The sequence below is a fragment of the Equus quagga genome, chromosome 5 (genome assembly GCF_021613505.1).
Source record: "Equus quagga isolate Etosha38 chromosome 5, UCLA_HA_Equagga_1.0, whole genome shotgun sequence".
Classification (NCBI taxonomy): domain Eukaryota; kingdom Metazoa; phylum Chordata; class Mammalia; order Perissodactyla; family Equidae; genus Equus; species Equus quagga.
In genome coordinates, this window is record NC_060271.1 from 107,666,919 (window position 1) to 107,811,097 (window position 144,179).

The following is a 144,179-nucleotide window of genomic DNA, read 5'->3' on the forward strand; positions in this document are numbered from 1 at the left end:
CAGCCTAAAGCAGAGTGGATCTTGCTTACATCAAACCAGTCGTACAAGTCCATTTTCTTTGTCAGAGATTAGTTTAGTAATTGGCACGTGTAGCAATTCTGAGCAATGAGACTGAGGGAAAGTCTAAGGGAAATTTTCCACCTGATGAGAAGAGATCCAAGGCAGGAAATATACCCTCTTTTGTCACCTTGTTGCATTGTTATGAAGCACTTATATCTTTGGCAGCTAGTTTGCCACTATGGAGGATAAATGCGTGGACCAAAGTCAACCTATAGAGAAAGGAAATGTAGAAAATTGGAACCCCCGACCCCCGACAAACTCAGACGTCTTAGTGATGTCTGAACAGTGAATTAACCAACACTTTGAACTTACTGTTACATGAGACACTGCATCCTTCTTTTTGTTGATGATGTTCCTGGTTGAGTTTTCTGTTATTTTAAGCCTACAGCATCCTAATATATTATCAATTATTATTCCACTTGGAATATTGAAAGAACCTAGCTTTCCCCTCAGAATTAGATTGTGTCCTCGAAGGATTTACTAGAAGCAGCCTGTCAGTCTTAACATGGCCTTTTACGCTCAAAGAAGAAGCCTCTGCAGGTTACAACTGTCTACGTGTGGAGGAACCTGTTGAAGGCTTGCAGGTGTGATCAGGGTCTCACTGGCAGGAGAAGAGAGCTATCCTGAGCATCGGTGGTAGATCTGTAGCTTGTGCCCAATACCATATCCTTAGGTCAGGCAGTTTTAGATTTTAATCATGTATGCTTATTGAACTGCAAATGATCTAAATTATCAAAAGATCTATGAGTTGCGTTTTGGCTGTGACCACTATTTGCAAATCCAGGGCAGACCCCTGAGTCTCAATCTACCAGATCCCCAGGTCACTGTAGATGCCCTGTACTCATCTCTTGGTGTTTCCCCAGCAGCACCTCTCAAGTCTCTCCTCTATGAAAATATTTGCTGCTATTGTCCTTTGCATTTCCCTCCTGTCTTTGTTGTCTGCATCCTTCTCTGCTGTCCAAGAGGAGAGCGCTGGCCAGATTGCTTTAGTGGATGTTGGAGAGGATAGACTAGAACCCAAGATCTTATTCTTCAGTTCCTTGCTGTAGGGCTTGTGAACACCATCATTTAGAGAGTAGATGCTGATTCCCCAGAATCGTATGGGACTCTAATATATTTATTCTCTTTTTTGAGGGTTCCTGAATTTTTTGTTGCCAAATTTCTCTTTCCTCCTTTTTGACCCACAATAGGCATTTTCTCACCTTCATAAGTCTATCTTCTTCTTAGTCTCTCTTTCCCATTCTTGACTGCTCATAACTACTCCTTTATCCCATAATATCCCTTTTCCTGTGTTTTCACCAGAGACCTGTTATTTTTCTTCCAACCTCCCCAGAGCATCTGTGTGTGCTCCTGGAATTTTAGTGATTCCCTGGAGCTTTCCTGATTTCATTTTAGGAAATTGCCGTGTAGCAGTCTTCTACATGTACTGCTTAACCCCTCCCACGGAATGGCTACCAGCTCCTCAGTTCTCACATAAGCATAATGAAAGATATTAAAAACACTCTAGAAATAGTTTTCCTAGTTAAAATATTACACTGAAAGATTTTGTTTTCTTTTATACAACTGTAACTTTTATGGTGAGAAAAAACCTGCTTATCTTGTAAATAACAAGAACACGACCTACTGTCATGGTGAACCTCCCATAGCTTTTCTTTGTTGACTTGAATTTGATAAATTCTATCACTCACCATCAATTCAAGATGAAATAAAAGAAAACATGGATGTATGTGAGGACAGAATCCCAATATGGGTTACAGGGTGCTGTTGGTCATGACCTTCAGATTTAAATATGCTCATGAACTAAAATCTAAAAATGCCATTTTCCAGAGAGACATGCATATTTTTGGCTCTACATACTTAAAATAAGAACAAGAGGAAAATATTTAATCCATGCTGAAATTCCTAAGTATTTTTATTTTTGACATCTGTTACAGGGCAACGATTTTGCACTATTGAGCTGGGGCCAAAATACAGCTAGCGAGCTCAATATTTCTCCTTCAAGTCCCCTTTGGCTTTGCATCCATTTTTATTACTAATGTGCATCGTTTTGTGCTGGGTTGGTCAAACATCCAGTGCCCTTGGGCAGAGGACAGTTAGCATTAGGTAAGAGTAGAGCCAGAGGTGAGAGGTAGAGGAGAGACAGAGCTTCTGTTCCCTGTCTGTCCTCTTGGAAGGTGCTGGAGACCCCTCATTAGAGGAGTGAGACCATGAACAGAGGAATTGACTTCATGAGACTTTGAGGCCTTCGCAGCAAGAGATGAGAGGAAGAAACTACAAAGTCTCTATTTACAAGAGACTGGGAATCTTTATGCACAAGCAGAACTGCTTAGAACAAAGCCATGGCAGGGCTAGTTGGAGGCTGATCTCACTGTCTCTGTGTGGAATCTTCTCGGCTGTGCTACTCAGTGGACCAGAGGCTCTAGGAGCATCAGCAGTCTGCATGCTTGGCACAGCTCCTAACTCTCTCCATAGGCGCTGTCAGCACCAGCAAGGATATGGCTCTGTCCTCAAGAGCTCTGAGGGAAGCAGATGCTGATGGGAGGGGGGTGTTGGAGGAGATGGCAAGGCTGGGCAGAGAAATACGTTGAACAGGAATACTTGCTCAAGAAAAAACAAACCAACCAGCCTATAGTGGTAGGCTGGATAGTGGTATGTTGTACTGCCTTCGGTTTTGTGGAAATGAAAGTACATAAAGGTTAAATACATTTTTAAGGGTTCTTATTACAGAGTCAGAATTACAATCTGGAGCTTTACTGCTCCCGTTTCCGAGTTATCCATAGCAAGTGCAGTTATTTCTAAGGATGAATTTCCATGGATTAAAATATGCAACACATGGTTGTGCTGAGAGAGAACATGCCTTTAAGAAGTTCCAGAGGCTTCTGGAATGGAGCAGAGAATGGGTACAAGATAGAAGGTATAGTTGGCTACTGCCAGCATGGCCCATTGTGGTATCCAGAGTAGTGATGGCTGATGCGTAGTGCTTCTCCAGCAACAGGTGACCCTCCCTGCAAGCAATGTGGGCTCTGGATTTGAGAAGCAGACTACACTTAATACACTGGAGCAGCAATTACTTTATCTTCTGAGAGCTGCCATTGATGACACATCATGACAAGGAAGGAACTTGTGTTGCGGGATAGTCAGGCCAACCCTAAGGAGCTATTGGTATCATACACCCGGAGTTCCTCAGGCTGCTCCAGGAAAACAGAACTTAGTAATTCCAAGTGTGAACTCCGAGGTCTACCTGTGGGTTCAAAGCCTAGCTCTATTATTTTATAAGCTGGGTGGCCTTGGGCAAATTGTTTAATTTCTCTTGGCTTCAAGTTTCTTGGTTTAAAATGGAGATAGTGATAGATAGAGTTATTGTGAAGCTTAACTGAAAAAGTGTATACATAATATAAATATATTATCTTATGGTAATAGGAATTACCAGACACACGTAAGTATCTGGTAAATGTTAGATGTTATTATAAGTCTTAGTAGAGGATTCCAAGGATCTTCTCCTGTGACTTGAAAATCTGATTCTGGTATCTTAGGCTCTGTTGTTTCTCTTCCCTCCTAGAATGAGAGCTAAAGGAACAGCGTTGCAGCCAGAGTAGAAAGCTTACTCAAGTGACCACCTGGCAAGGGGAGGGGGCCCGGGATACATGTCTGGATCCCAGGGCTCTTGTGGGGGGCCTCACTGGGTTCTGCTGTGAGGTGGTTTGGCTAGTCTGGTCCCTGGGCACCTTGCACTCATCCATGGAGTCAGAGCTGACCTGCCTTTCCTTTGTTCTTTGGCATATCTAGGACCCAACACCCTTTTTTTGCTGATTCAGATCACATTGATGTGGCATACCTGTCTGAGTCTTGCCTACAACCTCCATCTGATTCCTGGCTTATGTTGAACACTCTGTACTCACAGTGATGACCTGTGGTTCCCAACTCAGCTAACTTCATAGTCCCAGGGTATATGTGGTCTCTTCAAGGCCCCAGCCAAGGGAAGCTCAGAAGGGATGACTAAGGCCCATACATCTAATCCCCTGCACCGTTGTTCCTATTCTGCTATGACCATTTCTTGAAGGAGCAAGGTCACTTTGTGGAGCCGGTCCCTCTCAGAGTTCCAGATGGTGGAGAGGGGCACAAACGCTCTCTGCTTTCTGCTTTCACTTCAGTCTAGCTAACATTGACTTCCTGCATCTAAGCCCTAAAGGGGCAGACCAGGACATACATACCCTTTGTCTCTGTATTCCTGTGTCCTCAGACCCAAAGGTGATAGGAACATGTGCAAGGTCAGAAGTAAAAGTGTCCCACAGTACCCAGCACCAACAGAATGTGTGTGAAGAGTCGAAGGAAAATAGTATTTGAAAACTATGGAGCCAGAAACTAGTCTATGAAAAATTCTTCTAATCCCTAGATGAGTAAAACTGTAAAAAGAGGATTTTGTCCTCATCAACAATGATTAAAAATGGAATTTCTATCCTGTTAAGGATCTATTGCAAAATGCAGCATATACAATTATAAATGCCTCATACATTTTCAATTCAGAGAGTATTTGAGATTAGTCACTGCAAAGAAAACTTGATATGCCCTGAAATCCGAAGCTCCTCCACAAAGGAGACCTGATAGGGATTTTCCCAAATCTGACAACAATCCTGAAAATTTACAAGACATCAACAATAAAATGTTATGAAGCTGAAAGAGACTTTTCTAAGCTATCAATAAATAAAAACTTTATTAACTATGCTAGAGGAAAAACTAAATTGTCTTTCTATTTTCTCTTCAGAAAATAATATCCCCATGGGGGCTGGCCTGGTGGCATAGTTGTTGGGTTCACACGCTCTGCTCTGGTGGCCTGGGGTTTGCAGGTTTGGATCCAGGACACAGACCTACACACCACTCATTAAGCCATGCTGCGGTGGTGTCCCACATATGGAATGGAGGAGGATTGGCACAGATGTTAGCTCAGGGCCAATCTCCCTCACCAAAAAAAACCCAAAAAAACAAAAAAAACCCAACCAACGGTCATTAAGAAAAAAAAGAAAATAATATTCCCAAATTGGTATAATACAAAGAGCCAATCAAAGACTGCAGTCAAAAGAGTCAGAAAAAAAGTATTAGAAAGGTATGCTAAGAAGTTAATCAATAAAAATATAATCTTTCTGTATGTTTGTGGTATGTTAGCATCATAAAATCTGTGACTTCTTTTCACATTCTAAATACTTTCACATCTAATTTTGATTTGTAATTTCTTTTCTTAAATAAGTCCCCCAAATTTATAGATGCTTTAAGGCCCCACAAATCCTGGATCTGCTCCTGATGGAAGCTGCATGGCCAGTAGTCTCATTTACAGTGGCCTCCAGTGGATATTTGGGCATACCTATGGGAACACATCCTGCAAGTGAATGCCATTTATTGTTTGTATTACTGTCAAATAAAGCAAAACAACCACAAAAAAATTAAGAGCCACTGCCTCTAGACAGCAGAAGCAAACATGTAACTTTACCAAAGAGTGACAACCACTCTCCTGAATTCAGTGTTTATTATTGCTATGTATTTGTTTACACTTTTACTCCATGTGTATGTTTATGCATTGGTATTACACTATGTGCATGTGTTCTGGTTATCTATTGCTGTATAACAAATTACTCGAAAACATATCTTCAAACAACAATCATTTCATTATGTCTTATGATGGCTCACCTTCTTGGAGGGTGATCAGGACAAGCTTGAAAGATAAATATTTGCCAGGCAGATCAGGTGGCAGTGGCATTACCTGCTGATATCTCAGCTTGAGCAAAGAATTGTTATGGGAAATAGAAAGAAGGAACTCACATTTTGAGCATTTACATTTGAAGACCGTCTCCAAGAAAATTGAGGGAGGGGAGAAATGGCGTGGGTCTAGGGGGAAGTGTTTGAGATGAGGCGCAGATTTAACAGCCGAAATATAATAATGAAACTACTCTAGTGTTTGCGAATCCAAGGATTAAATAGGTTACAACAAGGACAACTAATTCTAAGGGCATTGTCAAGGTGGAGTGTTTTGCCTGCCAACTAGCCAGCCAGGTTTTGAGAGTTTAGAATTAAGCTTGGGTGTGAGATAGAAAAACGATTTGGCTGCTCTCCAGTTACAAATAAAATAGTTGGTTGTAATAAGGCCAATGTAGATATTGTCTTAATCTTAAAAGAAGCTAAGATATGCAGTTCCTTCTGTGAAGCACAGATTTCCCACTGACTTCAAAGGCATTCCTGAGGGTAGGGGAGTGATGGCGAGGCCTTCAGGTGTGTCTGGATAAGCTCTCTGAGGTCGATGTCATTCACTGCCCTGTTGTCAGAGGAGTTGAAAGCACACAGCAATGTTTGCTTCAAGCTACAAGCGCATTTTCTGTATCTTGATGGCTATGTTCACTCCCTCCTCATTATTTTTGAAAAAGTGTTATAGAATACGATATAGTTCCTAAAGCGTTCCTGCCAGTGTCCTTTTGTATGCTGATCGTAATTTAAAAACCGGTTTCTATCTACTTTTCAAAATGTACTTAAGCAAGCCCAGTCCACGGATCTGGATTTTTGTTGCTCCCGTGACTAATCTATTTTAGTGACGACAAGATACCTGTGAATTCCACAGAAGTTGATCATTGAAGTAGATGCTCACATTGCATCTGGGAGCGAGCTTGTCATGGTGCTCGTGGGTGTCCTTGTCCTGGACTTTGAGTGGTGTTTCCTTCCCCTCCAGCTACCTGAAACAGTCTCCCAGCCATCCAGAAGCTGGTTCTAGCTACACAATGGTCTGTACAAATGGTGCTTATGATTATAGAGTTTTCAGTGCCTAGCCTGAAGACCAGCGTGTTATCTGGAGATACGCAGTGAAGGTGATAGACTCTGGAGGCAGACAGAACTGCATTTAAATCTCAGCTCCTCAATTCACTAGTCATGTGGCCTTGAACAAATTATGTAACCTTTTAGAGCCCCAGTTTCTCTTTCTGTAAAAGGGTAATGATGCCAATAACCCTTGCCTCATAGAGGTATTTTGTAGATTAAATGAAATGATGAGTAGGTATTAGTGTTATTAATTATGCTCCTGCTCTTCAGTCTCTTCTTAGAATAATCATCATGGCTATCACTTATTGTCATGTGCCATCCTCTGGTCTAAATACTTTACATTATTTGTAATCATCATGACAAAAATGCTGGGAAGAGACCTTTACTTTACAGCAGAGGAACCTGAGGGTCAGAGAGGTTAATTAACTTTTGCAAGGTCATAAAACCCAGTGGCAGAGCTGGGGTCTGAACTCCAAAGTTGGAGCTCCTTTTACTAAGTGACACTGATGCTCACATATCCCATTTCAAGTCATTACCTCTGAGGATGAATATGGTCATTATGGAAGGGTCATTATTTCCCTCTTGCATTCATGAGGGTCAGCTGACCCTTGCTCTAGAGAAAAATGAACACAATATTAAGCAGCAAGCCCAGGGGGAAACCCATCTGCCCACTGTGTTCCATATGGAGCAACTACCTTTCCAAATACCCACAATTCTCAAAATGAGACAAACATGGTTGTGTCAGAGGCATGCACCCATGTCCAGGCTCCTACAAATACTAGCCTCAAGGAACCCTTGATGTTCCTTTTTTTTTTTCTTCTCCTCCCCAAAGCCCCCCAGTACATAGTTGTATATTCTAGTTGTAGGTCCTTCTGGCTCTGCTGTGTGGGATGCCGCCTCAGCATGGCTGGATGAGCAGTGCCATGTCTGCACCCAGAATCTGAACCAGCAAAACCCTGGGCCACAAAAGTGGAGGGAGTACACTTAACCGCTCAGCTATGGGCCGGCCCTCTTCTTCTTGATTTGATCTTCTTTAGAGGATATAACCCAATGACCCTGGCTTGACAGCTTTGGATATAAATACAATTTTCCTGCCAATCAATAACCCAGGGCTCCTGGTCTTGTCCACATCTACTCCAGCAGGAACTTTGATTTCCCTGCAAAAACTTTCCTCTCTGGCCCCTTTCTCAAAATGTTTAATCCCAAAGAAAGCCCCAGATGTGGCAAATCAGTTTGTTAGCCACAGTCACCACGCAACTTCTGGGATTAATCAGTGGCCACTTCCCCTGCGAGGAGAGGAGCCTGCAGAGTCCACCAAGAGATGCCAGTGACTGGTTCGAGCTCACTGGCGCTCCAACAACTGCCAGACCCCAGGGCCAATTCCCAGTCTTGTTCTTCTTTTTTGTCAACTGGGCCCCGAAGCAACTCTGCCTGTGCCCAGAAATCCACATAGTCACAAGGAAATGGCTCATTCCTCTCCTGTCAGCCATTCTTGTACAAGAAAGCACATAGCCTTCACACAAAAAGCAACAGTTTGCAAATACGGTATAGCTTAAATTATACTTTTAGCAAACCCATCACTGAGAAGATAAGATCTACAGAGATGCAGTTTGCTCCTAACACAAACTTTTTATCATTTTAGCCACAGCAGTCTCCACCACCTTTTCTACTGTGGTCACTACTTTACTTGTGTTTACCTGTTCCCTATCCTAACCCCGCCCCCATCCATCTGATGTCCCCAAAATCAAGGGGCAGTTTCCGCTAGTGGATATCCAAATCCCTACCTCTTAAGGGGAAGAACATTCCTTCTATCTTACACCATTTTCATGAAGGTAAAAAGATTGTAGGGTCAGTTACTGTCAGTTCTCATACTCTTGGTACCCTGTGCTTTCCTTCCACAGAAGTCTCAGAAAGAAAGACTGGGCTCCCTGAGGTATGACAGCGGAAGGTTTTCTTTAGGGATCACTGGCTTTTCTCTTCTTTTAAATAAGGGTTTGACTCATGTTGATTCAGATGGAATAACCACAGACTAGGGTGGGCATGGGTGTGGGGGCCAAGATGCCCAGAACACCAAAAGGAGAAAGGTATATTGAAGGAAAGGAGAGGAAAGGAAAAGAAAGCACATGGGGGAGTAGACTAGATTGACAAGTAGAACTGGCTTCCTTGAAACTGAAGGCAAAGAGAGGAAAACCATAAAGGTCTATTACCTACAAGATGTTTTTGATCTTCCGAAAGAATGCCTGCACTAAACAGTGTAGGGTGAAATGACTTCTTAGGTGAACTTTACAGGTTGGTAAGGACTCAGGTAGCTTTCTTTGTTGACTATATCAACTTTAGTTTAGCAAATGGTCTATGCCATCCTGTTTGTAAACTGTTTATTTTTATGTGCCTTGGCAATTTTTTTCTTTTGTGAGAAGATTGGCCCTGAGCTAACCTCTGTGGCAATCTTCCTCTATTTTGTATGTGGGACACTGCAACAGTGCGGCATGATGCGTGATGTGTAAGTCCACACTTGGGATCTGAACCTGCAAACCCCGGGCCGCTGAAGCAGAGCACGTGAACTTAACCACTAGGCCACTGGGCTGGCCCCACCTTGGCAATTTTTTAGTGAGTAAATGATGGTGTATAAATCTTTATGGAATAATCCTTTTACAGCTTTTTTTCTTTTTTTGTCTTCTTTTTAAAATGCTGTATTCTTCAGGCCAATAATAAAACAGAAAATGTCCTGACAAAGTGAGCTTTCCAAACTGTACGTCCTAAGACATAAGGAGGATGCAATTAACCAGTTGATAAAGAATCTGCCACTAATATGAAGGAGGAGGGAGGGTAATCATTCTTGGGATTGTGGTGGTAGTTCAGGTCCCAGAACTAGAAGCTTAGTTACCCAAAGAATATTGCCAATAACGTGGAAATGGTTATTCTCTTAGGTTTATGTGACAACTGGAATAAACTCCTGTTTCTGTTTAAATATATTCGGATTGAGTCTGTGTTTTTTCTGTAAATCAGCTTAATTCTTCCTTTCTGACTTTGCAGGGAAATCAGGCAATTTCCAGAGCTCCTGTGAGGAGAAAGGAAAAGGGAGTGAGTAATTACTAGGAGGAGGAGGGGAAATGGGGAGGCAAGTTCTTCAATTCTCCTGTGGTAGAGAGACCTAAAGCATAGTGATGACACTTTCACAACCACACATCTGAACGCATGATTTCATACATCATGGGAGATGATGTATGAAATCAGAATCACCTGGAAAATTTAGACTGTATGGTTGGAGAATATGCTGAGGGTTTTCATTCTAACCCGTGCTAATATTTTCTAAGATTTCTTCCAGGAAGGAAGTCATAGACATTAGAATGTCTAACTTGAATCTTTCCTCCTGAAATCCAGGCCTCTTTTATCACAGAAATTTGTTAAAAATCCAAATGAGTCACTTGCCAAGTAATTTTTAAAAATAATATAGGCGATGTAGCAGCACTACAGAAAATTTGTAAAATTAGAGAATAAATATAACCCCATATCATCCTACCACCTTCCTTTGACGCATCTCCTTCCAGTTTTTTCCATGACCACACATGTTTTTACATGGTTGTACTCTACTTTTTTCCTACTTGACATTATAAAAATTTTCTTCTCTTGCTAAATTGTTACAGATGGTTATTTTTAATAACTGCACAGAAACACATGGAATGTAAGTTTTGATTGATCTTTGATCTAATCAAAGAGATATGATGTTTTGTCCTTTAAAAAAAAGTTTGTTTTTAAAATTAAAAACAAACCAACGAACCCTCATTTTGGAAATAATTTCAGACTTACAGAAAAGTTTTGAGAATAAGAATAAAACATAGATCACCTACAGATTCTTTCTCCAGATTCGCTATTAACATTTTGTCCCATTTGCTTATCATTTGGGTTCTCTCTCTCTCTCCCTTCTGTTTCTTTCTCTCTCTATATATAGCATTTTCCTAAACAATTTGAGGGGAAGTTGCATGCTTCCTGGTCCTGTACCCTAAAATGCTCCAGTATGTATTTTATATAAATAAGAACCTGCTCCTACGTAACCATAGTACAGTTATCGACTTCATATAATCTAATACTGATGGGATACTTTTATCTACCGTCCAGACTCCAATTTTGTCAGTTGACTCAGTAGTGTCCTTTATGGTATTTTCCCCTCCAGTACAGGATCCAGTCTAGAACCTCTCTTAGTCACCGTGTCTCTTGAGCCTCCTTTGGTCTAGAACATTTCCACAGCCTTTCTTTGTCTTTTACCACATTGATGTTTCTGAAGACTATGTCTCTCCCCCTTTTTTTTAATAGAATGTTTCTTGTTTTAGGTTTGTCTTAGGTTCCCTCTTGGTTAGGTTCATTCCAGACTGAAATACTACATATGTGATGTTGTGTCCCTCTCGGGTCATCACATCTAGAGGCATATGATGTCCATGTGCTTCCTCATTGGTGATGCTAATTAGAATCACCTGGTCAAGGTGTTGTCTGATTTCTACATGGCATGGTTTCTATTTTTCCCTTGCAGTTAATAAGCAAATGTGGGGAGAAACTTTAATACATGCACAGATTCTGCTCTTCATCAAATTTCCCCCCCCATAGATTTAACATCCATTGGTGATTCTTGTCTGAACCAATATTTGTTATCATGGTTGCAAATTGATGAATTTCCAACTCTAGCACTGCCTCCACATTTACCAGTCAACCTTTGGCATTCTACTGTAAATAAGAGTCCTCCCTTCCATCTGTATCTATCTATCTATCTATCTATCTATCTATCTATCTATCTACCTACCTATCTATCATCTATCGATCTATCATCTATTGATCTATTTATCTATCTAATTTATCATTGATATAGACTCATAGTTTCTTTTTTCCCAAAGATCTATAATTTATTATTCTTCTTAATTGTTTTGGTGCTCAAATTGTTCCAGATTTGGCCCGTGGGAGTCCTTCAAGCTGACTTCTGTATCTTTGTGACATACTTTATCATATTGAGTATCTCCTTAATTTCGGCTACAAAAATGATAATTATGGTTCAGCTTATATCCACCTTGCCCCGGCTCTGGAATCAGCCATTTCTCCAAGGATTCCTGCTTTCCTTCAGTAGGGAATGGTATTAGAGACCAAGACTGGGTATTAGGTATGATCAGTGCTACCTGGCTGTCTCTGCTTTGGACAGAGCTAGAAAATATATGCACGTGTATACATATATATGCATCTGTACCTATGCATACACATATACATGCATATTTACACTTGCATATACACACACATACATATTTTAGAAATCTTCCATCCATATCAATGCCTCCAATTTAATCAATCCCATAGGGTTTGTCTTGCCTTCCTCCTTTCCTTATTTGTATGTTCCTTCTTCCCCATTGAGAACCCTGGCCCTCAACAATACTAAGACATTTTCTCATGAGTTCAATTCTATAACACATATAAAGTAGGCTCAGAATTGCTTTGCTCATACCTTTACTAAAACAAACCTACTAAAAAGAGTTCAAGGCTTGTTTGCTGTTCTCCTCCCACCCTGACCAAGACTGAGAAATATTTATAGTCCCATGCTATGTTTGTTAATTACTTGGATTAGTTGCCTCCCTTTTTTTCCTTCTTCAGTGTGGTCATGTTATTCATTTAAATACTATTATGATTTTCTTTTTTACTATTGGCACCTGAGCTAACATCTGTTATCAATTTTTGCTTCTTCTTCTTCTTCTTCTCCCCAAAGCCCCCAGTACATGGTTGTATATTCTAGTTGTAGGTCATTCTGGTTGTGCTATGTGGGACACTGCCTCAGCATGGCCTGACGAGTGGTGCCATGTCCGCGCCCAGAATCAGAACCAGCAAAACCCCAGGCCACTGAAGTGGAGCACGTGAACTTAACCACTCAGCCATGGGGCCGGCCCCTGTTATGATTATTTACTTGGTTTGCTTTCAGTTTTGGTACCCCCTTCCAATCCTTGTTGTTAATTTTATTTTTTGATCTCTTAAACCAAAAGTCAATACTATACAAAAAGGTATACTCAGGGAAGTGTCATTCCATTCTGTATTTCCTCTACATTGTTCCTCCCCAGCTCCCACTCCTTGAAGAGCACTAAATTTGCTGTTTTCTGTTTAACCTATCTGAGTTTCTGTTTTGGACAGATAAGTGGATATATGCACGTTTTCTTGGTTTTCCCTCTCACACAAAAGTCAGCATATTACACATGCTCAGTTCATAGAGATCTTCCTCCTCTTCTTGTATAGCTACAAAGTGCTCCATCATGAGTATTATCAGTTTATTTCACCGATCACCTAAGCTTGGATATTTAGATAGTTTCCAAGATTTTGCAACTGTAAATAATGCTGCAGTGAATAACCTTGTGATAATGTATTTTTTTGGTATTATTGGAGTTGCACCTTCAGGGTTAATGCCCAGAAGTGAGATTGACAGGTCGAAGTGTAAATGCAAATGAAGTTTGTTGGATGTTGCCAAATTCCTCTCCATAGGAGTTATATCATTTTGCCATCTCGGTCAGACTGCAGTGTGTGAGAGTTCCTGTTTTCCCCCACATCCTTGCCAACAGAGTGTAATCGTAAGCTTTTGAAGTTTTGCCAACCTGATGGGTGAGAAATGGTGTCTCGGTGTTGTTTTAATTTACATTTCTCTTATTATGAGTGAAACGACATTTTTCTGTATGTTTAAGGTCCATATTTATGACTCTTTTTTGTGGATGAATTTTGCCTACTTACTAATAGGATTTAAAATTTTTTTAAAGTTGTTTAATTGGCAGGAATAGCCTTTAATACAATTTACACCAACTAAAGGCAGAATCCCAAAGTACTGCTGTGGACAAGCTGTGGATTCTGCCCTCCAAGAATTCACAGTCTCTAAACTGAGCACTATCACAGTGGCTATGAGCATATGGACCCAGATCGCCTGCTTTCAAATGCTAGCCCTGCCACTTAGGCAAGTTTTTAACATCTTGGTGCCTCAGTTTCTCCATCTATAAGACGAGAATAGCAATAACATTTACCTTTTAGGATTGTTTTAAGGATTAAATGACCTAACATATGTAAAGTACTTTGAACAGTGCCTGAAACATGGAACAATCCATAAATGGCTATTTTCCAGTCAAGAAAATGGCCTCAGTACATTGTTTGATTCGATCCTATAAGAATCTTGTTGTATAGTTAATTATAAAAAATGAGGACCTGGAAGTTTAGAAACATTAGGTGAATCAGTGGTAGCATAAGAATTGTAAGCCATTCATTCATGCATTTATTCATTCGTTTATTCCACAGATACTTTTTGAGGCCCTGTTATGTACTAGGTACTGGTCCAGGTATTTGAGATATACCTTGAACAAGACAGATCTTTGTTTCTTGTTGTGGAGAGATCTGCATGGGGTGTGGAAAGAGACAAAAACCAAGGAAACTAATCTTGTCTGCTTTGTCCATTACTTGTCTGTTCAGCACACACCAAAGTCTCAAAATTCATTTGTTACATGAAAGAATGAAGGAATAAATGGCAGAGTAGTGACAGATAAGTCTCGATACATAAGTAGGACCCAAATCATGAAAGGCATTGTCAACTATTCTGAAGAGTTTGGACTTTATCCTGAGCAGGGAAATCACATGAACAGATTTGCATCTAAGAAAACTCAAGCCAGAGGCTGGCTGGAGGACCCACAGGAGAAGGGTGAACAGCAGGGAGGTTGTTACAATAAATCTAGTGGGAGTTGATGGGGCCTGAATCAAGAGGGAGGCTGAGGAAATGGACCGGAGGTGAGCTGCAGAGAGATTTAGAAGTCAGAACTGACTCCACATTGGACTTGCCAGGTGTAGCTGGCAGTTTACTCTTTGATAGCCAAAATACTCATCTTTGCATGTTTCCCCATGCCCAGGACACCTTGCATAAAGCGGACTGTGGGCAGTATTAAATAGACGCGGCATAGGGAGATTATGAAAGGAAATCCATCATCAAGCAAGGTTTATGGCTTGGGGCTTAGGCTGCCCAGGGGCAGTGAACCAAGATGCAGGGAGTTAGGAAGTCCAGGAGGAGCTCCAAATCCCTTTCCATAAAGACAGAAAACAGATGAATAAATAGACAGCCCAACAAAACCCCTCTAGAATGGTGCCCTACAAGCTTCCATGACACCAATGCTTTTCTAGAGATCATGCAGGATGAAAGGCTGTGAATTTTAGACTTGAAACAAGACCTGAACAAGACAGCGATTTGGACACCTGGACACCTGCCTTGACCAGAGAAAAGGAATTTCTAATTGCAGCTCATAATACGGCAAAAAATCCAAAAGAATAGGGACCATGTTTCACAGAAGTCTCCACAGGCTGATACTTATTTTTAAAAGTGACCTAAACTTTCTACAGGATGTCACTGAATCCCCACAAGAAGGTTTATCACGTTAGGAAAGGTCCCACTACAATTCATTTTCTGATTAGGGTGCTTTCCAGCTTGCCCCTGCAAGGTGCTACAAGCAGGAGGGTAAGGGAATGCACAGTTAAGAAGATTGGGGGAGGGTCTCATAAGTAGACGGGAGCTGTTGCAATCAACCATAGGATGGTCTCTGGAGGGTAAGCAACATTAGGGACTTGTGCGAGGAAAGATCGAGAGGAAAAGCAGGGCACAAGCAATAGCTTGGTAGGAGGGTAGAGAAGGAGGAGAATAGCTGTGGAGGAGGAAGTGGTGATAAAAAGGCGAGAAGGAAAGGAGACCGAAAGCAACCTCGCGTGCAGGGCACGAGTCAACGATTATGGAAAAGAGCTGTCAAGAGAAGTGGGTTACTGAATTGGCAAGGAGGGACTTGGATTCTCTGGAGATCCCTTCTGCGTTTACGCAGCCCAGCCCAGTGCTAAGGGGGTGTGGTACTGAGCTCAGGGCGGAGGGTTTGAGACGGTAGCGGTTGGGGATGCGCCCCATTGCTCCCCGAAGAGGAAGGCCAGAAAACCCACGCGGCAGACACGCAGGCACGCCGGCAGGGCGGAGGCGGAGCGAGAGGGCTGATGGGCGGGGCGGGGGAGGGCGCGGGGAGGACGAGGAGGTGCTGGCTGCGGGCGGCGCTAGGACCCAACGGCGCTCCGCCGGCTCCCGGGAGGTTGATAAAGCGGCGGCGGCGTTTGACGTCAGCGGGGAGTTAATTTTAAATCGGTACAAGATGGCGGAGGGGGACGAGGCAGCGCCGAGGCAGCCGCCGCACCAGGGGTTGCGGCGCCGGCGGCGGACCAGCGACCCAAGCACCGGGGTTAACCACGTCTCGTCCACGACCTTCCTAGGTACGGGCCGGCGGGGCGGAGGCCGCAGGGCCCTGGCGAGGAGAGGGCGCGGGCCGCTTGCGCTCGCGGGCACCGGCCGCAGGCGGCGGGGTCGTCGTCCGCGCCTGGCTCGGCTCTCCCCCCGCCGCCGCGGCCGGCCGCCGGGCCTAGCCCCCGCCGCTCCCGTGCTGCCGCGGCGCGCGGCCTGAAAGGGCGGCCCCGGGGCCCCGGCTCCCGCAGCTGTCGGTGAACAGGCGGCACGCGCGTCTGCGCCCGGCCCGGCCCCCCGCCCGTCGCGTGGCTGCCGCCGTGTCCGCCCCGACCTGAGGGGGCGGCCTTGAGCTGGGGCCGCAGACCCGGGGCGCCCGGAGGTCGGCGGCGGCGCGACTCGGTCCTGGAGAGCTCCGGAGGCGGCAGGGCGACCTGTCACCAGGCGGGCACTCCCTGCTCTCTGTCCCCTCGCGGAAAGGGAGAAAGGGGTAACTTGGGCGTGATGGGCCCCGCGGAGGAGGAGGACGCGGAGCTCGCGGTGGGAGCAGCCACCTCGCTGCCAGGTCGGAAAGCTCTGCAGACACCCTTCCAGGCGGGAGCCGCAGTCCGCAGGCCGGGGCTGTGCGCGAGGGCTCGCGGTGCGGGGCCCCTCGGTCCTCTAGTCCATTCGCCCGGGTTGCGCGTGGTGAGCATGCAAGTCCAGGTTGAGTTGTCAAACTGGAGTTATGAGCCGTTTGCTAGTCACTCCGACGATAGTAAGGCCCGATCAGACTGAAAGTGTCTATGGTGGCAAGTGACCTGATCCCTCGCTCCCCGGTTTTGCTGAATGTAGGCTCTTACTGTACTTGCTCGAAAAGCACCACTGCCCCCTCAAAGACGCGTTTGCGTTGGCGGTGGAGTGTTGTGTGTCCCTTTCATTCATAACACCCCTATTTTTAGGAGTTTAGCATTTGATCTTTCATTGTGGTGTGAATTGAACGCATGAAATCTTGATTGAAAATTTTGATGGTACTTAAAGGCATAGAGTTTTTCAAAGGCTTCTGAATAGTGAAAGCTTACAGTTAGGTAAGTACAGCCATGCCATAGATAAAAGTTTACGCTAAATACCAAGTTGTGTTTGTCAGATTTCTCTTTCCATAATCTGGTAAAGGTTTTCTGAGACGAAATGTAAAATAATTTGATAAAATATTAATCATGAAGACTCACTTTAATAGAAAAGTTTGTGAAATATGCTTTGTCGTTCATGGTAACCCTTGGACGTGTTGAACATATGTCAGAGGTGATGACAGACTGGAGTTTTGCTAAGGGAAAAAGAGCAGGAAATGAAGCTTATTTTATTATTGTCTGCCAGCCAAAGCACTTGACAGAACTGTTTACATAGAAAAAATACTACCAGAGGAGAGAAGAGAGGTTTTGCTTTAGTCAGCTCTCTTCTTGTTGGAATTCTCAAGTAATTAGTTGTTTTGGAATGCTGATGGATGGATTAATTTAGCTCTTTTGGACCCTAGGGGTGTATGTGCTTTTTGATTTATATTTATATTTTAAGGTGACTCTTTTACATTAAGCCTTTTATGTACTTGCCTTATTAGGAGAAGCGTAACTTTTATGACTCAGTCATGGTTGTGAACAAGACTTTTATGCTGTGGCACGTTGAGAAGAGATGCGGTTCTTAAAACTTGGTAAATAGGGCTTACCATTTATTAAATGCTCTGTCTGCTACGCACAGGTTTTTGTCTTTTTTTTCTTCTGGGGTTAGCCCTTCACTTGATAGCCATTTCCTATCCAATGATTACCTAAAATAGCCCCTCTCTCTGCTAATTTGCTCTGAGTCACTGATTAGTACATTAAAAACCAAATAAACTTCTTAAGATTTGTGTTTAAAGTAAGAACAAACAGACTGAATGAGTAGGGACTCATCTGTTTTGGCTGTGGAGAAACTAGTCTCCCTCTCCTGTCGAGATGAGTGGAGTTGAAGAGCTGAGTGGGGCTGAGTCAGCTGCCACTCTAGTAGTTTAGTCTTAGTACGATGCTTTGTGTCACCTTTAAGAGAAATGCTTACTCTTTTTAGGAATGTAGGATCTTTATAAAACACTTTTGCACTCTTATATTTTAATGACTTTGTAGGACGATAAGAATCTGTGCATGTGATTAAATCTATTTAGTAAAGTGTTTTCGGATCCTTTGAAGTTCTTTGGGAAAGAAGGAGCTGCCTTAGAGTAAAGAGGTATTTATTTTAGGGAAAATAAACCATAAGTTATAATAGGATTCTGGCCTTAAATCGAGTGCATATATTTTGGGATTCGTTTTTAGTTTGCAACTGTTTTAACTTTGCGATAAAGTTTTTGAATATTCACGAGTGAAAGTAACTTTCTTGAAATTGTTAGACCTTTTCCAAAATTGTGTCTTTTCCATCCGTCTGATATTAAGCAGCTGCTAAGAGCGCCTGGAAGACTGTCACTAGTTTGATGCTGTAGTTCAAGACATATATTTTTTTTTTCCAAGACATATTTTTAAAATCGCGAGACTTAGCAGCAAGATGCATTTTACAAAATTGTTTATGCTCAATTGGAAGACCTATTTGATACACACTATTGTAACCAAAGCTGTTTGGCAGGTTCTCAAACTCAAGAGCCAGAAGTGTAAAGGATGGGAATAGAAGTTCAACTTTTTTGTAATGGTGATTTACAGCCCTACTGGAGGAGGTTTTCTCCAGAGTGGGTGCAGGAAAACAGCTTTCTTTTTTTTTTTCCTTTTTAAAAGTGGAATGGTATTCTGATTGCATAGCCATTTTGGGTTTTCAGAGTCCAGGTATGTTATTTATTTTCTTGGGCATTATTTAGCTTAAGAAAGATAGATGTGAACGTAGAATAACTGAACTTGATCCTCCAGTGAATTCATTCTTATGTTTGTTCCTTCTATCCTTTACTCTTCCTCACCACCCATGATACAGAAGAATGGTCGAGGGTTTCCTCTATAGCTTTAAAAATGGGTAGCCGGAAAAAACACCAACCTGAAAATATGATGGCAATAGGATAATACTTGACACTTTATAAAGCACTTTAAATATCTTGCTTTGATTTTATTTCTTAAAACCTTCCTGTGAGGGAATTAAGTTATTCCCATTGGAGGGAGTGATTGTGACTTGTCTAGAGGCACAGAAACTGCAGAGAGGCACTCTTACTGCTCCTTACCAGACTTGGAGGAGGGTAGGGGTCTTTCTTCATTGAAAATTATCACATATAATTAGAGATGACTGGGTAAAACTTTGTGGAATGAATAAAGTCTGAAATCATACTAATGAGAAGATGGACCAGTTAAAAAGTAAAGATGGGGCAAGTCAGCGAGTGGGAAATTTTAAAGTAGTAAGGGAAGAGGTAGATATTGTAGAAAGAACTAGGAGAATTAATGAAGTAGAACAATTTTGCTTGTTATGGACATTGAGAAGCATAAAGTGTTCAGAAGTGCAACGCCAAGATAACTATTTTACAGATGATTTTTCAAATTATTGGTAAACATATCTCTTTGTGTTTACATGTACATCTATTTGCTAAACTTTTTTTTCTTCTTTTAAAGATTTTATTTTTCCTTTTTCTCCCAAAGCCCCCTGGTATATAGTTGTGTATTTTTAGTGGTGGGTCCTTCTAGTTGTGGCATGTGGGAGGCCCCCTCAGCGTGGCTTGATGAGCTGTGCCATGTCCGTGTCTAGGATTCGAACTGGCGAGACCCTGGGCCACCGAAGCGGAGCGTGTGAACTTAACCACTCGGCCACGGGGCCGGTCCCCTATTTGCTAAACTTTTGTAGATTTTGTAAAAATGGGTGTATTTAAGTAGCCACTCTGACTACTTACTCTGGGGCAAACAGCTATAAGGTATTGGTTTTATGGGCAGACGATATTTATTAGAAACAACTGTTAAGTCATGAAAGACTAATTTATGCGTTCTCTATTTTCCCAGGGAGATAGTAGGCATTTCTGACTGACTTTGGGTTTAGCCTTCTGGCCAGTACAAGTAGAATCTAGGGGATTCTTTTGCTAAGTACCAGCTTAATAAAAATTATTCATACAACTTGTATTTCTATGATTGGCATCAAAATAACGGGTAACTCTTAATAACTTGGTGAAACGTGTAACTGATGAAGATGCTTATCTAGGATCTCTAGTACATTTCATCTTTTTATTGCATGATACTTTGATTATGGGGGCAGTGTTTCTTTAATCATAGAGAAGCAAGATAGTGTAGTGGAAGAAGAACGAGAAATCAAAAGCTAAGTGACTTCTCTTAAATTCTGAGCCTGAAGCCCCTCACATACAGTAGTGATAATAATCCCATAACAGGGCTCTTGTGGGAAACAGATGATAGGGTACAAACGTTCTGTAAATTGTAAAACTGTGTTTAAGACACAGTAATATACATGTAAGAATATGTCAGTTTGACTGCTTGTACTAGTAGACATATATTTGCAATCAGGAAGTCTCTTCTAATGTTTTTTCCTGTAATGTGGACAAAGGTTTAGTTTGGGCAAGGGTGGTGAGTAGATTTTTAACTTTATCTGTAAAATGCTCGTAATGTGTTCATGATTTAAGTTGTGAGTACTAAATGTGACAAAAGTGCTTAAGGCAGTTGCAAACATTCTGTTGATGGTAGTTATTACTATAGTGTGTGGTTATTTAAGATGAGTCTTTGAACTAAGATTAATTTTTTTTTTTTTTGAGGAAGATTAGCCCTGAGCTAACATCAGCTGCCAATCCTCCTCTTTTTGCTGAGGAAGACTGGCCCTGAGCTAACATCCGTGCCCATCTTCCTCCACTTTATATGTGGGATGCCTGCCACAGCATGGCTTGACAAGCGGTGCTGTGTCTGCACCCATGATCCAAAGCGGTGAACCCTGGGCTGCCGAAGTGGAACATGCGAACTTAACTGCTGTGCCACCGAGCTGGCCCTAAGATTAATTTTTAACATAAGTCTCTTGAAAGCTTTCGTTCAGTTTTTATAAGGTAAAATATGTTCATGCTTCTCAGCTATCTTCATTTTAATAAACTTGTATTTTAGAGAATCAGTCGTGGCAAAATCGTCTTCTGAAATTATTTTCATTACAGGATTCAATATGGATTAATTTCTTAGTTAAGGCCATGGCAGTTTACAAGTAGGGTGCATTGGCTTTTCAAACAGTAGATGTGCAAAATCTCACTTGGGTCTCTTATGCACAAGAATGCCTACGGGGCCAGCCTGGTGGCGTCGTGGTTGGGTTCATGTGCTGGGCTTAGCGGCCCCAGGGTTCATGGTGTTTGGATCCTGGGTGTGGACCTACACACCACTCATCAAGCCATGCTGTGATGGCATCTCACATACAAAAAATAGAGGAAGATTGGCATGGATGTTAGCTTAGGGCCAAACTTCCTCACCAACAATAGGGAAGAAAAATGCCTAAAAAACGATTGACTTGAAACCATACTAATTGTGAATCCCATAAAAAGCTTTTTTCTCCCTTAATGTAATCATTTATGGGCCGCCGAAGTGGAATGTGTGAACTTAACCACTGCGCCACCGGGCCGGCCCCAAGGAACTCTTTAAAGGAGGTGAAATTAGCGCATTAAACAAGCTGCTCTTTTCATATTTGAATAAATGGGTTTATGAGATATTAGAAGTTGGATTAAGTTCACTTTTATCAGAATACGAGGAGGAGTTGATTTTGAATAAGTCGGAGAGATTTTGACATGAAAATGGCGAGATTCATAGATTTTTTTGAAGACAGTTATTAATCACATCTTCAGAAGTCACTCTTTTGTTTTCATCAGCACTTTAATTTTTAAAAAGATATGACAATACGAACTGGCTGTCTGAAGTTTTTGTTTAGAATTGAGAGGCTTTTTACCGCAGGAAAATGGCAGTGCACTTGGATATTGTTTCTCAAAAAATTCTGAAGTAGGCTAGAAGTTCTCAGGAAGGTTGAGCAATGTGCCTGATGCCAAATGTCTTACAACTCGATATTAAGGTAGAAATTTACTGTCTTTAAGTTATGGCTAAACTTGTGATTGAACAGAGCTTGTCATCACAGCTCTTAACCTAATACGAGTGATATGGTAATTCATAGTTTGTCATAAAAGTTTTAATTTTTTTAAATTTCAAAAGCAATAAATCTTTGTAGATGCTTTGGAAAATACAAATGAAATAAAAAAGAAGAAAGTAAAAATCATACCAATAGTGGTAACCACTGTGAACATTTTAATATACATCTTTTAATACATATCCTTTTTTTTTTTTTTAAAGATTTTGTTTTTTCCTTTTTTCTCCCCAAAGCCCCCTGGTACATAGTTGTATATTCTTAGTTGTGGGTTCTTCTAGTTTTGGCATGTGGGACGCTGCCTCAGCGTGGTTTGATGAGCAGTGCCATGTCTGCGCCCAGGATTCAAACTAATGAAACACTGGGCCGCCTGCGGCGGAGCGCGCGAACTTAACCACTTGGCCACGGGGCCAGCCCCCCATACATATCCTTTTTTAAATGCATAATTTAATTTTTCCTAAATTAAGACCTTAGTGTAATTTTATAATTTCCTTTTTCATTTCATATTGTATTTCACTATGTGATTAAATAATCTCTACAAATGCTTTTTAAATTGACATCGTAGTACTATTTAACTAACCCTCCTTTTGGATATGTGGTTATTTCTTGTGAGTAATGCTGGCCAACTGTCTTTTTAGATAAATCTTGACCTTCAGGATAAGGTCTCAAATTTCTGGGTCAAATGACTTGTACATTTTCAAGAGTGAAGACACACAGCCAATCTGTTCAGGAAGATTGTATCCATTTATTCTGTCTCTGTAAGGTTAGGTTTGTGTTAGTTTACAAATACCTTTGTTCACAAGTGGATGTTGTTATTTAAAAAATAAATGCCAACGCTTAGGTGAAAATGGAGATCTTACTGTTTCATTTGCATTTCTTTGATTACAGTTGATGTTGAAATTTTGGTGCAGTAACTGAGTGTGATGACCATCTCTCAGTGTTTCTTACTGTTTTGTAAAAGCTGTTTTGCATACTAGACATTTTTTCATATTCGCTTTTCAATTTGTGGGGTTTTTTTAGAATAGTATGTTTAAAAAAAACATTTAAAATGGTTCCATGTGAGTGTTTTTCTTAAATAAACTGGCAACTTTTCAACTTAACTTAGTGCTAGTTTCTCCTGAATCTTTAGGTACACTAGTGGAATATTCTTTTTGTTTTTTTTTACTGTTTGAAATTGTTTGTGAGACATTGGTCATTTATTCCTGTCTCTTTCTAATGCCAGAGTGTGGGCATCTGCTTCAGTGCACTGAAACTCCAAGAAGCTCCAAGCCTAGGAGCTGGGTTCACATCCCCACCACCACCAAGCTTCAGCTTCCTGAACTAAAAAAAAACCTACTTTAGAAGCTTAAGGTTAAAAGATAATGTGTTAAAAACACTTGGCTTATACTGAGTGTACAAAGAAAGTTATCGTTCTCTTCAGGGCGAAGGAGAACCTAAAGGGGCTGGGATTAGTTTTCTTTCAGGAGTAAAGAGGTGGAGTAGGGTAGGCAGAGAGAGGACCATACTTAGAAAAAGAACTAGCTTTTTTCCCTTGATATTATCCATTGTCATTTTGAGCATCTACCTTATAAAGGGCTTTTCAGTTGCTTGTAATGAATACCTACACAAAAAAGTGTAGAACAGATCCCTGTTCTAAGCTTTCATGTAGATGGGAGATCAGATAGACTCTCTGCATATTTGTGAGTGAAATTTATCATTAAGTTTATAATTTCAGAAGTAGAAATTGCTTTGTACTGTCCTTGAGGAAGACTTCATGGTGGAGGATGGTCTTTGTCAGGCCTTGAGGAATGGGTGGGTCTTAGAGAGCAGAGTGAAGGATATACCACTTCGTTGGAGATAAAAAGATAGGCAGTATGTGGATGAGCTTTTTACAAAGTAGTTTAAGCACTTGTCCCTGCTTTCCAAGAATTTTTCTAAAAGGGGTGCTTAAAAGGTATTTTAAAAGCAATTAGATAGTGGCAACTGAAAGATCAAATGGTGTTAGAGCATGTTTAATAAAAAAGGATTATGGGAGGCTGGCCTAATGGTGTAGTGGTTAAGTTTGTGCACTCTGTTTCGGCGCCCAGGGTTCGCAGGTTGGGATCTTGGGCATGAATCTACATGGTTCATCAAGCCATGCTGAGGTGGTGTCCCACGTATAGGATAAAGGAAGATTGGCACAGATGTTGACTCAGGGACAATCTTCCTCAAGCAAAAAAGAGGATGATTGGCAACAGATGTTAGCTCCAGGCCAGTCTTCCTCACCAAAAAAAAAGGGGGGGGGGTGGAATATGGGCTGTTTTTCTGTAGCCAAGTAGAGCAAAGAATTGATTTAAATAACTGGATAATTCCTGGAAAAACCATCTGAATAACCCCAAATCTGACTTCTTAAAAACTTTGGAGATGTGTCTCCCTTTCCCCTATTTTTGAGCATGTGTATTATCTAGCACAAGGAATCTTGACGTATACTCTAAAATTGCCAAACTAGAGAAAGGATGAAAGGAGAGTAGAGTGAGAACCTCTGACTTATTGTCTCTTTTGTCTTTTCAAATTAGTCACATTTTATCTAACTGGAAGGATGTTTATTTGTCTGTTTTTGGCGCTATTCCCTTCTTTTTACGGCTGCTGTCTTAGTAGGAATTTTGCCTGTATTGAGCTAAGTTTGAGTGTATACTTTTTTAAAACTGCTACTATAACGAGTCATCTAAGGTAAAGAGTTGTGGCAACATGGAACTTAATGTCTTATTGCCAGAGTCTCGTTAGATTTGTATTTGAGATTTGTCATGAAAACCCTATTCTAAATTTAAGCTTGGGTCCCTGTGTGTGTGTTTTTTTTAAATGACTCCTTTGCTAACTGGCTATCTCAAATTCCAGTAGCTCTTCTATAGGTTTAATATCTTTTAGCCTTCTTTTAGCTTTAATTGTTGGGCCAAAAAGGGAATGAAACCTACTCTGGTTTTGATGGATTCCTGATTCCTGTGTTACAAAATCTTGGAGTCACTGTACCAAAAATACCTTCAGAAATGGAAATTTAGGGGCCAGCCCCAGTGGCCTAGTGGTTAAGTTCAGCATGCCCTGCTTTGACAGCCCCAGTTCAGTTCCCACACCACAAGTCTATCAGTGGCTGTGCTGTGGTGGCAGCTCACATACAAAATAGAAGATTGGCAACAGATGTTAGCTCAGGGTGACTCTTGCTCAGCAAAAAAAAAAAAATAAAGGAACAAAGAGGAAAGTTGAAATGTAGCTCATTGTCACTTTATAAAGACTTAAATATGGCATAGTTTAGTGTTATTGGTTGCCTAAACCAAAGAAGGGTGTTAAAGAACTAGCTAGCTCTTGCATGCATTGCTTTTCAGTTTTGCTGTTACCTCCTGACTTTAGGTTTCTCATCTTAGGCTCTTCCAGTTGCCTTATATCTGATTTCCCTGTTTTTAGGCTCTCATTACACTTCCTACTCACTCATCACTTTCAGTTTATCTCTGCAACACAGCTTTGATCCTATCACTCTTTTGCTTCAAAATCGTTTGTGACTCTCCTTAGGATAATGCCCAGATTCTTAGCCTAACTTTTAGTTAGCCTTGATGTGATTTTCAGGGCTCAGAGAGATGCAGTCTTCTCCAGGTGTCTTCATTGATAACCCTAGTTTGAAAAATCCAGTATAGCACTTTCTTTATACTGTGTTCTTGTACTTGTTTGTGTTAGAACCTTGAGAGTAAGGACTATTAGCAAATTGTACTTCTCTAGTATCTAGCGTAGTGTCTTGCTCTCTACTAGCTTGAAGTAGGTAGGGTGGGGGACCTTCCTCAGTTATTCATGACACATTCTGTAGATGTCCTGAACATTGTTGGAGTCAATGAATATGAAACAAGAGATGCACATTTATTTACATATAAATATATGTGCATATCTTACCAAAGATGCATTTTTATTGCATCTTATATTTTATTTTATTGCATCTTATGTTTTAAAAGTCTGTAGTTCGCTCTTCTAGAAAGTTTATGCAGAAAAACAGTTGCTTCCCAAATGCTGGGGGACTGTGTAGATGACTTGCTGACTGCTGTATAGATGATTAAGTTTTGATGGAAATTTTTGGAAAAAGTAAAAGGAAAAATAGCTGTATGCCATGATTTGTTATAAAGATGAGGAAACCCCTCTGCTTTTTTAAAAAGCAATTTGTATCCTTGGTAACTTTCTCTCACCTTTCTAGAAATCTTGAGCGCATAAGAATTCAGCTCTAAGTTTATTCAACAAACATGCTTATTTGGTATAGTTGGAAGATGATGGATTTGACAGTTACAAAGGCCTAGGTGTGCATCCTGATTTGATTACTTATGAAATGTGTGTCCTTGCAGATTGCTTAATCTGAGCCTCAGTGTCCTCCTTTATACAGTCAGGGAAGCTCATAGCTACCCCACACAGTGATTTTTGAGGATTAGAGATATTGTATAGTATTAACATAGACACTGTAAATAAGTGTTTTTCCCTCTTCTATAGTAAAAGGTAGAACACTTAAAATTACTTCAAACAGTAAATTATTTCCAGGAATGAGAAGTTACCAGTAATGTTTTCACCTTGTCTTCCAGATAGCCACCATTTTGAGTTCTCTTCTCAAATGTCTCATTAGAAAAGCCCTGCCTGACCGTTCTTTTTTCTCTTTCTTTTGTGAGGAAGGTTGGCCCTGAGCTAACGTCTGTGCCAATCTTCCTCTATTTTATGTGGGATGCCACCACAGTGTGGCAGTGTGGCTTGACGAGCAGTGCTAGCTCTGCGTCTGGGCTCCACACCTGTGAACCCTGGGCTGCTGAAGCAGAGTGTGCAAACTTAACCACTGTGCCACCGGGCTGGCCCCCAAGAAACCCTGCCTGACTGTTGTTTTATAAAATGGCAACCTCTGCTTCCATTTCCCTTAAGCTGCTTTATTTTTCTCCATAGCACTTAACACCAGCTGATGTCACGTGTTTTCTATTTCCTCACCTTTAGGATGTAATAAACTCCTAAAGGTGGGATTTTTTGTTGTTGTCATTTAATTTGTTCACTACTGAATCTGCTGTTCTTAGAACCTTGTTGTAGGTGTTCGGTGAATATTTATTGAAGGAATAAAGGATTAAGCGCCCTCACTTCTACTCCTTTCACTTTCTGCATTAGAATAACCTTGGTAGTTGTTAGTGGGGTGCTTGTTTCAAATGTAGATTCCTGGACCTCATACCTGATTACCTGAGTCCACTCTGGAGGTGAAGTCCAAGAATATGTATTCCAAACAAGCCACTCAAGTGGTTCTTAAGCTTTAGTGGGCATGAGACTCACTGTTTTATGGTGTGGCTGTGGCTAATTAAATATTGACAGTATAACTCAGTTGTAGACCCATGTATAATTAAATTACAGATGGAGTGACCATTCTGTAGCAGAGTTTTTTTTCTATTGATCTGTCAAGGAAGAGTTATGTGTGTCTGTAGGTTTGATTATTTTGGTTACTCTAGTTTTTGTCCAAAAACCCAGTTTAGTCCAGAACTTTTAGGATCTAGAAGTCTCAAATACTAGATGTTTATCAGTCTACCTCTCAAACAAGATCAAACCCTTTTTACTCACGTATAATCTGTACTTGTCATTTTTTACTCATAAGAATAGATGAGCTGATATCAGGGATTTATTTTAAGCAGTAAGCATCATTCAAGTATATGGACTGATTTGAGTCTCCTTTCTGTGGGTATACCACTGGGGAACAATGATTGATCTTTATAAGAATTCCCCTGTAACACTGAAAGGCAGTTTGGTATAGAAGAAGCAGCACGGGATACGGGATTAATATAAACACCTAGGTAGAAATCTTGATGCTTATACTACTTTTTACCTGTAGAATCTTGAAGAATTTTTTTTTTTTTAAACTTCTTTAAATGTCCACATTTCCTCTCTCGGAAATAGGGATAATTGCTAAGTCACTCGTTTGTTGAGAGGATTCCTATCACAGTGCCTGGCATAAAGTCATAGAGTCATTCAATCAATATAAATTCCTTTCCTTGTGGAAGTAAATTCTGAAGCAACTTAAAATGCTTCAGTAAAAACAATTGTAACATATTTGGAACTTACAAAAAGAATAGAGAAAAATATAATGGTTGCCCAAGTGCCCATTTCATAGATCTGATACATAATATTTGCCATGTTTGTTTTGAATCCTTTTTTTTTAGGACATAGAATGTTACTCTACAGTCGAAGGGTTCTCCCAGTGTCTTTCTCTTCCTGTCATCCTTCCTCCACAGTTATATACCTGTCTTACAGTTGGTGAAATGTTTCCTGTTTTTTTTTTAAAGACTTTATTTTTCTTTTTCTCCCCAAATTCCCCTGGTACATAGTTGTGGGTCCTTCTAGTTGTGTCATGTGGGACGCCACCTCAGCATGGCCTGATGAGTGGTACCATGTCTGCGCCCAGGATTCGAACTGGTAAAACCCCAGGCCGCCAAAGCAGAGTGCGCAAACTTAACCATTTGGCCAGCAGCTGGCCCCATCCTGGTTTTTTAATCATCCTATAATATATATGTATTTTTTTCATAAACAATATGTAGTATTGTGCTGTATTTAAAAATTTTTAAGTGGCTCAAACCATGTATTTGTGGCTTGATTTTGTTTTTTTAATTTGACATTAATTTTTAGGTTTATCCATGTGTACAAATTTAGGTCTTATTCATTAATTTCAGTTCTCTATTTCATGGTTTATTTATCCATGGATATTTAGATTGTTCTAAGTTTTTTTGCTGTTATAAACAGTACCTCAGTGAACAAGGAACCTTCTCTCTCTCTTCCTGTGTATATGTGTAAGAATTCCTGTAGCATATAAACAAATTACCTAAAAATTAAATTAAAAAATTTCTGTATTGTGTACTCTAATTTTTAAAAATTTGGACCACTGACCAAAAGTATATCCCCCTGCCCCCAAAAAAGTGCTTAAGAGCAGATACAAGACCTTTGGGGTGACTTGGGTGAGATTTTCTGCAAGACTTCTGTTTAGAAGAAAATAGAGAAGAACCTCAGTGAGGACTCTAAGTTGCAGAACCTAAATAGAATTTTTCTGAATTTCTGTCTTGTTGCTTAGAGTCCCCTGAGCCGTTATTTATTCTAGCATCTCTTAACGAGCCAACAAAGTTGTTTTCATAAACTACAACCTCATGTAAAATATCTAATTTAAATTAACTCCAATTGAATTTTTTTTCTTAGAGTACACTTACATTCAAGTTTGTGTTTTGAGAACTGGTTAATATTTGACGATAAGCTTTGGGAAAAATAATTTGTAATCTGTTTTACAGTTTTCATCTATTTAGATAAATGCATGAAAGTATTTTTATGCCTCAGTATTCTTTAAATGGGAACAGAAAAAATTCTATGACATCAGTGCTGGTTACTATGGAAACAGTAGATTTAAAGTGGAAAATAACATGTGAATCTTACAGGAAAACAACGTTTTGTTTATTCTTGATTTGATAGTAATGAAGGAAGGAGATGAAGTACATTTTATACTCTTCAAAAGCATTTTTAAAGCTTGGTGGTTTAGGATGGTCTTTTTGACCAAAGGGGCAAAGCTAATGGGGGAAAGTATCTGATATCTGACATCGTTGGCTCCTCTTCTGGTGTCTTTAAAGTTTCTTTTTTTGAAGTTTGCATTGTAGTTCCAGTTTTCTATAAGAGAAATTTAACTTTATATAAGTTCTTAATAACGTTATTTCATAGGAGCAAATAGTTAAAACCTTTTCTTTTAGTACCTGATTGGCTAATAGCTGCTTCTCTACTTCAAAAAAGTATTTTATTGAAGTCCAAGTTCATGTGTCTGTCAGTATTCTTATTCCGGGCTGCATCTCTCTGGGGCTGGGGAGGGAAGCCCAGCATTGCTATAAAGCTCACCCAGGTGACTGATGACGACTCTAGACCAATAATTCTCAACCCTAGCTGTATATCATGTCAACATATTAAAGTATTTTCTACATTTATATTTTTAAAGTAGGGAGGTCTATATACGCTGCCTCTTTCCACTTTATACAGAATCCTCAGTAGCGAGGCTGGACTGGTTAGGTGTATTAGAGTATTAGCAGTCTCCCAGGAAGAATGGAGGATTCTAGTTTAGCTGTAAGACTATTTTCATTCTGTGAAAACTTGAACATCACTAGAAACTACATGAAATAAAATGAACGATATATACATGCTAAACACCTGTAGAATCGTATGATCCTTGGTACTCCATTATGTTCCGAGGGCCAAAGTGTTTGTATCACAGTTGAAGTTAGTTAGAAATGTGAAGTTTCAGGTTCCACCCCAGATTTACTGAATCACAATATGCATTTTAACAAGATCCCCAGGTGATTCATATACCTGTTAAAAATTTGAGAAGCACTGCTATAGAGAACATAACACTAAATTAATGAGAAGACTTGGCCCAGTTCTTCCGCCAAACAGTGGTCTGGTCATGTGTTTTCCTTACTTTTAAAATGAGTGAATATGGCTGCATAATCTCTAAAGCCCCTGTGAGTGATATAATAGATTTAATTTTAAGTATTGAGGCTAATTTTTAAGCATATGTACTAGAACTTGAATGTCCTCATGTGTCTTGAAGTATGTATGCATATTCCATTGATGCTTAAATCACTTGCAGGAGTAAAAAAAAAATGCCTCCTCCCGAATATAAAAAGGTGTCTCTTGAGTTCTATAAGAAAAAAGTATTAGTAACTTCATAATACCTTTTTATTTTTTAACCAAAATATCTTGGCATGATAAGATAGTGGATTCACAGGAATTCATTCACAAAGAAGTAAATTTGTCACCATTGGAGACACTCAAAATTATGTTTTTCAGGTCCTAAATTCAGATCAAGAGAAAATATTTTGAATTAAGTTTGAGCAGTGTCAGAATTGATGGACAGCCCCAGTTTTTCAGCACATTGGACCTTCATGGACAATTATCTTTGAAGGGGACAATACTAATTAGAAAATTTTAATTTTTGAAAATGATTAATAAGTTGGTTGCATCACTTTGTCTCATTTAATAAGTGAAAGTGCTAAGGGAAATAGGCTGAATTTGATTTTTTCAAAATCTGCCTTACTGAAATAATTCACATAAAATTCATTTATTTTTGAGTGGTTTGATGGGTTTTGACGAAAGTATAGTTTTGTAAGCACCACTATCACAATAATGATAGAGAACATTTTCATCATTTCACTAAGTTCTCTTCTACCCCTTTATAGTTGTCTTAGCTTGGGCTGCTATGACAAATTACCATATTCTGGGTGACTTGAACAGCAGACACTTATTTGTCAGTTATGTAGACTGGGAAGTCCAAGATAAAGGTGCCAGCAGATGTGATGTCTGGTGAGAGCCGGCTTTCTGGTTCGTGGATGGCTGTCTTCTTGCTGTAGCCTCACAGGTGGAGAGAGAGAGTTTCTCTCAAGTCTCTTATTAATCCCATACATGAGAGCTCCACCCTCAGGATCTAATTATCCCCCAAAGGCCCCACCTCCAAATACCATCACATTGGGGGTTAAGGCTTCAACATACGAATTTGGGGGGACACACAAACATTCAGTCCATAGCAGTAGTTAATTTTCTTCCTTTACTGTCTGCACCTGGCAACCACTGATCTCCTTTGTGTTACTGTAGTTTTTCTAGGATATCATATAAATGGAATCATACAGTGCAATATTTCGTGTGTGGCTTCTTTCACTAAATTTAGTGCTTTTTAGATGTGTCTGTGTTGTGTATTTCAGTAATCCTTTTCATTGCCATGTAGTAGTCCATTGTATGGATTTAACACAGTTTATTCATTTTCCAGTAAGTGAACATTTGGGTGGTTTCCAGTTTATAACTGCTATGAATAAGCTATGAATATTTGCATTCATCTTTTTGTTGTCATGTTTTTATTTCTCTTTTAACTACCTAGGAGTGTGATTGCTAGTTGTATGTTGAGGTTATGTTTAACTTTATATAAAGGTATTGCCAAAAAAGTTTTTCAAAGTGGTTGTATTATTTTACACTCTCACCAGAAATATTTGTGAGTGCCAGTTGCTCCCCACCAATTCTTTTGTCAGTCTTGTAAATTTTAGCTCTTCTGGTGAGTGTGTAGTGGTACCTCATTGTGGTCTTAATTTATATTTCCCTAACATCTAATGGTGTTGAGCATATTTTCATGTGCTTATTGACCATTCATCTATCTTCTTTTGAAGTGTTTGTTAAAATCTGTTGCCCATTTTACAATGGAATTGTTTTTATTGAGTTGTAAGAGTTCTTTATATATTTTGAATTTTGATTAAGGGTTTTTGTGTCTGTTTGTGAGGGCTGTTGGTTGGTAGTTTTGTTTTCTTGTAATGTCTTCATCTAGATTTGGTATTAGGATAATAATACTGGCTGCATGAAATGAGCTGGGAAATATTCCCTTCTCTCTTTTTCTGTAAGAGTCTTAGAATTGGTTTAATTTCCTCCTTAAATGTTTGGTAGAATTCACCAGTGAAGCCATCTGGGCCTAAAGTTTTCTTTGTTGAGTGTTTAATGGGTTTGATTTTGAACTTGATTCTTTTGCGTTTTTCCTACTAAAGAGTGAGTACCTTCTTTTAGTTAACCAACTGAAGATGAGTTTCTTAGGGTAGAGTTCTTGCTTCCAGATTTTAGGAGGCAAGAATTGATGTGTGTTTAGAACTATATTTCTGGGGAAGTGAGTTGAGGGGAATGGTGGGGTAGGTGCAGAATTTTGCAGTCATTTCACATTGTTTTGTATATTTTGAAACATTTTTTTTTGATCCCCCATGGCACCCTCCTGCCCCTCCCAAGCACTAAAATGCTGTGGAAGTAGAAGAAAGGTTGAGAAGCAGTGTTCTAGAATATTTGAGAGACGTTCTCTTGTTTCTAATAGCACTAGCCTGTATCTCTGTCTTTTGTACTTAGATCTGCTTCATCTCCTAATAAAGCCTTTGTTAGCCTCACTACTTACAAAGAACACTTTCTATTATGGAAATTTTCAAATATGTACAGAAGTGAAGAGATCAACTTGAGGAACCCAAGTATACATGTCTCCTAGATTCAACCATTATCAGCATGATGGCCACTTTGTTTATGTATTCTCCCATAGCCAGCCTCCCCACCAGATTATTTTGAAGCACATAGCAGATTGTATGAATGTTTTATGTCTTTAAAAGATAGAAGATTTTTAAAAACATAGCTATGGTACCATTATCACACTAGAAAAATAATTCCTTAATATCAGATATTGAGAGTTCATATTTCTCTGATTGTTTCAGGTTTTTTATAGTTGATTTGCTTGAACAAGGCCCACACATTGCATTTGGTTGATATGCCTCTTAGGTCTGTTTTCTGTAGGTTCCCCCTTTTTCTCCTTTGCTTTTGCAATTTATTTGTCCAAGCTTGCTTGTCCAGTGGAATTTCTCATTTTCAGGAGGTTTCTGACTCCCATCTCTGTGGTGGTAGTGAACTCTCCTGTAGTTCTTTCCCCAAAGTTAGATGTAGAGGCTCGATCAGATTCATGTTTTTAAAAAATTTTCCCCAGAAGTACATCATTGGTGGTGTCTTGTGCCTTCTGATGCATTACGTCAGGGGCCACAAAATATCTGATTGTCTCTTCGTAATGTTAAGATTGATTCTGGGGCTTAAGGGTTGATCTGTCCATTGTAATCTACCCCATCAGCATTTCACCCAGTAGTTTTAGTAGTCCACTGTGCATTGCTGCCTTTTTGAACTCCCCATTTCTAGGGAGTGAAGACTAACTGGATTCTATTTGTGCAGGACCTTAGACCTTACTGCTTAATTGGTTCCTGGGTAAATTGTCTTAAGTCAGATCATTAGTTCCTGTAAGTTTACATTATTTCTCATTGGGATTCTGTTTTAGGAAATCTGTTTCATTCTATATCATACCAGCCATGCTTTATTTCTAGTGACATTTTTTTTTACTTTTTAAAAATTTGACATTTGGTGATTTACCTTTTTTTTGAGATCATAGTTAAAGCAAAAAAGTTCAGACTTTGAAGAAACTTGACCAGAAGTAGAGAGCAGAGTACATATTTGTGTTCAGCACAACTCCAGATTTTTAGCTGGATTATTAACCTCAGCTGATTTAGCCATCCTTAGTTTTGAAACTCGTCTTTAGTTTTGAGTTGGTTATACAGTTGAATTTTGATCCTTATTGTGGAAATCTTAATAAAGGTCATGAAAACAGTGTAGGGTTATTGAAAGTAAAGCCATTTCAATTTGAGGCTTTCCCCGTTTGTGCTTATAGAGAGGCAGCGATGGAGCCTTACCAATTTTCCTGTCTGTAGTCTGCATTTATAGCCAGTTCCAGCTTTTTACTCCCATTCAGTTGAGAGAACCACATTGTTCTTATGGGGGAAACACAGTTTCCTTTATAATGTTACATTGAAAATCGCATTCTTCTCCGAGTGTTCTGTAAGAAGTAAATCATAGATATACAGTATTATATAAACAAATATATAGTAACTACAAACCTTTTTGGTTAGTATTCAGCGTTAAATGATGTAGTGTATACAAGGTACCCCAGTGTACTCTTAAACATGCAAGCAGTAGGGAAATTTTTTGGATTGAAAAACTATCTGCAAAATACTGTTTAAGCATTTAATAATTTGCTACTGTAGGCTTAAAGGAACTTCTGGGTTGTACTTTACACTTTGTTTTCTTAAAGCTATTTAGATTATTAGTAGATAGTTCATACAAGAGAAGACAAATATACATAGAAAAATGGTCAGCCTCAGTCAAGGATATACATATTAAAGCAATGTGGACAGTGTGCTAAAGAACTGAACTTAGAATTTTATTTTAGTTAATTTATATTTGAAAAACTGAAGTAGTTTTGTCATGTATGCCAACATGAATGGAAAAAGATCTTTTGGTATTTGATTCAGTTATTGGAAAATTTTAATTATGTTTGGAACAGTTTGTAAATTTTGTGAAATCTAAGTGATCATGTATTTTTGATAAACTTTTAGTGTCTAAATTGAAATGTGCTGTAAGTGTAAAATACACAGTGGATTTCAAAGACAATGTGAAAGGAGAATGTAAGTATCTTAATTTTAAAATATTGATTATTAGTCGAAATGGCAATATGTTGGATATATTGCGTTAAATAAAATATTGAAATTATTTATTTTTACTTTTTAATGTGATTACAGAAAACTTAAAATTACACATGTGGCTTGTGTATCTTGTGGACAGGACTGTCTATTCTGTATTCGTATTGGTAATTTTTTGTTTCCTTATATCAGTTACTCAGAGAGGGTTGTTAAAATCTTTAAGTATGATTCTGAATTTGTCTGTTTTTCCCTTTAGTTCTCTGAACTTTTAATCTCTTATTTAGAGTTGTTACGTCTTTCTGATGATTACCCATTTATATCTGGTAATACTTCTAATCTTGATGTCTACTTTGATGCTACATCAGCTTTCCTATGATTATTTGCATGGTATATCTTTTTTCCTACCTTTTACTTTCAACCTATCTCTGTTTTTCTATTAAAAGGACAGCTACTATATACACTACATACAGTATATCTACTATGTACTTCTGATGAGTAGTTATTTGTATTATCTCTCCCCACCCCCCAACCACTTCTTTAAAGATTTTCTCTTTATCTTTGGTTTTTAGCAGTCTGACTAATGTGGTTTTCTTTGTATTTACCCTAGTTGAGGTTTGCTGAGCTTCTTGGATCTGTAAGTCTCTGTCATCAAATTTGGTAACATTTTGACTCTTATATCTTCAAATATTTTTTCAACTCCATCCTCACTTTGTTCTCCTTCTGGTAGTCTAACTACGCGTTGGCTGTTGCTCCACAGGTCCCTCAGACTCTGTTAGTGTTTCTTCATTATTTTTTCTCTTTGTTGTTTTGATTAGAGAATTTTGATCTGTCTGCAAGTTCACTGACCCTTTGTTCTGCTATTTCCAGTCTATTGTTAAGTCCATCCTATGAATATTTCATTTTAATTATTGTACTTTTCAGTTCTGGAATTTTCATTTTTTTTTAATAGTCTGTTTCTTGGCTGAGACTCCCTGTCTATTCACTTATTAAACCTTATTTTTTTTTTTTTAAAGATTTTATTTTTTTCCTTTTTCTCCCCAAAGCCCCCCAGTACATAGTTGTATATTCTTCGTTGTGGGTCCTCCTAGTTGTGGCATGTGGGACGCTGCCTCAGCGTGGTTTGATGAGCAGTGCCATGTCCGCGCCCAGGATTCGAACCAACGAAACACTGGGCCGCCTGCAGCGGAGTGCGCGAACTTAACCACTCGGCCACGGGGCCAGCCCCATTATTAAACCTTATTTTTAAGTCTCTGAACATATTTACAATATCTTCTTAAAAGCTTTTATCCATTAAGTCTAACATCTGGGCCATTGCAGGATTGATTTCTATTAATTGCTTTTGTTTCATGACTGTGGGCCACATTTCCCTCTTTCTTTGTATGTCAAATGATTTCTGATCATATAATTTATGTTGTATGTTTTGCATGGTAGAGATTCTGGATTCTGTTAAATTGTTTTTCTTGTGGCGAGCAGTTCAATTACTAGTTGGTCTTGACCTTTTGTAGGCTTGGCTTTATACTTTTTTAGTGTGGATCTCTGGAAAGCTTAGAGGAAACATTCCTGACTTGGTGGGACTAAATGTCCAAACTGTTTCCATTGTAGATCTTTTTAAATCTTAGTATTAGGCTTTGTTTGGGTAGATCTTCAGTAGATCTTACTCCAGAACATGATCTTTAATTCTAAGATGTGGCCTTTCTGTTGTCTTAGTTTGATGCCCTAGGTGTTCATAAGATCTCTCCACCACGGCTGGCCCAGAATGCCCAAGTGTCCTAATGCTGTTTGACTTCTGGTGTTCTCTACCTCATTCAACCCTGTAGTAGCTATTTTCTGGTAAGCTTTGCATAGTGTTGTGTTCCCTTGCACCCGTGTTGCTCTTGGCCAAAGACTTCTGGGCTCCACCTCTGCATGGCTTCTTTTTCTCTGTTTCCTGCCTCACAGGTTCCCGCTGCTTTCGCAGTCCTGAACTCAGATCTTTGCTTGTGCTTTGGTTCCCCATGCTGTGTTTAGGAAATTGTTCCTAGGCAGAGAGTGGAGGTGAGTGGGAGGTGGGAGGCAGGTGATCATGGGACTCACTTGTGAGTTTTCTTCTCTCAGAGATTACTGTCTTCTGCCTGTTCAATGCTTGAGAAAAGATGCCTCATATATTTTGTCTAGTTTTACATTTTGTGGCAGAGGGCCAGTCTGGTACCAGTTACTCTAATGACTGGAAGAGGGTGTCCCAAATGTTGTTTCGTTTTTGTTTTTCCTAAGTGAACCTATGTTTTTAAAGACAAATCAAAACAGAATTGAGGATGATTTGTAGTATTTTGTGATTTGCATTTTTCCTGCTTATTTTATCCTGGTACTTTTAATATCCTTAATTTCTTAAGTAGATGTGTGTGTTGTTAAGCTGCATAGTATGTCAACATGTGGTTAAAATGACTATTAGGCTACTTTCCAATTTTGAGACACTCAACATTAGTTTTCACTACCATAAATGACACTGGTAAATAAACTTGTATATTTTTGTTAGCATCTTTGTTTATTTATTTATTTTTTTCCATTTCTCCCCAAAGCCCCAGTACATAGTTGTATATCCTAATTGTAGGTCATCCTAGTTCTTTTACGTGGGATACTGCCACAGTGTGGCTTGATGAGCGGTGTGTAGGTATGAACTGGTGAACCCCAGGCTGCCAAAGGGGAGTCTTGCAAATTTAACCACTCAGCCTCGGGGCTGGTCCCCAGTGTTTATTTTCTTATAATAAATTCCTAGAAATAAGTTTACCATGGGATAACCTCTTTAAGGCTTTTAAAAATATGTGCTCGGATAAACTTTTGAATACTTAGATACTGTTTTCATTTGGTTGTAGAGTATAAATGTTGAGGTTCAAGTACCAGATACCAAAGTACATTATTTTGTACAAATAATAAATAGTATAATGTACAAAGTACATTATTTTGCTTTTGTAGAATAGCTAATTTTTGTAAATAGATTGAGTAGACTGAATGCAGGCTACTTTCCATAAAAATTTGTTTCATGTTTTTATTTGGAATGTGAATAATAATTTTTATTGCTTTGGAAAAGTGAACTACTCTTTACTTGGTTCTCTTTCTACAAGTTTAGTTTGAGTCTAACGTTAGTAACATTTTATTGTAATGCAGATTTGTGGCACCTGTTTATTGTCTTAGCTTATAATGATGCTTGAAATTTGCAGATGGATCTAGGTCAGTCCTGACATGTAAATTTTGCTTTTGGAATACATGCTGAATGTATGAATTTGGCAAATTTAAGATAAAGTATGATTAAACAGCAATCAAAAAGACAGGTCTTTTAAAATTTTTGCTAGGCTTTTATTTTTTAGAGCAGGTTTAGATTCACAGCAAAATTGAGCAGAAAGTATAGTCATCCCTCAGTAACCAAGTGGGGTTGATTCCAGGACCCCTGAGGATACCAAAATCTGCAGATGCTCAAGTGTGTTATAGAAAATGGCATAGTATTTGCAAATAACCTACACACATCCTCCCATATACTTTAAATCATCTCGAGATTACTTATAATACCTAATACAATGTAAATAGTTGTTATACTGTATTATTTAGGGAATAATGACAAGAAAAAAAAACCTGTACGTGTTCGGTATCTTATGGAGGGCCGGCTGTACAGAGTTCCTGTATAACCCGTATCCTCTCACACCCATAGCCTACCCCAGAATCAGTATTCCACATCAGTGTGTCATATTTGTTAGAATCAATGAACCTTCATTGACACATCATTATCATTGAAAATTCATTGTTTACATGAAGGTTCACTTTTGGAGTTGTATATTTTATGGGTTTTGACAAATATGTAATGACATGTATATACCATTATAGCATCATAGGGAATAGTTTCACCGCCTTAAAAGTCCTCTCTGCTCCACCTGGTCATCTCTCCTTCCCCCCTTAACCTCTGGCAACTACTGATCTTTTTAACTAAGACAGGTATCTTTTTGTAGGCCTTGTGGCAAATAGGTTAAGTACACCTAGTGTTAGGGTATGGAGAAATTTTTGAGGAACAGTTGATCATCTGTAGTTGTCTTTCAGCTTTGACTTTGAAAGATCCATTTGGGGGCTGGAGTGGGGGAGAACTAACTTGAAACAGTGAATGAGGAAAATCTGTTGGGATGGCTGAAATCTAGTTTCCCAGTAATTTCTTGGCATTGAAGAATGGAAATAAAATCACTATTTTCTACATAGGGTTTAACTTCAGTTTAAAATCTTGGAGTAGTACTAAATTTAAAAAGACCTCCAATTGTAGGTAATCACTGAATGTTATATTTGCAGGTATTCTAATGAAATTTACATATAATTGTCTTTTATTGGGTCGCCTATACCAGTATTTGGTGAACGAAGTACTTTATCTGTAGTTAGTCCAAATTTGGTAGAGAAATCATGATGGGGGTAGTAGACTTAGGTGAATCATGTTGTTGTGGGCCATTGTACCTTTGAAACATATTTCCTATACTTTGGAAGTCTGTAGACTAGAAATGGTGACAAATATGTAGAGACAGGCTGCCTGTATATCTGAGGTACATATCTTTATCCATGCTAATGAGAAAAAACTGGCCACATGGTAACTATAGTCAGCTAATCTAGGTGAGGTTTCAAGTTAACAAAGATTTCCTGCCAAGTGGTTTGTTTGTTTTTGTTATTTACCAACTAATGCTTTCTTTATAACGGTAAACAAGACTGTTGGTCTTAACAAAATCAACAATGTCCAAATTTGGTCACTGTGATATTTTAGCACTTACTAATTTTGAATTCTTTCTAATTAAAGTGTATTACTTGGTGGGGCTTCATACTTTTAATAGTAACTTTGTGATAAATATACTACTCTTGAGTTGCTAGAAGTATTTCCCCAAAATAATTATATGATTGTCAAATTTGCTTATAAAATAGATAGGGGCAGGTATAAAACTCCTGAGTAAAATCTGTACATTTTTCATTCAGGAAATATTTATTAAGCACCTGCTAGGTGCCAAGCAGTGTTCTAGGTGCTGGGAGATAGAGTGGTCAACAGGATGATTGGGATCCTTATTTTTGTGGTGGATACATTCCGTGGAGGGGGAGATATAAAGTACTCATGCAAACAAATGAAAAGATGTTATTTTAGATATTGAAAAGGGCTATGAAAAAAACCTGTTTTGTTAAAGTGATGAGGAGGGGCCTGTAATTTGGACTGTGAGTGGTTGAGGAAGGCCACAATGAGGAGATAACATCTGAGCTGAGACCTAGGTGATGGAGAAGTAAGCCATGTGAATTTCTAGGGACAGAGCATTCTAGACAGGGGAGAACACAGGACAAAGATTCTAATGGGGGGAACGGGTTTGGCCTGTTCAGGGAACAGCAAGAGAGCCAGATTGCAGGGGCCAGATCACATGACTTCAGAGGCCCTCGTAAGGAACTTGGAATTTTCATTTTTTTCCCCTCTATATTTTTGGTTACAGTGGGAAACTGATTAAGGGTTTTAAGCAGAGGATTGGCAATCTAGGAGGGGAGACATATAATAAATACATAAATATTCAAATGATGGGTGGATTAAGATTGGGGGAGTATAGAAGGACTATTTGGTTAGAAGCCTTAGGGAAGATATTCCTGAGGAAATGACATTTAAACTGAGACTTACGGAATAAGTATGAATTGATTAGGGGAACAATGTGGGAAAGAGTAGTCCAGGCAGAGGAATATCATGAGTCAAATATGAGTCTAAAAAGAGTTTAATAGCATAAGAACCTGAAAAAAGGCTAGCTTGTCTATTTTAGTTTACAAAGGGGAGAGTAGCACCAAATGGGATAGGAGAGATTTGACAGTATGGGATCTGGTAAAACAATATGTGGGATTTTATTTGTTAATTCTCTGTAATAATGATTTTTAGAAGGAGAGAGACTTAATCACATTTATATTTAACTACATTACTTAGTTGCTACTCTGTGGAGATTGGATTGAATTGGAGTGGGAGGGGGCAAGAAGGGAGACCCATTAGGTACCACTCTAAGTGAGATAAGATGGTGATGATGGGAACAGGGATGGTATCATTTGAAATTTTGAATGAAGACAAATTTAAAAACTCGGTTGTTGATTAGATTTAGGGGTAAGGAAAAGGAGAGATGAATCAAGGACAGCCCCCAGATTTGTGCCTGAACAAATGGGTGGATAATGATGTCATTACATAGCTACACTGGTCAATTGAACTTCAGTGTAGAGTTGTAGCCTTTCAAGGTGTAAGTAAAAGCTTCTCCTGTGGGATTGAGTGTTTAAAAATTACTGTTGCCTTAATAACAAGCACCTATAGTGCTTACCATGTACCATGCATATTTCAGCTCATTTAATCCTGGTGACAACTCTGGGGTAAGTACTGTGATTATCCACGTTACTGATGAGAAAGAAGGCACAGAGAAGTTAAGTGACATGCACCTAGGCGGTTTTGCTCCCTAGTTCTTGGTCTTAACTACTAATTAAGCTTGGAAGCTTTTAATCACACAATTTGCATACTGTTTTGTCATTTATCTGGCCCACTAAGTATACATTAAATTGGAATTTAACTGTGTTGACCTTTCCTGGAAAATTTACTTTTCGTGCATTCAGATAGCATGTCTGGCTATATCTGTATATCATTGAAGCAGGCAATGATACTGCCTTTCTAAATTAAATATTGATTGCTTTTACTTTCAAAGATTCTCTTTTGATATTGCTTGCTCTTTGTGTTGTATTGTCAGTGTTTGCAGCATATTTTGAAATTGTGTTGTTGATTTTGCTGTGTACAGTTAAAGGTGCCTTGTGATGTGGAGGTAAAGGCTCTAATAGTCTTTGCAAATCAAGTAGGCTAGATGTTTCTCTGTGTAAAGACATTAAAAATCCATTATATAATCTTTGCTCTGAGAATAGTGGTTATGTGGATAAGGTATTGTCTCACTGTTGACTAATAATGCACCGCTCTTTAGCGGACCATCTCCTAGGAGAGGAGGAAGTGTCATTCCTCCTCTCATTGCATTGAGTACGGTAGATACTGTATGTCTCCTTAGATTGGAAACTGACACTTAGTACACAGGCTCAAGGGGAGAGTTTCCTAAAAATGTTGATGTGAGAGAGGATAATGTCCCCAGGAGTAACTTCTTGCTACTTGGGATCAAGCAGTTGATCAAGCCAAACAAGGTAGATACCCTCTGAAACTTAACTATTATGTTTTTGTTTTTGAAGAACAGAAACCTAAACCTTAGACATTTATCTCTGTTGTTACATGTTCTATAGTTATTTCTTTGCTGTTAAGTAAGCCTCCTCTGCAAAGATTGCCTTCTTTTGGTGTGCTGGATGAACAAAGGGAGAGCTATGTAAACTCTCCCTTTGTTTTGGGGGGCTGCGTAATTTTGAAGTGGTGGCTGTGTTGTTTAGTGAAGAAGAGCCCTAGAGGCAGATGAAACTCAGTTATGCCTCTGCACCTCACTGACCGTTCTTCTTGTCTTCCACTAAAACATTAATTCTGTGTTTTGCTTTAATAAGGGAAGCTTGTACTATTAGGTTACTCTTACTAAATTAGGGATTTGTTTGCTTTATCATGAGTGTCATTTTTGGAAACTTCTTAGGACCTTAGCCTTTTAAGTTTCAGAATGAAAAATAATGTTTACAATTCATATATATGTTTTAATCTTTGTAACTTGGAGTAATTTCCAAGGTGATTCCTACAGGGAAAATCGAAATCTGAATTATTAGGTGAAATTTATTCCCCTCCTTCAAATCTAGCTTCTAGCTTCTGTGTGCATATGTAGCAAAAATTGTTTATAAAATAATGCAGTGCTCAAGAACAACTACTGCTTACATTTAGCTCTTATGACCTAATTGAGATAGAGGCCATACTTAGTATTGTTGCTTTTCTGTATATATAGTGAGAAATGTTACCAGTATTCTTGGTCCTGTTATAGAGGGAGTGAGAAATCCAAATGTACCTGAACATCACTTTTTGTAACTATTTTCAAATGACCTATAATAGGGGGAAGTTATTTGGAATTTGCTTTAGTTGTGATCCTTTAGGAAAAGTTTGTAATGCAGGAATTAACCTGTTTCTTTTTTTTTAATTCTAGGTGAGAATTATGAAGATGATGACCTAGTAAACTCTGATGAGGTTATGAAGAAACCATGTCCAGTACAGATTGTTCTTGCACATGAAGATGACCATAATTTTGAGCTTGATGAAGAAGCTTTGGAGCAGATATTGCTACAGGAGCACATACGAGATCTTAACATAGTAGTGGTATCCGTGGCAGGAGCTTTTCGTAAAGGGAAATCATTTCTGCTGGACTTCATGCTTAGATATATGTATAACAAGGTGAATAGTGTCTTTTAAATTGAACCCAGTTAAAAACAAAAGCTAGCAACCAATCAACCTTGCTTAGAAAGACAAAAAACAGTAAGAACTATATCTTTAATATTACAAAAATACAGTTCTTGATAAGACCTCTCAGTTAAGATGGTTTGTGTGAGCTCTTGATTCTTATTCATATCCTTAGTTCCCTTTTGTGTATAGTGTATGTTGATGTGTATGATTGAGCATCTATGTTCCAGGCATTGTAGCCCCTACCCAGGCTGTCTGAATCTCTGAAGTACTGTACATCTTCTGCCTTTTTGCTGTTTCCTGCACCTTCCCCTTCTTCATCACCTTTACAACAACGGGTGAAGTAGGCTTAAGAAACTTTTGTAAAAGTACACCTAGGCTCCTCAAATAAGTCACCTTCAGATTATTACTTTTTAAGATCAAGTCCAGTTCCTTAGAGTGGCTTCCATGATCTCTGAGCCACATCTCTTGCCTCTGTGTGTCAGGTATACTATAGTTTTTGCGTTTCCTTGAGTGTGTCGTGTTATTTCTCATATGTTACTATACCCTTGGCTAATCTTTTTATAGGAGGCCACCTCTGGTTTTTAAGACTATGTTGTATCCTTGTCCCAACTTTCATAGCACAGGTCATGTGTTTCATTGATACTATTTGAGTTTTTCCTTATTTTTCCTGGCTAGTTTAACCTCTGTCAGGAGTGGGCCTCATCTTGATTACCATGTCTCCCAAGCCTAGCACAATAACTGGCCCATGGTAAGCACTTATTTTCTATTTGATCAATGATTCTCCCTCTCTCTACACATTTCACTTTTTGATGTTACTAGACAATTGTTACTTCCCTCCCCTTCCCTGACTTTGACTTTCTCCCCTGAAAAAAAGCAAAAAAAAATTTCACTTGAATCAGAATGTTTTTCTAACAGTTGAAGACTGGACTGAGGGAATGAGAGTTTGATAGGGACCAAGAAGGACTGGAAATTTGGAGTGGAACATTTAGGGGGAAGGCCTTTGCAGGGGGCTTTTGACATTCAGAAGCCACATGAAGATGGTGGCAGTAACACTTTGACAGCATTTTGTCGTTGTCTAAGCACCAGTCAAGGTGCTTACCCTTTACGAGTTCTATATAATCTGTAACTGGGTATGCATCTTGAGATGAGTAATAAGGTAAACATTCTCAGTTGATGTTTCTAGGAAGCTTTTCAGTAAATTCTTTTCCTAGGTATCTCGTTAGGCATGTTCAAGTATGCCTGAGTATCAAGAATGTAGTTCATATAAAAGAACACTATTTTACAGTGTACTACAGAGAAAGATATAGTATTTTAAAGTTTTTCCATTTAGACTTTATTATTTCCCAGAGTTTTACATCTGAAATAGAAAAATGTATAAATAGTGGCATATTCTTTTAAAAAGAAACTATACATTTAAAGATGATAAACAATTCCTGTACTTTGAGTTTCTAACTCCTTAAGTTAGCTTGTGTATATCGTATCTGTGTGTGTCTGAGCTGTTCACTGCAGCTGTATTTGATTCCAATTAGGTCACAGACAGTAGAATGTTAGAAGGGAAAAGAAGCTTAGATCTCTGGTCAAGCAGTGGCGGATAAGTTTCACCTCAGGTGCTATTTCTGATTCCATCTCTGATCAATTAGTAGTAGCTGTTGGCGGGGTGGGGGGGGGGGGGGGGGGGGGGAGGGAGTAGCAGCCCACACATGTGTCATGTGTTTACAGTCTCTGAACTAATAGAATTCCCCCTTTCCTGGGGGAGACACTGAAGCCTCTGAAAGGTTATGAGGCCTTGAGTGAATACACACCTGCTTGTTGGCTTGTAAGCTGAAATATCTTTTTAAATTTTCATTTGTAAGGTTTCCATGTAGAATTCCTGATATAAATAATCTTACTCTGTTAATTGAAAATTGCATTAAACAGTGTCTAATTTTTGGGATAACATGCCTCTACTTATACTGATTTAGTGGTGGGTCATGTTTTTTCTAGGAGATGAAAGTAAGGGAGACATAACAATGGGATAGTTTTGGATTTAATTCATTATATACCTGCAAAGGTGGGATGCTAGCTGAAGAAGGTAGGAGACAAGCAGTGGCTTATACTGACTTTATATGTCTTCTGTATTGACCTGAGTCACTTTTTGTAAGGGTGCAGTTCACTAAAGGAACTAAAGGTAAATATTTTACTTTATGATTTAAGAATAGATGAGTGTTATCATTTTGAGTAGTTAGTAAAGGAATCATACATAACACAAGGCTGAATGTAAGCTCTTTATATTGGCTAAAAACAAAAACTTTAGTAACTAAGTCCTTAAAACTAAGAATATTCTGAGGTTTTTACCAAACATTTCCAAATTATAAGGGAAATTCTGACTTTTAGGTCTCACTTTCTTGTGAAGTAAATAGCTTCTTGTACAGTTTGTTTTTTGAGCTATACTGCTTGTATTATGAAAAGTTAGGCTGTTTTTACTTGACGTTTAGGAGGAAAGTTTAAATTAGTTTTTTGTAAACTTGAGAGGTAAACTAAAAGTTCCTCTAGGATAAATTTCCTCATGTCAGAATTAATCAATTATTATAGTTAAGCTTTTACCATGAAATGTGTAACATGAGAGTGTTACTAGAATTGCTGATTTATTGAATTCGTAATACAGGAAACATTTTGAACTTAGAAGGGTATCACATATGACATTCACTGTGAATCTCATATATGAGGAATATCACAGAAATTCAAGTATTGTTGATATACCTAATAATTTGTAAGTAAAATGTGTATTACTTGTAAAAGTAACTCTCAAAGTTACGGAATAAAATAGTTAAAATAATTTACGTGGAACTATTAGGTCTATTATATCAGTATTTTAAAAAAAATCACCATATTATTTCATGTGTAAAAGTAGGGAGTTACACAAGAGGAGATTAAAATCTGTAATGAGAGACGGAATTGGTGATGGTGGTGGGAGGGAGGTTGACTTTTCGAAATTTTTGTGTGTACTACTCGAGAGTACTCTTTCCCTTTCAAATGCTGATTTGGTTGTTTAGGAGTGAAGTTTGGGTAAATGTGTTTTATCTTTTTAAAAATTTTTCTTCTTTTTTTTTGAAGTATAATTTACATAAAGAAAAGTGTGCACAAATCTTAAGTGTATATAGCTTGATGAAATTTTACATATGTATACACCCATATTACCACTACGTAGGTGAAGATATAGAACCCTCACTTTGTTTTCTCTCTCTCAGTTAATATCCACCCCCCAAAAGGTAACCACTATTCTGAACTCTCACCACAGACTAGTTTTGCCTGTTTTTGAACTTGACATGAATGAAATCGTACCATAGGGGTTTGTATTTGGTTTATTTCATTAAGGTATCTGTGAAATGTACCCATGTTTTTGCATGTAGTGATAGTTCGTTATTTTTGTTACTTTAGTATTCCACTATATGATTATACCACATTTTATTTATCCATTTAACTGTCAATGGATATTTGCTTTGATCTTACAAGTTTTAGTAAGCTGATTTTTGTGAATCACATGCTTCCAAAGTGAAGTAAATTACTCCCGTGTCAATAGAAATTGTTAGAAATATGCTGATCAAATTGTCATGTAAAAGTAATTTCACTTCTAAGAATCAGTTTAGGAAGGTCAAAACTTAATTTTGATAGAGTTAAATTATATAATGTATGTAAAACTTAATACTTGGGATATATTGAACACTAAGTAGTGGAGATAACTGTTACTGAACCCTTCTAGATAAGGATTCTTACTTCCGTGCAGAGTTGCTTCCATTTTTATATCATTTCCTGTTTTTTTCTCGTTTTATCTGTACCCCAACTCATTTCTCACTTTATATATTTTCTGAAGTATGTTGATATATCATTTCATTTGTAAATATTTCAGTATGTATCTCTTGGACATTACAGTAATATTGTTATCATACATAAAAATCAATTAATTCCTTAAGTTATGTAATATTTTATAAGTGATCAGTTTTCCAGTTGCCTCAGATGCTTTAATTTTTAAGTTTGTTTGAATCAAGATCCAACCAATTGAGGTCCACATTGTGATTGGTTGTCTTTAAAGTGTTTTAACTCTTTGTAGGTTTCCCTCCATCTCTTTTTCTTGGCAGTTTGTTTGTTCTTGAAGAAACTGACTGTTGGTCTTATAGTTTCCTAATTGGGGTTTGCTGATTTATATCCTGTTGGTGTAGTTTTAGATGTTCCTTTGTCCTATGAATTTCCTGTAAATTGTCAGTTGAATCTAGAGACTTGATCAGACTCAGGTTCGACTTTTGGCAAGACCACTTCATAGGTGGTGTATTCTTCCATGAGCAGGCACGTATATCTTTTAAGGTAACAGTTTTTGAATCTTTACTGAGTTCTAGGTACTCTGATTACTAAACATTTAACAGATTATCTTACTCAATATTCACAATAACCCTAGACAGAAATATTAGTATTTCAACTTGGTAATTGAAGAAATGAGGCCCAAAGTAAGTGGCAAGGCTGAGATTCTGGACCAGGCAATTTGATGCCAAAGCCTTTATTCTAAAGACTGCTATGTAAAATGATGTTTGGTCCTTTTTCATAACTACACTGAATTATTCTTTTGTAAATGTGCATTTTTCAGTCTTTACTTCAAAAGTTGAAATAGACTGACAAGAGTACACGCAAGGTAACTTTTCTTACTGCCCACTGATATCTATGCTTAATGAGTAAAGAGTTTTGACTCCAATTTTTAACTTATTGCTGAAGCATTTTAAAGGTAACTATATATAGTTTTTATTCTTTACTATTTAAAGAGCTGCTCCCAGAACTGCTTCCAGAGATAAGGGGTAAGAACTGTCTTTAAGGATCATATGTGCTGCTACATATAATTTGCCAGGAGCATACATGTCTCAGAATAAACTGTATGGGATGCTGAACTCGATCTCACCTTTTTCTCTAAGCCTAATAGTGTCTGAGATGTAAGACTTGTGGGAAATGTGTGAATCCATGAAGAATAACTTGGTTTGTTTCATGTTCTTTTCCAGGAAAGAATTGTATTTAGAGGAAGAACAATATTTTTAAAAGTTTCTTCCTAGGTTCATTTTATTGTTTATTGTTTTTCTGATATAACTTACGTACAATAAAGTGCATAAATTTTAGTATAACCAGTGAATTTTTATGTACTTATGCTTTTCTAACCACTGCCACTCAGATCAAGAAAGAGACTAGCGTTCCAGAAGGCTCTCTCATTCCCCCTCCCGGTTATTACTATCTCCAGCTCTCAGGGTCCACCACTATTCTGACTTATATCACCATAGATTAGTTTTGCCTACATTTGAAATTCACATAAATGTAATCGTAAAGTATGCACTCTTGTGTCTGTTTTTTTCCCCCACTAAGCATTGTCTAAAATGTTTATCCATGTTGTTATCATGTTGTATCGATAATTGTTATTTTTTATTGCTGAGTGGTATTTCATTGGATGAAGATATCACAATTTTTACCCCTTCTTCTGTTGATAGACATATGGGTTGTTTGTAATTTTTGTCTATTATGAATAAAGATACCATGAACATTCTTGTACAAGTCTTGGTGACGTAAGCACTTATTTCTGTTGAGTTTATACTCAGGAGTAGAAATGCTGGGTCAGAGAGTAAATACCTATTGAACTTTAGTAAGGGACTGCCAAATTTTTTTTCCAAAGTGGTTTTACTAATTTACGCCTCCACCAGCAATGTAAGAGGCTTATAGTTACTTTTCGTCTTATAAACAGTACTGTTAGTCTTTTTAGTTTTAGCCATTCTGATAAGTTTGCATTTTGTTATTTTAAGTCATCATATGCTATACAGGTTCATATGCTCATAAAACTGTTGCCAGATTTAATGTAGAAGTTTAGCTTATTCATTTAATTATTACTTTAACTGAATTTGCTTTTGAATACTTCACTTATTACAAGTGAAACACTGTATGTAACTTTTGTAACAAGCTGATGAAATTTTAAATTTTATGTTGTTACTATTTTTGCCTGTGCAAGAAGGAGGCAAAATTTGATTCAAATTTTAAGCGTCAATAAGGAAAATAAAAATCGGTGGACTTATTTTTTCCCCTGAATATAAGCTAAGGGGTTGGATATAGAAGTGATGTGGACTGTGGACTACTTTCTTTCCATTGGCACATTGGATTTTTTTCCCCCCTAGATTTTGATTTCTGAATTGAAACTAATTTTCTGTTCTTTCATATGTAGGTTTAAAATTAGTGTGAGTAATTTCCTTTAGAAAAACTTCACCAAATTTTGCCAAAGCTAGAGGAATCAGAAACAGATGAGATGGAGGAGTCTACAATATATTGTTCAGAGTCCTTATTGTGTTGTCGTAGGAGAGACTTTCTTGGTTGCATTCGTGTATATTCCCTGAAAATGTTCTGTCATTTGTAGCCTTTGAAATAGCGTTCCAGTTTTCAGCCCCAATGTATGTACTGCCTATTTTGTAATATCATTAAAATTATGCTACCTGTGTCATCACATATTTTGATTTTGGACTTGAGAGAACATAAATTATTTGTTCCAGAAGATCTTTTCCCGTTCTGGAATCTTTGTTTCCTGTAAGTTAAAATTACTATTTCTAAAGTAATTGGTTTTATTTAGGTCATTTATTGAGGAATATCTTAAGTAATGTACTGTTAGGCATAGGCACTGACTACTCAATTACCAGTTTTAAGACATTTAGGGAGTTTAACAGTCTTGTATAATTTAGGTTCCTTTTATATTAACATTAACTGTTTTGAGAGGAGAAATTTTCTTTTAAGTAATTATCCGCATCTCTTCTTCCCCTATTGCCCCACAACAATTTTGCTATTCAACTCGTGACTTTTAGTTCAGGATTTCTTTGTTCTCACTCTTTGAAACTTTTTTAAAAAATAACTAATGGGATGCATTTTCTATAGATGCTTTGGAGAATGTTCACTGTAATTCTTTCATCAAGGAGCAAGTTTATGGGACCGGCCTGGTGACATAGTGGTTAAGTTCGTGCTCTTCGCTTTGGTGGCCTGGGGTTTGCATGTTCGGATTCCAGGTGTGGACCTACACACCACTCATCAAGTTATGCTGTGGCTGCATCCTACGTACAAGATGGAGGAAGATTGGCACGGATGTTAGCTCAGCGAGAATCTTCCTCACACAAAAAAAAGCTTGCATAGGATTTATGCCATGTAGCAGTAGTATATAGACATTTAACAGAATCTCCAGTAGACTATTCATTTTTCTCCTAAACTTCTGTAATATTATATGGGGTGGATTTTGTATGACTGGGAGTCTTGGTTAAGTTTGTATACTGAGTGTATTTGATTTTTTGTTTTTCTTTTGAGATATAATTCACATATCATAGAATTCATCCACTTAAAGTGCATAGTTCTATGGCTTTTAGTATATTCACAGTTGCATAACCATTACCACAATCAATTTTAGAGCATTTTATCACCTCAAAATGAAAAAAATGAACCTCTGTATCCTTTAGCTACCATCTCCCTGTCTCCCCAGGGCCTGCTGCCAAACCCCCCCCCCCCCCCAAGGAACCACTAATCTATTTTCTGTCTCTATAGATTTGCCTCTTCTGGACATACATATAAATGAAATTGTCTAATATGTTGTCTTTTGTGACTGGCTTCTTTCACTTAGAGTCATGTTTTAAAGGTTCATTTATGTTGTAGCATTATTGGTACTTCATTCCTTGTTAAGACTGAATAATATTCTATTGTATAGATATACCACATTTTATTTATCCATTCATCAGTTAATGGACATTTGGGTTGTTTCCACCTTTTGGCTTATGAATAATACTATACTCATATGAATAAATATTAATATATAATATATCCACTAATTATATGTAATAATACATTAATATATAATAATGAATAGTAATTGTATGAGGTCAGGGTCCAGTTTCATTCTTTTGTATGTGCCTCTCCATTTGTCCCAGCACCATCTGTTGGAAAGACTCTTCTTTCCCTGTTGAATGGTCTTGGCACCCTTGTTGAAAATTAGTTTATCATAGACATATGAATTTATTTCTGGACTTTCACTTCTATTTTGTTGATCTATATATCTAATGTGAGTACCAGACTGTCTTGATTACTGTTGCTTTTTAGTAAGTTTTCAAATCAGGAAATGAGAGTCTTCGTGCTTTGTTCTTTTTCAAGATTGTTTGTCTATTCTAGGTCCCTTGCAATTCTCTATAAATTTAGACTTGTCAATTTCTGTGGGAGGTGAGCTGGAATTCTGTTACTGATTGGGTTGAATCTGAAAGATCAGTTTGGGGAATTGCCATCTTAATATGAAGTGTTCCTACCCATGAACATGGGATGTTTTTCCATTTATTTAGAGCTTTTTAAATTTCTTTCAAAAATGTTTTGTAGTTTTCAGAGTATATTTTACACTTCTTTTGTTAAATTTATTCCCTTTTTTGATGCTATTATAAATGATATTTTCTTAATTTCATTTTCAGATTGTTCATTGCAAGTTTACAGAAATACGATTGATTTTTGGATATTGATCTTGTATCCTACAGCCTTGCTTAACTCATTTATTAGTTCCAATAGCTTTTTAGTGGATTCTTTAGAGTTTTCTGTATACAAGATCATGTCATCTGTAAACACAGGCTTACCTTATTTTGTTGCATTTTGCAGATAATTGCATTTTTTTTTAACAAATTGGAGATTTGTGGCAACCCTGCATTGAGCAAGTCTGTCGGCACTATTTTTCCAGCAGCATTTGCTCACTTTGTGTCTCTGTGTCACATTTTGGTAATTCTCACAGTATTTCAGACTTTTTCATTATTATGTTTGTTATGGTGATCTGTGATCAGTGATCACTAATGTAATTGTTTTAGGGTGCCACAAACTGCGCCCATATAAGACAATGAACTTAATAAGTGTTGTGTGTGTTCTGACTGCTCCACTGATCCGTCATTCCCCGTCTCTTTCCCTCTCTTTGGGCCTCCGTACTCCCTGAGACACAACAATATTGAAATTAGGCTAATTAATAACCCTACAATTGCCTCTAAGTGTTCAAGTGAAAGGAAGAGCCTCGCGTCTCTCACTTTAAGTCAAAAGCTAGAAATGATTAAGCTTAGTGAGGAAGCCATGTCAGAAAGCCCAGATAGGCTGAAAGCTAGGCCTCTTGTGTCAAAAGTTAGCCAAGTTGTGAATGCAAAGGAAAAGTTCTTGAAGGAAATGAAAAGCGATACTCCAGTGAACATACAAATGATAAGAAAGCAAGACATCCTTATTGCTGAGATGAAGGAAGTTTTAGTGGTCTGGATAGAAGATCAAACAAGTCACAGCATTCCCTTAAGCCAAAGCCTGATCTAGAGCAACGCCCTAACTCTCTTCAATTCTATGAAGGTTGAAAGAGGTGAGGAAGCTGCAGAAGAAAAGTTTGAAGCTAACAGAGGTTGGTTCACAAAGTTTAAGGAAAGAAGTCATCTCCATAAGTTCAAAGTGTGAGGTGAAGCAGCAAGTGCTGATGTAGAAGCTGCAGCAAGTTATCCAGAAGATCTAGCTCAGATAATTAATGAAAGTAGCTACGCTAAACAACAGATTTTCAGTGTAGACGAAACAGCCTCATATTGTAAGAAGATGCCATCTAGGACTTTAATAGCTGGAGAGGAAAAGTCAGTGCCTGGCTTCAAAGGACAGGCTGACTCTTGTTAGGGACTAATGCAGCTGATGACTTTTAAGATGAAGCCAGCGCTCATTTACCATTCCAAAAATCCTAAGACTCTTAAGAATTATGCTAAATCTACTCTGCCTGTGCTCTATAGATGGAACAACAAAGCCTAGATGACAGCACATCTGTTTATAACATGGTTTACTGAATATTTTAAGCCTACTGTTGAGACCTAGTGTTCAGAGAGAAAGATTCCTTTCAAAACATTACTGCTCATTGACAATATACCTGGTCACCCAAGAGCTCTGATGGAGACATACAACGAGATGAACATTGCTTTCATCCCTGCTAACTCAGCATCCATTCTGCAGCCCATGGATCAAGGAGTAATTTCAACTTTCAAGTCTTAATATTTAAGAAATATATTTTGTAAGGCTATAGCTGCCATAATAGTGATTCTTCTGATGGACCTGAGCAAAGTAAATTGAAAACCTTCTGAAAGGATTCGCCATTCTAAATGCCATTAAAAACATTTGTGATTCTTGAGACGAGGTCAAAATATCAACATTAACAGGAGTTTGGTAGAAGTTGATCCCAACCCACATGGATGACTTTGAGGGGTTCAAGACTTCAGTGGAGGAAATAACTGCCATGTGGTGGAAATAGCAAGAGAACTAGAATTAGAAGTGGAGCCTGAAGATGTGACTGAATTGCTGCAATCTCATGATAAAACTTTAATGGATGAGTTGATCTTATGGATGAGCAAACAAAGTGGTTTCTTGAGATAGAATCTACTCCTGGTGAAGATGCTGTGAAGATTGTTGAAATGATAACAAAGGACTTAGAATATTAATAAACTTAGTTGATAAAGCAGTGGCAGGGTGTTGAGAGGATTGACACCAATTTTGAGAGAAGTTCTACTGTGGGTAAAATGTTTTCAAATAGCGGTCGCATGCTTCAGAGAAATTGTTTGTGAAAGGAAGAGGCAATTGATGTATCAAACTTCATTGTTGTCTTATTTTAAGAACTTGCTACAGCCACCCCAAGCTTCAGCAGCCATGATCAGTCAGAAGCCATCAACATTGAGGCAAGACCCTTCACCAGCAAGAAGATTACGACTCCTGAAGGCTTGGTTGATGGTTAGCAATTTTTAGCAATAAAGTATTTTTTAATTAAGGTATGTATGTTGTTTTTTAGACATAATGCTGTTGTTCACATAATAGACTGCATTATAGTATAAACATAACTTTTATATGCACTGGGAAGCCAAGCAACTTGTATGACTTGCTTTATTGTGATATTTGCTTTATTGCAGTGGTCTGGAACCGAATCTGCATATCTGTGAGACGTGCCTGTGGAAATAGTTTTACTGCTTTTCCAATATGAATACCTTTTATCTCTTTCTTGGCTAATTGTTGTGGCTAGAACCTCCAGTACAATATTAAGTGCAAGTGATAAAAGTGGACATCCTTATCTTTTTCCTAATCTTTAGGGAGAAAGCATCTAGGTTCTCACCACTATGTATGATATTAGCTATAGGAGTTTTTGTAGGTTTTCTTTTTTTAATCAAGTTCAGGAAATTCCTCTCTATTCCTAGTCTACTTGGAGTTTTATTTTTGATCGTGAATGGACATTAGATTTTGTCAAATGCTTTTTCTCTATCTGTTGATATCATGTGACTTGTTTAGCCTGTTGATGTGATGGATTACATTATTAATTTTTTGAATCTTGAGTCTACCTTGCATCCTTGGAATAAATCCCACTTAAGTTGTGGTATATAATTCTTTGTATACATTGTTGGATTCAATTTGCCAGTATTTGAGTATTTTTCCATCTATATTCATGAGACACATGGGTCTCTAGTGTTTCTTTCTTGTAATGTCTTTATCTGGTTTTGGTATTAGGATACTGCTGGTCTCATAGAATGAGTTTGGAAGTCTTCTGCTGTTTTCTGGAAGAGCTTATAAAGAACTGGTATCATTTCTTACTCAAATGTTTGGTAGAATTAACCAATGAAACTCTCTGGGCTTGGTTCATTCTTTTTAAGAATGTTATTAATTATTGATTAAATTTCTTTAGTAGATATAGGCTTAGGCTTATTCAGATAATCTATTTTTTTTTCTTGTGTGAGTTTGGTAGTTTGTGCCTTTCAAAGAATTGGTCCATTCCAACTAGCAAAATTGTGAGCATGGAGTTGTTCTTAATATTCCCGTATCATCTTTTTATTGTCCATGGAATTATTAGTTTTGACTCCTCTTTGATTTCTATATTTTTTATTTGTCTTTTCTCTCTCTCAAATTTTATTGGTCTTTTCAAAGGGCCACCTTTTTGTTTCATTGATTTTTTTTTCCTTATTGATAGCCTGTTTTCTTGTTTTCACTTTTATTTGTTTCTAATTTTATTCTGCTTGCTTTAGTTATATTACTCTTCTAGTTTCCTAAGGTGGAAGTTTAGACCGTTAGTTTTAGATCTTCTTCCCTAATGTGTGCACCCGATGCTATAAATTCTCTAAGCACTGCTTTTGCTGCATTTCACACATTTTCATAAGTTGTATTTTTGTTTTCCTTTAGTTCAAAATATTTTTTAAAATCTATTGAGGCTTCTTTTACCCATGTGTTATTTAGAAATGTGTTCTTTAAATGCTACTATTTTGGGATTTTGCAACTATGTTTCTATTATTGGTTTCTAGTTTAATTCCGCTGTGGTCTGAGAGCATAATTTGTATAATCTATTCCTTTAAATTTCTTTTAAGGCCCAGAATGTAGTCTGTTTTGGTGAATGTACTGTGTGAGTTTGAGAGGAATGTGTGTTCTGCCGTTATTGGATGTAGTTTTCTGTAATGTCAGTTAGATCCGTTTGATTGTGGGTACTATTCACTTTGTCTATATCCTTACTGATTTTCTGTCTTCTGGATCTGTTAATTACTGGTGGAGGGGTATTGAAATCTCCAAGTATAATAGTGGATATGTCTGTTTCTCCTTGCAGTTCAGTTTTTACCTCACATATTTTGATACTTTGTTGTTAGGTGCATACACATTAAAGATTGTTAAGTTTTCTTGGAGAATTGACTCCTTTATCATTATTTAATACCATTCTTCATCCTGATAACTTTCTTGTTCTGAAGTCTGCTGTGTCTGAAATTATTATAGCTGCTCCAGCTTTTGTTGTATCTTCCTCCATTCCTTTACTTTTAACCTGTCTCTGTCTTTATATTTAAACTGGGTTTTTGTAGACAAAAAATAGTTGGGACTGTTTTTTAATCTACTGTTAGTCTGTCTTTTAATTGGTTTATTTAGATCATGCACATCTAAAGTGATTATTGATACAGTTGGATTAATATCTCATGTTTGTAACTATTTTCTGTTTGTTGTACTTGTTCCTTGTTTCTTTTTTTAAACTATTACTTTCTGCCTTCTCTAGCTTTAATTGAGCATTTTATATGATTGCATTTTATATCCTTTCTTAGTATATCTATTATACTTAAGAAAAATTCTTTTAGTGGTTGCCTGGAGTTTACAATATAGATTTACAACTAATTTAAGTCCACTTCAGAATAGTATTATGTGTTGATGGGTAGTGCAGGTACCTTATCACAGAGTATTTCCAATGCCTCACTCCTGTCCCTTGTAACATTGCTGTCGTTCCTTTCCTTTATCTATATATCATAATCACCCAATACATTGTTGCTATTAGTACTTTGAATACACAGATGTCTATTAGATCAATTTAAGAATAAGAAGAATAAAAGCTTGTACCTTCTAGTCCTTCTCTGACAGTCTTTCTATATATATGTCTGAGTTTCTGAACTATATTATTTTCTTTTTCTCTGAACGTCTTTTAACATTTCGTGCAAGGCAAGTGTGCTGGTGACAACTTCCCTCAGTTTTTGTTTGAGGAAGTCTTTATTTCTCCTTCATTTTTTTTAGGATAACTTCACTGGATACAGAATTCTAGGTTGGTGGCCTTTTTCTTTCAGCACTTTGAATATTTCACTATACTCTGTGTGGTTTCTGATGAGAAGTCCGAAGTAGTTGTTATCCTTGTTCCTTTATAGGTAAAGTATTTTTTTGTCTTTGGCTTCTTTCAGGATTTCTTTTGTGTGTTTGTTATTTTGCAGTGAGAATGTGATGTGTCTGGTGTAGGTTTTTTAGTATTTGTCCTGTCTGTGTTCTCTGACCTTCTTAGATCTTTTGTTTGGTATCTGTCATTAATTTCAGTAAATTCTCTGATTATTGATTCTTATGTTTCTTTTTCTCCTTTTTCTCTTCTCTTTCAGATTTTTCCATTACTCCTTTATTATGCCTTTTGTAATTGTCCCACAGTTCTTAGATGGTCTGTTACATTAGTTTTATTTTTTTTCTCTGTGCATTTCAGGTTGGGAAGTTTCTATTGACATGTCCTTAAGTTCATTGACTCTTCTTGGCCATGTCCAGTCTGTGGATAAGTGCATCAAACACATTCTTTGTTTTGAGGAAGATTATCCCCGAGCTAACATCTGCCGCCAATCCTCCTCTTTTTGCTGAAGAAAATTGGCCCAGAGCTAACATCTGTGCCCATCTTCCTCTACTTTTTATGTGGGCCGCCTGCCACAGTATGGCTTGATAAGTGGTGGGTAGGTCCATGCTCAGGATCCAAACTGGCGAAACCCAGGCCGTCAAAGCAGGGCATGTGAACTTAACCGCTATGCTACCAGGTTGGCTCCTCAAACACCTTCTTTATTTCTATTACAGTGTTTTTGATATCTAGCATTTTCTTTTGATTCTTAAGAGTTTCTGTCTCTCTGCTTACGTTACCTGTTTTTGCATGTAGTCTACTTTTTCCATTAGAGCCCTTAACATATTAATCCTAGTTATTTAAAATTTACTGTCATATATTCCAAAATCTATATCTTATCTGAGTCTGGTTCTGTTGCTTGCTTTGTCTTGTCAGTCTGTTTTTTCTTTCCTTTTGGCATGGCTTGTAACTTTTCTGTTGAAAGTTGTTGAAAGCCAGACATAAACTATCAGGTAATAGGAACTGAAGATTTAGGCTTTTAGTGTGAAGTTTTATGTTAATCTAGTTAGGAGATGAACTGTGTTTAATGCTTTTTGTAGCTGTAGGTCCAGGAGACTTCTGTTTCTTCTTCCTCCTGCATTGTCTTTGGGTTTCCCTAAGAACTCCTTAAATAGAATCTGTGTCTTGCAGTTTTCTCAGTTGTAATCCACTGTCATCATATTGGAGCCCTATTGATGTGGTGGTAAATTGTGGGGGAGGGGAAACGTTATATCGTTTTATGGATAAATCTCAGTTTTTAAGTGGGCCTGAGTCTCTAGGCTATGACTTTCAGAAGTGTTTCTTAGCTTTTTTTTTTTCTCTCCTTATGTGAGACAGAAAGGCTAGGGGATCTCCAGTGGGCAAATTGCCCTTTTCTAGTGTCAGATAAAGCTCTGGTAAGGTAGTTTGCCTTGGTGGGTAGGCCTTTGTTATGGAGACTGCTCTGGGTGTGTGTAATTCAAAGTGGTTACTTTCTCCTGAGTGTATTTAAAAGTGGTTACTGTTCCCCTCCACCTGCCACAGTCCTGAGGGAAGTTTTCTCCTATCTTTTTTAAAAAAATTATTTTATTGAGGTCATATTAGCTTATAACACGGTGTACATTATTATATTTCAGTTTCTGTGTTTCACTCATATGTGGAAGATAAACACATAGATAAGGAAAACAGATTGATGATTACCAGAGAAGAAGGGAGTTGAAGGAGGGCAAAGGGAGTAAAGGAGCACATGTGTATGGTGATGGATAAAAACTAGTTTTCTCGTATCTTTACCCTAAGAACCTCAGGGAACTGAGGAAAGTGGGGGCCTGCTAAGACAGCCTGCAGGAGTTCCCAGCTCTCAAGGTAGTCCACTCTCGTTGCCAGCAGTTGGTCTAGATGACCATTCCTCCCAGTTGCTCCAGCAGTTTCTGCTCCTGGTAAACTGACCTCAGCCTGTGATTGTTTATATTCACCTGTCCCTCCAGCTTTCTGGGTGATGGTTTGCCCTGTGACCTCAATTCTCTGATTGAAGAAAGAAAAGTCTAGTGATTTTCAGTTTGTTCAGCTTTTTTCTTCTTGTGAAGATAGTTGTGGTGACTTATTAGCTTTTTACATGGGAGAGCTGAAACTGGAAGTCCAGTGGAAGACTGTAAAGTGAGATCTCCATGTCACACCTCAGTTTAATAACTAGAGGTGTTTCCCCTTTTCTGTTCCGGTAGCAGTCAAGTACATGTTTTTAAAAAAATTCTGGTTAAAAAATGCATAACAAAATTTACCACCTTAACCATTTCTAAGTGTGCAGTTTAGTGGCATTAAGTACATTCGTATTACTATGAAATCATCACTACCTACCCATCTCCAGAACTTTTTCATCTTCCCAAACTGAAGCTTTGTACCCATTAAACTCCCCATTCTCCCTCTTTCCCCAGTGTCTGGTAACCACGATTCTACTTTCTGTCTCTATGAGTTTGACTACTCTAGGTACCTCATATAAGTAGAATCATAAAATATTTGTTATTTTGTGTCTGGCATATTTCAGTTAGCATAATGTTTAGAAGGTCAAGGACACTTTTTAACCAGAACATTTTATTAAAAAGAGTATTCTCTTCTGTGTGCCTAAGTTGATAGAATTGTCCTTTGTCTGAGCTTGTGACTTGAGTCAGTCATAATGTCATCTGTTTGTCCAGCTGCAAGAGGATGGGGTCAGACGTGGGGTTGTTAAGATGTTCTTTTTAAACTGTTTTAAGAGTCTAATGTTTCTTAATTTGTTCCAGGACTTGCAGTGTATTCTTACATATTCAAATGAAAAGACTAAATTATGCTTGTTGGTCAGAATGTGTATACTACTCATTTTAGCTAGTAATTTGGGTGTTGAGTGTTAATAACCTACCTCCTGAATTAAGCACTCATTTTATACAGGTTAAGATTTTCTTTCATCTATGGTGTTTTTGTGGGGAATGCCTTGCAGCTAGGAAGGATCTCTTCTTTTATTGTAGTGTTTCTTGGATCTTTAATTTCATCCTTTCCGTCTCTTTTCCTTGTTGCTGTAATGAGTTGTTAAGGCTTCTGGATGGGCTCTTATTCTTCCAGCCTGCTTGTTGTTGGAGTCAGTAGGCCTGCAAACAGGGAGCTGTGCGTGTTGTGATACGATGGACCACCAACTCTGTGTTTAAAGTTTACCTAGCTAGTGTTTCACTTTGTTGCTAGGAAATGTTATCTTTCCTGTGGTAGAATAAGAATGTGTTTATTATTATTTAGAGTAGGTAGGAGTTCTTCACTGTTGATCACTATATTATATTGGTAAGTCTTTTTGGCAAGGGCTTATGTTTATTCACTAGTATTTGACTACATTTAAAGCTCAGATGTTTTCAGATTTCCTTTTGCAAATGACATTTATTCTTTAAGATCTTCTCTTTTCCTTTTTATTTTACTGGAGGAATAAGATTGTTTTTGGAATTTTGAATTTGAAGGCTTTTTTTGGTCCCCACAGTCGTAAATGGTAGCAGCTTACTGTTTTTTAAGTTCTTAGGTTTGCTTTTAGTAACTTATGATAGCAAATAGTATTTGTTATCAGTGAGGCTGCTTCTAGAACTCACTAGAATGCTCCTTGAGGGCAGGAACGTTTGTTCTTGTTCACTGCTGTAGGCCCAGAACCTAGAACAATGGCTGCCACCTGGTTAAGGGTTCTGTAAATACTTGTTGAATGAATGTGTTTTATGAAAGTTATCAGTATTTAGTATGTTAGAGAAATAGCAGACTTCTTAACTTCAAGTTTTAAAATATCAAAACTTACTAGTTTTGATTAGTTAGGTTCTCTAATTTATGTTTTCTTTCATCATTTTATTGACTAATCAATTTACTATTTCTTAAACGTTTCCATTACAGGCTAAACTAAGAAGAGATGATATATAATCAGTAGATTTTTTTTTTTAATGAGACTAATTTTTTTTTAAAGTTTCTTTTGGAGAGGGTAAAGTTAACAAACATGTTAGGCTATGATTTCAGTCATCCATAATTTAAAAAATTTATTTTTACTGTCTTGTCCCTGTTATTGTATTGTTTCTAGGAATAATATAAAGGATCATATTTCTTCTGTATCTCTTAGCCATGCTCAAAAGGGAGCACATTGTCTAGGCGTACTGTTAATTGTAATCTCTGCAAAGGGTGCCTCCTGAAGCACAAATCCATAGTATATAGTGTGAATGGAGTTGTGTCCTGTGGCAGCCTTGTGACCAACAGAGAGATGAGGGTCCTCAAGTTGAAGATTGAAAAGTGAAGAAGAGAGTCCAAGAGAATTTCGTAATTCATAGGACTGGTAACCCACTGGGAATGGCAGTTATGTTGAAGAATAGTAATTATAGATGGTTTGAAGTTTAAGGCTGATCTTCACATTAGATGATGGTCGGGACAACACTTTTTTCTCACCTTATATCTACTTTTCATAAATTGCTTTATCCCTCATTGAGCCTACCTTAAACATGTTTTCTCTACCCTTAGTTTGGACTTTGTTGTCTGTCTTTTACTATATATATTTCTCCAAGCCTATTAGAAGTATTTCTGAAACAAAGGAATTTTTCCTCTGGGTACTTTGAGTAAAGGGTATGTGGGCTTTAAGTATACTAAAGTATAGGGATCTGATATCTGTCAAAGTTACTCATTTATTGTGTTCCAGATTTAATTTTCTAGATAAATTACCTTGTGTTGTGGTATATTAACTTTTATGTTATTTCATAATATTTCATTTTAGCAGTTTAGCCCTGTGATTTTAGTTATAACATTTTATTATGGAAAATTTTAAACATACCCCAAAATAGAGTGTTATAATGAACCCCAGTGTACCTAGCAATATTGTGCTTGTCTTGCTTCATTTGTTTTCTTCCCTGTCTTTTTGTTCTTTTTTGGCTGGAATATTTAAAAGCAAATGCCAGCATATCCTTTCATCATAAATACTTGAGTATTTAACAGAGGACTCTATTATTATTATTATTTTTTAACACAACCACAATACCGTTATCATACCAAACAATCATCTTTACCCCAATTTAACACCATCTAATATAATACCCATTCTGGGTTCAGATGTCCTTTTGATTTCGAAAAAGACTTTTTTTTTTGGTTTGCTTTTTACAGTTGGATTGTTTGAATCAGGTTCCAGACAAGTGTCGTAGTTATTTTTAAAGTTGATATTTTTTAAAGAGAAAATTAAGACAGTATGAAAATATTTTAGTATAAGCTATTCTAAGAAAGCAGTGCTGTTTTGACAGCCATTCTGTCTGAAGCTTAGTTTTGCTTATCTGTAAAGGAGATGTCAAAATAGCTGGTATGTATATTTTACGATTTTTTTAAATTATGGGAAATTTCTCCAAAATGGAGAATAGTGAATGTGACCCTACTTATCTAGAAACCTGGAGAGTGAAAATGTGAGCAGATCTGACAAGGTTTGGAGGAGATCACACTCTAAGACAAGGCACCTCAGACGGGATTTGGGACTGCTTTGTAACTACTTGTGTAATGTTACAGTGTATTTTATCTCTCTGGACTTACCTTCCTCATCTGTAAAATAAGGAACGGTGATTTCTTACATTCTTTTTTAGTTCTTAATTTTTTGTGTTTTATTTTACATTTATGTTTGACTTTAACAGGATTCTCAAAGTTGGATTGGTGGAAACAATGAACCATTGACTGGCTTTACATGGCGAGGTGGTTGCGAAAGAGAAACAACAGGCATACAAGTCTGGAATGAAGTATTTGTGATCGACAGACCTAATGGAACAAAAGTAAAATTCTGTTTATGCTTTTTTTACTATTTTTTTCTTCCATATTCTTTCTTGAGCTATTTTCTGATATAAAAGAGCAAAACAACACAAAACTGTTAAGTCTGATAACTTTAACATATATGGATTATTATGTCAAAATATGTGAGGTATTTAACTTAGAATACTTTTCTTGGCTTAATTACTGATTTTGACATTTATCATTTTATATTTCATTTTTATAGTCACTATTAGTGAGTATTTTACTTAGTATTTTAAACTTTTAAATTCCTAGGTGGCTGTGCTGCTAATGGATACCCAGGGTGCCTTTGATAGCCAGTCAACTATCAAAGACTGTGCAACAGTGTTTGCTCTGAGCACTATGACTAGCTCTGTCCAGGTGAGACACGAGATGCTGTGGTATGATCAGTTCAGATAATCCTAATAACTTTTCAAAATGCCTTTGATTGAAGAAAAAAAGGATTAAAATTAGAAAGAGTTATTTACATTTCTTATTAGTAGTTTACATTTCCATGCTTGCTGTTCTGCGTCACAATGTGAAATTTCATACTTTGAGTGGTTACCAAGGCAGCAGTAAACCAATAGCCAGTCCCTTTGGTTTTTCGTCATAGCATCTCTGCTTTTTCTTTTAAGGAAAAGATGATATTGCATGTTATCCTTACTTGATTTCAGTCATATAGCTGCAGATAAAGTAAGATGTAGGGTATATCTTTATTTTTTTGGCTAAACCAACCAACCAGCCAAAGAAACCAAGTAATTAAACTTAATTTTGTATTTGCTTTGTAGGACAACTAGTACTCGATTGTTTGAACTAATGGAGGCAGAGGCATGAGAATTAATTCATATTTAATTTAGGAAACTTAAGTGATGTTATATAATAAACTGAGGACTTGTACCACTTGTTGCATTTGAAAAGGAATAAAATCCATTTTGTTTTTCATTTATCCTATACCCTAATTGTGTTTGGTGTTCTATCAAGTTCAAGTCTCTTCAAGCTAGGCCATCTCTTTTCTGTCATCTATGGTTGATACTTCTCTGGCTGAAAGATGAATTATTGAAGTATAGTGGTTAGGCCCAGCTGGTGAAGATGTATCAAGAAGTATATTCGCAAATGTTAAAAAAAAGTATGTGCTCCTCCTGAGATAAGAAATGTTTCTTATCGATAATAGATCATAGGTGATACTGTCACAGTGTCTTGGAATTTTTGTAATGGTTTCTGATAACATCTGGAACATTTGACCAGTCTCCCTTAAGTTCCCATTTCTTTCTTTCCTCAATGTGAAGTATCCAGCTGTGAGAGTAGAAAAAAGTTTTGCATATTATTATGAGGAGTACTTTTCAGCATGGCTTCTGTTTATTTTAGGGCTGGAGATATCTATCACTACCAATTAAATGATGGTATTGGGGACCCTCAAAGTCTCTCTTTTCCATTTTGTCTACCTCTTTTTCTCTGATCTTGCAAGGTGGCACAACTGCCATTCTTTTGAGACAAGCAGAGCCACATTTTTGTATTTATATTATCACATTATAGCCCTTCAGATTAGCTGGCTCTATGGCTTACCTTAAATTATAATGAGGGAATTTTCTGTCCTAAAACTTGTGCCTTGGTGTTCTCTTGTTTATTTATTCAACTTTATGGCAATAGGAGGCCTGGTTTTGGACAGCCACTTAAGCTACTTTCTTATCTGTAAAACGAGGATTTTACCCATCTTGCCTATCTCATGAGGAATTGTGTGCAGTCACAAATGAGATCTGAATGAGATGATACATAAGAAAGTGTTCTGTAAACAATAATCAAGAATATTAAAATTATTTTTTTGTTATTCCTTTCTTCCTGATCTTTGAGGCTAGGCTTTTCCTCTTCCTTACATAAGCTGCCTGGCTAATAGATCGATGACAGATTGATCCTCTTGTCATTTAGTCTTTCAACAAATAATTATTGAGCATGTGTTAAGTACAGTGCAGTATAATACGTACTAATGATCTATGATAAACAAATCCTGTTCTGTCTTTGCTGTTTGCAACCTGCCCTTGACAATGAAAGGATCTAGACCTATTTTCTAAATGCCAAGGCTCATGTGGGTATGAATAGGTTGATCATGCTTTCAGTTTCTAAGGTTAAATCTAGAGTTTAATCACCTCAGTCATTTTAAGTTCCCTTTTTGGAATTAGCTGAGAATATAATTTTAGGTTTGCTGACCTATATTGGCTGTTTATATTTTTGACCTCCAAGTGGTTGTCAGCTAGATTATTACTTATTTGCTATTTGAACAAATTGTTCTATCTTTGGAGTAACCTTATTTTGTTTTTTTAAAAAATTGTTTTATTGAAGTCATATTGGCTTATGACACTGTGTAAATTTCAGGTGTACATTATTATATATCAGTTTCTGTATAGACTGCATTGTGTTTGTCACCAATCATCTAGTTTTTATCTGTCACCTTACATATATGCCACTTCACCCCTTTTGCCTTCCTCGGAACTCCTTCTGCTCTGATAACCACTAATCTTTTCTCCTTATCCGTGTGTTTATTTATGTTCTACATATAGGTGAAATCATATGGTGTTTGTCTTTCTCTGTCTGGCTTATTAGCATAATACTCCTAAGGTCCATCCATGTTGTCGCAAATGTCACGATTTTGTCTTTTTTTATGGCTGAGTAGTATATATATACCACATCATCTTATCCATTTAGCCATTGATGGGCACTTGCTTCCACATCTTGGCTATTGTGAATACTGTGATGAACATAGGGATGCATCAATCTCTGTGAATTGTTGATTTCATGTTCTTTGGGTAAATACCCAGTAGTGGGATAGCTGGATCATATGGTATTTATACTTTTAATTTTTTGAGAAATCTCCATACTATTTTCAATAGTGTGTGCACCAGTTTGCATTCCCACCAGCAGTGTGTGAGAGTTCCCTTTTCTCCACATCCTCTCCAACGTTTGTTATTTTTTGTCTTATTAATTATAGCCTTTCTGACAGTTGTAAAGTAAAATTTCATTGTAGTTTTGATTTGCATTTCTCTAATAATTAGTGATGTTGAACATCTTTTCATATGCCTGTTGGCCATCTTTATATCTTCTTTGGAAAAAAATGTCTATTCATATCCTCTGCCCATTTTTTGATTGGATTGTTTGTTTTCTAGTTGTTGAATTGTATGAGTTCTTTATATGTTTTGGTTATTAACCCCTTGTCAGATATATGATTGGCAAATATTTTCTCCCAGTTGGTGGATTTTCTTTTCATTTTGTTCGTAGTTTCCTTTGCCTTGCAGAAGCTTTTTAGTCTAATGTTGCCTCTTTTGTTTCCGTTGCCTTAGTAGACATGGTGTTTGAAAAGATACTGCTAAGACCAATGTCAAAGAGTATACTATCTGTGTTTTCTTCTAGGAGTTTTATGGTTTCAAATCTTAGATTCATCTTTAATCCATTTTGAGTTAATTTTTGTGTATGGTGTAAGATAATGGTCTACTTTCATTCTTTTGCACATGACTGTCCAGTTTTCCCAACATCACTTATTGAAGAGACTTTCCTTTCTACACTGTATGGTCTTGGCTCCTTTATCAAAGATTAGCTGTCCATAGATGTGTGGTTTTATTTCTGGGCTTTCAGTCTGTTCTGTTGATTTGTCTGTCTGTTTTTCTGCCAGTCCCATGCTGTTTTGATTACTGTAGCTTTGTAGTATATTGGTGTAATCCTATCTTCTTAGACAAAAGTTATTTCTTATAACCTTTGTCACAGAGGTGACATCTGTGGATACCTACTTTTCTCCTGTGGTGGCCTAGGTCACCTTTTAAAGACCTGACTCAGAAGGACTGGACCTAGTGAGTCTTTTCTCCCAGTTCCCTTCTTTGAGAGTACTTAGATCTTCCATTATCAGCTCTGGTCTAAGTGCATTCAAAAGCTGCCTAAAAAATTCTTGATAGGGCATGAGTGCCACCTACTGTTATTTTTTTTAACTACTACAGGCTTATAAAATTTTCATGTTAAGTTGTTTATACTGATAAGTTTATTTAAGTAAAAAGAGAACCATATTAGGGTCGATGGTATTAGAGGTGTCTGCCAAATAACCATAAGCAAATATTATGATTTATGGTATTATGATTGTGCCAGGGAGTAATTTATCTTTGTAGAACTATGCCCCTCACATTCCTTGACTTAGAAAAATAATTGTGGAAACAATCTTCACCTTTTTTTAAAAAAGAGATCATAACATTAAAGAAACTTTGAGAAGGAGAAAAAGAAACCACATGATACACTTTTTTTTTTATGTCTTCTACTTTCTAGGCCCCATATGCATATACTCATGATTTTTGCATGGTTCACCACCACTGCTTCTGCCTTAATGTTTTATCCTGACTGTTAGGAAAAAAGAGAAACTCCTTTCCATATGCCACTAGATAAGATAGTGGCTAAGTGATTTCATTTGTGCTGAGGTATAAAATAGCCTTCATTTCCACAAGTAAAGTTATTACACAGCTGAGTATTCAAAATAAAACACTAATAAAAACAAAATTTTGTTTTAACAGGTATATAATTTGTCTCAGAATATTCAAGAAGATGATCTTCAACACTTGCAAGTACGTATGTCTCGAAGAATGTATTCCAAAGTATTAAAAATTTAATTCCCACTTTATTGTGACTTTACACCTAGAAGCCTATAATATTGTAAGAAGATTGAATATTATATGCTTTTTAAACTGTCGTAGGACTTCTTTACTAAAAGAATTTAATATATATCCAGTCTGTTAGGAAATTAAATGTTTGGCTTTCAAATGATTTTAAAGGCTCTGATATCTAGTGGTCTGATATATATAGAACAGCTTTACAAATATCTCAGTTTCTTTGGGGGCATTATTTTAAATAACTTGATTTGATAGTTATTTACAGAGTACGGCAGACTGGCAATGGAAGAAATCTACCAGAAACCATTTCAGGTAAGTAAGTATTTTATCATTTTTTAAAATTTACCTATGAAAAGCTGTCAATCCACCTCATCTCGTAACTCTGAAGACATGAATATATTACAGCAAACTCATTTTTAACAACAGATTCAGTGGAGTTTAAACTAATTTATAGTCTTCACCAACTTATCAGTAGTAGGTTGTTGGGATAGGAAATAGAACAAATGAATATAGATTGATTAATACTTTTACTTAGATTAAGAGGCTAATATTGTTTGTCTTAATTAGATGTTATTTAATTCCAAAGCTTAAGACAGTCATGAAAATGTCTTAAACGTGTTTCTATACCACAAGATATTGTAGGTTTCTTTTTCGTGGTGTTTTACAAGTTGAGGTTGGTCTTGTTATTCTTTGTTTTGGTTTCATATAGAAAAATTCCAGAATTTATTATATCCCTCACCCTCCTGCACCCCTTCTATCCCCATGGTTTTTTTTTTCCTTTTAAATGCCAGGTACAGAATATTAAGTCAGAAATTAACCCAGGTGGAGTTATTTGAGAAGCATATGCTCTGCTTGCTTCTGTGGAGTCCTATCAATTTCAGATAGTTTCTTTTTTGAAGTAAGTGTAATTTATAAGTTGACATTAGTACAGTTTCGTCAGTTGTGTTATAGTAGGTGAGAATGACTCCACCCTGTTTGCTTGTCAGTGTATGGAATCCTTCCAGTGTGACGGCATTGCTGGTTATTCTCAGTGTCAGTGGGTTTACATTGATTCTGCCTCAGTCTTGTCTGGCTCGAGTGATCACTTTTATGAAATATTTGGGCAGGTTATGGCTTCATTTTGTGTATATGAATGAAATGTACTCTACTTGGTGTACATCAGTTTTTCTGAACTGGGGCATTTTTTCCACCTAGGGGACATTTGCCAATGTGTGGAGACATTTTTGGTTGTCACATTTTTGCAGGGGAGATTAATGCTGTTGACATCTAGTGCATAAAGGCGAGAAATGCTGTTCAACATCCTGCAATGCACAGGACAGTCACATACCACTAAGGATTACCTGGCCCCAGATGTTAACAATGCTGAGGTTGAGAAACCTAAGCATATACAAATAAAAAATTCTGTGAAAAGAATTAGTTGGTCTAGAATTAGGTTAGTTGATCTTCTTGTTATATAACCTTGACTTAAAATTATCATCTATATGCCCTGATATGCCTTTTGTTCGTTTTTTAAAATACTGTGTTACTGCCTGTCGTGACTCTTTATACGCAGTGAGGTTCTCAATTGAAGGCAGTTGCTGGGTATAGGGTCTGGGAGTGTTGGTGGTTTAGGTAGGCTCTTGATGTAATTATGAGCAGTATTAACCATTTGGTTACTATAACTTTTGATAAAGATTGTTTAGGGGAGTAAGGGAGGCTTCAGTTGTTGCAGTGATTTTTTGTAAAATTTTGTAAGAAATGATTTCTAACTTTTTTCTGTCTGTAGACATTAATGTTTTTAATTCGAGATTGGAGTTATCCTTATGAACATTCATATGGTTTGGAAGGTGGAAAACAATTCCTTGAAAAGAGGTTGCAGGTAAGCTCCTATTTCTTAGAGAGGAAAGCGTAAGCACCACGCCAGGTGAAGGAGTGGGCTGCCTGCACTGCTGCTTAGACTACAGTCTCCAAATGTCGTGGAGTAAATTGAGTATCCCATGTTACCCAGATGACTCCATCCTTTATGGATGAAAGTAAATTGGTAACACCCTGCCAGAGGGCAGTGCCCTCAAATACAAATTAAGGAACAAATATTTGTCTCTAGAATCAACTGTCCCCTCAGTAAATCAATATTCAAAGGACAAAAGTTTGAAGAAGACTAACTTTTTGATCTACTTAGATTGCATGCCTATCTCTTTCTGGCCCAGCTGAGCTTCTGAACATTTGGGGCAGGCTGGATAATACGTGTATGGATTGAACACAGATGATGTGAGACCCTCTCTCCAAAGAATACTCTCTCATAATTGTTGTTAGTGCCATTGAGTCAATTCCAACTCCTAGTGACCCTGTACACAAAGCAGAACCCTGCCCAGTCTTTTCATGCCATCCTTTCACTTTCTGGTGCTGTATCAGACTATGCGCTGCTGCTGTTCGTAGAGTTTTCAGGGCACCTTCTTTGGAAATGGGTGGACAGGTCTTTCTTCCTAGTCTGTCTTAGTGTGAAAGCTCTGCTGAAATCTGTCCACCATGCTGATACACCCTGCTAGTATTTGAAATACTCGTAGCATAGCTGTCAGCATCACAGTGACATGCAGCCACCACAGTATGACAACCAATAGATGGGTGGTATGGTTCCCTGACCAGGAAATGAACCTAGGCTTCACTGGTGAGAGAGCCCAATCTTAACCACCAGACCACCAGAGCTGGCTATTATCTCACAGTGACAGCATGTAGAGCTGGAAAAGGGATCTTAAACATCATCTAGTTCAGCCTTCCTTTTATATATATATATATACTTAATATATATATCTATATACATATATATGTAATATATTTAGTTATATATTATATATAAATATATAATTAATATATAAATATAATGTATTTACTATATATATAAAAATATATATATCATATATGTAATGAAACTGGAACCCAGAAAAGTCTCTTGCCTTTGGTTACTTAACTAATTATTAACTGGAGCTAGGACCCAAACATCCAGACTCCTGGCCCATGCAATATGCCACACCAAGTCTTTCCTGGAAAAGTACTTCACCAACATGATCCTTTATTCCTAAAGGGACCCTCCCACAGAAGTGTTTGGGAAACCCTCAGGTCAGATACTAGCCATCTACTTATATACACAAAAGATACGTAAAAGTCCCTTTATTCCTAAGTAGGAGGATTCTCTTCTTTGGTCGGTGAAATTTTGTTTGCCTGTGGGATGATGTATTTAGTTTCTCAACCATGTTCAAAAACTTGGGGTACAATATAATTTTCTTATTTCTAACATGAGAGTAAAATCAATTCCTCATTCTTGGATCATTTGAAAGTCATTTCCAGACCCTACTGTCAGAGATAATTTCAGTCATCAGAATTTTCTCTGGTTTGTTTAGAAGAAATTAACACAAAGCACATTAGGCATACTAAGTAAACTCAATTATGTACTTCAAAGAAAAGAAGGTTTTTTTTAATGTCTTGTTGAAGTGATACAGAAAGGTGCTCAAATCATAAGTGTGCAGCTTGATGAATTTGTACAAATTGAGAAAGCCATGTAACCAGCACCCAGAAGCACCCACCTCCATCCGCTAACCCCCCATACCCTCCGCTACTATCCTGACCTCTGATAGGCTTTGTTTGTTTTTGGACTTTTTAATGAAAGAAATCATGTACAGTATGCATTCTTTTGTGTCTAGCTTCTTTTCCTCAATTGTATATTTCTGAGATTAATCCATATTGTTGCATGTAGTTTAGTTCATTTATTCTCATTCCTATGCAGTATTCCACCGTATAACTAGATAACAATTTTTCCATTCTACTCTTGATGGAGATTTAGGTAGTTTCCTAAATCTGATTGCTGATTACAAATGGTGCATGTTTTTTTCAAATGGCTTTTGAGAAGAGTCTTTGGGGGAGAGTATATGAGTTATATTGGGATAAGTAGTCATTAAAAATCTAAGTTTAAGATTTTTGTCCAGAAAGTACATAGTAATCTCTTTTCTCAAAACACTGGTAACTAGCATAAATCATCAGTAATCATTTGTGCTGAAATCCTAACAAATTTCTGAGGTTCTTTGGACTGCACTGGAGCTTCTCACCTTAGCTGTTACTTTGCTCAGGGGCTGGCCTTTTTATTTGTATGCAAATTAGTACTTTGTTTTTTTCTTTGCCATTATAAGTACTTTAAAGGGAACTTCTTTATTTACTGGTTTGTAAATCACAACCACAACTAGTTATTCTGGTGTCAGATATTATGATTAATTAGTATTTGTGTGTTTTCGGATCCTTGGCAGCTAACATGGGAAAAAACATCTTTTCTGGTTTAAGACAAAGTGGGGTTTTACCAAAGTGGTCAGAAATGAATTTTTAGTAAAAAATTTTACATTGTCAAAAAACACCCATCTGGAGTAGCATCTGAGTTAAGTATGCATACGTGTGATTATTTGTGGGTTTTCTTTAAAAACTTTTTTTTCTCCTGTTTGCACCTTCATCCTGTCTCCTTCTGCCCTCAGGTAAAACAAAATCAACATGAAGAGTTACAGAATGTAAGGAAGCATATTCACAATTGTTTCTCAAATCTCGGTTGCTTCCTTTTGCCACATCCTGGTCTTAAAGTTGCAACTAATCCTAGTTTTGATGGGAGATTGAAAGGTGGGAATTCTCATTCTTGCTAAAATCAGAACTTATTTTTTAGAGGCTGAATGGTTTTTTAAATACATCGTTCCTTAAATTGTCTTATACTGGAGGACATTTTGATGCATTGTTAATGATGTGATTGTAATGCTCTGTGTGGTCTTTCTAGCTTTCCACTGGTTTGTTGCAAACACCTAGCATGTTGATTAACATATGTGGTCTGTTGCTCAACGTATTAGGTCTGTTGTCCTAAAAATTCTGAAGACTGGGAACATTTCAGTTTTTCGTCTGATGGCAGTCTGCTAAAAAGCTTTACTAATATATTGTATTGATGTAATCAAATTTAAGTTTCTCTGTTTCAGGGGTGATAGTATAATTTTTTTGTATGTTGTAGAATTATTTTGAGCATGATGGCAAAAGGCTTGCGGATTGATGAAACTTTTATAGTATGGCTGGAAAAACAAAATCTAGTATTAAAATTTAATACAATTTCATGAATTGTTTGCCTTTTGAAAGGGATAGTTTAGTTAATACTTAATGTGGAATTTATTTTGGTACTTCACAATTTGTTTTATTTATTATTTTAACTGAAAGAGTCATTGGGGGATGAGGGAAATGGACTAGTAGAGTGGGGGGTGGATTGTGTTTTTCCCTAGGGGATATGACGTGTTTGGATGAGTTTTTTAAAATGAATCTACTTAGGTAGTAGGTACAGTGTATTCTTATTTCATGAAACAGAATTTTATGACCTCTTAGCAATGGGGACTTCTTTACCTTTTTTTTTTTTTTGACTAATACGTTGACTAATTTTATGTCCACTAGATATTGGTGAAGATTTTAAACGAGAGCTTCGAAATCTAGTTCCATTACTTCTTGCCCCTGAAAATTTGGTAGAAAAAGAGATAAGTGGATCTAAGGTCACTTGTAGAGATCTTGTAGAATACTTTAAGGTAGGAAAACTCTTACATTAAATGATTTTGTCTAAGTTAGAAATATAGCTGACTTAGAACTCATCTGTATGTACAAGAAATTTCTTACCTTTATTTTAAAATAAAATGTATTTTTCTGCCTTGAATTGGGTGAATCAATATATAAGGATATTTAAGATTCTAGCAGACAACTTGTATTTTCTAGACAGTAGTTTTATTTATTTACAGAATTATTCTACTTTTTCTCTGGCTCTGATATGGAGAGAAGAATCATTGACGATATTATTGTAATACCATCACTTGTGAATGATAACATTGGGAGTGTAATTCTGCATCTTGAGTTCTCACAGAAACCTTCTCTCACAGTTCTGAGGACTTGATAAGAGCTGAAAGTATCAAAACTAGTTTCTGAGTTCAAGTAAATTATTCATAGATTTTTTTTCCCTCTGTTCTTCTCTAGTTTTTATCACTTGCTTGCCAGAGCAAGACCATTGTAGAGGGTTGTATTTATTCGTAGTAGTTATAGAGATGTGGAAGGGAAAATATGTTTAACTAAGAGTGTATTTTTTTGTCATTTAATGGACACTTGATAACTTTCATACTACCTTTGTTTAGTTATAAATTAATTTAGAGTCAGTAGAAAGTTGAGATGAAAGATTCCTATATGGACTTACTGAAAATTCCCATCTTTCCTTCTTACTTTTAAATTGAAAATTAGGTGATATTTTTTCTTGAACTGAATTTCAGCTAGTCAAAGTAAAATACTGAGTTAAAATGTTTTCTAACATTTATTTGAAACATTGGCAGGGGGGAATTAATGGATTTCTTTTCATAAAGTGGATGGCATTTTATATATAACTTTTAAATATGAGATACAACTTTTATGGAAGATGGAATTATATTTAGAAACATTTCTCTAGGGTATTATTTAGCAACATACACATTTAATAATGTTGAGAATAAGGTTAACTTAGTTGAACTGAGAGTATATGACTTAAAACCTAGACTTTCCTTTTAATAGCGTGAATCGTTATATTTAATGATTTTTCTTTCTTTGGATATGTAGAGCCAAATTGCATAAGCTACCTATATAATGAGTCTTTGTATTTTTAGGCTTACATTAAAATTTATCAAGGAGAAGAACTTCCACATCCAAAGTCCATGCTTCAGGTAGTGTGTGCATTGTACCCATATTTATTTATGAAGGAGAAAAAAATCTTTGCTTTAGCGATACGTGCTGGAAATGGAGTGGTGCTTCTTTACGTGCAAATAAATTTTACATGTTTAAGGCAATATATGTCATGGGTCCTGAAGTTTTTATATTTATATCATTTTTTTTCTAACTACAGATAGCAGACCTTGCACACACATAGGCCACCAGAAATGAATCCTTAGTACCTTCTTTTCAGTTGCTTGAAAAGCGTAGGAAAATTTCTGTTGCAGAAGATAGCTTAATATGGCCCTCTCTGAACCAAGCTTCTTCTGAGTCTGACAATGAATGTTGGTTGAAATAAGGCTTATTTTTCTCTTGGTATTAATGGTTTAGAGCTTCTACTAGTGAATTTAGGTTTTTCTTTTTTCTTTTTTTTTAGTAAGTGTTCTTTTGGGACAATGTTATTTAACCTAGTTCGTATTGTTTAAGATTTGCTCCTTTGGGCAGTTTCTCAGTCTGATAGTGGATTAAACAGTGTTTTCTCATGAAACTCATGCAGTAAGCAGTTCTGTGTATTTAAGAAAGAGAACCATATGTGTAATTCTTGATTCTTTACGTCTGGAGATTTGATACATTTTAGGGTGTATCTATTTAATTCTCTGTAATTTCCTGAAAATATGTGGTGTTTTCTACAAACCCATTTTAACAAACCTAAGCAAAACAACATTAGGCAGGGAATCCTATTAGAAGCAATTACTATATCCTTTATACTGGTGTTTCCTTCCATTAGAAAGGAAAACTGAAAGTTGATAATATTTTCTCTGGTTCATTTTCAGACTTGTTCATTGTACATAACTTACTGTGTTAATCAGAATTTACAGAGTCATCAGGTATTTTTTGCATAAAATTGGCACATTTTATTTTACTTTTTAGGCAACAGCTGAAGCTAATAATCTTGCTGCAGTAGCAGGAGCAAGAGAGATCTATTGCAAAAGTATGGAACAGGTCTGTAACTGAAATTTAAATTTGACACTAGAATGAGAGAGAAGATTTTTATATTTAAAATAATTGAACTTATTTGTGCTCCTTATGCATTGTCATGTTACGTCATTCCCTAATTCCCCTTTATTGTCTCTGCTAGAAATAAACTAAGAAAATAATTCACATAGTTAAAGATACAGGTGGTAAGTTATTACATAAACTGTACTGAAATATTTTCTGACATATGATTCAGAGTGCTGTTATTAGTAGCTTCTGATGTAAGTAACATTAGCTTAAGGCCAGTAGCAATTTCTATGCCAAGCTTGCTAGATTGAACATTAAAGTACCTTTTTTATGTGTATCTGTTACCCACTCTCTTGCCAGCAGTCTTTTGTACCCTTATGGTAGGTCAAGTGAGGTCAGGTACAGATTGCAGTAAAATATTTTTTGTCTTCATTGGTATTAGTCATGTTTGAAAAATTTATTTTGCCTGAGTCAGTTAAACATATAAGAAATAAGTAGGTTATGATTGTGTGAGGTGGTTTGACTTTTTGAGACTGAAAGCTATGAGCAAGGAACTTCTTTCAAGTGTGACTTACTTCTAGCATGTAATCTGTCCTGCTGTAATCCTGCCTCTACAGGTATGTGGCGGGGACAAGCCTTACATTGCACCCTCAGATCTGGAGCGAAAACACCTGGATCTCAAGGAAGTGGCGATTAAACAGTTCCGTTCAGTAAAAAAAATGGGTGGAGATGAATTCTGCCGTCGTTATCAGGACCAGCTTGAGGCTGAAATTGAAGAAACCTATGCAAATTTTATAAAGCACAATGATGGCAAAAACATCTTCTATGCTGCTCGCACCCCTGCCACACTGTTTGCAGTTATGTTTGCTATGTATATAATCTCAGGACTGACTGGCTTTATTGGCCTAAACTCTATAGCCGTCTTGTGTAACCTTGTCATGGGGTTAGCACTGACGTCTCTTTGTACTTGGGCGTATGTTAAATACTCTGGGGAGTTCAGAGAAATTGGAACAATGATTGATCAGATTGCTGAAACACTATGGGAACAGGTTGGTATCTATCTTTCTATTTTTTGTTTTTTCAATGACTAATCTCCTCCCTATCATCCCTGTTCCCCCAGCCCCCCTATATTTGCATACCTGCTTTCCCTTTATATGAGGAATATCAAAAGGATGTTTTCTGTGTTGTTTGGATGTATAATCTTTATTTAAAGTATGAACTGAAGAGTTCTTTTTTTCTTTAAAGTCATGATTATAGTGTACTTTAGTTGGCTTAAATCTGTAATATCCTTTGGATAGAGTCTTAGTCGTAAGCATGATTATACCAGACAGTGGGCAGGGCCAGAATCTCTGAAGATTTTTTTCTTTGAGAGAAAAGAAAATATAATCAATGAAAGAGTTACACAAAGGTAAGGAAAATAAGTTCGGAAGTGCAGTGCTTTAGGAAAGCAAAAGAAGTTTCTTACTAATATTGGCAAGAAGCAATGCATGCTTATATTCCAGGAAAAATATTGAATTGTGTTCAGGTCTACGTTGCCTTCCATGAAGATAGTGGCTATTTACTGATGTACTACAAGGAACAATCCTATAGCTATTTCTTATACCAAAGAAACTGTGTTTGACCTCTGTGCTATGGAAACACTAATGAACAAAGCAAAGTTCCACAAACAGAACCAGCTTCTCTTAATCATAATCATTTACCTCACCCAGAATCCAAACCATAATGTTACGTCAGACCAGAATTCAAAGTCGGGCCTGACAAGTATCTTCTAAGGGAAGCCATGTTGTGTATCAGCCAACTGTGTGCTGGAATTGCCTGTGTTCGGAAAATACCCATTTAAGAATGTTGTCATTAAAATGATTGTCGGGAAGTACTTGAGCATCATGTCAAGAACCAGAATGAGAGCTACAGTAATTACTGATGGACAGTATAATAGGCATTTTCAGATAGCCTTTCTGGGCTGATGAAGTATTGGGCTTATTTGAAGATGCTAGGATATGTAGGTCCGTGTTGGTTTGGGCTTTAAATTCAAAGACTGAAGAAGTAAAGCATTTTTTGAAGAAAGTTGATTGGATATTGACTTTTCTTGTAATAATGTCCTTATTATTTTATAAAGTGACCCACTATATTAATTTGGAGCTTGTATTTATTTTTTAAACAAATGCTCTATTTATTCAGATCTGATTTGGAAGCTTCTGTTTGGATATTTGTTAAATTTTTATCTCTTAAAAAATCTCACTGTTCATATGCCTTTGGTATCTTCTAGTAGAAGATGGATTGATTAAAAGTTGGTACCACCTCACTTTTTAAGAATAAACTTTTGGACCATTACTAATCTTCTACAACATGAATTTCAATAGTTGTACAATGTCTTTTGAAAATCAGTCATCTCCTGTATACACTGATTCTAGGATTTTAGAGGTACCATTATTACAAAACAATTAAATCGAAAAGTCTAAAGTATGTAAAATTATTTTCAGCATGTTGAGGTAAGGTGATCAGTAGTGAGGGAAGATCTGTGCTGCATCAACATTGTCTAAATTGTCTTGCATTTCTCTTTTTTTTGCTTCAGAGGAGTCCCAGGAAGGTGAGAAACCTACAAAGTCTCAAATTCTTGTAGTCTTAAACGCTTTAACTTCAAGGCACTCTGAGTCATTCTCCTAACGAATCACTCCATGTTTTAGGTGTTTTCCAAACTGTTTGAAGTTACTAGACGTCGAATGGTTCATCGTGCTCTTTCATCAGCACAGCGACAGAGACTGTCATCCAACAATAACAAGAAGAAAAATTAGACAGTATTTTTAACTTTTTTCTCTATCTGAAGTGTTCACACTTATACATGTAGGACAATAAGCAGGACCGTCTGGGCCGGTCTGCATAAATGCTGTATACATACCAGATTTGATGCTGCATATAGGGTATGGAATTGCACATCCATCTCATAGGAATTGTAAATGGTTTGAGTAGGAGGAAAGTAATTTTTGTTGCATTATAAAATGTCTAACTGCATTATTTGTAGGATCATAACTTTTTTTGGGAGAAGCATCTTTTTGTTTCCCACATTCCTGGTTATTTTCTTCATTGCTTTGAATTGAATTTTTATATCTATTTTTATATGTAACTCTTTTTTTACCTCATGTTTTTATTTGTTTTGCACATTTCTCATATCACAGGTATTGAAGCCCCTGGGTGATAATTTGATGGAGGAAAACATAAGGCAGTCTGTAACAAACTCTATCAAAGCAGGCCTGACTGACCAGGTGTCTCATCATGCCAGATTAAAGACAGACTGACAGTTCATCTCCTCATGGACTCCACTCTCCCTTTTTTTCATGCTTGCTGTACAATGAGAACTCAAATAAAGAAAAAATAAACCAAAGTTTACAATCAACTGTAGAAGTAGTTTAGTATAACTGGCTTCACAGATGGCTGCCACAGAGTGTGAAAATTGTTCGTTGGTTTTAAGCATTCTGTTCATGGCTCCTAAGACATGGAGATTGGCTGAGGAGCATTAGTTTATCATGCACAGTTGTGCCATGTTTAATTCTTCTTTTTCGTTTTTACTTAATCTAATGTTAGTGAAATTTGTCTTATGTAAAAGGATATTTCAGGGAAATATTTTAAGAAATGTATTTAGAGTCTCTTCAACATAGTGTCCCATTGAAATTTTAATTTTTAGAGAAGTTAATGAATCACTGTATCAAGAATCAGATTGAAATGACAATGAAGCCTTTATTGAGCCACTACATTAAAAGTATATATTGCTTTACTGCCTTCAATACCAGTATTACATAAATGCATGTATCAGAAACTTCACAGAAATTACATGACAACTCTCGTAGCTAAGAAAGTGATTCTGAGGTGTACATTTGTCTTGCCTTTTTAAATTTATAAATCTGCCCTAAAAGGAGATGCATATCTGGGAAACTGAGCTGTTTTTATGCAGTTTAGCCTTCATGTACATAAAATATGCCATTAATTTTATTGGGGGAGAAATTCCATCCAAAAATGTTGCCTACAGCTATGAGTTAAGAGTGTCTGTACAGTGTGTAGCTTTTATTTTCTAAAATCACAGATAGGGCATGTATATGAATTATAAATATATAAATACAATTTTGTATTAAAAGTTTTGTAGTTTATGGCAAAATCTGGTTCTGTGGTAGGCTAATAAGTACAGTCCCTGTGAAGGAATGTTTGTGGCTCATGTCAGTGTGTGAATGCATAGACAATTTGAAGTTTTTGATATATTTGTGATATTTATCTTCCTTGAGCACTGCAATCTCACCCCCCAAGGGAATTCAATGGGAATGTTTATCGTGACTTTGTCTTCTGTTGCATTTTAAAGTTATTTCCTGTAATTTATTTTCAGTACATAATTAAAAATTTGTTGTATATATAAAATGAAACTTGTGATTCTTTTTTAAGGAATTCAAGTATGTATTCCATTGCATAAACCATATTTCTTTATACCGAGAAGAGCATGAGCAGGAAACACGCAAGTGAGGACTCTAAGCTCTTGTACCTTGAAGCTAAGCTGGCAAAAGGTTATTTTTCTGTGCCTGTCTCTTTTAGGGAAAACTCGTGATCATCGTAGGCATAGCTGGGGATTTATTAATTTCTTTTCTCTCTCTCTCTCTCTCTTTTTTGTGGTATATGTAAAGCTAACATTTTTGCAATACTTTTGTAGCTTTCTTTATGAACACCTATTAAAGCACCTAGGTTAGTTTTTGAGTGAAGAAAATTCAGATGTTGAGTTGCATGTCTGAAAGCTCTAAATTTACTTTGGTTGATATATCTCCTCCCCTCCATCTTTCAAATCCTGTTTTTATATGGATTGTGTTTGTTTCCATCTGTGTTAAATTGTTACCAGCTCATCTGTTCTCAAACTAAAGAATCCACCTGAAAAATGTCTCTGTTTCTTCTCCATCTTGTTTCATGAATGCTGTGGACTGTTTTTATGAATGAAAAAATAAAACGTTTGTTGTAAAATAGTAGTTCTTCTGAAATTAAAGACACATAGCTTATTTTTTGTTTTTAAGTAAAGAGTTGTGAAATGTAGACCATTGGATTTCCTAGTATTTCTTGTTAGAAAGTGTGAGTTTTCCCCAAAGAATATATAATTCTATAAAAGATCCCAAGAAAGCATTTTGGTTTCAGCAGGAAGACTGAACATTGTTAAGCAAGAAGCAATAAAAGGGATTAAAGACAAACTCAAAACTGTTGACTGAAATAACTTTGGTGTTGACATATTTTCTGTGGTATAGATCTTTTGAAATCTATAGTAGAAGGTAGGTTTTTTTTAAAGACAGACTTAATGATGAATGAGTTATCTTACTAATTAAGACACAATTTGCTTTTGTGTAAGGGACAATCATTTGTGACCCTTCTATTGAGTGTGCTGTATATTTCATGAAGATAGCTATTCATCCTTGCTTCACTGAACACATTCTATTTGTAGAATTGAATAGCAGTATTTAACTTTTGAGGGTTATTTTTTCAGAGAACTCTGAGCTGGGCTTGCTTTAGTTTTTTTTTCCTGCTTTTTCTCCCCAAATCCCCCCAGTACATAGGTGTATATTTTAGTTGTGGGTCCATCTAGTTGTGGCATGTGGGATGCCGCCTCATCATGGCCTAATGAGCAGTGCCATGTCCACACCCAGGATTCGAACCAGCGAAACCCTGGGCCGCCGAATTAGAGGAACAGGAGTTATGCTGTCCACCAGGAAGGGTGTTTTGAGGAGTTATCTGAGTCCTCCATAGTAAATAGCAAAGTTGGACATATCTAGATCAGTGCATGTCAGACTTTTGGTCTCAGGTCCCCTTTATACTCTTAAAAACTGAGGACCCTAAGTGGTCTATCAGTATTTACCTTATTAGAAGTTAAAACAAAATGTTTAAATATTAATTTAAAAATAAGCCCATTATATGTTAATATTTTTATGAAAAATAATTTCAGATATAAATACTTTGAGGAAAGGTATTGATTTACACTTTTGCAAACTGAACGCTTAATTGGCTTATCAGAAGACGGCTGGATTCTCATCAGCTTCTGCCTTCATATGTTGCAGTATGTTGTTTTGGTTGAAATATATGAAGAAAATCTGGCCTGACACAGTTATGTAGTTGGAAAGAGAGGACCTTACAGGATTCCAGAAGTGTCTTGCGAACCCCCAAGTGTCCTTGGATGACACTTTGAGAACCACCGCCCTAGATTAAGAAATGTCCTTGGCAGGCATGTTAAACAGTGCCCCAGTATGACTTTGAAAGGACATTCTGTAGCGGCTTTTGCTTTATTTCCAAGTTTGGGGTATTTTTCTTAATACTGCACTTCAAAGCCCATGTCATGCTCCTGTCACCAGTAACTGATTGGGTCAGACAAACCAAATTCTACTTGTAACAGTGGGAATTGGGACTGTATTATAAACCCCTTTCTTTAAAATAAGCAATTCCCCGAAACGAGCAAAGAAATCTTTTTTCCTTCAATATAGAATGTGTGCAAGAAATTTTAAAAGTATAAAAAGTCACCTTTGATACTTTGAATTTGTCGAAGATAAATGCTATCTTTTTCTTCCCCTTCTAGTCTCTTATCTGTGTTAGTGTATAAAAGTAAGTATATATTTGAGTTTGGTACCTTGCTATATATAATGTTTTTTAACCTGCCTTTACTTAATGCATCATGAGCCTTTTTTCATGACAGTACGTCATATTCTAATTTTTTTAATGACTGCATTTTATTTTGTTATAATTTAGTTCCATATTGTTGCATATTTGACTTTCCATTTTTGGTGTGTTAATACAGCAGTGGAGAACCTTGCGCCTACATCACTGTGCACATCTCTGGTAATAGCCAGGAGATAGGATAAACTAGAAGGAGAATCACTGTCCTCTAAAAGTCTGGTACCAATTTACACCTTCTACAGCAGTGCTCGTAGGACTAACCCATTAGGCTCGCAACTCCTTTCACCCATTCACCATCAGAAAACGAAGCCATTTATCTCCATACTGCTTCGAATATCACTTAATCCAGTTGTTCTCAACTCTGCCTGTGTATCAGGATCACGGCACCCTGGCCCGACTCGAGATTCTGGGTCAGGGGGGTCTGGCCTAGGCCTCAGTATTCTAAAAGTTCCCCAGGTGATTCTATTGTGCAGCTAGGACTGAGAACCACTACCTACTCTAGCCCCATCTTCAACCCTTGCCTGCCCTCCTATCCCTCCCTCTGTGGTCTCTATAACCCAGGTTATCAGCAAATTTGCTTAAAAGCTTTCTCTCTTTGTGTCTTTTCGCTCCATTTCTTGGCTTAACTGAAACCTGGGTTTCTCTTTCACTCCCCAAGTAGAATGTCTCCCCTGTACTCCCCACAATGCTGGTTTCCTTCCATACCCTGTGTTCTTTAGGTCCTAAAGGAAGGATAGATGTCTTCGTGTTCCATTGCTGATTTCATATCTTTTTTGTATTAAACAACAACAAGCAAAAAACCCAGCTTCTTTAGAGTTGTCAGACTTCCACTCAGCGCCCCATCTTACTGTGGACAATCTGCTGAGCTCCCTGCCACTCCCCCCCTTTCACTGATAACCGTAGCATGTGGTTTACAGTCTTCTCGCTCCTTCTGTGGTCATTTTTGGCAACATTAACTGACATAAACCCATCCTATACCTTGATATTTTTCAGCTCCAATGATATTTTCTTCCACTCCATCTCTACTCACTCATAGGTCATACCCCTCTACCATATAACTATGTTACCTCCCTAATCTAGATTTTCCACAGCTATCTTTCCCATCCTTTCTGCTCATGTACTCCACTATTCCTTTTCAAGCAATTCTCTAATCTCATCAAAACCTCATCCTTTGTCCCTGCTACTTTTCATCCATGTCCCCTCATCTCACTTCTTTCTTACTCAGCTTAGATGCAGTGGGCCAGCGCTACAACCATTCATTTATACATATCCTTGGCCCCTTTGTGGTACCCACTGGCAAAACTTCAACTCTGTTTATAAACCTAACTCAGATTACCTGCACCTATACTCTAGCACTGAATGTTGTTGGAGAAAATAACGGAATCTAGCTGACTAAAGTGTCTTAAATTGCATTACCACAAATCTGAAATAGGTACTCAGCCCTGCCAAACAACTCTACCACACTTCTCTGGTAAATGGAGGGGCTGTTTCACACCTTCTTGCTCATCAGATTATTAAAATCCTTTGCCTTCTCTAGTTCTACCCTGATAACGTCACCTTATATCTCATAGAGAAACATGCATGCAATAAGACAAAAATTATTTTATCTTGCCATCATTGTTTCATGAGTGCAACTCCAAGTATACCTACATGATTCCGCATTCTTCTCAGTTGCCATGGATAGTGTCCCTATTGATATTCAAGGTCTGCTCTTCCAGGTGTGCTCTGGAATCCAACTTCTTGAAGACTGATCCTGCAAATACCCTTTTTCTCTGCATCCCTCTGCGTCATTAAATTCTCTTCTACCGGATCGTTTGTTTTGGCTTACAGACATTCCTTAATACCATCTTCAAACAAAAACCTTCCCATGGCCTGTCCATTCCCTTCCAGCTACAGATCTATTTCTTCCTTTCACAGCAAAAATTTCAGAAAGTTTTATACGTACACACAGTGCCTCTATTTTCTCACCTGAACTGCCTGCGGTCTGGCTTGTCTCCACCACTTTATGGAAACAGTTATTAGGGTCAAAAGAGACCTCTATCTTCAAAACAAAATGTCAATCTAATATCTCCCTCAGTCTCTCTACAGCGTTTGATATTGTTGACCACACTCACTGAAACACTTAGGATTTTTTCTCTCACCTCAGTGGTCCCTCTCTCCCACTCAGTGTCCTTTGTTGGATCCCATAAACACCATCTTTTAATGGTGACACTGGTGGCTATTAAAAGTCTATCTCCCACCTGGACATGTGTGTCTATGCGATATCTCCATCTGTATGTCTGTTTCAAACATATGCCAGGACAGAACTACTGATTCTCACCCAGCCCCAATTCAGTACACTCACTCACAATCTTTGTCTGTCTCAGTAGAAAATCCAGGAGTTATCTTCATATCTGCTCTTTCTCTCATACCTACACTCAACCCATCACTAAGCCCATTGGTTCTATTTCAAAACATATCCTAAATCTGACTCCTTCTCACTAGCTCCCCTGCTACAGTTCTAGTCATACACTGTCATCTCTCTTCACACAGTCTGTTCTCCCCAAAGTGGCCAGAACACTCTTACTCTAAAGAATAAGTCAGATCATACGCCTTTGTTGCTTCAAATTCTCCAGTGATTTCCCCTTGCCACCAGAATAAAACTCAGACTCCTTACCAGGGCCCTTGCATATCTCTGTGATCTCATCTTCCATTTCTCTCATCCACTATGCTCAAGCCACACTGACCCTGCCCTTAAACACACTGAGCCTGTCTCAGGATTTCCATGCCCATCGTTTATGCTGCTAGGAACATTCTCTCACCAGATCTTTCTTCTCATCACCCAGATCTCATTTCAAATGATACCTCTGCACAGAGAGCTCTCCTAACCACCCTCGTTAAAGCAGCTCTCACTTTTATGCAGTGGTTCTATTGCTTTACCCTACTTTAGCATTTTCTTATCAGTACCTGTTATTTGTTTACATATTATTGTATATTTTCCTGTATGTTAATTTCTAAAGGGCTCTTAATTTCTAAAGGATTCTCTGCTCATTCTTGTGTTTCTAGCTCTTTGAATAGTGCCTGGGAGAATCAGAACACGACACTATTAACCACCTGAATTGTCAGAACTGTAGCACTTCTTTTAAACGTACATTGAAGCGGTTTTCTAGAGCTATTGGATGAAGTAATTGCACTTGTCTCTGCCACAGCACATAGACATGTAAATGTTCCCATGTCTTAAACCTGAAGGGGCCTTGAGAAGTAAATGAATAATTAATATTGAAAAGAACAGTCTTACCTCAACTAAACTAAAAATATTTGGCAGATATCCTCCAATTTTAAAAAGACTCATACATTAAGTGAAACTCTCCCAAATCTTTTAAGGACAATATAGGTAAAGTAGTGGAGAGGAGTGGGTGAAACAGAAGCTTGAGGGAGGAGAAAGAAATTAAGGAAGCAGAACTCAGGTAAGCTTCCATTGGTTTGCCTCCAGTGGTATTTCTTCCGGAAGTTGACTCTTGGGTGTCTATAAATAGCGGTAAAGTTGAGTAAATGTCAGGATCTCATCTATGCGCTGTTTATAGTGTCAATGTGTGTGGACCGTGGACTGTATTTTTCCTGATTGAGGAGATGTGGTGCCAAATATAGATCAAATTAAGACTTAATGAAAAGGTCCTTAATGGGATGTTTAAAGACATGATTATGAAGATTTTCAAATGTGAAAGTAGAGAAAATAGTATAATGAACTGCTATATACTCATCACCCAACTTAAATAATTATTAGTACATAGCCAATCTGGTTTTATCCTACACTCCCATTCCTTGCGCCCCCCCCACCCCACTTGATTATTTTAAAGGAAATCTCAGATATTTTGTTATTTGAATCATAAATGCATCAGTGTGTATCCCTAACATTAGGGTTCTTATTTTTAGCAACCACAATACTCTTATCACACATAAAAGAATAAAATATTACTCAATATCAAATAGCCAGTTAGAATTCAAATTTCCCCGGTTGTCTCATAACTATCTTCATATAGCCAAAGTCCCTGACCATCCACTACAAGAAGTTGAACTTGTTATTCGCGGGCATTGCCCCTGTTGTGTGGCACAACTCTAGACATCACGGATTTCCTCAAAAATGAAGGGTGATCCATTTACTTTACCTCTTAATCCTTTAAGAATGGCAAGTCTAAAATGAGTCACTCTAGGTTTTATCATTCAAGGTATTTTGAGTATCAACAAATGAAAGAACACTCCTTATACCTTCCCTTTCTTCCCACCCTGAAAAGAAAATTGCATTTCATAATTAATATCTTTTTATTCTTCATATAGTTGTAATTATAGATGTAGGAACCTGAGGAAACATCATGCTATTGGCTTGGTAACTTCCTGCTTTGATCTCACTTCCTGCCCTGGCAGAATTTTGCAAGGTGAATCCAGAAAGTGAACTTGGAAGAGCCAAGAAAGAAGGCTGTAGTCGTTGTCGTTGTAGTAGTAGAACAGTTGAAGAAGCAATATTCATCCATTCATTTGATAATTTCTTTACCCCACCAACATGTATTGGGTACCATATGTCAGACCCAGGTATAGGCATGAGGGAAACATCAGTGAACAAGAAACAAAAACGTCAGCCTTTGTAGAGAAGTCAGACAATAATAAATGTAATGAAGTCAATTGTATGGTTTGTTAGAATGTGACAAGTGCTATAGAAAAGAAATGGATCAGGTTGAGGAGTGCACGGGGTGGGGAGGCTTACTGTTTTTATGTGGGATGGTGAGGGTGGGCTTCATTAAGAAGATGACCTTTGAGCAAACGCTTGGAGGAGATGAGGGAAGGAGCCATGCAGATATTTTGGGGAAGAATATTCCAGAGAAAAGGAACAGGTAGTGCTAAGGCCTGAGGAGTGAGTGTGAGTATCATGTGAAAGGGATGGTAAGGAGGCAAGTGTGCCTGAGGTCAGCGACGAGGTTAGGGGCCAGGGCACGTGGGTCTTGCAGGCTGTCCAAAGGAGTTTTTAGTAGAAGGAAAACTGGGAACTGTTAGGGCATTTTGAGAAGAGCGGTGGGAATTGACTTACAACTTGACTGGATCATTTTGGCTGTTGTGATGAGAATAGATTTACCAGGGTGGGCAGGCTAGAAAAAGAAAGATAATTTAGGAGGTGATTGAAATAACCCAGGTGAGAGATGACGATGCTGGCTCAGATGGTAAGAAATAGATTTTGGATATATTTTGAGGAAATAATAAGCCATGAAATGAGCATTTCCCAGATGTACGGCACTTTGTATTATTTCTAGTCTTTATAACAGTGCTTGAAAGTTTTCAAAGATGATGCGGCTGAGGCTAGGGAGGGAAGACAAATTGCCCGTAGGCACGTAACTATTACATTTTCCTATACTAATCGGACTTCTTAGTTTTAACAACAGAATCCTCTCTAGTGATTTAAGTAGCATGGGATTCACAAAAGCTATGAGAAATTTGCAGAATTTCTGGAGAAGCTACGCTGAGCTTCTAGGAGCACTCCCAGAACCACAGCGCAGCCGTGACGTAGAGACGCTGCTGTGGGCGGTGCGAGAAGCCACCATCGCCACTGACTTCGTAACCGGGCTGCCTTTGCTGCTCTGGCCCTGCAAATATAGCTGCCCTGGACCTTGTCTGTTTTCTCCAAAAATTCACTTCCAAAACCAGATCTCGCAGGTATATATCTGATGGGGAGAATCTACTACACCTGTCGTGTTAATTTCAAAATTTCAAGGTACTTAAAGTTATTATTCGATATGAGGGCAGTGGGACTTATACTTGGGGAATTATCAAAGTGAGGAGAGGGTGTTTGAAAGATTTGGGGCAGGGACAAATGTTCTCTCCAGTTCGCCTGGCTGCTAACACCAACATACATCCTTCTCCCATCCTTCAATCTCCAACCTGCATAACACAATGCAACTCTCCCCTATACAAAATATGCTACTCTCTCCTCAAAAGGCGAAGCCCCAAATCTCAATTTATTATATTCAGCTCTAAATTCAGGGTTTTTATTTGATGGCCCTTCTTCTAATTTAAATACAACACCATCTTAATACCCTGCAAACTATGGATGAATTGTGAGATGCATCAGTAGAGACTATATAGTATAGTTGGGGGAGGGAGGGGGAAGGAAAAGAGAATTAGCATGTGTACTTACATAACTCACCAGGGAAGGAGAAAAATAAGACTTGTTCCACGTTCCCTTTGCCCTGAGCCACAACTTCGGCTGGCTTTACCTGATGGAGTGATGCAAACCTTTATTCCTGAGGGATTTGAGTGCTTGGTGGCCCCCTACTTCTTTAGGGTTGCTCTAGTCCTCTGCTAATTTTCACCATTAAACAGAGAAGTACAAGGAGGATCCCTTAGTTTCCGAACATTCCTGCCTGCCTGTGTGGTGTAGCACCAGTCCTACCTTCCCTTAATACCCAGGATCAATTCCCTCACTGAAATGGCAGACACTCCCACGCCCCTTGTTTTCTTTGCTTGCTTAGTGGTATGGTGTAAGGACCGTGAAATGGCCAAGGGCCAGTCTCAACTGGTAGAAACATTCCCTTGGTGGAAACATTTCCCTTTTGGACATTTTCTAAATGACATCCATTGGCAATTATATTCCCTTTAGAATTGTTTTGCATGTATTTATTTTTTGACTCCTCAGCGAATCCTAGCTTCTCCAGGATAGGCACATAGATATCTCAAATGTTGAAATCTTAGCCCTAATGTGATTTCTTTTGTATCCAATAAATCCACCCCCAACTAAAGATGACGCCTATCTTTCCTATCCTTCCCTTCACTAATCCTTGAGAGATATACGGATAATCACGGGGGAGCTGGTGGCAGCAGCATCTCTGGAGAAAGAGATGAAAGATAACACAGATCTCTCAACTAGTTCTGCCACCTTAGAGATGATCATATGGTTTATTAACCTCATGGCTTCTAGATCCTAAGCTCTCAAAGGTGTATTTCTTGGCAGTAACATTTAGAAGTCTACCTTCATCTTTAAGTCTGAAAATTCCGACTTTGTTCTTTTGTTTAGCCCAGTGGAGTTATTAGAGGACATCAGGCATGCTTGATTGCCACCAATTTATTTCAAACACTTATGAACAGAGAATTGCAAAACATTTCCCCGGTTTTTTTCTTGAGTCTATACACTCTTGGTATTATGCCTATGCAAACAGAGTATGTAAGCACATCTTCCTTACCTGTATGTTCACTCATTCAGCACATGGTTTTTGAGTGCCTGCTATATTCCAACTATGCGACGTGCTGAGGACACAGTGGTGAACCACAGGTGCAGTCTCTTTTGCTGTAGCCTTTGGATTCTAGCAAGGATGCTAATACATGCCAAGTTTGGCTCTATCTCCTGCTGCCAAATTAGGAAGTCCTGTCATTTACCTAGAATTCAGCAGGGGGCAGATGAAGTCCATCTTTCAAAATTTTTTGCGGGCACCTAGCATTCCAGCTGTAGCAGATTAGAATCGTTACTTCAGCTTTTGAAGGAAACTGGAATCTGGTTTTGCATTTTGCTCATTGCTTATCTGATTTCAGGTCCTTCTGGTACCAAATCAGGAAAAAAAACAAACCACAGATAAGTTTTATCTTTCAGAGGAAATATTTTTCTGGAATAGTTGTGAGGGAAGCTTGTTAAGTAAAGGAATTCTACTCTGAATGCTTTCAAAAATAAAGACCAGTCAATGGAGTTAATATTATTTGTTTAATATTCTCTATAAATCTGAATTTTCAGTGAGGTGTTTGCTTAAACTGAGCTGTAGCTGCATTTTTATTGTTGCCGAGAGGATGAGTGAAGAGACCATCATCCTCATGAGCCATCTTGCTCCTGTTCCAGCACAGGAGCCCCTCCTGCATCCTCAGCCTCTGAGAATGAATAACAGGAAATTTTAGAAATGTGGAGAAAGCAAATGCATGCGTGTGTGTAGTGTGTGTGTGTTTCACATATCATTATGGCCACAAGAATGGTGTCAGGGTGGCAGGAGAGAGGAAAGGACTAGGGATGTGGGATGTTGCATTTTGGGCAAAGACCTCAAGAGAATATTCTAATTTTGGACTTTTTTTCCTGCTTTTTCTCCCCAAATCCCCCCAGTACATAGTTGTATATTTTAGTTGTGGGTCTTTCTAGTTGTGGCTTGTGGGACGCCGCCTCAACGTGGCCTGACGAGTGGTGACGTGTCCGCGCCCAGGATCTGAACTGGCAAAATCCCGGGCCGCTGAAGTGGAGCACAAGAACCTACCACTGAGCCACGAAGCCGGCCCCTAATTTTGGGCTTTTTAATGCTATGTTAGATTTGCTGGGTGCTTTAAAGCAATCAATATTCATTTGAGGTATGAAGCTAGATGTTGGAATTTCCTTTGAAAAGGAAGATCTGAGTTAGAGAAGGCAGTCACCTGAGCAGACACCTTTTGTAGCCAGAACCTTACTGGATTTTTTGTTAATCTACGATCTCCCTGGCTCTCCCGTTCTGTTCCTATCTATGGGACAGGCACAGGAAAGTTGCACCAATTCTCTCTGGCTAATCCTCCCTAGGGAGCTAGGGGGTGAGAAGACATGGAAGAGGAGGGGGCTAAGTTAACTTCTAGTGAAGCTGAGAGCTAGTCACAGCTGCTTATTCTGTTGAATTATTGATCTTCTCCACTCTAGAGAGTAGGATCTGTGGGACAGGGTCATGTTCATCTTGCTCACCATGGACTTTATTGTGCCCATGACATTTTTCATATACCAATGCTTTAGGAGCACAAATAGTAGTCTTGCCATTGACCTCATTAAAAAAAGACTAAAGAGATTAGGAAACATGGATATCCCAGGGATGAGTTGCTTGGAAATTGTGTGTCCCTGTGTGTGTGTGTGTGTGTGTGTGTGTGTGTGTGTGGTTTCCAGTCGTCTGTTCCTGTTCTACCTATGATGAATATGATGAAATGCAGAGGTAATAAGTAGGAACAGCAAGAACGCTGAAATGCCTTCCAACTTACCATGCAATATTGTAAATTCTTTGAATGTGAGGGGCCTACCCTGCCCCATCCATCCAACTGACGGACTCTACAGTGTTCCTAAAGGGAAGTCATCCATATTTTGTTGGAACACTCGCCAAATCTTGAGGCAGCTATTCCATTACTAGAAACCTCTTGTTTATTTTTCTTTCTTTCTTTTTTTTTTTTTTGTGTGTGTGGGGGGGCAGATGTTGAAAAAATATAGAAAAAGACAGGAAATAATGTGATGACATACATATACCCACTGCCTAAGAATTAAAAAGTACTAACGTTTTGTCCTTTTTGCCTCAGTTATCTGTTGTTGGGAGATAATTCTCCACGGCTCTCTCACCTTTCTGTACATCTGTGAGTGAACTACTGGCTGCTCCTTGTTCTGGACGATCTTTTAAAGGATATTTGTATAGTAAACTGTGGAGGATAGAGAGAGTGGTTCCCTTCAGAGTAAAGGGCAGGTTTCTTACAACCTTGGAGATAGAGAGTGTGTCTCGCTCTGGAGCAAAGAGCAGGTATGCTTAATGCCTGTTATAAATAATCAGGTTCCTTAAATTTAGGGCTCCTCTCCTGTAATCCAATCACTGCATGTCCGGGCGTCCTCTGGTCCCCTTCACATTGCCCTATGGGAATTGGGTTAGGAAATTTGCACAAAGATGCTGATCTCTTATTTGCCGCTACTGCTGTGAGTAAAACTGTCTTTTGTCTCTGATCCGGGAGTTTTGTGCCAGCAGTCATGAAATTGCAGCAGGTTATTATTTAAATTATCCTAGGCCATAGGAAAAAGGTGGAAATAGCTCCCAAGTAACATTAACATTAAAACTTGATAAAAGTAAAAAAAGAAAAGTAGACAATTTTATTTATGAATGTAGAAGCAAAAATACTAAACAAAAATTAGTGAGCAGAATCCAGTTTAAAGTTATAAAAAGGATGAAAAGAAGTTAAGTCAAGTTTATTTCAGGTATGTAAAGATAGTTTAAAATTTGGAAATTTATCAAAAAAATTTACTATGTTAGATTAAAAGAAAAAAACTATTATTACAGTAGATGTTAAAAGGCATTTGATAAAATCTAGCAACAATTACTGATAAAAACTGCATATAACATAGGGATAGAATATGACTTTTTAAACATAATAATTATATAAAACTGTGAAATTGTGAAGCCATTTTAAAATCAGGAACAAATAATGTTCACTTCTATTACCATTATTTAGTAGTTTTGGAAGTTTTAAATAATGCAACAGGACAATAAAATATGTAAAATGTCGGAGAAAAACCAAATAATTTATCACTTTTTTTCCAGAAATATACATATATGTTCAGAATTAAGTGACTTTAAGAACCTACAAGAATGAACAGGAGAGTTTGGTAAGAAGCTGAATATGATAAATATAAAAAAGTCAATAGCTTTTTTCTAAATGAGTATATCCAATTAGAAATAAAAATAAATCCCATTTTTGATAGAAACAAAAACTACAAAATACTTACGAGTGAATCCAATGAGATGGGTAAAAGACATACATGAAAAAAAACGCTATAAAATTGTGGTAAAGGACATAGGGCAAGATGGAAAAAATGGAGAAACATACCATGTGTCTGCAACATCATATTTAATTTACCATCAGTCCTTATTCATAGTCCACATTAATAAACAAATTTAATAAAATTTAATTGGAATAAAAATGATTATTTTGGTGGGTGGAAGGAAGTAGGTGAAAAGATGTTAATGTTTCTATGGGAGAATAAGTACCTGAGAAGAGTTAAGAAGAATGATTTGCTTTATCAGGTAGTAAAACTTAAAGCTGCAAGATTTAGATGGTAGGGAGATGGCGCTGGAATAAATCAGTGGAGAGGAGAGTCAGGAGTAAGTACACACAATGAACATGGAAACATAATGAAGATGACATTTTCAATTCAATGGGAAAAGGATTCTTTCTTTCTTTTTTTTTTTCGTTTTTTTTTTTGAGGAAGATTAGCCCTGAGCTAACTACTGCCAATCCTCCTCTTTTTTGCTGAGGAAGACTGGCCCTGAGCTAACATCCATGCCCCTCTTCCTCTACTTTCTATGTGGGACACCTACCACAGCATGGTATGCCAAGTGGTGCCATGTCCGCACCCAGGATCTGAACTGGTGAACCCCGGGCCACCGAGAAGCAGAATGTGCGCACTTACCTGCTACACCAGTGGGCCGGCCCCGAAAAGGATTCTTTAAAAAATAGATTGTACTGGCATACATGGGTATCCATTAAGACAAAAATAAAGATAGAGCTCTAATTCACACCTCATTTGAACATAAATTCCAGATGGATTAAAGATATGAATCTAAAAGTGACATATTAGAAAAAAAGGTAATATTAATATAAGTTTGGAATTTACATGTTTTCCCTCATTTCTGCCCCAAGACCTTCACATAAAACTAGATGGTCGGAAGTGGGGACTCGACAACCAGCCACAGTTTTTCTTTTCTTCCTAAGGTCCTGGGGAAACCAGTTACAGAGAGGCCGTATGTGCCACAGAAAGATCAGCAACTTGAGACACACCGACATGGACCAGAATCTCAGACTGGCTCCATATGAGCTGTGGGACTTTGGGAAAGCTATTTAATTTCTTTAAACTTCCATTTTCTCTTCCGTGAAATGAGTATAGTCATAACTTTCGGAGGTCGTGCCAATTCACTGCCGTCTTGTAAAAGGGCCTGGCTCTGTGCTGACACACGTTCAGTACTCAAGAAATGCTCATTTCCTTCTATCATTTTCAACTTCCTAGGATTTGAAAAAGAATAAGGTTTTGGATGTTTGTGGAGGCTGTCATTATAATCACTCTCTGTGATTAAGAATAAAACCAATATAGAGATGCCTATTTCAATTCTCTTGGTTCAGCCTTCTTCCAGAAATCTGAGAATTTTTAATACTGGCAAACTAAACGGATGATCCTGCCTCTTACAGAAGAAAATCAATAAATATTAGCTCCTCTGAGGCAGACCAATTACAGGAACCACAAGTTCCACAGCGTTTCAAATCTTATGACAAACACCATCCAAGTTACCTACAGTTTCTGGATGAGGAATCTTTTCTTACCAGGATCCCAGTGGCAGGCCCAAAGTCGGCTATGTCTCCTTTTCCTGCACTTGTCGCTTTGCTCCTATGACTGGTTTATACTTTCACTTATTGTGAGCTTGGCCATCTCCTGGTTTGGTGGGTTCACAGCCCTTTGGAGCCAGCCAATCTCCACAGAGGGTCCTGGGAGGCCTCTTGGTTGGGCCACTCGCTGGTGGCTCTCAGCTCCAACAAGAACATGCCAGGCTGAAGCTTGATTTCTTTGGAACTTTTTTTGGCTTATGGCTCAGCCTCCTCTGCTCAACTGAGAGAAGCATCTTTGAGTCTCCACAGGGAGGTACCACCCCCATCATCAACTTTGGGATTCCGGGTCTGTCCTGAGACTCAGGAGAGCCCTCCGACCTATCCCTGCCTCAGGGAGGTACTGGTGCCTCAGTCGTTAAGCGTGTCCTTTTCTTTCTCCCCATAGGTAAGTTCATACCTGTTAATGAGATGGCCTTGTTTGCCCAGTGTCTAAATGAAAGATTATTTGAGTATAAGTAACATCTATTTCACCCCCCACCCCACCCCAAGCTCAAGCAAAGAGGAATTTATTAAACAATGTCAAGGGAAAATCTCTTGGACACCCAAGCACAAGACACGAAGTGCAGCCAGACTGGAAATGCAACTGGACTGTTGGGAACTGAGACTGCCCTCTCCGACTCTAAGGCCCAGAGGATATCTCTCACCTCTCTTTCTCCATCTCTTCTCTCTCTGCTGGCTTCTGGTGCCTGTCATGGACCAATACGGCTGTACCAGTCATGGCTCTGCATAACGTTTCAGTGCAGTCACCTACCTTCATCTCATGATTTATTATCTCTGTGACAGTTCAAAGCCTGGAGGAGTCTGATTGGCAGCTTGTCAGCCAATATATTGACAGATTTAAGTCAGGTGTCAAACTCTGGTCCAATCAACTTTGGCCAGAAGGCAGGTAATAGGCATTGGCTGTCAGCCAGAACAGGCTGTCTGAGAGGAGGGCTGGTTAGATGAGCTACCCAGAAACTAGCCAGGTTCTATCCCTTGCTTTCCACGTGTAGATAAAGCCTAGCAGTTTAGGAAGTGTTTCTACATACACTATATTATTTTCTTGCTTGCTTGATTCAACAAGCATCTCTTGACATGCCCTATACCAAGTCCTGGAGTGAGTATCACAGTAGTAAGCCCCATGTTCCCATATAGGTATGTTGTCCTCAAGGCGATTCTCTTAGGAGCAGGGGTCAGGGTTAACACAGAAGCAGAGAATGTGATGGAAGTGCACTGATGGAGAAGGTTGGGCTGCTATGGACATATAGAGAAGGATATAATTTGGGCTTAGGAGTGAAGCTAACAAGTCAGGAAGCTGATTCTGTGGCTTTACATATCATCTTTACACATCACAGAAATCAGGAGATTGGCAAGGCGGGTAAAAATGCCACCAGATTTGATAGCTGAGATAACTCAGGCCCAGAGGGGCTAGGTGATTTACCTGAAACCACACAGCTCTGGAATCAAGACCGAATCCAGATCCTCTGACTTCTGGTCCAGGGCTCACTCCTTTTACCTGAGGTGCCCCCGCTCCAGGTGTGCTCTTGTGATGCATTGGGTAGACTCCTCACAGTAGGGGATTGTTTGGAGACTTGGCTTGCTCACCACCTCAAACTTGGTGTGGTCACATTCTACAGATCCTAAAGCCTCCAAGGCTGGAGTGATGGGAAAGGGGAGCAGGATCAGGCAGAGGAGGAGTTGGGGAACCTGTCATCACTTCACCTGGGGTCGGGAGGTTGGGCCTCAGAATTCTAGCTCACGTGACAGGGGGTGTCTGACTTACAGGTGGCGGGGGCGGGGGGGTGTAGAGGGGAAATCAGACAGACTCTCATGTGCCTCTAGCAGGCCCATAGTTAGGGCAGATACAAAAGATGTGGAAGATGCTGTCTCTGCTTGCAGGTTTTTTTCTGAGGTGGAGATGGCAGTGCTGGAAGTCCCTGCCCAGAGGAGGCCCAGCTGTGCAGACGCTACTGGATGGCTGTGTCCCGGGAGGTGACAGGGCCATCCTTGGGTGGTGATATGAAGTTGGCCTGGGGAAGGGTCTTGGGAGGAAGTCAGGGCAGGTGGACAGTTCACCATCCTGTCCCTTCACCCTTCTATGTCCCTTAGAGTTGGCTTCCCTCTTGACCAACACCCGCCTTTCTGCTGCCAAATAAGCGGTGAGGACTGTTTCATGTGACAACAGTCACAGAGAATCACAGGCAGTTTTCAGAATGTGTATTCATGCCCTGTCCTGTCATTAGAAAAAATGCAGTTTCCTTGAGATTTGACTCACTGCTTTTCTTGTCCTTGCTTTCTCTGGAAGCATGGGCCTTCTGGGTCCATTTCTGTTGTGGTAAAAATATGATAGAAATACAGAAAACACCTCTTTACTGTAAGAATATCAACACTGTGGACATGATGGTCAATGGCAGCTGATGCCAGTGAGGCCATAAGACCAAAGAGGTGGTGTCCCATGGAGGGCCACTGCTTCTCAAGGCCACCCCTGACTGCCAGGGAAGCCTGCAGCCACCAGCTCTTTCTATTTTTTAAAAGAGGCTGGAAATCTGAATTGAAAATCTCCGGCACAAATTGGCACAAAATTTCTTAAAAATACAGATAGAACAAACAAAACATGGTTTGGTTTGAAGGCAGATCAGTTTGTAACATCTGAGCTACCTGCCTGTTCTCTCAAAAAGGCCCTCCCACGCACTTCATGTCGGGTATTCTTCCTCAAAACCCGTACATAACTTTAGTCTGTTCTGAGACATTAGACAACCCAAACTGAGGGACAGTCTACAAAATATCAGACCAGTACTCTTCAAAACTATCAAGTTGATGATAACGAAAGACTGAAAAACTGTCATAAATCAGAGGAGATTAGGGAGACCTGATGACTAAATGTAACGTGGGATACTGGAATGTTAGTAGAAAAATTGGTGAAATCTGAATAATGTCTGGAGTTTAGTTGCTGGTATTGTACCAATGTTAATTTCTTAATTTTGACAAATGCAGCATGGTAATGAAAGACGTTGCCATTGGTGGAAACTGAGTGAAGGGCATGTGGTAACTCTCTGTGCTATATTTGCAACTTTTCTGTAAATCTACAATTATCCCAAAATAAAAAGTTTATTAAAAAGAAAAAGTCCCTTGTAAGCCTGAGATAACCTTTGGTTGTTATGATTCTGAAAACAAAGCCAGGTTTCCAGTGTCAAAACAAATGCTGTCCCCTTGGTGTTTTTTCTTCCAACCTGTGAAGCATGCTTAGCACAGTTTAGAGCTCTCTGGTCATTTTCTTTTAGATCAAATGGTACCAAAGACCCTAACATGGGCCTGCAGGTGAGCCCAGAGGCATGCAGGTGGTTGTGCAACTTTACAAAATGGTGTCTCTCTTCTTATTAGTAAGAGAAGGTCTATTTAATGGCCACACACTGCTGCCCTCCCACTTGAACTGTCCTACAGCAGCCGGAGTCAGAACGTGAAATTCATACGTAGAGTTTTAGGTGCGCTCAGAGGACCGACACTTTGCCTAAGGCTACAACCTGTGAGGCAGGCTGTGCGGTTGGATCATTTAATACATGGCTTCCGGCTTTGTGTAGTAGGAACCAAAAAGACACCCCCCCACCTCCCTTTCTAAGAAAACATTCCCAGCATCAGGAAAATTGGAGAGGCAGAGAGGGCTGAAGTGAGCTCTCAGAGTGAGGAAGGGGCCAGCATGGGAGTGAGAACCTTTACGAATATTTTCATCTCTCTGGAGGAGTTAAGTTTCTCCAAATTTGTGGTCCCTCCAGCTCCACAGGAATTGTATCACTCTGCAGTATTCCCAGGCAATTATTCCTCCTTGCAAAACTAAGCCTCCTCTTTCAGGACCCAATCAAGTGACCACAAATCAAAGATAGCTTGGACTCATTCCACTAATAGCATGGAAAGCCATTAGCTGAAGTTGTTTGAAAAGGGAAGTGGCTCAGATATCTCTGGTCTCACAAGAAAAGCTTCTGTAATGTCAGATTATGGTTACCAAATGGCTTAGTGGGTGGAGGCATCACATTTCTCATAATGAGAGGTTATTTATTGCACCACTGAACCAACACACTCTCCCTTGCTCACTTGCACAAGATAAGATGAAGAGTCCTTTCAAGTTGAATTAAGTTTAAAAGGAAAAGCAACACACATGGTCCCAGCTAATGCTTGGGTTTAGCTCTAGTGGTATGGGGGGGAGTGTAGATGGCTCCCTCTGTGGGTGGTCTGAGGGGCTCTGCAAGGCTCTTCTTGCCCCAGTCTCTAACACTTGAAGGTGAATGCACAGGGATCATCCTTGTTGATTAAGGCACTGTTTCCAAGAGAGTCTGTCAAAACGTTAGGAACCTGCACTGTTCACCATCTTTAACAGGAGCCTCTCTTTCTTTGGGGAACTACTTCTCCCAGTCCCCTTTCCTTTTGGTTCTGAGGGGCTGTCAATCCCAGAACTCTGTGCTCTTGGCCATGGGGTAGGCATGTGTCCATCCCGTGGGCTACAGTGATTGGTTCAGGGATGGGCACATGACAGAATCCGGACCAATCAGAGAGCTTTCCTAGGATTGTTCTAAGAAGAGCTGGTGGTGAAGGCATTTTCACTCAGGGAGGTTGGAGGCATGGATGAGAATTTCGGGTTCCAGAGACTAAGTTTTTAGTCACACAGAGAAAACCCATCTCCACTGAAGACAATAAAGCCAAGTGGAGGTAGGGAGAGAGGGGAGACAGAAAGAGAGGAGTCCTCATGTCACTGAGGCCCAATTCTGGGTACTGAGAGCCCAGATATGTGTGTGGATGCTCCAGGATCCTTCCAATAAAACCCCACTTTAATTAAGCTTCTTTGTATCGGGCTTCTACCACTTGCAAAAAAGAATATTCTGACTAACGCACTCATCAACATGCCTGCCTTCTATGACTTTCCATAAGCACCATTCCTGAACAGGCAAGAGAAGGCCGCCTGCTGGCCTGGCTCTGGTGGCGTTAGAGTCCCTGAGGGCACGCTGCAGCTGGGCTCTGGGATGTCAGGTGCCTCTGCTGGCGGGAAAGGAAGGGAGCTGAGGAGGAGCGTGAAAGCAGAAGTGGGGGCTGTTCTTTCTGGGTTTTCATCGGTTTTGCTCATTGGGTTTTCTGGTAAGGTTCTTCTGAAGAAAAGGCTCTGCGCTAAAACTGTTTTACATTCACTCACTTAGAAGATCTTCAGCTGCCTTTTCAGGTCTGATGTTCTGTATTATTCCGCTCTCTTAGTCACCTGGCCTTGGCATGTGCTGCCTTAGAGGCCTAAGAGCTTGCTGTGTTCCCGGGAAGGGCAGGCTCAGGCCAAGAGTGTGGAGGAAGGAGGGAGGTGGTCCCGTGGGTGGAAACAGGACTGAGCTCCCACCAAGGTCCTCCCAGCGGCCTCCATTCCTTCTCCAGGCTTCTGTAGGCCCCTGCTGAGATAAGCCTGGAATAAGTTAGCCCTGTCGAGTTTCCGCCTCAGCTGGCCATTCTCTTTCTTTGATGCTCCATCCCAGTCAGAAGGGTATGTGTGGGCGTGCAGGGTGGTCTGCGATTCTTGACTCCTGGAATGAACCGGCGGGAAGGTGGCCGTTCGCCAAGCCCAGGTGCTGTGAGGCCTGAGAGCCTGACATCCTGCTGTGGAGGGGGCGGCGAGAGGACAGAGGGGAAGCACGTGGGGGTCGAGAATAATAAACTCCTTCATGGCTCTACAGGCTCTCGGAGTCTGATTTTCAATTATAAATAATCCCAGGATTTGTTCAAAGCCAACAACAGCCCCTAGTGCCCCACAGCTGGGCAGAGCGGCCCACGTGACGTTTTAGATCTCAAGAGTGTGACAGCCTCCCTTATGGCCTCTGTAGTGATGGAGGAGGGGTTCTGAGAACACAACCAGGAGACATTTATCCAACCGAAATCCAAGTTACCACCACATGTATTTACTGAGTGTTCGCGCAGGTATGGTAGCAGAGAATGCTGGGCTGGCAGTGGAGAGTTTGAATTTATCCGGCCCATCGTTACTGAACACCTAGGGTGTGCCATATTACCGTTCCTGCACTCGGCAGTGGGTGGAAGGGGAGGCGTAGAAAAATAAGTCATAGTTCCTGAGTTCCAGTTCAGTGGGGAAGCAAACACGAGAGTAAATTAACGTGCTGGAATACAGGCTGTCCTCAGACGCTCTAAGCTGGGCCTCAGAGCGGTGCGGGAGGCCGGGAGGGACCGTTGCATTTGAACTGGTTCTTGTAAGAGCAGGAGAACTGGGCTGGAGGTGAATTCTGAGTCCTGGCAAGAAAGCTCAGGAAGCAAGTGAAAATCCGAGTCCGGTACACGGGAGCTGGTGGAAAGAAAAAATCTGACCAAAGCAAGGGGTGAGATCTGTGCAGGGCCAGGGGTCAGGAGGTGGAGCTTGGAGCCGCCCCTACAGCAGGGAAGCCAGAGGCTGTGGTCGTTTTTTTGTAAAACCTGTGGCTGGTGGTGGCTGGGAAGGACGTTCCCCGAGAAAGCTTGAGCAGCCTGAAAGCTGGGAGAGAGTGTAGTGGGCCCCAGGGGGTGAGGCCCTTTTCCTCTACTGCGCAGCCAGGGCCGCAGCCCACTGCAGCACTCCAGGGCGAGCTGCGGCCTGTGCCAGAATGTCTTGATTAGAAAAAAAACACTTTTCAGGCAACATGAAGAAGTCCCAGAAAACATACTATTCAAAGAAAATATCCTTCTAGGGTTTTAGTCTCGGTGGAGGGAGGGCAGGGTGGAGTTCAAAATCCTGTTTCCACCCTGAGGAATGAAATGATACATGATGTCCTTTCAGACATCGCTTTGCTGTGTTTTGGGAATTCTTTGGGCTCTAGGGCTGTAGGGAGGGTAAAATTCTCTCACTGTAATTTGAGAAAAAGTGTCCATTTTCTTCTTATTCCCTGAAGATGTGAAAATAAAAGTGTGTGTGTGTGTGTGTGTGTGTGTGGTGCTGGCTGGAATATCAGATGATGAAATCTGATAAAAGACTCTTATTATATGTATTATTCAATCAGTTGTCTTGAGAAGAAATTGTTAAATTTTTCAAAATCAACATTTGCAAGCCTCACGGCAAGGATTTTACCAGAGTGGTAGGAAAAGACATCTCCCTAACTCAGTTCCCCAGCTCATTTCTCCCTTCCATACTGTGTTCACAGGAAGGAAGAAACTTGTCCAAGGGAGGAAGATTCAGGACAGTGCATTGGGACTCTCCGTCCTCCCCTAAACCCCACCTCTAATAATTCACTTCCCAAACCTTTAAAGGCTCTGTGGACTTACTAGAAGCCAAATGTTCCCAAGAATAGAACTTAGAATGTTCCCAAGAAAGTCCCCAGGCGCCCAGGGCTGGCAGGATGCAGTTGGTGGTGTAGGATCTTGTCTGGCTGTTGAACGTGTGGGAGTGATGCCTAGCGGGGGAATCCAGGGTGGTGGGAATGGGGCCAAAACATGCAGCAGCTGCGAAGAATGCTGGGGCCTTGGCTCCACTGCCCTTGTACTCTGGAGACAAGGCTGGCTGTGGGAACACCAGGGTCATCATGGCAGAGGGTGGGCACTAGAGAACCTGGATGGGACAGGTCGGAAAGGTGTGGGTCCTTGTGGATTTAGCGTGTTTCAGCGAAAGCTCAGTTCACCACTCAAGGTCTGAAGAAGGAGGAAGTTCCTCTCATCCTACCGTTCCTTTTTAATTTCCTAAATTAGATGTCACTTCACCTCTCTGGGCCTCACCTTCATTGTCCGATGAAGAGATTGAACTAGACGATCTCTAAGGTCTTTTCAGCACTAACCTCCTGTTAGGGATGGCTGCCTAACTTGTCAGGCCCAGTGCAATGTGAAAGTGCAAAGCCCTTGTTCAAAAATCTGGAAAAAAGTGCTGCTAAAGGTCCTAAAAATATAAAGCTTTTTCCTGTCTCCTCTGTTCTCTCTTGACTTGTCACGATGTTTTTTATTTGCTATTTAATGTTGTTCTAAGTAAAGAAAATTAAAAATTTAATATTATTACCATGACTTTTACCATTCGTCTTTATACTGTGCAACACCAGTTTTAAATTATTAAATATAAGAGCGTTTAAATTATATGCACAATCACTGAAATTAAACAGTTCGTATTTTGTAGCTTGCACATGTATATGTTTGTTTTGTTTTATCAGGATGGTAGAAACTGCACAAAACTGACTCAACACACATTCTGCCCACGCTCTCTGCCTTGACTTACTGCTGAGGAAGGAGGACTGAAAGGAAAAGGAACTGGGTACCCTATCTTTCCCTTTCCTTCCACGTCACCTTTTTCAGCATAAGTGGGTGACTAATACAGGAAAGTAATATGAGTAAGAAAGCAAAAATCTGATATGGGAAAATATCACTTGTTTCTGTAAAAAGTAATAAAAAAGGAACCATCACAGATTCTTGTAATATACAAAGATGTCACAAGAAGAAAGAAGGAAAGGAATAGGAAAAACGCATATCAAATGACGTACAATCTCCAGAGAAATGTTGCCGTCTAGCTGATAAAACTATGACATTAAAACAACATTGAGATACCACTACTTGCCTGTTAGAATGGCCAAAATCCAAAACACTGATAACATCAAATGCTGGGGAGGATACGGAGCAACAGGAACTCTCATTCATTGCTGTTGGGAATGCAAAATGGTACCACCTCTTTGGAAGACAGTTTGGCCATTTCTTACAAAACTAAACATACTCTTATCGTATGATCCAGCAATTGGGTGCCTTGGTATTGGCCCAAATGAGCTGAACGCTTTTGTCCACACAAAAACCTGCAGACAAGTGTTAATAGAATCCTTATTTATAATGGCCAGAACTTGGAAGCAATCAAGATGTCTTTCTGTTGTTGAATGGTAAAATAAACTGTGGTACATCCAAACAATGAAATACATTATTCAGTGCTAAAAAGAAATGGACTACTCAGCTATGAGGAATATTAAATGCATATTACTGCAAAGTAAAGGAAGCCAATCTAAAAAGCCTACATACTGTATGATTCCAAGTTATGACCTTCTGAAGACAGTAAAAAGATCAGGGTTGCACGGGGTTAGGCTGGAGGGAGGGCTGAATAGGCAGAGCACAGAGGATTTTTGGGGCAGTGAAACGACTCTGGATGATATTATAATGTAGATACAGGTCATCATACATTTGTCAAAACCCATGGAATGTACAACACCAAGATGTACCCTAATGTAAACTATGGACTTTGAGTGATAATGATATGTCCATATAGGTGCATCAATTGTGACAAATGTACCACTCCGGTGTGGGGTGTTGATAGTGGGGGAGGTTCATGCCTGTGTAGGGCCAGGGAGTATATGGGAATTCTCTGTATTTTCCACTCAATTTTGCTATGACCTAAAACTTCTCTAAAAAATAAAGTTTACTTTAATAAATTATGACAAAACATTTTGGAATTAATTTAAAAATAATGAAATCAAGAGCCCAAGCAAGATACAAAAGATCAAGGGAGACATGTTGCAATAACAAAAGTTGCTGAAATGTAAACAGGTATAATATAAATTACCAAATAAGATTCAAGGAAAGATAGAATATCTATATAGATCAATTGTGTTAGAAGAAATAGAGAAGACTGACAAACATATGTCATCTCCAAGAAGCACAGAGTCCAGGATTTAAAAAATCAAATTATGGGCCGGCCTCGTGGTGCAGCAGTTAAGTGCACACATTCTGCTTTGGCGGCCCAGGGTTCGCAGGCGCAGGTTCAGATCCCGGATGAGGACATGGCACCGCTTGTCAAGCCATGCTGTGGTAGGCATCCCACATATAAAGTAGAGGAAGATGGGCACGGATGTTAGCTCAGGGCCAGTCTTCCTCAGAAAAAAGAGGAGGATTGGCGGCAGATGTTAGCTCAGGGCTAATCTTCCTCAAAACAAAACAAAACAAAACAAAAAACCCCGAAATACCCTATGATTGAAATTATGGCTATATTGGAAGGAACATGAAGGAAAACAGACACTGCTGAATATAGACTAGAGGATATAAATGAAAAATCTGAGCAAAATCAAAAGGAAGTAAAGGGCTTCAAAAGTTGAGAGGTACTTCCGGTCTGTGTGACCTAGAACAGACTCTTCCTTTTACCTTCTGTACAATGAATTTTGTCCTTCTGTGATTGGACGTATGGATTTTTAAAAAATAGTCATATTATCTATAGTATCATCTCAAGCATAAAGTACATAAAGACATGTTTATTTTTAAAAGATCAAACTTTTAAAAAATAAAAAAAATTTTTTAAACAAAAAATTAGGTAATGTATACTATTTTAAGTTTGAGAATTAAAAAGAAAAGTTGAGAGAAAGTGATGGAATTGGAAGATGGGCAAGGACATCCAACTTACGCATAACTGAAGGACCAAGAGACAAATCATCAAATTAATGAAACAGAAGAGGGATTTATTGACATAATTCAATAAAGCTTTCCTTAAATGGATGACTGTACTTAATAGAAAGGTACACTGGGTCCCAGAGAAAATTAACTGAAATGGTCCACATGGAGACAGAGCTTAATAAACATTCTGTACTTCAGAGAGATAAGGACCCTTTGAACATTGTCTGAAGTTTATAATCGTAACCTGTGATTTCTTTCTGTTCAGCATTTTGCCATTCTTTTTTAACTTTCCTGAATATTTTAAAATTTTAGTTATGTTCTTATTTATGTTATAGAATTGGATTTTGTTTGGTTTTGTGATATAGTCTAAAAGTCTTTTTAAAATTGATACAAGAAATGTCTATTATATTATTTTATTATTTTTTTAAGTTGCTCTTGTAAATATTTTCCTGCGGGAAGTCTCTGTTGCATTTGATCATCCAGGCAATAAGATCAAATCACCTATAATGAATAAATCAGGTTGACCTTAGGTCAACAACATTCAGTGCTACAAAACGGTGGAACAGTAGCTCCAAAATCCTCCTAAAGAGAAAATGTGGTCTATGGATTTTATATCCAGCCAATCTTTCCTTCAGTTAAGGGCAATTTACTGCTTGGAACATGCAAGACTTAGGGAAAATAGTTTCCACGAGCCCTTCTTGAGGAATCTACTAGACAAAAAGTATCCAACTAGAAGAAGGCTAAAAACACTGTGATAAAAATACTGGTGATGAGCATTGAATGACTCTATTGAACAATAGAACCTAGACGTAAGCAACTATGGAAATTAGAATGACGTAACAGAATGCAAATATTATTTTCCCTGATGATCTAAATCTTATATAACTGACAAAAGTTGGAATTTAAGGGAGAAAGAAGGTGAGAAGTTAGATAAGTGCTTATTTCTTCCTAACTGGTAAGTTAAAATAGGGATTGGTCAATTATGGCGAACAGGCCAAATCCAGCCACCACCGGATTTTGCAAATAAAGTTTTATTGGAACACAGCCATGTCTATTCCTTTACAGATTGTCTCTGGCTGCTTTCATGCGACAGTGGCGGTTAAGTAGTTGTGACAGAGAACATCTGAACTGCAAAGTCTGAAATATTGACCATCTGATCCTTTACAAAATAAGTTTGCTGGGGCTGGCCCCGTGGCCCAGTGGTTAAGTTCGCGCGCTCCGATGCAGGCGGCCCAGTGTTTCATTGGTTCGAATCCTGGGCGCGGACATGGCACTGCTCATCAGACCACGCTGAGGCAGCGTCCCACATGCCACAACTAGAAGAACCCACAACGAAGAATACCACAACGAAGAATACACAACTATGTACCGGGGGGCTTTGGGGAGAAAAAGGAAAAAATAAAATCTTTAAAAAAAAAAAAAATAATAAGTTTGCTGATTCTTGGGTTAAAAGATACCGTTTAAAGCTAGCAAATCAAGTAATAAAAGTAAAAATGTATGTAACAATTCTAAAGTAAACACTGAAAAAGTGATCAGGAGTGGAGAATAGGGACAAAATAGAATAATTATTGTTATTGATCACAGTAGAGAATTGATAGACTCTATAGATATAGAGTCATAAAGTGTTAAATAAAGTTGGATTTATAAAAGTAACCTCTAGAACAAAAATACGTATGTTCTTAATTATCAGAAGAAACAGATACACTCACACAGACACAGCAAAGAGTCTATACAGCAAAATATTTACAAAAGCAATAAAAAGATCATAAAATAACATGACATTTATTTCTTGTATCATTTAGAGAAAAAGACTTTTAGATATATCATAAGGCAGAATCCAATTTTATGCCATATATAAGAACATAACTAAAATTTAAAAATTCAGGAGGGTTGAATATAAAAGAATGGCAAAATGCCAAACAAAAAGAAATCAGAGGTAATGATTATTAACTACAGAGAAGGCTGAATCCAGGCCAGAAAGCATTAAATAAGATAAAAAGGAATACATTATAATGTCAAAGAGTGAAATTCACTATATACACATAAACTTTGAATATTCTAAGCACCAAATAGCATAGCATCAACTTTTTCAAGCAAAAATATGGAAGATGTAAGGATAAATAGGAAAAAAATATTAATAATAGGCTATTTTAACTTATATATGCAGGTTTATGAAAGATCAAGGGGATAATAAAAAATAAGGTTATGGAAGATCTAAACAACCTAACTAATAAAGTTGATCTAAATGATATACATAATGAGATCACACTAAATGCGTTGTTTCCACAATCTGCTTTTTTCACTTAATGTCTTAGAGATCTTTCCTTATTATTATATATAGTTTTATCTCAAAAATGAATTGCTTATAAAAAAAATTTGTGATTTTTTTTTTGTGCTGAGGAAGATTAGCCCCGATCTAACATCTGTGCCAGTCTTCCTCTATTTTATATGTGGGTCACCACCACAGCACAGCTGATGGTGGTACAGTTCTGTACCAGGGATCCGAACCTGTGAACCTGGCCTGCCCAACAGGAACGGGCAGAACTTAACCACTATGCCACGGGTCAGCTCCTAAAGTACTCTTTTGAAAGGTTACAGATGGTATTTACAAAGAGTTTTGGAACCTAAACAAATTAGTAACTTTATATCCCTTTTGACAAGTCACTGCCTACTCAGGGTTTTTTTTTGTTGTTTTTTAAAGCATGTTGAGTTTCCTTTTGGGGAGTTATATTTCATGGCACCAGTTGAAGCAACTGCTGTCATCTCTGCAATGCACAATACCTCGTCTGACTCACAAGGCAGGATGGGATTGAGCGAACTCTCAGCGCTGAGGCAGGAAGATGAATCTGACAGTAGGGATTGGCTCCACTGGGAGCGGAATGAATGCTATGTGGCAACAGCAGGTTGAGAACGTCGCTGGGGAGAAAAACGTTAACAACAGAGGCACTGGCAGCTATTCCCCTATTCACGACCCCAGGCCTATACCCGCTCCTTCCTAAGGACATGGAGACGCATGCGTGTAGCTTAGAAGACTCATCTGGGTCTTCGACATGATAGCGTTTCAGTTAAACGAGGCTATTTTTAGAGTCGCCGCTTAACTGGAGAGTTACTTCTTTGTGAGAATCTTGCATTGCCAGATTCTTCTGCTTTCCTTTAACTTCCTGTCTACAAACACTTCCTGTACCTACGCCACCTATATCTGTTCCTAATATAGCAAGGCAAAGCAAACAGCCCATGCCCTCACGCTAAAGGACTCCCAGAGGCAGCAACTCTTATACCCACTCTCTCTGCCCTCTGACCTCTCCTCTCTCATCAGAATTCAACACTTCCCCTTCCCCTGTAATTCCCTATCACACTCCTAGCTCTCCCTTAGGCTGTGAAAAAAGAGCTTTTAGGAGCAAGGGTCGTTGTTACCCTGGCTCATTAGCAATGCTGCTAAAATCAATGCTGCTAAAATGCACTCGGTGCTTGTCTTCTCCAGCCAGCACTGTGGGGCTCCGTGCAGATAAAGGTTTCCTGAGTAGGCCCAAAGGTGAGAATGCTCCAATGCCCAGCCACTTTCCCTGTGTCAGTTCAATGATGCAAAGAATCCTTTCGTTGGGAGGGCGAGACGCTCTGGCCCAACACCTTGTCTGATCTGAAGCCAGCAATTTGTCTAAACACATCCCCTGTGTCAGCTTTGTAAAGCACACGCCGCTGCTGAGGCACTGCAGGTGCAGTGGGAGGATCTGCCCTAGGAAGTGAGTTAAGAAAGTCCAGCGCACGCATCACTCCGACAGTGGTACTCAACGGGAGCGCTACTGCCCCCTAGGGGACAATTTGAGAAATTTAGGAGTATTTTTATTTTCACAATGATTGGGGGTGCTCCTGGCATTTCGTGGGTGGGATCAGGGATGTTGGTCATCCTGCCACACACAGTACCATCCTGCACATCAAAAACACTATTCCACATCCCACACAACTTTCTAATGTCTCACCACAAATTCAAGTAGTTAAGAAACCCTTTACGTGCTTGAACCTAGATGTGAACTCCATTTTACATAGAAATACAAATAATTTTTTACATAGCGATGAAATATATTGAGTTTCCCAGGAATGCAAGTAAATGGACTGTTTTTTCAAGTAATAGTATCCTCACTTTTTGCTTATTTGATTTAGGTGCAATTTGAGAACTACAAAATTTTGCTTTTCATTTAAATTTTTTCTCCCTCAGCACAGATCCTTTAGGAATAAGTCTGTGTAGTAGAAATATTTAATATACAACACATGTTGAAATCTTGGACATATATTTATAAGGCAGAATTTATGAAAGACCAATGATTAGTTTGAGACCACATGTCTCAAATGTTGGCTGCTTACACCTGAATTTCTCAAACAGGAGAGCTACAGATTGATCCCAAATTCTCTAGAAAATGCTTCAAATTTGTGTTTCTGTTATGATGACAATTTAAAAGAAATTAAACAAACGTATTCTGGATTACCCAGATGACCACCTTCTGATGATTACTGCCACTAATTTCACTCCTAGGTTTGTAGTTTTGTTTAGGATTATCTTGGGAACAATAGCACTAATTTAATTTTTGTTAGCTAACGATAAAATAACAGAAGAGAACTTAAGCTTCAGGTATTGGCAAAATGCATTTATCTGAAATACGTATTTCTTTAAAAAAATACACAGACGAGATCTTACTCTTGGTCTAAATCTAATTGCGAGTCGTGTATGGACGTGGAAGAAGTAAGATGGTGGATGTTATGTGGGTACCCTTGGTTTAGATTTTGCCCTCTTTAGAGTAACCGTATTCCAGAACAACTGGGAACTGCACATTATTGGAGCCCAAGGGTGAATGGTTCCTTGGTGGGGTTGTCTCAGACACACACAGCTCTCATCTCTCCTTGAGTTTCCTCTTCCTCTTCTATTGGCTTGAAAGCAAAGCTCTCTCAAGAAAGCCCATGCAGCCCTTTGCTATGAGGTCCAGGCACACCTTTTCCTGACCTCAAGCTCCGGCTAACATAGTTAGAAACTCAGTTGGTAGAAAGGCTCACTATTAATATAGTAATGCTGTTTAAGAAAGGTAAACCATGCCACCAGGTCACAGAGTGGACACAGATGTTTCAAATTTAAAAAAGGCTTCTCACTGCCTGTGTAGTATTTTCCAAATATTTTCCATGTATTCAAGGACCTATAGGGTGTGTCCTGTATTAATTGGGGTGCAGGCAGAAAAAATTTTTGATTCTGGAGTTTTCACAAGAACACAAAATACCATGACTTATATGACATAAAGTTTATTCCTTTCTCATATGTCTAGAGGTGAGTTTCTAGGTGGGGAGAGCAGCTTTGCCATCCTCCACTTATGCATTCTGTATCTGGGTCCAAGGCAGCTGCTCTAGTTGTCACCATTTCCATCCAGAAGGAAGGGGAAAATGAGAAGTCCCAGGTAGAGGGCTCCATCGTTAGGACGTTAGGACAGTGCTTTAGCAGCACATCGTTTCAGCTCACGCACCATCGGTTCAGACCTAGTCACATGACCACACCTAGCTGCAAGAGAGGCTGGCAACTGTAGTCTCTAGCTGGGTAGCTGTGTACTGGGATAAAATTGGGGTCTTCTTACTAAAAGGAAGAAAGGCAAATGAATACTAGGGGACAATTAGCAGTCCCTACTTTTAGCCCACATCTCTCTTCTCCTTTCCTACATTCCAGCCATGCAAAATATGTTACTCACATATGTGCTTTGTTTCCTGGCCCTAGGCCTTTGTGCCCCCATCTTCCTTTGTGTAGGGCACCTTTTTCCTCCTCCATTTGTAAACATAGAGCCAGAGAGAGAGAGAGAGAACTGAGAATTGGAGAAGATTTCGTGGAGGAAGTGGCATGTTACCTGTGCCTTGAAGGATGAGTATTTTGACAAGTGGAAGAGGAAAAATGCGTCCCAGACAAAGGGAAGGGTGAGCACAAAGACCTTGCACCAGGAAACAGGGCACGTATTGGGGTAATCAATGGTACCATCCATGGTATACCTTCTATTACTTTATTTGTAAGTTTGTGAATTTGATTTATTTTTTCTGTGAATATGTCTTATTTGTGAATATGTTTTATTTTTCATGATAATTTGGAAGCATCTTGGAGCAAGGTCAAGACTTGCTATTTCGAGTTTGAATTCTGGCTCTGCCACATAGAAGCTATGTGACCTTGGCCAAATTCTTAAACCTTGCTAAATGTGGCTGTTTTTCTTTGGTAAAAATGGATGAATAACATTACCTGCCTGAAGATTAAGTCAGATACTTCATCTGGAGGGCTTCACAACACGCGTGGCATGCAGTCAGTGTTCCATAAATATGAACTAGTGCTGTGTGCTGTTATTGTCTTTTGTTTCCATCATTTTCTAGTGTTACCAGAATCTCTCATATTCTTCCTGCAGGTCAGCACTAAATAAAGAATTATTTTCTTGAAATAAGGTATTTATGACACATTTATTATTAGTCTTAGGGTAAAACGATAATACCTAACATTTGCCCAGCTATTGGAGTCATCTGTGCCTCACCACAATCTTATGAGGTAGGTATTGCTGTTCCCATTTTCAAATGGGATGAAGCATGGGGAGGTCAGTGACTTGCTCAAGGTCATGCAGGTGGTCTCAGGAAGGTCTGACTGGAGCACAGCTCATTGGAATCCTCCAGAGAGTTTAATGCTCTTTCCGTTTTCCACCCTGATAGCTGGTACTTCTGAAAAAATAAAAGATTATAAAGGCTATGTTATTTTTGTGAATTGTAAGGGAATTTTCTTGCAGAATTACGAATGAAACAGATTAAAGCAGTTTAAAAGGAGTTGGCTGTTTTGTATTCTTCACAGGCCAAGGAGCCAAGCATGAATGGGGACGGACCAAGGGGCTGGACTGGTTTCTCAGTGAGCCTCCTCCAGTCTCGGAAACGCTGCCTCTTCCCGCTGGCCACTTGTGCTGCTGGGTCCACCAAGGGCAACTTCCTTTTGCACACGACAGGTGTTCTGTAAATGTTTGGGTGACATTTCCTGTGAAATCAGGGCTTAAACGTGGATCACTGGGATCAGTGATACGAAAAACCAGGTGCAGAAGGTGAAGCCCAAATATGCTGGAAATTAAAAACTCAAATTAACAAAACATGAGTATATGCAAAACCTATAAATCAGGCCTTATCCACCCAAGTAAAACTGGCTTCAAAGCCAGAGAGCTCACACATCCTGAAGGCCCAGTAGAGAGAGTGTAAATTAGCAAGTGGCGCTGATCTGCAGTGGGAGGACATTAGCCAAGCCAAGAACTGTGGCGGAATCTGCTGATCCTCAGAGCAGACACCCAGTGAGCTCAGGTGAGAATAAAGAATTTCCTGTCATCCGTCCACAGCCCCTTCTATCTGTAATAAGTAAGGCAGCCTGGGTCAAGGATGGTGAACAGCTGAGGAGGCCACAACTGCTCTTGGCATTACTCTAATGTGGGAGACCAGGCCCAGGCTTCTACCTTTGGGAAGGACCTGCACAAACCCGAAATTACAACTAAGCACCTGGTCTTAATACAACCTGCAGGAAGGCGGTGCTTCTTCACGAGAGAGAATTGCTTTGTCTTAGGCAGACACGTGGTGGCCAGCCTGGCTCAAGTCATCGTTTAGCACTCCCAGCAGCCAGCAGGCAGCTCAGTGCAGAAGCAGCCTATTATCTTGCTTAATTATATGGCAGTCTCCAGTAACCCCAAATAGAACACACCCAGAAATATAGTTATTGAGAAAGGTATAGGATTTGGTAAAGAAAACAAGAGACTTTATTGAGGGCTATAAAAGATTTGAGTAAAGGAGGAGATATATTATGTTTTTAGATGGTAAGACTTGAAATTTTGGGTCTGTTGACACAATGCACTCCAGAAAGTGTTGAGGTGAAATCAGAGATCTTGGCTAGTGTCAACTGCAGCCAGGAGACCTCGGGCACACTGAGAAACCATAGGCCTGGCATCACTCAGAGGAGGCCGGTTCCACAGCTCTGCTTTAAGAGACTGTTCTTCCAGACAGGAGCTGGAGAAGGAGCCTGGCTGTAAATTCCCCACAAACACAGACCTGGCTCAGCCTCCTGGTGATAGGGAAGGTCTGGAAAAACCAAGGGAGGAAGAATAATGACACCTGAAAGGACTTTCACATAGAGAATTAGGGACAGGGGAAACCTGAGGTTCGGGGAAGCCATCAGTGAACTAAGATGGAAACCACTTGCCTTGCCAGGAACTTACTAACACGACATGGGATCAGCCAGCCTGTTACGCAGATATAATGAAAGAGAAAGTGCTTCCACTGTTCATTCCACAGCCAAACCACAGATCCTGGCAACTCCTCGCCTGTGAGGCAACAAAGACACATTCATAGGATTTGGCTCCTTTCTCTTGAATCCGACACCTTAAGCTAAGAAGTCAGTCACGCAAGGCTGGCCTGCTGGGACCAGCTGGAAAATATATCCATGGCTACTGCAGCGATCTCTGCCCTCCCCCCCTGCAATATCTCCTCCCCTGTGCCCACACATATGAGTTCTGGGAATGCCCGTTAATGACATGACTGATAGTTTTTTCTGTTTTGCTTCCAGGAAACTTTTTTTGGTTTGAAGCTATTGAACCAGGAGAAAGAGAAGTCCTTTCTACCACTTTGGAGACACTTTGTGGACAATTCATGGAGACTTCCATAATATACAGTTAACAAAGATATTTCAAAGACCAACAAATTGTCAGGCCTTGTACCAGGTCTCAAAGATGCAGAGATAAAGAAGATTGGAGATTTCTTTTCTCTTTATTATCCACCAGACTGAAGAGCATGGCTTGGGGACTTTGTTCAAGAGAAGAAGTGTCAAAGGACCTGGATTCGGCTCCCGGCTCTGCCAGGTGATCACAGAACAGTTGCCTGTGCTCTCTGAGCCTGAATATCCTCAGCTGCAAGATGGACCTAGATGACCTCGCTGCCCTATCCATCTCTAACATTGGATGTTGGCGAGTCTGTGAGCACAGGCAGAATCATGAGTAACTGGAAGAATCTTGTTTCTGTGTTCTCGGAAAGCCTGGCCACCTGAATTTTCCTTTTATTATTATGATGTAATAGTTGATATATGCAAAAGAATGTGAGTGTCACACAGGTAGGTGATGGAGCATAATAACAATAGGAGGACCCGTGAGCCTTACTTAGAGGAGAACACGGCCAATACCATTGCTTCAGCTGGTGGGCTCCTCTCCTATAACAGGTCCTACAGACCCCTGGAAGTAACCAGCATTCTGAATCTTATTTCTATAAACCCCTGGTTTTAAAGAATAAACAAGGTGGCACATGTGTATACAACATCAAACCATGTATTATTTAATTTTGCTTGCTCTATAAAAATGGTAGTAGACTACATGCAGTCTTCTTTTCACTTGCTTTTTTCATTGTTTTATGTTTCTAAGATTTGTCCATGTGGCCTGTAGTTCATTATTTTCTCTATCGTGTATGACATTTTATTGTGGCATGAATAGTTATTTATTCATTCTCTGGCCACTTTGGACAGAGTTCTTTCCAGGCGTAATTGTTTCCGGTTGTCTGTTATTATTTCCGGTTGTTTGTTATTACTTCCAGTTGTTATTACAATGTTGCTATGAATGTTCCTATCCATAAATGCTATGCAGGAGCTCCTCTGGGGTTAATATTTAGAATCACATGACTCTCTGGCACATGTGCAAGAGTTTCTCTAGGGTAGAATTGCTAGGCTATAAAGTATGTGAACATTCAACTTATTTTTTCCAAAGTGGTTGTACCAATTTAGACTCCTACCAACAGTGTATAAAAATTCCAGCTGACTCACACCCTCTCCCAGACTTTGCCAGTGTCAGATTTGCTAATTTCTGCCCATCCAGTGGGTGAAAAGTGGTATCTCACTGGGTGTTGTAATGAGCGTCTCTCCAATTACTAATGAGGTTGAGAATGCTTTCATGTATTTATGGGCCACTCATGTTTCCTATTCTGTGAACTGCCTCATCCTATCTTTTGCCCATTTTTCTACTGGGCCTGTTAGTTTTGTATTTATTCATTTATTTATTGGACTTTGAAGATTAAAAAACCATAAGTCTTCTTTATGTATGTTTTATTGGTTACACATACTGCAAATATTTTCTCCTGGTTTGTGGCTTTTCTGATCATTTCCATCATGGGATCTATCGTTAAACAGAAGTTCTTAATTTGAATATAGCCAAATTTATTATTTTTTTCTTTCATAGTTTGTAATTTTTAAAAAAAAATCATCACCACCCTGTGGTCCTAAAGATATTATCCTACATTGTCTTCAAAAGTTTTAGAGTTTTACTTTTTATATCTAAGTCTTAAATCCACCAGGACTTGATTTTTCCATATGGTGCAAAGCAGGATCTAAGTACAGGGGTTTTTTCCCCCTATGAAGATAACCAATTGGCCCCATTTATTGAAGAATTCGTTGTTTCCTCAGTGATCTGCAATGCTTTCTCTGTCATATCTCAAGGACCCAGGCCCTTCCCCTTTTCTCTCTGCCTCTGTTTCTGGGTTCTCTAGTCTATTCCACTGGGCAATTTGTTTATATCTGTGCTAGGACCACACTGTCTTCATTACTACAGCTTTGTAGTAAATCTTGATATTCCTTCTCAGGAGTGCCTTGTTTATTCTTACATCTTTGCTCCTCTCTATAAATTTGAGAATTGTTGGTCAAGTTCCTCAACAATTCTATTTCGCTTTTTATTGGAATTGGATCCAATCTTTAGATCAGTTTGGGGAGAAGTGACCTTTGCATGATCCTTCCAAAAGATTATATTATGCCCCTTGAATAGCTGATGGTCTAGTGGGGAAGACAGACAGAGACACATCATTAAAATAACGTGTGGTAAATACTACATAAACGTGAAACTCTGAGGAGGAGTTAGGGATAGTGTTTCAGAGAATGTAACGTGTGAAGATTCTTAAGAAACACAGATTCTGTAGTCTCTCCTCGGATGTAAAAAGTCTGTCTACCCCATTTTGTCAGATCCCCTCAAGAGATAACCCACCAAAGCTACCCTTATTAGGGCTTGGGCTAGACTTCCTGTGATGGTTGCACAGCTGGATCAGTCTGCCCTGGACTTAAATCCAAACCAGAGTGCTCCATCCATTCTTTTCTCAGTGTCCAGACGTGGACATCAGCACGTGGCATCTCTTCCAGTGCTCCATTTACTCCACACCCTAAGTGTTTTGGTTACCTTAGTAGGTCTAATTTGTCTTTCACAGGTAGACATACTTAGGGTCTCTTCACCGTCTTTTTATGAAGCCAATGTACCAATTTTACAAATTCAACTTTTGATAGCTTTGCCTCCAAGGTTTTATTCAATTCCGAACCAAATTTTCCTGGTCATACTTCAACCATCCATCAGTACAGAGCACTCAGCACCTGTCGTGGTGCTAGACACTTCTAGGGGATTTGGAATCAGGTAGACCCAGGTTCAAGTCCTGGCTCTGCCTTATCAGCTGGGTGACATTGGGCCAACCATTTAACCCTTCATAATCAGAAAGGATGATAATTTTGGCCTCCAGATCGTATATATAAGGATCTTGCACATATAATCTTTTAAGCAAAGGAAGAACAAAAAATAAACCCATTAGTTTCAAAAACGAGAACATAGAAGATGACAATAGAAGAAGACAATTAGAACAAGAAGATAACTTGCTTCTGGGATAATTTTTTCCTTGGAGGAGCATATGAACTAGTGGGAGCTAAGCCACTCGCAGAGGACAGGTGCTGACAGAAAAGCACATGTTGATATAGTCCAAGAAACACCTTGACACTCCACTTTGATCCAGAAAGGATGTAAGGTGTCATGTAAAACTAGGTAAATTAGAAGCAACAAAAAAGCAGAGCAAATTCAAGGGTGGGGATGTACAGTGAAGGTAAGCAGGAGGAAGCACAGAAAATGCACCCCAGAGAGTCCGTTCCACACACTCGCTTTAAAGCGGCTGCAAATTTGATGCCAGGCTTTCCAGTGGCCACCACCAACAGTCACAATGACAACTATAGATAACTACGGGGAATGCCAAATACGGGAGAATGGTGAGCATGGAGAGGGTCTGGATGGGGAAGTCTCCTTGAAAATGATGAGGTTTGAGCCAAGTTTTGAAGGATGCTGGAGCTCTGTATTCCAGAGGGAGCTGCTGAAGCAAAAGATATAGGAGAAGAGTTAAGAGGTTGTCGTCGGGTACAGGGATCCATTTGGATAGTCTCAAGGTAGGGCAGACGACTGAGGTCTTTAATACCAGTCTTTCGATTTCACACAAAAGGCAGCCCTGACTCTCCCCAAGGAGAAAATGACCTGATGAGAGTGGTATTTGGAGGAAATTATCCTGGCACCACACAACTGCAATTTTCCCCTTTGCAAATTATAGTTCATCGTGAGCATTTGGGAAAACGCTGTCACGCATATCTCTCCTGATGTGGCTCACATCTGGCTCTGCCATTGGCAATACAGAATATTTAGAAAATCTGTGCAGCATTAGTGTCTAATAACCTCTGCTTTAGACACAGTAAAGCAAACCACAAACTTAGACATCGCACATATGCCTCCAGAGTAATCTTGTCCAGGTTCCTTGTGTGACTTAGGAAATCCCTCCTCGTAGCTGCATCTAGTAGTCTGGACAATGGCAGGAGTGTTGAAAATTAGGGAGGTTGAAATTAATCTTAGAAATAAGAGTAAACTTAGTGACTTTCACTTTCAGTTTGCTTTCCTTGCATGTATGAAGTTTTGAGAGTTTAAAATGGCTCTTGACTGAAAAGCATTATGCAAAAAATACTTATAGGTCAATCAACAGGGTTTTTTTTTTTTAAGGAACGTTATAATTTTGTAGCACGTGGACATCACAATCAGTTCAAATATTTGAATTTCAAATTTAGGCTTGAATTTTGGCTGAACAGACTTTTCCTTTGTTGTATTTTGAGGGGCCGACAAGCTCCTTCAGCCCCTGGAAGAAATGAGGCTAATAGCTCCTTAGTTGTTCAATGACAGAAGCCCAGAGAAGGTAAGAACACCAAGTGACACAGGGGCTAAACATTCAGGAGCAGGGAAATATTTGAGGGAACATGTACTTTCGCAGTCCAAGAAGTGCTCCTTTTTTAGAAGACTGTAGGCAAGCTCTTCTTGACCCCGATTACTCATAATCCATGTGCAATCCATCCTCTGGGACAGCCGTTAGTAGGCTACGTGGGGAAAGTATGTTCTTGCTAAACTTTTGATGGAGAAGAGGAAAGAGCAAGGCTTTATTGCTTTGACAGTCATGCATTCACTTCGTATAATCCAAGTGGCTGTGTTCTTTGGAGACCATTCCTGGCCGACTCTTGTGAAGCAAGCTGAATTTGTTGGAAGGGGGATGGTAAGATGAGCCACAGACCTATCTTCCTTGATTTGTCCCTCACTCTCAGCTGGAAAGAGAATTTCATTTGCAAGTGGCAGAAGCCCTGGGAGAGAGAGAGTCTTTGTGAGAAGATCTAGATTTTGAATTCTTCCATGCCTATGTGGACTGTTCAAATTGGGATGCTCACTGTAGGAAAGTGAAAGTAAAATCTAGAAGAGATACAGAAAATGTAGAGTTTTGTGATGTCATTTTTTCTTAACGAAATTCATTCATTCGCTTACTTAAATATTTATTGAGACCCTTCTATGTGCTAGCTGTGCACTTGCTGCTAGAGAGATTAGTGGATATACTGACAGACAAGATAAACCATGGCCCAGGAATCATTGACATGACACATAGCAGAGTAACAGTTCTCAAAGTGTATACCACATGACGACACCAACTCCATGAAATTCTCTTGACCCCACCAAAACAAACAAACAAAGGAGAGAGGGGAGCATTTTTCTCAAACAAATTTGGGAAACACTGCATACTCTGTTTTGGAGACACATATTGTATCATAGGATAATAAAGGCTTTGATATGTTCTGCTGTAAATAATTGTGCTATTCTTTGTGCGATCTAGCATTTATCAAAAGCATTTAACCATGGAAATCCACATACTAATATCTTGGGGACTAGTTTTCTGGGAAACACTCTTTGGAAAACGCTGGCGGAGGGAACTTGGTAGAAATTACACGTGTCAGTTTCTTGCTAAACTTTGGATGGAGATCTCAGGATCACAAAGCTGGCTACGGTTAGTGGCTGTCAAGTGTTGTTGCCACTGAGCGAAATCCACCCTGGAACCACTGGGGCAACCAAGGACATGGCCACACAGGGCACGGGGTTCTCTTACTGTGCACTTTCCCTGCAAGAAATGACCTTGTCCCAGCCACCTGCCTGCCCTGCTCCAGTTCATATACTTTCACAATCCCAGCTCCAAATTCACCTTCACCAAGGAGCATTCTCTGAAGTCGCATCTTTAGAATAAAGGAAGAATTACTTTTATTATTTTATTTTCTTATTACAACAGCAAAGCATGCCTGTCACAGAAACACTATAAAATGATTTGTGGTTAGTGCCCTCGAGTCCATTTTGACTTCTAGAGACCCTGTGTACCGCAGAGTGGAACCCTGCCCAGTGACCTTGCTGGTATTTGAAAATACTGGTGGCATAGCTTTCAGCATCACACCAACATGTGGCTGCCACAGTATGACAACTGACAGACAGGTGGTACGATGGGTGAGGTGGTTCCCTGACTAAGAAGCAAACCTGGGCCTTAGCATTGAGAATGCCAATCTTAACCACTAGACCACCAGGGCTAGAAATGACATGAACCAGTAAAAGGAAATAAAACCCATCCAGAAATAGCTACTGTTAATGTCTTAGTGACCATCTTCTCAGACTTCTCCACATGGCCCATAAATAACTATGTATCAAAAACGGGATCATTTGACTTCATCAGTTAGTACTATATTGTGGCAGTTCTGTCTTGTTTTCATGACACTTGCAGTGCCTCCCATAGAGAGTGACACTCTGTAAGTACTCAGTGAATATTTGATGAATGAATGGCCAATTCTAAGTTCTCTTCTAGCTTTATACCTATTTGATCTTTATCACTCTTTTACTCTGTGAATCTTTCATGTGGCCTCAATTTAACCTGTATTGGTTTTTTAAAAATTAATAAACTTTATTTTTTAGAAGAGTTTTAGATTTACAGAAAAATTGAGCTAATAGCACAGAGAGGACCCGTATGTAATCCCTCCACACCAACAGTTTCCCTATTATTAACATCTTGTGTTAGTATGGAACATTTGGTACTGTCAGTTTTTTTGCTTTATTTTGTTTATTAACCATTCTGATAGGTGTGCAATAGTGTCTCATTGTTGTTTTAATTTTCAACTCCTTGATGACATAAGATGTCATCTTTTCATATGCTTTTTTAAAGTTTGTATATCTTATTTAGTGAGCTATCCAGATCTTTTGCCTATTTTTCAATTGAGTCGTTCATTTCTTGTTGTTGAGTTTTAACAGTTCTTTGTATATCCAGTGATAATTTCACTGGATGCAGAATTCCAGGTTGCTAATTTTTCCTTTGACACTTTAGTATTTCACTCCACTCTCTTCTTGCTTGCATGGTTTCTGAAGAGAAATCCAATGTAATTCTTATCTTTCTTTCTCTACAAGTCAGGTGTTCTTTTTTCTTCTTTCAAAATTTTCTTTCTCTTTTGTTTTCTGTAGTTTGATATGTCTAGGTAGAGGTTTTTGGGTATTTATGCTGCTTAGTGTTTTCTGAGCTTCTCTAGATCTGTGGTTTGGTGTCTGTCATTAATTTTGGGAAATTTTCAGCCATTATTACTTCAAATATATCTTCTGTTCCTTTCTCTCTTTCTTCTCCTTCTAGTATTTCCATTTCACCTTTATCCTACCTTTTGTAATTGTTCCACAGTTCTTTTGATTTTAAAAATCATTCTTTCTTTTTGCAGTTCTTTTTGGGAGGTTTCTCTTGACATCTTCAAGCTCGCTGGTTTTTTTTTAGAGTTTCCATTCTCTGTTTACATTACCCATCTGTTCTTCCATGTTGTCTAATTTTCTTTTAGAGCCCTTAACATATTAATCGTGGTTATTTTAAACTCCCTAGCTGATAATTCCAAAAACTATGTTATGCCTGAGTCTAGATCTTATGCTTTCTTTGTCTCTTCAGGCTATGTTTTTTCAGGATGTCTTTTACTTTTTTGTGGAAAGCCCAATATGATACATCAGGTAAAGAAAGCAAGGTGATTAGGCTTTTAGCATGAGGTTTTATGTTAATATGGCTGGGAGCTGTGCTATGTTTAACGTCTTCTGTAGCTGTTGGTACCACCAGCTTCATTTTTCTTTAGTTCCCTTATTTTTTCCCTCTCCTATGTTCTTTATGTCTCCTAAACACTTCTTAAATAGAATCTGTGTCTTGTAGCTCTCTCAGCTGTATGCCCCTGTTATTAGACTGAAGCCCTGATGGTGTGGTGGTTGTGCGTGGGGAGGGGAGGTATTCTGTAATCTTAAGATTAAATCTCAGTTTTTTAGTGAACCTGAGTCCTTGGCCTGTGACCTTCAGAAGCATTCCTTAGGTTTTTCCCTCTCCTTATGTGAGACAAGAAGATAAGAGAGGGGGTTAGGGTTGACTAATTTCCCTTCTAGGTTAGATAAGGCTCTGGTAAAGTGATTTTCCTTAGAGAACAGGCCTTTGTTATGGAGAATGCCCTGGGTATATTTCAAAATGGTTATTCCCTCCCCAGCATATTTCAAAATAGTTACTTTTCCCCTCAGTATCTAAAAATGGTTACTTTTCTCCACCTGTGTGTGTAGGGAGGGGGTGGGGGGTGGGGAGGGGGTGGGGGGGGTTCCCTCCAGTCATCACTTTGAGAGTCTGGTATGAATCCTTGAGGTAAAAACCATGAAAGTGTGGGTCCCCTTACACCCCCAAAAAACCCAGGCCTCCAGAGATTTTTAGATCTCAAGTAGTCCATGACGTGGGGTCGGTGAGCCGAGGAGTCAAAAAAAAGATTTCTTGGACTCTCAAGATCTGGCAGTAGTGCTCTTTTATTTAGAGAATAGTGTGGAATAGCATGGGGACAGGACCCATGGGCAGGCAGAGCCGCTGCTGCTGCCCCGAGTTGAGGGTTAGGGCTAATTTTATAAGGCATGGCTATATGAGTCATCTCTTTACAAGACAAAGGAAAGAACATGAAAAAAAAGTTAAAATGGTATCAGTGCAGGTGGGGTCTGGTCATTGGGTGATCCCATGACTTTTAGACAAGAATCAAATAGGATTAAGTAAAGGTTAGAAAGGTTAGAAGCCACCACCCTAAATCAGTTACATGAGATTGCCAGACAGCAACCAACTTAAGTTCTTGCCTCTGGCATTAAGAGTTTCTCGAGATAAGGCCATCCCCCTTCTTCCTGGCACAGAGAGGGAGGCATCTTTACAGATAGAGGTTTCCCTTAGAAATGTAAATGTTTCCAAACAAAGGGGCAAGCAAATTCCACTCCTCAGAGCCTGCCTCTCATCTGTAGTTTTAAAATTAACCAGCCTAAAAATCCTCATCAGTCCACACTTAGCCTCCATCAGTTCTTCAAAATTACTGTTGAGGTGTTCCTACTAGTTACTGGCTCTGGTGGCTTCTGCTTTAGGGAAACTGATCTCAGCTTTGATTTTCCATATGCATCTCTCTCTCCAGATTTCAGGATGGTGGTTTGCCCTGTGATTTCAGTTCTCTGATGTTTCCAAGAGAAATTGTTGATTTTCCCTTTGCTTAGCTTTTTTTCTTATTGCGAAGACAGAAGTGATGATTTCCAAGCTCTTTCAGTGTCAGAACTTAAACCAGGAGTCCTCTATTGATTTTTACTTGATTCCTTCAGGGGGCTCTGTCTGTTGCAGAGACATTGTTCTAGATCTGATGGGGACACAGGCAGAGCAATCCCAGCCTCTATCCTCCAGGACCATCTGAGGACATTTTCATGGTGTACACTTTATCTTTCAAACTGGGACAAGGTTCTCCACTCCTGGTCTGTGTGTTTAGATTCTGGCTTCCTTAGGCAAGCTTTTCTCAAACAAGTCCATAGATCTTCATTCTCGAGCATTCAAGAGTTCTCTAAGAAAATTTTTATATTTTATGTTTGCATTTTAATTATAACATAAAATTTAGGATAATTTAAGGATATTCTAGCTAGTGGTTGGCAAATTATGCCCCATGGACTAAATCTGGCCCACTACCTGTTTATTTGTAAAACAAGTTGTGTTGAAACACAGCCATGCTCATGTGTCTATGTGATGTTGATGGCTGCTTTCGTGCTACAGTGATGGAGTGGAAAATGGCAGAGAAAGTATATGGCCCACAAAGCCTAAAATATTTACTATCTGGCACTCTACAGAAAAGGTTTACTACCTTTGCTCTAGAAGATCTTCAGATGATTATAATTGCATGATTTCAGTGTCAGTGTTTATATTTGTGATCATGAGATCAAATGAAGATTTCGAATATAGGTTTCTTGGAAGTTTGAAAGTAGAAAGGTAGAGAGTGAATTGAGTAATTACATGGGAAGTTTGAGAAAAAAATCATACATCCTGCAAAAGAACCCACCCGGAAGCAGACAGAACCATATTCCCGTTAAGGGCCGACACAGAGTGGGTATCCTGTCTGTGTAGGTACTGACTGGCTGCAGCTCTAAAACAGCTGTAGTGGTCATGGCAGTAAAAAGTTTTTCTATGTCTAATTTCTCTCCCAGAAATAAGGAAATTACATACCCATTTCATGCTGCTTCCAATAATATCACAATGAGAATCTATTTTCAACTGAAGATAATCATCTTTACATAATTAGCAGGTGACACCTTACTAAAATCAGCATTGGAGAATTGCCTGCTGGCAGAGTTTTAGTTAAGTATGAGATGTAAAGAGGCTAAACCATCAAACAAAGCTGTGCCTTACTCACATCATTTGCGTACATTATACTTATGTGTGCTTCGGGCAGAAATTCCAGACTGCTTCTCTCAGGAGTCCCTCTACTTTGTAGGCCCATGAATTCCTGGGTGTCATGCGTGCTCCTGTCTTGGGGCCTTGACGGACATCTGGATGGGCTCTACTAACCCCCCCATCACCCCAACCAAGAGCCTGTCCTCGAGTCATTCTCTGCTCTACCCTCTCCCTTTTGTCCTGGTGAGATTCTTCTCGGTGTCCTTTCTTGCCTGAGAACTTCTACTAACAATGTCTACTAACATTATCCTTCTTGAGGGAAAAAGTGCAGGTCTTGGTGGTCAATTTCTTCCTTAGAAGCATCTTGAGCCCCACTAACATTTCCCATCTCCTTCCCCCAGATTTCTGTATCAAGCAGTGGGTGTTGGGAACAGCAATCTTTGTTAAGCCACAAAAATGTCCTGTTACATTCTTCACCCAGGACAATAGACATTCCCAGTAGTCCATTGGATGTGATGGATGACCCTGGGTAGGACCCTGAGTATTGGCTGAAGTTAGAGGTAGTGCAAATATTCTGCTGACCCCTTTTATATGAACAGAAACCGGGAGAAGCCAGTCATGCAGTTCTGATCCTTCTGTGGGCTATAAGGATACCTAATGTACAATTTAGTTAGATGCAATTTGAAGTCATTTTTAAAAAGGGAATAAAGTGCTCTAAGGCAATGTTCATTTCTGGGATTTTTTTTAGTTACAGCTTTATTGAGATAAAATTCACATACCTTACAATTCACCCATTTAAATTATACAATTCAACAGTTTTCATATATTCACAGAGTTGTACAATCATCACCACAATCAATTTTAAAACGTTTCATCCAGTCAAAAAGAAATCCCATACCCACTAGCTATCACCCTCCAGTCTCCCCATTCCCCTCAGACCTAAGCTAATCTGCATTTGTCTCTATATATTTGCCTCTTCTGGACAGTTGATATACATGGAATCATATACCATGTGGTTTTTTTTTTTTTTTGTGACTGATCTCTTTCACTCAGCATACTGTTTTCAAGGTTTATGCATGATGTAGTGTGTATCAGTACTTCATTCCTTTTTATGGCCAAATAAAATTCCCTTGTATGAATATACTATATTTTGTTTATCCATTCATCAGTCGATGGACATTTGGGTTGTTTCCACCTTTTGGCTGTTATGAATAACGCTGCTATGAACATTTGTGTACAAGTTTTTGTGTAGACATGTTTTCATTTCTCTTGGGTATATACCTAAGAGCAGAATTTCTGGGTCAAATGGAAAGTCTATGTTGAAGTTTTTGAGGAACCGCTAGACTGTTTTCCAAAGCGGTTCCCACCAGCAGCGTAAGAGGGGTGAATTTTTTCCACGTCCTCATCAACACATTTTATTATTTGACTTTTTGATTACGGCCCTCCTAGTGAGTGTGAGTGGTATATCACTGCAGGTTTGATTTGCATTTTTCTAGTGACTAATGATGTTGAGCATCTTTTCATATGCTTATTGGCCACTTGTATATGATACTTCTTTGGAGAAATATCCTCTTTTTTGCCCATTTTGAAATGGGTTATTTGTCTTTGTTATTATTGAGTTGTAAGATTTCTTTATCTATTCTAGATGCAAGTTCTTTACAGATACACGATTTGCAAATATTTTCTCCCATTCTGTGGGCTGTCTTCACTTTTTACTTGGTGTTCTTTGAAGCACGAAAGTTTTAAATTTTGTTGATGTCCAACTTGTCTATTTTTTTCTTTTGTTGCTGCTGCCATTGGTGTCATATCTAAGAACCCACTGCTAAACACATGAAGACATATTTTCAGGCCTTTAATCCATTTTTTTTTAAGATTTTATTTTATTTTATTTTTTTCCTTTTTCTCCCCAAAGCCCCCCGGTATATAGTTGTATATTCTTCATTGTGGGTCCTTCTAGTTGTGGCATGTGGGACGCTGCCTCAGCCTGGTTTGATGAGCAGTGCCATGTCTGCACCCAGGATTCGAACCAACGAAACACTGGGCCGCCTGCAGTGGAGCGCGTGAACTTAACCACTCAGCCACGGGGCCAGCCCCGCCTTTAATCCATTTTGAGTTAATTTTTGTATATGGTGTGAAGTAAGAGTCCAACTTCATTCTTTTGCATCTGGCTATCCGGTTGTCCCAGCACCATTTGTTAAAAAGACTATTTTTTCCCACTGAATGGTCTTGGTACCCTTGTTGAAAATCAGTTGACCATAGATACATGGGTTTACTTCTGGACTCTCAATTCCATTTTCATTGATCAATATGTGTATCCTTCCCCAGTAACACACTGTGCTGGTTACTGTTGATTATGAGTTTTAAAATCAGTATGTGTCAGTTCTCCAAATTTGTTCTTCTCTTTCAAGATTGTTTTGGTCATTCTGGGTCCCTTGAGTTTCCATCTGAATTTTAGTATTTGGCTTGTCGATTTGCACAAAGAAGCCAGCTGGGATTCTGATAGAGATTGCATTCAATCTGTAGATCATTTTGGGGAATATTGCCATATTAAAAATATTAAGTCTTCAAGTCCATAAACATGGATGTTTTCTCGTTGGTTTAGATCTTTAAATTCTCTCAACAACATTTTGTAGTTTTCGGAATTTAAGTTCCCCGGCTGCACATGCAACATGCATGGGACACATCAGTGTGGTAGTTCCTCAACCACATGGCTTTTCCTCCCACATTGCATAGAGAGCACAGACATAACCTAATCCCAATTTTCTTCTCTACATTGCACAGAGGAGGTGCTCATACAGATTTGTTGAATAAATAAACTAAGGAGCAAATGAACTCCTCACTTCGCTTCCTATGTCCTTGAAATAAGAGCAGCAGCAGGATGCTTTTCAGTTCATTAACAATCGTGTTGCACAAAGCAGACGCTGGCTTGTAACAGATGTGCTGCCACTGCAATGTGCTGCTTCTGGAGTCCTTCATTTTGACAGAAAAACGAGTCCTCATTTACATCGACAGTCTTTCCCTGGAAGCAGCCACTCTACAAGAGTCTCCAGATAAGGAGGAGAGGTTTCCCCCAAATCCCAGGCTTTTATTATCCCACGTGATTCCTTGCCAATAGTCCTGCCTGCCGAGCAGGGCTGGGATAGCACAGAGAAGGTCCCAGGATGCCGTGACACGCAGACCCGCAGATGTGTAATCAGCTCAAACTGCGAAGCCTTTCAGGAAATGTGTGTGGGGTTTGCAGGGTCAGCCAGAGGCACAACCAGAGCTTTTGTCTTCAGTCTGCCGCCAAACCTTCATTCCTTGGGCCAGTCCACCCTGACCATCGGTTCTCCAGGCACCTGCCCCTGACTGCCAGACCTCAGCCCCCTAGGCCATTCTCACCCTACCTGAACTCTCCTCCCTGTGCAGGGCCCCCAGAGAGGATTTGCCCTGTCTCCTTCTAAACATTCAAACCCAATTAAACAAATGGAACAGATTTTAATAAATTATTGAGTGTCTTTGTAATAAAGGATAAGGGAAAAAAATGTATTCTTCTTCCAGCCAGCTGAGAAGTTGGTTCCTGGTCCCTCATCGCTGAACAAGCAGTAGCTGGGGTGAGCCCTGTGGAGGTGACCGGGAGGGAGCTAGATCTTAGAGAAGACAGGGCGATGGGGATGGGGCAGGAAGCACCTCCTCGGGTGCCGACCCCAGCCCGGTACCTGTGAGAGCCTAGGCAAGTTAAGGTGAATTAGTGAAGTTAATTAGCCTCCTGCGCCACCTGTTCCTCATCCTTAGAACAGGGAAATACCTATCTCACGCAGCCTTCCATTAGGATTATGTGAACTAACGTATGGACAGTACTAGCACATGGTCAACCCTCAGTGATGATTCGTTTCCTTTCCCTTCATGGAGGTGTTGAGGATGACACAGATACTGTAACTCAGATTCAGGCGCAGGCAGAAACGAGCACCGATATTTACGGAGTTCCCAACAAGTGCAGGAGCCCAGGTCTGGTGGAGGATGCAGACAAGTGTGGCAGTTAGAGCCAGGGTAACAGGGACCATAATAAGAGTAAGGTCAGGTGCTGGTGAGCTCTCGGGAGAGGCACCTATGCTTGAGGCTACAGGGAGGGAATGTTCCGGGAGGCGGTTCCCTATAAGCCTAGGTCAGAGGATTAATAGGAATTACCTGGGAAAAGTGTAACAGACAGAGGAGACAGTAAGAGTAAAGACCTGGATGTGAGAAATCCTTACACATTAGTGGACTATTGGTAATAAAAATAACACTAATAGCAAAATTGGTTGTGGACCTGCTATGTCCTAAGCACTCTGTGAAATGCTGTATGTACATTGTTTCATTAATTCTCATAACTCTTTGAACAATGTATTATTAGTTTTACAGCTGAGGAAACAGACCCAGAGTGATAGAGGGGTCTGTGTAAGATCACAGAGCTGGCGGGTGGTGGGAGAGGATTTGATCAAGACTCGTCGGGTACCAGAACCAGCGCTCGCTCCTAACCACTGCACAGAGCTGCCCTCAGTAATTGGGTGTGACTGAGAAAGTCAGTTTCTGTACATATTGGGTGGTCATTGCTCTAGGCAAGCCTAAGTCAACATTTAGACGAACAGAACAGATCCGTCTGGCCACTCTTGCTTTTCTCCCTCTGCCCTTCTCCCTACTTGGCCGCTTTGCAGATGCCCCTTAGGTCAGTGCAAATCACTCCCATGATTGACTAAACAACAACTTTCAAGGACACTTCCCGTTAAAGGTGTGCTGGGGGTAGGGGCTGGCTGAGCACCGCACAGATCCAGGGAGCTCCAAGCACACAGAAGACCATGTGAATGGCACCCTCCAGGGATCTGAAGAGTGGCAGCCTTGTGAAATTCAGATGATCTGATATGCTAGGATTTATTGAGAAAGTGAGTTATTGGCTGGGTTTTGGAGATCATCTGTCTTTCAGAGAGTCTTGTAGAAATATCTTTCTTGCAGCAGAGTTTGGCCCCAATTCAAGGCATAGTAACGGAGTTAGGTGAATATGGGGTGGAGAAATGCTGGGAGAGCTAGATAGTTGTCATAATTTAAGTAAAAATATTTTCAAGTCTTCAAAGATAAAGTACACTTGACGGACGTATAAAACATATTGGGCCCTCACGTACCCTTTCTTTGGAAAAAAGGAGTTCTCTGCTAAAATTCATGGCCCTTAGACCCATGGCTCTCAAGTTGCAAAGACAGTGAACAGAACACTTCCCTCCACCTCAGCCCTCAAAGTGCTGCTGTATCTTTAGAAAAATGTCTACATTTCAAACAAAAGGTAACAACTCAGGCTGCCAAGATCTTGTTGCTTTGGTGTTGATTCTTTGGGGAGGAATGTACCCACAAAGTATCTATTTACAACCCTAATTGCCAATGACCAAGTGAGAAATATTACCCTTGGCCTAAATATATTTTGTTGCTACAAAACAATACAGCTAGAGTGTTTATGAAATTATGAAATTATAATTATTAGAAAACACTTGTCATTTAATACTAATATTGTACAAGATGTCCTTGTCCCCAGAAATGCGCCCATCCTCAACCGGGACCGTATTTAGAAGTAAAAATTGTTTTCCAACAAAATCTAGGTTTGTTCTTAATTTGTCTTAACAAGGAATGACATACGTTTACCAGACAAAGGGGTTCCATTTTTCTTTCGCTGTGTTTAATCTGCACAGACAGAAAGCTATAAATATCATAAGTGGTTGTTGCCGGCTGGCCTCAGAGAGGCCCCGTTCGTTAAGGACCATGGTTCGCTGGTTTCTTGCGAGTCTTCCAAGGGCCAAGAGGCTGCTTGCCCATCATCACTATGAGGCCTGGCAAACAAAAGCTTGGGGCCCAGGAGCCTGTGTTGAAGGATGATGTGACCTTTGACCTCCACTAGCAAGGTCTGGAGGGAAAGAAACAAAGTCAGGCTCCAGTAACGTTTAATGACAGATCTTGTTAGGGTTAAAAAAACAGCTCTGGCGTCCAGCTGGGACTTTATCTGGGGAAGTGCTCAGAGAGCTTTCAGTGACAGCCACTGGGCTCCATGCACAGCTGTACCACGTGCCTGCCAAGCGGTCTTTCTGAGCGTACTCCTGCTGAGGACCCCCACCCCGTGTCAGTCTGAGTCAATAGGAAGAGTCATTCATTCTTTTCCCTCTTGCCACCACCATTTCTCACCCCTCCGGATGCAATGGCGAGGTTCTGACAGCAGCAAGGCTTTGATCCTGGTTTTTCTTTTATAAAAATAATCATCAAGAAAGCAACGTGAGATTAGTGCTCTTATGAAATAGACCCCCGAGTGCTCTCTAGCCACTTCTCCATGTGAAGTTACAGCAAGGAGACAGCTGTTTATAAGCCAGGAAGCGGGCTCTCACCAGAACCCAGCCATGCTGGCACTGTGATCTTGGACTTCCAGTCTCCAGAACTGTGAGAAGTAAATTTCTGTTATCAGCCACTCAACCTGTGGTAGTTTTTGTTACAGCAGCCTGAGCTGACTAAGACAATGCTTTCTGTAAAGGTCAAGAACTTTTAGCTCGGTGTGATTGATGTTTAACTTACAGGTTGAACAGAGTGAGAGGAAGATCTAGGATGTAGCTCTCCACTGAAATAGTCAAACAAATTTCAGATTGAGAAAATCATGCCATAAACAGAAGGCCTTCCTTACCTTCACTTCTCAATAACTCCCAGCTGGCATCACATATGTCTTTGCCAAATCTGAATAGATACCAATGACTCATTGTATTCATGCAAAAAAAAAAAAAAAAAAAAAAAAAGCACACGGTATGCTCTTGGCATCTCTAGATTTAGCTGCATGGTTCTCATTAATCTTTTGGCAATTTGACATTTTACAGACGTGCAGATTTGAGCAGCCCAGGACCTGGCATCTGCTGCGCCCGAAGCAGCACCTGGCCCTTGATTTGTCCTCAGGGGCGGTGACTCTGGGGAAATAAGGATGGCGCTGTGGAAATGAACATAAAGGGAGGGGTAAAACTCCAGTAGAAGTTGAAAATATGGTGAGGCGAACTGAGGATGTGTCTGGGGGACGTGTGATTCTAGAGGACGTGTGATGTGGGAGAAAACCTGTATGAGCATGTCCATTTTCTGGTATTTGGGGATTCCTGAAGGTTTGGGCATATTATTCTCAAATATCAAGAGTCTGCTATAAAAAAGAGTGTGACATGTAAAAAACACTTTTTTATTTTAAGACAGTTATAGATTCATATGTAGTTGTGAGATATGATGTTGAGAGATCCCTTGTGCCCTTTACCCAATTTCTCCCAAAGGTAACATCTTGAAAATTATAATGCAGTGCTATAAACAGGATATTGACATTGATATGGGCACGATACAGAAGATTCCCATCACAAGGATCCCTCATGTTGCCCTTTTATAACCACACTCACCTCCTTCTCACCCTTACCTCTTCCTTAATCCCTGGCAACCACCAATTTGTTCTCCAATTCTGTTAAATATTTTCTCTACGTTCATTTAGAACCTTATCAGATAGTGTTATAATTTTTCTTCAAATACTCAACATAATCTAGAATACTCAAAAGGAGAAGGAAAGCCTATTGTATTTACCCTCATTTTTTAAAAATACATTATTTTTCCTTTTTCTCCCCAAAGCCCCCTGGTACATAGTTGTATATTTTTAGTTGTAGGTCCTTCCAGCTGCGGCATGTGGGACGCCACCCCAGCATGGCTTGATGAGCAGTGCCATGTCTGTGCCCAGGATCCCAACCGGCGAAACCCTGGGCCCCCGAAGTGGAGCGCACAAACTTAATCACTCGGCCATGGGGCTGACCCCAATTTACCCTCATTTTTACTCTCTGAGTTCTTTCTGCCTTCCTGTTATTCCAAGTTTCCTTCTTTTTCATTTCACTTCTGGAAACTTCCTTTATCCATTCATTAGTGTAGATCTTCTGGCAACAAATCTTAGTTTTGCTTCATCTGAGACTATTGTAATTTTCCCCACATTCTTGAAGGGCATTCTCACTGGATGTGATATTCTGAGTCGACAATTCTTTTCTTTCAACACCTGAAAAATATTGTGATACTTTCTTCTGGCCTCCATGGTTTCTGAAGAGAAATGTGCTATGAGTCTGTTTTCCACCTACAGATATAGTATCATTTTTCTCTGGCTGCTTTTAAGTTTTTTGTCTTCATTTTTCAGAATTAGGTTTACGTCTTTTGCCAAATCATATGAATTTCACCCAATGAGCTGACAATTAATGGTGCTACTGGAAAAGAAACTGTAGACAGAACTTTGAGTTGGCCTTCTGGGGACTATTGTTTAGGGTTCTTCCTCCTCTCCCTTCTTGCGATGGGTTTTATTGGGGAGGCTTCTTAATCTGAGAAACGGGAACTCCCCCCAGGCATTATTTATATAAGATAGTTATGGTCGCTGTAGTAAATAGTTCCTGCACTGTTTGCTCTTATTCCAAATGCTTCTGCTTTCTTTCTTCACATTATGATGTGTAGAATATCTTTATCCCCCAACAGCTTTTCCTGGTGAGATGTCACCACTCTTCCAGACCCAGCTTAAGCACAATTTTCTCTGTGAGATTTTCCATGATCCTCTCTCATAGCACCATATTTACCTCTTTTTAGTGCTATCTCATGTTATAATTATCTGTGTGTATGTTTTGTTTCCAATTCTAGGTTGTAGGATTCTGGTGGATAAGGACTCTTGTCTTATTCATCTTTGTATCTGTCCCCAGGGCCTTACACTGGGCCTTTCACATAACTGGGTCTCAATAGATATTTATTTATTTATTACTAAGAAGAAATTGGTAAGAAAGTAGTGATAATAACTACAATTTATTGAGTACTCTGGTGAATACTAAATATGCATTATCTCAAATATCATGGAGTTGTGAGGATTAAATGAGATATTGCAAGTAAAGACCTTGATTTATAGCAAACAATCAGGAGTGGTAGCAATTATTATTATTAATATTCTTCCTATTTAACAGGTGAGAAAACTAAAACAGGTAGAGATTAGGTCACTTGTTCAATGTTGCATAGCCAGATGGAGTTGGGACTTGAGCCCAGGTGTCTGCCTGTTTTTGCCTGCTTTCTTTAGTTTAGTGTAATGATTTTGAGATTCAGCCATGTTGTTGCATATATCAATAATTCATCCCTTTAACTGATGAATAGTATTCCATTGTATGGATATACTACAATTTATGAATCCATTCACTTGGTGATGGACATCTGGATTGTTTCCAATTTTTAGCTATTACAAATAAAGCTGCTAAGAACATTTATGTACAATCTTTATGTGGAACATACGTTTTTATTTCTTTTGGTTAAATCCCTAGGAGTGAATAGCTAGGTTGCATGGTAGGTGTATATTTAATTTTTAAGAAACTGCCAAAATGTTTTGGCAGTGGTTGTACCATTTTATAATTTTATCATCATTGTATAAGAGTTCCAGTTCCTCCACATACTTGCGAATACTTGGTATGTTCAATCTTTTTAATCTTAGCCAATCTAATGGATGTGTAATGGTATCTCATTGTGGTTTTAATTTGCATTGTTATACAAATGTTATAATGGTGACTATTGATGTTGAGTATCTTTTCATGTATTTATTGGCCTTTCATATTTCTTCTTTGGTGAAGAGTCTGTTCCTATCATTTTGAGTCTGAATTTTGGATGCAAGTCCTTTATCAGACAAATGTGTTGTGAATATTTTCTGCCAGTATTTTGTCTTTTTCTGTTCTTATTAGTGCCTTTCAAAGAGCATAAGTTTTAAATTATGATAAAGTTTCATTATCAATATTTTTCTTTCATGGATAGTGCTTTCGGTATCATATGCAAGAAATCTTTTCTTTCCCTAAGGTCTCGAATATTTTTCCTGTGTTTTTTTCGAGACGTTTCATAGTTTTAAGTTTCACATTAAGCTAGAGGATACATTTTGAGTTGATTTTTGTGTATGATAGTAAGGATTGATGTTTATTTTCTTTAATATGGATACAAGTTGATTGAACGTTTATTGAAAAAACTTTCCTTTCCTCATTGAATTTCCTTGGCATCTTTGTCAAAAATCAATTGGTTTATTTCTTGACTCTCTTCTATTCCATTGATCTATATGTCTACCCCTAAACAACACCAAATACTCTGAATCACCATAGCTTTATAGTAAGTATTGAAATAAAGTAGAGTAAGTCCTCCAACTATATTCTTAGTTAAAATTGCTTTGGCTATTCTAGATTCTTTGAATTTCCATGTAAATCTTAGAATCAGCTTGTCAATTTCCACAAAAATTCTTGTAGGAATTTTGATTGGCATTGTGTTGAATCTTGGGGAGAATTTGGGCAGTACTTTCATCTTAATAATATACGGTTTTCTAATCTATGAACGTGCTATATCTTTCCATTTATTTAGGTCAGAGAAGTTGGGATTGGAGGCAAAACATTTTGATATTAGTGGTAAACCATTATGAGTGTCATAATTATTGTTCAACTGTTGGTGTCAAAAGTTAGAAAAAATTCTCCTCCTCTTCCTCTTCCTCCTTCTTCCTTTTCTTCTTCTGCATCTCTTTCACTGAAAACAAATTTATCACATGCTAAGGTTTTAATTCGTATGCTATTGTTGTCATTTCTATTGTTCAGAATTTTTAAATTGTTTTAGTTTCTAAATAGCTATCATGTTTAGAAATGTGTTGACAAATGAAGCATGATAACATATTGTCCAATATAGGAACGTGAAACTGTGACTAGCATGTGGACAATAGCCGTTTGGGGGTCTGATGTATCTTTTTCACTGGATTGCCATGAGAACCAAATGAGCTAAAGCATGTGAGAAATCACTCTAAGATTGCAAAGCACTGTTATTAATGTTTTTATTTGAAAGTGGTGCCCAAATAACTTTTCTGTTTTATTTAATTGATGTAAATCGTTCTTTAAGGTGAAAAGCAAATGAAAAATCAAACCATGGCACAGACAGCTAGTGATCATCAATAAGTCGTGCTTCCCTTCCATAGTGCAGAATACTGCTGGGAAGTGGCTGCACAGCCAGAAATGACATTTCCTTGGGGGCCGACCTGGTGGTGTAGCGGTTAAGTGCACACGCTCCGCTTCAGAGGCCTGGGGTTCACTGGTTTGGATCCCGGGTGTGGACATGGCACTACATGGCAAGCTATGCTGTGGTAGGTGTCCCACATACAAAGTAGAGAGATGGGCATGGCCTTTAGCTCAGGGCCAGTCTTCCTCAGCAAAAAGAGGAGGATTGGCAACAGATGTTAGCTCAGGGCTAATCTTCCTCAAAAAAAAAAAAAAAAGAAAGAAAAAAAGGAAATGATATTCCCAGTCCCCATGCATCCACGTGGGGCTGTATGCCTAGCTCTGGTCAATAGAATGTGAGCTGGGATGACTGTCACTTCCAGCCCAAGGTGGTCGAGTATTTCATGTGTTTTCCCTGTGCTTTGTTACCCTTCATGGTGACCTTGGGAGTTCCATGTTGAAGAAATGACAGCCTAAGAATGGAAGAACCCTGGATCCCCAAGTCACCATTTGGAGAAGAGGAGAGCTGTCCCACCAGGGAGATCCACATTAAACTTTGTATGAGATACAAATAAAGTTTTAATATGTTAAATCACTGAGATTTTGGAACTGTTTGTCTATTCTCATAAATAACAATTTTTGTTTTTTATAATAGGGCCTTAGAGCCAAAAAAAAAAAAAAAAAAAGCAGTAATAGCTTGGGTTTGTTTACCTCATAAGCAAAGAGAAATAGACTAAAGTTAAATGCTTTGCCTATAACCTTGAAAGTGACCCAATCTAGTGAGACATACAGACATTCTTGGACTTTGTTCGAAAGAGTGAAAAAATACAAGCTTTGGTGTCTAATAGATCTGGGCTTGGATTCTGGCTCTTCAAAATTCTTGCTGGGTTCCCATTTCTTTCTGCATTTACCAGTAATCCTTCTACTATCCTCCTTCCAAGCGTATAATTATTTCAATTCTCAGCCCATCAACTCAGCCAGTTCTGGGTTCATATTGATACCTTCTTGTTGGACACCTCCACCTTTTCATACACAAGTGCCTCAAACCTAAATGGCCGATACTAAACTTATTACCTTACTGAACATGTGCTTTTTTCTTGACTTCCTTATTTCCATTAATTGTGCTGAGAACATTACTACTGCTATTACAACCACGTTAATTTGATAACCTTGACTTCAAATATTTCAATAAAAGGAGAGACTAGTATATGTTGATGGTTGTTTGGACTTAGTTTTTGGCTCTGTATAATATATGTAGATCTATTAAATGAACAATTTTAATAGTGGTTAAATTGCTACTTGTAAATAAATAGCTCTCACTTTTATTACTTTTATTTAGAAGATATGCAGCAGACAGTAGACCCTTGGCATGTGGGATTTAACATTTGTGACTTTGGTTCTTTGCATTTCATTCTGAAGACACACAACATAGACTATTTGCCAGGAATTCGAGTCCTGAGTCCTACGAAGTTGTGGGTGAGCCCAGCTGACTGCTTAGAATTCAACTCTTGAATCTGCCTTAGGGTTCTCTATTCATTAGTGTGCATTTAATAACTCTTATGAAGTAATGAAAATTCTATTTTTTGATGAAAAATGGCCTAGAAAAGAAAAACAACTTCTAGTGTTGATGGATGTGAAATGAAAGAAAAGAAGTCTAAGAAAATTGTGGTTCTTATTTAGAAAATAGGAATTCAATATAAATTAAAGCATGAGACATCTAATTTTGTAATAACACCAAAGCAGGTGAACAAGTCTACCATGTATTATATAGAGAAACAAAAAAACTGATTCATTGAACTGGTTCATCAAGTGCTTAAATAAGAATTTTTTTATGAACTAAAATATTGATAAATTTTATAAATCAGTTTAGTTCTAATATACAGAATACATATAAATCTTGGCCACATCCATACTCATAGGAACTCACTTTTCCTAAATGGGTTTATTACGTCCATTTCCCTGAAGAGGTAGGTCTTTCCCTGAAATGGATTCTAGAATTAGCTGATTTAGATTTTCTCCAGCTTGGTAATATTGAATTCCTTGTGCCTGGAACATCAGTGAATAATTATGGACCACCCCGTGGATACGTACTGGAAAAGGGTGATTTCGCAATTTTCTAGATGCTTTAGGTCAAAAATTCTGCTCTTGAGGTCCAAAGAGAGTAAGTTGTTTCAAGAAACTTTGTTTTTTAATCTACCAAGATCAACATCTCTTGAATAATCTCTTAATTCATCTCTTCACTTTGGCCTTACAAGTTAAAATATAAGCATATATTAGCACAAGAAAAAATTTAGTTGAATGGAGTATATTTTCTTCAGAAATTTTACTGTGGAGTTCTTTGCTTTTCTCTCCTTTGTAGAATTCTCGTTGACTAGATCAGAAACCATATTCTTCATATTTCTTAATCAGGCTAGTATACTTGCAATATTTTAAAGAGTGGTGTCGTTTCCAGCCTTCAAGATGGCTCCCAAAGTTTCTTGCCTCCTACTATTCACACCCATAGGTAATCACCTCCCACATCAAATAGGGCTGACCTGTGTAACCATTAGGATATTGTGAGTATGTTGGTGTATGACTTCTGAGGTCAAGTCATAAAAGAAGTTATGGCACCTATCTTTCCCTTTCTTAGATTATCGCTCTGGGGGGAGTGAGCTACCACGTTGTACGGACACTCAAGTAGCTCTACAGAGAAGCTGATGTGGTAAAGAACTGAGGCCTCCTGAAAACAATTAGCCAGGCATGTGAGTGAGCCACCTTGGAAGTGAACTGTCCAGCCCCAGACGAGCCTTCACGTGGTATTACAGCTCGGGTCAACATCTTGACTCCAACCTTATGAGATTGCCTACGGAAACTACATGAGACATAAAAGTTCATTGTTGTTTAAGCCACTATGTTTTGTGGTGATTCATTATGAAGAAATTGATAACTAGTACAACTAGTTAGAAAAGCTTAAAAAAATTCTCTAATTCTCATTTTAAAAATTCTTGTATAACCTATTTAATACAGTGATAAGCTCTTTTTATGAGGAGATCTATTTTTGCAAGACATGAGTGATTCCTGCAATTTTAAGTGACTGGAAAGTGGGCAGGTATTACTTCCAATTTTGTTGGAGGAGTTAAGACAAGCAAGATGAGGTGCTCTTTCATCCTCATCTCTAGTATGGGATAGGAGTGGGGCATCCATAAAGGTGATCTTTTCAGAGTCCCAGGCACTAAACGAAGGTCAAGGGAATGCCAGGGTTTCTTCTGTTATGTCTCTGTCTCAGAAAATGTCAGACAGAGCAAACGAAAATCTGGTTTAATTTCTCCATTGTTTCATGGATGTATTTTGATGTGGCAAAAAATCCTTCCTTTGTGCCACATATCAGCATTGAACGACTTCGGTGTAGACTCTGGTGAAACCTTCATTTAATTACACATGAAGCTCCATGGAATTTCACCCACGGAACAGTAGGTTGTTTAGTCAAGTGTTCAAGACCTAAATTTGCTGTTGGCTCACCCCCAGCGCAGTCATGCAATTAGTCACGCAAGTAGTCACAAACCTCCTTTGCCATAAAGGAATCATAGCTGACGGCCCCACCAGTGCTCTTTTCCCAAAACATGTCTCTGAAAAGTAAACTCAAACATGCATGTCAGTTTGGACTTATTTTTCATGTTTGTTTTGCCCAAAGCATGGACCATGTCAGAGAAGATGGAGACACCTTCACGGCCTGTTAGTCACATCTCACCAAAGCTTCTCAATGGGCTGTCAGACAAGAAAGGAGCCTCATGTAGCCACCTTAATCAGCATCCCCCATCTGTGAGGTCATCGGGATGTTTCAAACAATTTTCAGCTCTCATTAGTTGAGCGCGTTCCACAGGCAAGTCCCTATCTTTTGTAACTTTTGCTGCCACATCCTGAGAAAGCCTCTCTGCAGAATGACACTTTCTCCATGGGTCAACCCGCAGTAATGAGCCACCAATTGATGTGCCCTTTGCACTCACTAGCAGTATATGTTGATATTAACCTTTCGTGTTGTGAGATGTCGCTTTTACCCTTGGCTTCTGCCATGTAAGTCTCATTATTTCTAATAGGCTGTGGCAATTAGGGTCTTGGGGCTGTTGATCGTAGCCATTTGGAGCGGGGAAGGGGCACTCAGGGAGAACAGTCGCTTTTTCTTTACATGAACAATGTGATGCAGAGCTCAGCCCAAATCTGCAAACAGCGAGGCAGTGGTGGACCTCCGGCCACGGATGGGAAACTCCTCATCGAGTCCTTTCACATGTCCGTTCCTTACACTAGCTACTGGCTATTTTCAAACCCCTTTTATGCAGAATGACATGCTTGGCAGATATTTCAGTGCATTGGATTTGGCCTAATAAGGAATTCATTAAACAGAATTATTTGGGAAAGAAGTGGGTGCATTCAAAGAGATCCTTTTTTTCTTTCAAAGATAGCTGGCTGCAAAAGGAAAAGGATGACACTGACAACCAGCCATCTTGGGTGGCTCATGGGCCCTCTGAGGAGGCAGCATTGAGCTCAATGGACCCAGGAAGTTCCCTCAGAATTATGATTGGGAAATCTTGACTCCTGATGGAAGTCTATGGTTGTTGAAACCTGGTGGGCCTCCCATGGCTGTAGGTAAGTTAAGAAGGTGTTTCTTCAAGGTTAGAACAATACTTCGGTAGAATTCCAACAGCCTGAGGGCATAAGAAGATGAAGGGGGCAAAGTCCACACTAGACTAAGAACATAAAGAATCCACAAATAACTAAACACGTAATATAGGGTCAGCATTCACATTCTATCCAGGCTTTGACCTGAAGCGCTTTCTATATTAGAAGGAAAACAAGACAAAATTAAGCCTGCTTTTTGCTTCAGATGAGAAGAGATTGAAGCCTAAGGGACATCAATTCAGAAGAAAGATTTTAGCTTTTTTGTAAGCAGTGGAGCTCGGATGTTCTACATCGGGACAAGATTTTTCCAAACAAATGCAAGAAAAAGTCCCTATATTAATCTGATTATTTATGAAAATAACACTTGGGAAAGCCCCTCCGATGGATGTCTCGTAAATTAAGGGCATGCAGTGTTAAAGACTCTAGTGTGCTGCTACTGAAATAATCACTTGGTGATGGAGCAGTATGGTCCATTAGCCCCTTACTAATTTATGCTTTGCTCTGCAAAACGACACTTTTAAAATGTAAGTTCATTTCAGTTGGGTTGGTCCGCAGTATAAATATATGGCAATTGTAAGGTGGAGAGTTAAAAATGTATAGCCAATAATCATTGAAAGTTAATTCTTCCTTGAGTAAGTAAGAAGTCTTTAACAGAAAGCCATAAGAAGCCCTTCCTTCCGTTCCTCCTTCCTTCCTCTCTTTCTCCCCTCCTCCCCTCCTTCCTTCCTTCCTTCTGTCCTTCCACAAACATTTAACCAACTGGTACTAAGAGTAGGCATTGATCTGGGAGCTGTTGACAATGCATCAGTAAAGGAAGCATAGCCTTATTCCCAGAGGACTTCAAAGGGGAAAGATATACAGAGGGGGCCAACCTAAGGCAACACAAAAAGAATGATATAAAAAAGGGATGATAAGAGTCTGGAAGAGAGGTAAGACAATTATGACTGGCAGCCACACTTTGCTATCACGCTCCTTCCCAGGGCTGGAATGTAAGCTCCAATAGGATGAGCATCTAGAGCAGTGCCTGGCACCGAGAGGCACTCAATACCTGTTAATGAAGAAGCATTGACATCTCGGCAATGAAATCTATGTCCTCATATTCACATTCATAATGTGCTTTTTCCAGGCCACTCTCTCTGTTCTCTACCCCCTCCCCCAAGCGTGACCCACATCAAGGAGGGGATACTATTGGGGAGATTTTAGAGGAGTTTAAAGGAATTTACATATTTATGGCATCGAATCTGATTTTTCTTTCTTTACTCCTTTTCCTCAAGTTTGGGATTCTACTCCCCAGGCCTCTGGAGTGGTGCAAAGGGCCTGGGGCTGCATCACACAAGAGAGTGTCCTGTTCTCGGAAGGCCAATCAGGTACAGCATGGGGCGCAGCGAAGGGTGACTCAGCCCAGCTGCTCTCAGCCCCAGGGGGAAGAGCTCTTGTTCCTCTCCTTCCTTGGGCTCATCCTTCCTTCCTTTTTCAAGTTGTTAAGGCCTGAGGCCACCAGGTGAGAGTGTGGGCTTTGTGGAAGAGGCCAAGCTGGCTACTCTGTTGCTTTTGGTCTGGGCTGCTCAAGCCTTCTGGGCAACATGTTTCCCTGTCCAGCCCAGATCCCCAGGGCTAGGGCTCAGGACCAATGTCCAGTAGGCAATGAGGAGTTTACATCCTTCTGGGGTCTCCCGTTTTCATAAGCTCTTCATGAGCCTATGGAAACAGGTGGTGGCTTAAAAAAGTGGGGATTTGGAGTTCTCAGCTGACTCTCTCTCTCTTTATATTTTGAAAATGCTACCCAAATCTTTGTAATATATGGCACATCCACACAGGAGCTATTGACTTCCAGGACAGCATTATGAGAAGGGATGCTCCTGACTTGGTTTGCTCTCTTTGAACACCAGAATCTTAATTATGATAAGTTTATCTGGTCCAGATTATCAGTCTAAAGACTATCTATCTATCTAACAAACTATCATCTATCTATCTATCCATCCATCCATCTATCTACCTATTCTAGTTTGCTGGGGCTGCCATAACAAAGTACCACAGACTGGGGGGCTTAAACAACAGACATTTATGCTCTCACAGTTCTGGAGGCTGGAAGTCTGAGATCAAGGTGTATACAGGGCTGAGTTTTTCTGAGGAGGACTCTCTCCTTGGTCATCTTCTCTATGCATGTGTCTGTGTCCTAATCTCCTGTTCTTATAAGGACACAAGTCATATTAGATTAGGGCCCACTCATATGACCTCATTATACCTTAATTACCTCTTCAAAGACCCTGTCTCCACATACAGTCACATTCTGAGGTACTGAGGGTTAAGACTTCAACATATGAATTTCGAGAGGACATAATTCAACCCATAATATATCCATCCATTTACCCACCCACCCCTTTCATCCATCATCTGTCTATCTATCTGTCTGTCTGGCCATCTACCTATTTACTCATCCGTATATCACAGTACCCAAAGAGGACTTTAGAAGGTAATAAAAATGAGTGCAAATGAATGAACTCATTGAACAATTAACAGATAAGAAAACTGAAGCTCAAAGAAGGCAAATGACTTTCCCTGTGTAGCACATCTGGAATCTGGTGGAAGCTGCACTCAATCCTAAATTTTTAGCCTAAAATCTAGCATTTGTTTCCTACAATGTTGCGAGTCCTGGAATAGCTATTAAACGTTTTCTGTCTTGCATCCCTAATTAGGATCTCATAAGTGACCCTTGTTAAGAAAAGTTTTCTAAATTCAAGAATAGAGGACATGTGGGAGAGAGTGAATTATGCAGTTGGATCTGGAAAGAATTCAGTGGCGTGACTGTGGTGTTCATAGTTGTCAGCTATAATTCAACAAGAGCTCTTACAGAGAACTTTCTTAATTTATGAGACAGAGAATTTAAAGTTGTTTTTTCCCCAAGTACTATGTCCATAAATGGCCAGATTATATGGGACTTTCTTCTTTGGTATGTTTATAGTTAGCTTGTGCCAATATACAAGGTTGAAGTACTTCTTTCAGAAAGTAAAATTAACTATGTTATGGTAAACTACTGTTTGGAAGTAAACTTGGTGGTGAATGAGCACTTCCTGGCCACGATGAGACTATGTAGGGCAGCAAAGAGGCGATCGGCCCTCTGACCTTGGAAAAACTCTGAGGAAGAATGCGTGCAGCCTACAGGAGGTTGTTATTTTCTCCATAGCTCTTTCCACCTTGGGTTATAAACCACAATTAACGTCTGTTCCTAAGAGACCAGAAGACATTTTTCAGTTTAATTTCAAGCCACTTCTGACAGTTGAGAGAATTTCAGTTTTATAACCTGATCAATGATTTGGGCTTCAATTATTTGATGCATGGACAATCTCATGAAGAAGGTTTTGTTTTGTTTTTAAGGTTCGACACCTGAGCTAACATCCGTTGCCAATCTTTTTTTTTTTTTCTTCTCCTCCTCCCCAAAGCCCCCCAGTACATAGTTGTATGTTCTAGTTGCAGGTCCTTCTAGTTGTGGCGTGTGGGATGCCGCCTCAGCGTGGCCTGACCAGCGGTGCCATGTCCTCATGCAGGATCCGAACTGGCGAAACCCTGGGGCGCCGAAGCGGAGCCCGCAAACTTAACCACTAGGCCACGGGGCTGGCTCCATTAAGAAGTATTTTAGAAAGAAGGTTCATATTCACTTGTATTTTGACTGGATGGTTGCAGAGCAAAATTCAGTGGTGCAGCATCTCATAATTGGCAGATTCAATTTGACAGTGGGTAAAATTTTGTTCCCTGAGTTGTAAGTTTTAAAGTTTCAAAGTGAAAAAAGAAGGCTTGTATTGAAATGGCTAATTATGGAATCTAAAGGACTTGTGATCATGCCAAGGTGACAGGAGGGAGGGTGTTGGGGGTGAACAAGATAACAGCTAAGGGGCAGGCAGAGGAAGGCAGGACACTAAGGGGTGTGGGTCAGATTTTCCCTGAGTCAGCACTTACTGGCTTAGTCTGAGTCCTAGTGACAGAGGTGAGGCCATAGAACTGCAATGCGATTCTGCGGACAAAATCTCTGAGACTTCGAGAGGCCAGCACAGCCCTGTTGGGGATTATTGTTTTCGGTGAGTGACCTAGGTGTTTGTGTGTGTAGAAGCTGTGTGCTTCCTCTCTGCAGAGCGATTTCAGGGTGACGTGGTTTGGGTTCCATGTATCTCCAGGCAGCCAACAGCAGGAAGCAACTCCTCAGGTGAGGGTGGCAGCAGTGGTGACCCCAAAGTAAGACAACATGTTTTTCTGACTGTCCTCACTTGACTGTGTGGGACCTCCAAATGTTTCCCCAATTATTTCTGGAATCCTAAAGAGGCGCCTCTTGAGTCTTCTCAAACAAATGATCTCAGCAGCCATCTGGACCTGCCATTTCCCCTCTTCTCTGCCTCTGAATCCATTTAGTAATGTCCAAGAAACCACATGAAGACTGTATTCCAGCAGGTTGTGGCTGAGAGCGCTTGTTTAAGAACACACCTGAGACATACCCTGGAGACATTAGGGTGGGAGCCAGCAGAGAAACACACTATCTGTGTATTGTTTATGTAACACAAGCAATCTGTCACTTATTCCACATAGTGTCACCTATTCCATATAGGCTTCAAGGCCCTAGAAGGATAAACCAGAAAACAACATAACAACAAAACTGAAACAAGCAGACAAACAAAACAACAACTTTGACACATGGCTCCTGTGCTCCAGGAGCACACAGTCCTAATGGGGAGATCCACTTTTTAACACACACATGCACACCGGCGCAACATGAGGGTGTGTGTGAACAACGTGCTAGAGTCTTTCTGACATTGTGCCCTGCAGGGTCATATCGGGAAAGACTCCACGGGGGAGGTGAGATTTTGTGATTTGAGCCAGACTTTGAAGAATAAGTAACATTTGGACAAGTTCATGAGTAAGGAGGAGCTCCCTAGTAGAGAAATGGATGTGGCAGAGACATGCATGAGGAAAAGCAGAAGCCAAATTTGGGGACAGTAGAAAGATCAGTTTTCCAGGAATGGATGGATGGTCAGTGTAGACAATCCACAAAGCTGAGACTGGCAAGGTAGATTGGAGTTACTTATGGAGGGTTTTAAGGCAGAGGAGAGGATTTGAGATTTTATGCTGCAGGCACTGGGGAGCCAACAAATGTTTTTGAAAAGGCAAGAGATATATCCATGGGAGATTTTACTGAGGTTAATCTAATAGAGGAGCTTAATATGGACTTATGTGGG

The 144,179-nt window shown here is 39.1% G+C and overlaps 1 protein-coding gene across 2 annotated transcripts; it reads left to right on the forward strand.

Annotated features, from left to right (window-relative positions):
* The first annotated feature begins 15,985 nt into the window (after window positions 1-15,985).
* Window positions 15,986-80,299, forward strand: ATL2 (atlastin GTPase 2). Of its 2 annotated transcripts, none has more exons than XM_046660988.1 (13): window positions 15,986-16,137; window positions 43,305-43,549; window positions 62,849-62,983; window positions 63,255-63,359; window positions 67,517-67,567; window positions 67,868-67,924; window positions 69,378-69,470; window positions 72,103-72,241; window positions 73,046-73,173; window positions 74,266-74,322; window positions 75,239-75,310; window positions 75,928-76,359; window positions 78,484-80,299. In XM_046660988.1, the coding sequence occupies exons 1-13, from the start codon at window positions 16,020-16,022 to the stop codon at window positions 78,601-78,603; spliced, it is 1,752 nt and encodes a 583-aa protein (XP_046516944.1). In that variant the 5' UTR covers window positions 15,986-16,019; the 3' UTR covers window positions 78,604-80,299. The 2 variants fall into 2 exon arrangements, with proteins under 2 accessions (XP_046516944.1, XP_046516945.1); XM_046660989.1 differs by lacking the exon at window positions 15,986-16,137 and adding an exon at window positions 16,383-16,670.
* The last annotated feature ends 63,880 nt before the right edge of the window (window positions 80,300-144,179 follow it).

Bases quoted from the DNA above. Each gene is read 5' to 3' on its own strand.
- ATL2 (XM_046660988.1), top strand. From the start codon at position 16,020: ATGGCGGAGGGGGACGAGGCAGCGCCGAGGCAGCCGCCGCACCAGGGG. The intron at 16,138-43,304 runs GTACGGGCCGGC...TTTTAATTCTAG, and splicing joins CTCGTCCACGACCTTCCTAG to GTGAGAATTATGAAGATGAT. The intron at 76,360-78,483 runs GTTGGTATCTAT...CTCATATCACAG, and splicing joins CTGAAACACTATGGGAACAG to GTATTGAAGCCCCTGGGTGA.